The 140,873-nt window shown below is 52.9% G+C and overlaps 4 protein-coding genes and 2 long non-coding RNA genes across 8 annotated transcripts; 2 read left to right on the top strand and 4 right to left on the bottom strand.

Annotated features, from left to right (window-relative positions):
• Positions 1-32,055: 32,055 nt before the first annotated feature.
• On the top strand, positions 32,056-39,168 carry LOC118354179 (uncharacterized). Its single transcript, XM_035714149.2, has 2 exons — positions 32,056-32,350; positions 32,581-39,168. Exon 2 carries the CDS (start codon positions 32,581-32,583, stop codon positions 33,502-33,504), a length of 924 nt encoding a protein of 307 aa, XP_035570042.2. The 5' UTR covers positions 32,056-32,350; the 3' UTR covers positions 33,505-39,168.
• Positions 39,169-54,235: 15,067 nt separating this feature from the next.
• Positions 54,236-78,746, bottom strand: TRMT44 (tRNA methyltransferase 44 homolog). The gene is given in 12 exon segments (XM_025437478.3): positions 54,236-55,210; positions 60,700-60,816; positions 63,276-63,687; positions 65,804-65,967; positions 65,970-65,986; positions 66,857-66,963; positions 69,626-69,697; positions 70,969-71,076; positions 71,833-71,901; positions 73,601-73,820; positions 76,366-76,480; positions 78,115-78,746. Coding segments are annotated over 12 exon segments (2,232 nt in total). The 5' UTR covers positions 78,713-78,746; the 3' UTR covers positions 54,236-54,977.
• A 5,580-nt stretch (positions 78,747-84,326) lies between these two features.
• Positions 84,327-86,457, bottom strand: LOC112653071 (uncharacterized). The gene is made up of 2 exons (XR_003131908.3): positions 86,275-86,457; positions 84,327-85,588 (listed from the first exon to the last, which is right to left on the bottom strand). It is a non-coding gene; the product is annotated as an uncharacterized LOC112653071 (long non-coding RNA).
• Positions 84,719-138,980, top strand: ACOX3 (acyl-CoA oxidase 3, pristanoyl). Of its 3 annotated transcripts, none has more exons than XM_025436872.3 (18): positions 84,719-84,955; positions 98,267-98,424; positions 98,736-98,969; positions 99,851-99,925; positions 100,284-100,373; positions 103,229-103,372; positions 107,200-107,288; positions 110,754-110,850; positions 112,577-112,759; positions 114,613-114,735; positions 116,289-116,409; positions 118,690-118,812; positions 118,947-119,060; positions 124,545-124,660; positions 128,901-129,075; positions 130,835-130,902; positions 132,862-132,948; positions 135,857-138,980. In XM_025436872.3, the coding sequence occupies exons 2-18, from the start codon at positions 98,281-98,283 to the stop codon at positions 135,974-135,976; spliced, it is 2,103 nt and encodes a 700-aa protein (XP_025292657.3). In that variant the 5' UTR covers positions 84,719-84,955; positions 98,267-98,280; the 3' UTR covers positions 135,977-138,980. The 3 variants fall into 3 exon arrangements, with proteins under 3 accessions (XP_025292657.3, XP_025292656.3, XP_025292659.3); XM_025436871.3 differs by lacking the exon at positions 84,719-84,955 and adding an exon at positions 86,886-87,063; XM_025436874.3 differs by lacking the exon at positions 84,719-84,955 and adding an exon at positions 97,893-98,033.
• On the bottom strand, positions 94,309-96,576 carry LOC112653070 (probable ATP-dependent RNA helicase DDX6). Its single transcript, XM_035714148.2, is given in 2 exon segments — positions 94,309-96,159; positions 96,161-96,576. Coding segments are annotated over 2 exon segments (1,449 nt in total). The 5' UTR covers positions 96,260-96,576; the 3' UTR covers positions 94,309-94,809.
• LOC112653072 (uncharacterized) lies at positions 111,479-112,693 on the bottom strand. The gene is made up of 2 exons (XR_003131909.3): positions 112,557-112,693; positions 111,479-111,635 (listed from the first exon to the last, which is right to left on the bottom strand). It is a non-coding gene; the product is annotated as an uncharacterized LOC112653072 (long non-coding RNA).
• Positions 138,981-140,873: the final 1,893 nt, after the last annotated feature.

The raw sequence follows: 140,873 nt of genomic DNA, 5'->3' as shown, positions 1-140,873 counted from the left end.
TGGGGTCTCTGCTCCAGGCTGGGAGGGTGAACCCAGACCCCACTCTCCCCAAGTGCCAGCCGGGGGTACACATTCTCGGGGAGGATTTCACCCTCCTCCCCGTGTGCCAGGGGAGCCTGTGAGTTCACTTGCTGTCCCTTCCTGCAGGCAAGTGAAGTTCTCACGGACACTGAGCCTGCGGCTCATACGTGGCCAGATTTGTGCGGTCGTCTCCTATTACAGCCCTCACTGTGGGTTTGTTTCCCTGAGTGGTATATAAAATAATAATACTGTTTCAAACCAGTGGCATCTGAGATTTGGTAAAGAGAAAGGGTCCTGCTAGCTATTGTTATTTTTAAGGACCCAGTGGGTGGAATTTGGAATCCCCTCTGTGACCTACCTCTTTCCTCCCCAATGAAGTTGGAAGGAACTGTCTCTCACCCAAGTCTCCTGTCAGAGAGGAGGAGGGCACTCGGCCAAGTGGTTTGGCTGGGGTGAGTCGCAGGCAGGTTAACCCTTTCCAAGGGCCAGGAGCTGTCCCTCCCTCCCCAACCCCCAATCCCTGCTCTGCCCAGTGGCTCCCTCCCCAACCCCCAATCCCTGCTCTGCCCAGTGGCTCCCTCCCCAACCCCCAATCCCTGCTCTGCCCAGTGGCTCCCTCCCCAACCCCCAATCCCTGCTCTGCCCAGTGGCCCACGGGACAACTGGCCAGGAGGGGAGGGACAGCACGTGGCCAGACCCGCACCATTGGAATGGGGTGAGGTGAGCCATCAGATGCAGGCAGCGCCTGAGCCTGCAAGGACTCTGGCGAGGACTCGGATGCTTGGGCGGGCAGCAGCACCCACAGGGCTGCTTGCAGGATGAACCGCTGGGAGAGAAGCCTCACGGTGTCCTGGACAGAACACAGACTCTGGCAACCCGTATGGGTCACTTCACCGAGTGGCTCACTTCAGTGAGCCCGGGGCCATCTGCTGAGAAGTTGACATTGCCCATCTTGGGGCTCGCAGGATGGGGGGTGTGTAGATGGCCTGGAGTCCACCCCGCCGTAGGGAGATGGTTCCCTTGGCACCCCTCCTTTGGTGCCCATCTGAGTGGTCAAGGACCCTGGGAGCAGCACCTAGACCCCAGGGCTCCCCAAGCTCCCTCTGGGACAGCACTCCCCTCACTGAATTTAGTGGGTCTAACTCATCCAGAAAGTGCTCCAGAACCGGCTCGGTGCTGCCCCTGCTGAGCGCTGGGGAGACATTCTCATCTCACAGCGCAGCCCATCTGGAGTTGCCAACTCTGTATGGTGGGGAGTGATTCCTGCCCTGTGGGGGCTCAGGCTCTCTGGGAATCAGATGGGAGCTATGGACCCCCCCCCCCCAAGAAGAGCATGTGCTGTGCTGGGTGTCACTGGCTGGTGCACTGGGAAGGCACAAGGCTTGTGGTAGGACTGAGCACCCATGGTGCAAGTCTAGTCCCGCTCTTCGTGGAAGCCCAGCCAGGACCTGCTTTCCTGGTAATTAGACAGGTGGTTTCAAGCTGCTGCAAAGGCAGGACTTTCCCCTTTGCAGAGAAATGAGAGACCTTTTGAATAAAATGGAGAGATTATTGATTCACACAGTGCTTGGGACATGCCACCATTTTGCAGTACATTTAACTGCACGTGGAAAGTATCTTTCAAACAAACAAACAAAAAAGACCACAAACCCAAGGCAAAAGATAACACAATGAGAGAATGTTCTAGAATGCCCAGCACAGACACAACCTGGGAGACAGCTGTCCCTGAGTGGTCTTCTAGAAATTCCCCAGTGGCTTCAGGGAAGACAAGACAGGTGAGGAGCAGTCATCATCTACAATGACTGTTGTCTCTTCATAGCCATGGCTTTTCCAGGGGACAGGATATATACATTTTCCTCAAACGGATTTAGGGCTTCCAGGGAGTACTTTAACCTGGCCAGGCTGTGGCAGTGCAGGGGCCAGTCCAGCGGGGGAAGTTCCCAGGAAGGAGAGAGGACTCAACCTGCAAGTTCATAGCCTGGCTCTGAGTTACATGCAAAACAGTGGAGACGAAGCTCTCCTTTGCAAGCACTGGGGTGCCCAGGGGACCCCAGGCTCTAGGTCCACTTGCCTCCGTGAGCCAGGTAATGAAGCCCATCAACCCTCACCCCCCCAACACCTGCAATGGCTAACCCAAGGCTGGGATGTGGTTTTCATTGAACTACCTGGGTGTTTTTTTTTTTTTAAACTACTTTCTGATCACATACCTAGTTACTATTATTCCTAAAAATAATTTGTTTTCCCTGAGTTGCATTTTATAATTTATAAGCATTTAAATATATCCAGCTTACAAGGACACCTTGGAGAATCAGCCAAAAGCAGACAAATGACACCCAGGGGGGTTGAGAAAGAACTTGCTGAGTTGGCTCCACCAGGCTGTAAGCTCCTCCTAATGCCCAGATAGGCCAACAGGAGCTCTGTGTGTGTGTGCAAGGCAGGACTCAGGACCCGCCCCTCCCTGGACGTTGGGTGGGGGGCCAGCGCTACAGGCTCTGCAGCATCCCGTGAGCAAGGCCCTAGCCGAATGTCCATCCTACCACATGGTGGGCCCCCCATCATGCAGCTCAGCCCCAGTTCTGCAGAGGATAGCTGGGGCCTGAGAAGGTGAGCAAACAGCAATAAACAGTAGTAGAGAGGGAAGTGTGCCCATTCACCCCTCATCCAACACACCTCTTGGAAGGGCCTACAACACGCTGTGTGCCACTTTGAACTGTGAACAATAAGATGCGCATGCAGTTCCCAGGCAATGTCCCCTGGGGCCATCTAGTGACAGCCTGGGCATGCCTACCTGCCCAACTACCAGCCTGAGGGAAAGCCCCAGGCCCTCTCAGCTCCCCTCAGTGCTGAGCAGAGTGGCAGCAGTGGGGAGCCAGGCCCTCACTCTCAGCAGCCTGTTGGCTATGCCACCCAGGACCTGGTGGATCTGCTGGGGTAGCAGGGAGTCCAGGGGGCTGGCCCGCTGCCTTGCTGTGGCTCGGGTACGTGCTCAGGATACCCCAGTGAGGGTGAACTTGACAAAGGGCGTGAGCACCACAAGCCTGCTGGGGAGCTGAGTGGGTGGTTCAGCAGTAGTGACCACGCCCACATACACCCCATGCTCTGGAGGTGTGAAAGGTTCTAGAACCACAGACGAGGACAAATGACAGCCCTGACGTTACTAGCGGAGTGGCTCTGTGCATGCTCTCTGAGCCTTAGGCACGTGTCTCCAGTGAAGGGCATCGGGGGATTGAGCTTGGGAGCAGCACAGCCGGGTCGGTGTGCGGAAAGAGTTGCCTGGCTGGCACCTCCCACAGCAGAAGCACTAACCACACCAGAACCTCATAGCCATGTGTGCGGATGAAATTCTCATGTGGCTGGTGGTTTAACCTCGGAGCGTTCATATACTGAGGGGTGTCCTGTTCCTCCCAAAAGAGTCTCTCTCCCCCTGAAACGAGCTGCATTTGTTCTGCTTATTTTGTAATTGCTAAAAATATTTTAGAGCTCTCCTCTGGAGAATTGTTTTCAGGACTGTGGTGCATTCTTAGATTCTTCTGTGGATGCCCTGAAGTGGATTTAACCTGGTTAGAAACATCACAAAGTCACCTCCAGCCCGGGGTTGGTGGTGTGGATGAAGAAGGCAAAGGAGCTGGGGACGTGGTGATTTTCCCTTTTTGTTTCTCGGTTATCACCCTCAGGTTTTATTTATTCAAATACCAGAGTGGATTAAGGTCTCAGGTGTGCTGCACACTCACCTCCAGGAGTCCACACTCTGGGGTGGGGGTGGGAGTGCAGATGGGTACAGAGCCAGGGTGCTGCTCCCAAATTCAACTCCCCAATGCCCCCCCCCCATTCCTGGAGACACCTGCTTGACCCTGTTGACCTGCATCTCCTGTCATCAGAACAAGAGCCCAGAGAGGCAGGACTCACCTGGAACCCAGCACAAAGCGCAGCACACAGGAGAAACGATGAGTGAGTGGATGAGATGTACCACATCGTGAGCACTCAGTGACAATCATAAGAGACTCTATGTTACCTTATCCACAGTTCCCACGGAGGACTTGGGGACCCATGTCATAGAGAAGAGAGTGTGAGCTGCCTACTGTCCCCAAGTGAGCACAGTGGAAACCAGGCTGTCGATGTATGCACTAAGGCTCTGCTCTCTGGCCCCTCCTCCTGCACACGTGCGTGCATGCAAACACATATGTGCATGCATAGGTACAGGCATGCTCACATATACACACATGGGCTCTTGCACACATACAAGACGTAAAAGTAAAAGCCAGCAATCAACATGCTATGGCCGAGTAATCCAGGCTCCTCGTGATTCATTCATAATTTCAAAAGCAAATGCTGAAGATGGATCATGTACAGGAGCTCTTGAAACTCCAGCACCCACCCCTGCACACGCATGCATGCACACACACGTACACATAATCACATGTGCTCACACAGACACGATACCAGATCAAATTGTTGGTTCACAGAGCTCCACGGTTGGCTCTGTCCACAACTGCACGCATGCAGTTTTTAAGAACATGAGACAACTGGCCAGGTTTCATGTGAAGAAGCATGATGTCTGTGATCCATGAGAAATCTACCTTATTCCGGGGCCAGATGGGTGCTAGCCAAGAGCCATGTGACTCATCCTGAGCACCGATTCCAGAGAGCTCTCAGTGGGAGCTTGAAGGAAGATGGAACCCACTTTACTTGGCACAGAAGCTCCCCCAACTTGCGGGAACCATGGGTGCCCTCCCAATAACACCTAACAAACCAAATGACCCGAGCAGTCAGACAGCCTGAACAGACAAGCCGACCTCCCAAGGTGTCTTAGAGCCTACAGGAGATGCTTGTTGGAATAAACCCAGGAGCCTGGCACCATGCCCAGTGCGTCCCCTGCCCCTTGGGTGAACAGCCTGGGCTAGCGGCCAAGGACCATCAGCTCCTCTCAGGAGCCATGTCCATCAGGGTGTCCTTCTGCCTCAGCCCAAGATGGGGTGTGGGGACCACCCAGAGAGGCTGACCACAGCAGGAACCTACCCACAGAGTGGGAATCCCAGGAACCCCAGAGGCGGGAAGCAGACCCAGGTGCCCTCATCACAGGATGGCGACCGTGGTGTCCACTGGGCCCCTTACATGAGGTCTCCCCCAGCCCCCTACAAGCTCCAGAGCAGGGTCTCCAGAGGAAGGGACAGAAGGAAGAGCAAAGAGAGCAGTCACCCAGGGTGACAGTGGCCTTGGCCTGGACCTCCCCCCAGGATCCCGGAATCCATGCCCAGGAGATGCTGAGTCTGAGGCCTGGGTTGATCCCAGATCACCCAACTGGCTTGAAAAGCTTCCTAAGATTGGAAAGAGTCAGGTGCTAGCTCGACAGACCCCACACCTCCCTGTGGCCCGGCGTTGGTCTCCCTGGACAGCAGCAGCCACAGCAGGGATGTGGGGCTAGCGCTGTCTCTGTCCCAGGGCCTTTGACAAGAGCTGAGGTAAGGTACTGACTTCCTTGGGTGTAGAGGAAGGACCTGCGGACATCAGCATCCCTTCAGGTCCCCAGTAGGGAGACCTCAGAAGCTGCCTGGCTGAGGCTGAGCCCACTTCCCAGCAGCATCCAAGACAGGGGTCTGAGGGCCAGGACCCACCTGGTCCCAACGTAAGGGGCAAAGCAGATGTTAAAGGACCCAATGAAGCTGCTGATCTGCCTGACAGCTTCCAGCGGTGATGCTTCTGCTCGCTGAGGCAACATTGGAAGTCCAGAACAGAGGACAGAGGGCAGGGCATTTTGGGGAGTGCAGAGCTGAGTGCAGAGCAAAGATCCCAAGTGGGCAGGTCCTAGGAGGATGCCTAGGCCAGAGAGCCCAAGGAAAAATGACAGAGGGATGCCTGAGTGGCTCAGCAGTTGAGCGTTGCCTTCAGCTCAGGGTGTGATCCTGGGGTCCCTGTTCCTCTCTAGGATGCCCGAGATGGCAGAGGTCTCCTGGGTGAAGCCCACCTTCCAAGCTGCCCACTATCCTGGACTCACTGTTTCTCACCATGTCTGGCCATGGCTTTCTTTCCTAGAGCTCAGAGAAGCATCTTAAAAGATGAATCAGGGGATACCTGGGTGGCACAGTGGTTGAGCATCTGCCTTTGGCTCAGGGTGTGATCCCAGGATCCTGGGATCAAGTCCCACATTGGGCTCCCCACAGAGAACCTGCTTCTCCCTCTGCCTATGTCCCTGCCTCTCTCTCTGTGTGTCTCTCATGAATAAATAAATAAAATCTTTTTTTTTTTTTAAAAAAAAGGAAAGACGATAGAAAGAGGCAGGTTTGGTTTGTAGGTGACATAACCGAGAGCTGGAAGGAGGGGAGGATTCCCCCTTCCTCTGTGAAGCTGCAGCACTGCCCTCCCCACTAGCTCTTCCTTCCCCCTGGGACAGAGGGATCTAAGTCGTCCCACAGAAGACAGAGGAGCACAATGGGATCCTCAGGGAGGGTGCTGGCCTGTGTCCTGAGGCAGGAGAGGGGAGGGGAGGGGGAAGGCCTGGGAAGGGGGGGCCAATGTCTAGTGGTAAGGGGAGCAGGTGGGAGGAGGGGCAACCCCCAGCAGTAACACCAGCTGGAGATTCAGTGGGCAACTGCATGGCAAGCCGTGAGCATACAGAACCAGACAGATCCTCCCCAAGACTTGAGACCCCAGACCAGGCAAGGGCACTGGGTCAGCAGGGCAGAAACAAGAAGGAGTACTCAGGTCCACACCCACCTGCCCCAGAAGAGGAGTGACTGACTCTTGCCACAGGGGGAAGGCAGGGCAGACAACCCTTCTTACGTGGCTCAGACCTCACAGCTTGTGCAAAAGCTCACTGTGGGCACATATTCCACAGAGCAAGTGCAGAGGCTGAGAAGCATCCAGCCCTTCCATTGTGTGGACTCAGAGAGTACAAGCAAGCCCGTATGGAAACCCTGGGAGCAGCGTGCAGGGGAGGCCACACAGCGTAGGAACCCCTGGGGCAGGTGCTAGTGCCTGCAGGCTCCTGTGAGCCGGGGGCCAGTGGGGAGCGCAGGAGCTGGGTGCAGCCCTCTGGGCTGGGCAGGGACTCACCAGCAGACTACCTGGGGTGCAGGTCCATGAGCAGCACAAGCACCTTCATAGTGATGACGTCGAAGCACCGGCAGTGGCTGTTTGCCACCAGAAGCATCTGGCGAGCAAGGTGAGGCTGAGCACCGGGAACAGCTGCGCGAAGCTGGCAGCATGGAGTGGTCCGTGGGCAGGGGAAGCAAGCAGGACTGGAAGGCGACTCGGTAGCGGAGCCATGAGCAGGAGAGCACTGTGAACGTGAAGGCCAATGACTGTCCCCACTTCTAGGCCAACAGGACTAACGTAGCGGAGCGGGAAACCCACCGCCAGCCACGGGTCTGCCCTCAGCGCCACCGCGCTTAGTACGGAGTTGGACGCCAGGAAGGTGCCCAGGAAGCCTACGGCCTGGTGCGCCCTGGGCCCGGATGGCAGTGGCCAGCGCAGGGTGCCCAGCAGCATGGAGGGCTTGTCTGGCGGCGCCAGCAGCAGGTGGCCCAGGGACGGGTTCACCAGGAAGGCGCCCGAGGCCGCGGACAGCTGGGCTCTATAGGCGCAGCAGCTGCACCAGCGCGGCGGCCAGGCGCCCCGCGAACAGCGGCAGGACCTGCGCTCCGGGTGGGAACGCGTGGCGGCGGGAGCGGCGCGCCCTCGGGGACCCAGAGATCCAGAGCCGCCGGCGCGGTTCGCAGCGGCCAAGGCGGGCCCGGTGCCTGGCGGTGCGCGCGGCGCTGCGGAGCTGGGGCCTCCCGCGGCGCTGTCCAGGGTGCTGAAGGCGCGCCGGCCCAGCCCGTGCCAGCTGCCCGGGGCGCAGCCCCGCCGCCCAACCTGGGCCGAGGCTGGCGTCGCGGAGCGCTCCGCAGCCGCCTTGTCTTTTCTTCCGTCCACATGCACTGGCTGCAGGGAGCTCCACACCGCTCTGCCCCAGACCAGGACGGCCTTCGCAGTGGTCACACCTACCTCCTCCTCCGGGGCCTCCTGGTGGTAACTCCTGCGCAGCTGGGAAGCAAGAAAGCTGCCCGCTTCTCCCTGGTTGCTTCTGCCCTTTCCATGCGCCTTACGCTCCCTTTCGCAGGCACCGAACTGGAGTGACCCAGCCGTCTGGGGGCTTAGGGAAGCAGGTGAGCGGGAGACTGAGGGGCAGGGAGTTGTGGTGGATGGGCAGGAGCTGGAGGGAGAAAGTACACAGTCCCCTTTTCCAAGTCTCAGCTCAGGTCCAGGTGTGGATGAACAAAGAAGGGCAGTTAAGAAGTGGAAAAGGTGTGACGGGAGAAGGAGATGAAGGAAAGATGGAGAGGAAAGGGATAAGGGAGGGAAGGAGGGGTAAGGGAGAGAACAGCAAAGAGAAGGAAAGAGGGAGAGCCCGGGAGGCGTGGCTCCCTGCCCCCACGCAGAAGGGAACTCCCTTTGGAGCTGAGCTCTGTCTCTCCCTGTGGCTCTCTGAGCCCCTCTGGGGGAGGAGTCTATATCTCTCTCCCCTTGCTGGCCCCTCTGGGCTCCTGAACCTGCAGGAATCTTCCAAACCCGTCAGTGGCCAGTTCGCAGGACAAGAATAGAGGGAAGACACTTGGAAGCTGCCAGGTTCCAGGGAGCTTTTTGGCAGCCCCGACATGAAAGGAGCCAGGAGACAGACCCTCACCTCATTTTCCCCTGGCCCCACTCATCCACTCTCACCTAGGGGCTCTGCAAGCCTTGCCCTGTCCCAGAAATGGAGTGTGGCCAGTGGAGAGGGGGCTCACTCTCATGATGGGGTGTGTTTCCTTGGTGCCAGTGCTATAAGGACTGGAGAGAAGGCAAGGGGCTGGCAAAAGAGATGGACAACCTCTGCTATTCCCATGACCCCAGCCCCATGGCCTTGGGCAAGTCACCTCGTGGGTCTCCCTTCCTAATATGTATAGCACAGATATAGTAACTACCAGTTGCACCTGCTTATGTGGTTGCAATTAGGATTAGACTAATAAATAAACACAGAGGGCTTCAAATAGTGCCTGGCACACAGCAAGTAGTCAGAGTAACATCAGCCTTTGTTATGACTCCATTTTATAGTTGGGGAAAGGGCAACTCAGATAAGTCAAGTGTCTCTTCCAAGGTCACATAACTAGAAACCAGGGGCTCTGGGGATCAAACTTGGTCCTTCTGGCTCCTGTCACCCCTCCACACAGCCTCATACAGAGACCATCACACCAGCTCCATGCCCAGCCTCCGGCCTTCAAATGCAGCTTCCTAGCTCCCTGTCCCTCCCACTAAATGCTTTCAAATTCAAGAGGAATTCTCATCGGATCAGACCTTCTCTGAAACCAGACCCTAAAGTCAAAGCTCGCCCTACTGACTTTCTCAGGAAGGGCAGGCTGCCTTACAGCCCCAGGTATCGCTAAGGAAGATAGGGCTAACCTAGTGGAGTGGGAGCTGGGACAATGAAGGCGGCTGTGACAACATGGCAGTAGGGGCCCCCACAGTCCCTCCAGGGCTTCTGAGTGGCCATCTGTAGATCAGCAAATCAGTGGAGGCATCGGATGCCTCATGAGGAGACACAGGCAGCAGCTTCTGTGCCCTCTGAATATCTCCCAGGAGAGATTCCAGGCAGGTCACCTGGGGGGACAAGCACATCATTCCTTGACAGGAACACAGGACAGCTTTGCCCGTCAGTGTTATGTGACAGCAAGGCATCTGCTCACTGCAAGGATTTGTGGGTGCCCAGCCTCACAAGGGACTGGAACAGACACGACACAGACTGGAGACAAATGAGCTTTCATCCTCGCACTTTGATGAGCAGAGAGAGAGATTGGACAAATAAGGTCTGAACACAAGCACGCTGACCTCCTATAAGAAATGATGATCTTATTTTTTAAGACAAATGAATCGTACCAATTAGAATGAAATACTGCCACTTGTGAACCAATTCATTTCTACAAACGTGCATTGAACATTTGTTTTGTGCAATCAGGGAGGGGAAACATGTGTAAGGAGTGGAAAGAACATGACCTGAGCCAAAGGCAGACTCTTACCCCACTGAGCCACCCAGGTGCCCCCCTGCCGAGCTTTGTCATGGAAATGCGGATCTCAGCAGGACTGAGCAAGATGGCATAGTGAGGGCACACCCTTCTTTTTTAAGAGTACATTTCTTAAATAATTATTTTTTGCTTTATTCTGTTCACACGTGACAGCCCCAAACCCAACACTTGGTTTTGCTCTTTTGACTTTACTATTTTGCCACTACCTAGGTCAACAGAGTCTTCCTCCCAATAGTATATATGGTTTGATCCTCATCACGTAGATACAACATAGGTCCTCAGAGATCATGGCTCTCCAGCACCAGGACCTCCATCATCCCCTTTGACTGTCCTGCCTGTGCTGGGGCTCTGCCCAGGTCCTGTCACCCCTGAGGTGTCCTTAGGCCAGAAACACCAAGCAGGCTACATGTTACGTGCCAACTCTGAATAAACATGGGGACTGCTTAGAGCCTGGAGTTGAGGGTAGTGAGGCAGGCTGTGTCTGGGTCCGTTACAAAGGGATGCTGTGCTTGATTAACAAAGTCTGCCATGGCGACACCCTCTAGACATATCTGGAATGGGGACCCTAGGGGGAGACCCCGCATGCAGGTCATAGGCTCAGACAGGGACAAGGTGTGTACTGCACCCTTGCCTTAGGCGGTTGTTCTGCTTCCCAGGCTGCATTGTCTCACACACCAGGTGGCTGAGGAGCATTCTGAAGGCCATGAAGGTTTAAGTGACTTCCCTAAGCTCTGGAAGGAAGGGAATAAGCCCCAAGCTAAAGGGTGCCTGGGAGGACAGCTCGCGCAGGCCACGTAGGCCCCGTAGGCCCCATGGGGTCTGTAAGCTCAGGCCGTGCTGGACTTAACTCTGGAGTCCATGCTGGCATTAACTCCTTATCCTCTGGAGTCCGTTTCATCCAAGTAAAGACAGTTAGCTGGATGACTGTCGGAATGAGATGCAACTTGGGGGTAAAGACACTTTTCTGTATGTGACACAGAAATAACCTTAATCTCTAAATAAACCTGAACAAAATTTCCAGTCCAAACTAAAGAGGTTTACCTTCTATGCTACCAACAAACCAAAATGGAGTAAAAGAACAGTCTTACTTTAATTAAGTTCCAGCAAGAGGGCACACTGCTTTGGAAAGCATTTGTCTCAGCAGAAAACACAAGGGTATGTGCAAAAGAATGTTTCTAGAAAATACCAGAGGCACCAAACAGAACCTTAACTTTGCCTTCCATTTCCCCTCGATGCCACTGCATACCCCAGGTGGGGAGGCTACTTTGTCCAGCTGACTTCGTACATGTAGGACAGAGCTGAGAGCAAACATGAGCCCTGGGGGATGAGGCTGCGGCAGAGGGAGGACAAGGGCTCCAGGGGCCCCCAGGCAGCCTCTGACCTAGCCTGGGTCTCCCCAGAGTCAGGATGACAAGAGTCAGGCCCAGAAGGGGCAAAGACAAGATAACTGGATAATGTGGACAGTTTGGCAGGAAGAAGCTCACAGCTGCAGACTGTGACAGGCACAGGCGTGAGAAACACAGTGTCAGACCAAGTGAGCGAGCTGGTCCCGAAGGCTGTGGGGTGTCAGCCAAGTGCAGAGGCCGTTTGGATCTTTCAGCCTTGTGGCCCAAGGACTTTGGGGTCATGGTCTGTGCAGCCTGGGTTCCTGCTGCCAAGAGCTCTCGGTGGGTGAGAGCTCCACATGGAGTGAAGAACACCCGATACGGAGGAAGGGGGAGCCAGGAGTCTCCGAGAGGTGCTGGAGGCAGCCTGGAGCCCCACTTACCTGGGCCGCTTCCATTCATCCAGCTACCCCACAGCCATCAGAGCCCTTCACATGGTTTTCCTCTGCCAATACTCAGGGCCACCTGCTCTGGGGCCCTCCCCGCTCTCCCACCCCACAGTTCAGCCTGCAAGAGGTGAAAAGAGACCCCAGAGCCTCCTCCTTCCTAAAACACCAGATGGAAAGATTTCCCATGGGACTGACAGCCCGACTCAGTTTCAACCAGGGCAAGTTCGTCTTCAGACAGAAGACAAACCCTAGAGAAGGCAGAGGGTAAAGAGGTTTCTGATTTGGAGCCGCTGGTGCCTAGGCTCAGATCCTGGCTCTCAGTCCCTTCTGAGCAGTGAGGACATAGACTTTTTTTTTTTAATTAATTAATTAATTAATTAATTTATTTATTTATTTATTTATTTATGATAGTCACACAGAGAGAGAAGCAGGCTCCATGCACCGGGAGCCCGACGTGGGATTCGATCCCGGGTCTCCAGGATCGCGCCCTGAGCCAAAGGCAGGCGCCAAACCGCTGCGCCACCCAGGGATCCCGACATAGACTTTCTAAGCCTCAGTCTCCCCATCTATGAAATGGAACGTGACGGCCACAGGGGGCCTTTGGGAGGTGCTCAGGTCATGAGGGTGGATCCTCTACAGTATTGTATGTCTCTATCACATGAGCACTAATCTCACTCATCAGGCTCCAGCCTCCCAAAGGCCTCGCCTCCTGAGGCCATCACACCAGATGGTAGGATTTCCACATGTGACTTTCAGGGACTCAAACATTCAGAACTGTGCTCCCCTCCCAGTTAATAGATGAGGGGACCGATGCTCAGGAAGGCTCAGGCCACGCTGCTCAGAAGGGACCAGGCTGGGATCTGAGTGCAGGTGATGCGCAGCCCCAGACACAGGTAATGCCCAGCTGCAGCGCATACCTTGGCCGGCATCACAGATAACCCATAACCCGCCTCCCCAGGTCCCTTCTGACGGTAAGGTGGCAGCGAGTGCTCACAGGCAGTTCTTTCTATGCTCTTCCTGGTGATCCAGTGAGGGAAGATTCTGTGCCCACGCTCCCTCTGGCCACACCGGCTCCCCCAGTGCTTGCACATGGTGACCAGGTGAAGGTGCAACAGAAATCACTTTAAAATCATTAACACAAGTGTAGACAACAGAAGAGTTTTATTTTCCTTATGTTGGCACTGGAGAAACCTAGTCCCAGAGAGTCCAGGGCACTGGCCCCGGGCCACACAGCTGAGAGGGGCCCAAGCGCTGGCCCCTGGCCTCTGCCCCCAGCCAGAGTGCCAGTGGTCAGGAGGAGGGCGTGATGGGCCCCACGCACGGCTCCGTGCCTGGTGGCCAGGCTCCGGGAATTCCATCTGCTGAACTGTCCGAAGCTTTGCCAACTGAAGAGAACTCAAATTCCCTGTCACTTTGCACATCATGGATCCACCTGTCCCTTCTGTTGTGGGTCCTGCTGAGCATCACCTGAAATCCTGAAACCCCCCAGATACAAGGACACTGCCCCGGGGAACAGCCCCCGTCTGTAACCAAGATGGGCACAGGTCACTAAACCCTGGAGTGTGACCAACAGAGGTGTCAGCAATCAGGCTGCAGACTCAGGGCCGAGTGGGTGAGCCTAGTTCAGATGCAAGGTCCCCATGCAGCCTTGGATGGAGGGAAGAGTGGGGTGAAACTAACTGAAAGCTCAGGACAGGTTGCTTATTAACTGTGGGTGTCCTGTTTCCTCCCCAGGCCCTGAGGTGAAAGCAGAGAGAGGTCACCAGCACATCCCAGGGTAGCTGGCACTGCTGGTGAGGGGGGTGAGAGGCCAGGTTCCCCATGCAGAGGGAGTCCTCAGTGGCCTATGGACCACTGGAAGCAGAAGGACCAGCTCCCGCCCCCTGCCCCTGTCACTGCCCTGCCCAAGGGGTCCAGCTGCTGGCGTCTAGGAGGGGCAGCTAACAGACCCCTGTGCGCAGTGAGGCCAGGGTTGGAGAGGGACAAGTAGGGATCCCCCAGGCTCATAGAAGGAGTGACATCTAAGCCAAGAACTGTGGTTAGCCAGGTGAAGACTGGAGTGTTCTCACCAGAAGGGACGATGATCTCGCAGGAAACGGAGGCACAGTACCTGGTAAGGGAATGGGCTTGATTCCCGCCGTGGGGGTGGGGGAGTGGGGATCCTGTGGTGGGCTCCTGTGCTGCTGTGTGCTGCTGTGCTGGAGCGGTGCAGAGGAGCTCCCAAGCACCCCGTTTGGTCCAGTGAGAAGGCAGCAGGGCCTTTCTTCCCTAAGAAAGGTCATGAGTCCCATTCACAGATGAAAAGACTGAGGCCAGCAGTGGCCTTCTCCTTCCTGACATGGCTTCCTTTGGATTATACTGCCTTTGGGGAGAGTCATTTCTCCGTTTTCACACCAAGACGAACCCTCTTTTAGACTAAAACTCCTTCCAGGAACCCCATTTTCTACTTCCCCATGGACCCTGGGCCTAGCCTCCCCCATGGGGAGAAGGGACCCCGAGGGGCTCAAGGTCTCCTGGGAGGGCTCCTCATCACTGCTCCCCCAACCCCCTACACCACAGGCTCACCTCACTGCTGGCCCTCCTGACCAGCCCAGCATGGAGACACTCTCGCAAGTGCTCTAAAGGAAAGCGCCCGACAGAAAGCCCTGCGGGCAGGGGCTGGAATTCATGACGGGGGAAGAGGCAGCTGCAAACAGACAAGGCACCATGTTGTCCCAACCTCCCCATGATCAGAATTACACAGGGGTAAGAGACGCTGCGTTCTGCACTCTTAGCTGGGAACGCTGCTCCCCGGAGAGAGGGAATGTGGGCCCAGCAGGCCCCGCAGACATCCGGCCGTGGGAACCACACAAAGGCCCATCTTTTCACATAGAAATGTAGAAGCCCATCCCACAAATATATATTCAAAGCCTACACCCTGACCACTGTCCATCTGGCATCCAGCACCAAGGAGACCACGTGCAAGCCAAGGTGTGGGCACGCAGAGGTCCAGTGTCACTCGTCACAAAACCTGGAGATGGTGGTCCTTGCAACATACAGGGAAATGCTGGGAGGCTGGGGGCCCACGGTTCAGGTCTGGATTTGTGCATAGGAACGTGTCCAGGCTTATTACTGAGCTAACAAGAAAGAGAAGACACATGAGACGATGTAGCCTGTGTTACAGAGGGCCTTACTGGGAACCTGTGTGTGTGCATGCTCACATGTGCTTGTAGGTGAGTGTGTGTGTGGAAGTGAGCACATGTGCAGGCAAGTATGTGTGTGGAGGTGAGCATGTGTGGAGGTGAGTGTGTGTGCAGCTGAGCCTGTGTGCAAGTGGGTGTGCAGGTGAGTAGGTATGTATGTGGACACCCTGCACAAAAGCAAGGGGCTTCGGGGGCTCGCAGAGGACCTAGAAGCCTGGACAGTGGCTCTTGACACTTACGTGTTCATTTTACTTACGTGTTCCTTCCTGTCTATGCTGCGTAACAGATTATCCCGTAACAGCATCATGTACCATCTGCATTTCTGCGGGTTGAATATCCAGGCTGAGGTGGTAGGGCTGCCACCCACCAGGAGCCTGGGCCCCCTCAGCATCCAAGGTCACTGTCAGGGTCACTTCCATGCAACCCTCAGCCTCCAGAGCGAGGAATATGGCATGTCCCTCGCATAGAAGCCCTCTGGGGGTGTCCTGACCAGGTCAGGCCCACCAGGATGCCCCCCTTCCTAAAGTCACATTCCCGGTCTTGCCCCATCCCAGGGGAGCTGATGACGCTGCTCCTATCCCAGGGTGACCCCCACCCCTTACCCAGTGCTGTCCTCAGCACTTAGCACCGATTAGCAGGACTGGACCAGTGGTCTCAGGGTTCCCCTCTGGCCAGGCCCAGCCCTACAGCACCAACCGCTGTCCTGCCTCCCACACCAGGCTGGCCTGGCCTATCAGAGCCTGAGGGTGGAGAGCCCGGAGGTCAAAAGGGGGCATGATTGCAAAGCAGCTGGCCTCCAGACCCCGGCTGAGGAGGCCACGGCCCAGTACCCTCCCTGTCGGCCACCTGCAGCCAAGGAGCCCAGGGCTGCCTGGAGAGCTCCCTGGACCTCTGTCCCCACCCTTCCAGAGCTGGAGGCCCTCCCAGGAGGGGCAGCTAATGTGGGAAACAGCTGGTGGAGAGACTCAGCTGCACGGGGCACAGCCGCTGAGGTGGCAGCCTGGCCTGGCTCCGGGCGCTGGGGCTCAGCCCTGGCCCTGCAGCCGGGGACCTGGGCCGGGACCTGGGCCGGGCCCCAGCTCTGCAATCCTGGGATGCCACAGCGTGCCCTGGGCCACAATGGAGCCTGCCCCTCCTTCTGCGGAGGAGAGCCTGGGGCCCTGAGGGTTCTAACCTTCCTGTGCATTTCTCACATGGTCCTCACGTTCACCCTGGCAGAGAAGGGGTGTCATCCACTTTCAAGCATGAAGAAGCTGAGCTTCCACTAGAGGAGCAAGCCACCGAGGTCACAGGCAAGTTAGGACGATATACTCATTCAGCAAGTGTGTGCTGGGCACTGGCTCTGGGCTGGCTGTAGCTGGGCCTGGGAGCGGGGATGCATATGCACCACAGTCCCTGACCTTGGCTGCCCACGCAGCGATGCAGGCACAACAGAGAGAGGCTGGGGGGCTGGGGGAGCCTCTCAACCAGCTGCGGCTATGCCTAGAGGTCGGAGTTTGCTGGCCACTGGGGAATCTTTCCACACACCAGGCAGGAGGTGAGGAGGCCCCTCAGCCACACAGATCTTACCCCCGCAGGCCACACAGAGACCAGGCCTTGGGAACCTCCTGGGACCCCCAGGGATCCCCCTCTTCTCACACCCCAGCTGGCATGGACCTGCCAGGTGTCTCTTTGGTTCGGGGCTTGAGTCTGACCAGTTGCACTGCCCAGTCGCTGGATGGGCTTCTGTTTTCCAGATTGACAGTGGCAGGGGATGAAATCGGGTTGTAGTAGAAAGAAATCGGGGGAGCAGGCAATGAATGGACAGCTAAAGTCTCTGCCAGCCCAGCTCAAGACCAAACCCGTGCTGGGGAGACAATGACCCCAGTGCCATCCCCCTGAAGCCCCCATCCAATTCACTCTCTTACTAGAACGGAAGGCTGCACCTGTGCACTAAGTTTGCTCAATTTATGGCTGAACCTAAAACCTGCAATTTCCCTACCATCCCCATCTCATGTATTCTGGGCCCTCACAGAATGTCAGGTTGCTGCCCCTCACCATGAAAAGTGAGACTAGAAAAAGAAAGGCTTTTCCCATGCTAATCAGCAGAGACAGTGGTTCGGGCTTGGGAACATTGTCCCTGGAGTGAGCTGACCAAGAATAGAGGGGTTAATATCTTCGTCATGTCACCCTCCACCTTCAAAAAATTCCAGCTCTCGGTAATCATGCTCTGGCTTACAAATAGATTTTGAATGTGTCATAAGAAAACTCTACTTTCCTAGAAGATCTCCGATTGCCTGCAGACCCTTGGAAACTCAGTGGCCATCCCAGCTCGATGGGGAACTGCATTATTGCTTGGATGCTCCCAGGAGTAACCCCTGCCCTCCCATCTGTCAGGCTGCACCAAAGCTCTCTGTCTCATTGCCCATCGAGGGACGGGCCTCAGGCCTTGGTAAGCATACTTCTAGGTTCTCCTGCCACCTCCAGGGGCCAAAAACCAGCCACTCGGTCACTGAATCCACAACATGTTGGACTCAGATGGCACCCTGCTGGACCCGAGGGGGACTCGGGACACAGTTGACTGGGGCCCCCGTCCCAATAGGACAAACATTCCCTTGGGTAAGTGTGACCTAGCAGACAAGCAAGGATCAGGGTGCAGAATGAGCAGGCCACCAGTCACACCTGCAGCCCTCGTGACCTGGAACCTCTGTCTGCACTTCGTCATCCGTGAAGCGGGTGTGATGGCAGCGGCACCTGCTAGCACAGCCAGCATGCTGCTCCCAGGAGAGCACGGCTTGGCGGCCGCTGCGACCTCCCAAGCTTAACCACAGTGGACTTGCTAATGCTGAAGGTGTCTCCGAGAGAGCTCAGGCCCGAGGCTGAAACCGCCGACCAGGGTCTGCAGTGGAGGCGGCTGGCAGAGAGACTGTGCAGGAGTGTAGGCGGGGTGTCGGCCAGATTCAGCCCCAGGAGAGGGCACACAGAGCCCAGCCAAGACCGAGTCCTCCCCTCCTGGCTCTCACTCCCTGCAGGGCACCTCATGGTGGTCTCCTGTTGGGACAGGTCCTGCCCAGGCGGGGTCCCAGGCTCTCTGGCTACGTGGGCCCTTCGAGGAATCTGGGACATTTTGTGGTTTGGAAAAGCCTTCTGGAGAGGGTAGGAGCCTGGCTGCTGAGGACACAATAGGGCTGTGTGTCACGGAGCTGGGATAGTCTGAACAAATGCTGGGGTGGGCCTGCGGGTCCAGGGCCTTCATCTCCTGAAGAGCAGACTGCTAAGGACTCAGGAACATGCAGAGCAGCTGTTAAATGGTCCATGGCTCGGAATCCGCCACGATACGCATATTTGCACCTTGGAAACTGGCAAGTGCTGCAAAGTAGGGCTCTTGATTCTTGCCCTTCCTGGGAGCAGGTTTGCCAGCACACCACACAGGGAGGGGAATCCGGTGTCTCCCCATGCCCCAGGACCTGTCTTCCAGCCAGGCCTCATACCACACCCTGCCCCTGGCTTCCACCTCAGACCACCTGCAGGGCCACCTACTCAGCTCAGACTTGGCTCCATCCTGCAGGCATGATGAGCACAGCTGACATGCAAGCCCAGGCGGTCAGCACACCTCTCAGGAATGTGCCTTCAGAACTGGGAGCGCTCTGTCCTCAAGTGCCAGGAAGAGCAGCTGGGGACCTTTTCTGGAAGGTACCCATCAGCTCTTTACCCTGCCACTCAACACCCTTTGCTGGTCCTGGCGGGGAGGCAGGGTACAGAAAGGGCACGGACTTGGTGGTCCCCTGTCCAGTGATGGAACTCAGGCGCTTTGTCTTAAGTTATTTATCCAGAGCAGGTCCTATTATTTCTAAATGAGGAACCCTCCTTCCTCAGGAATAGAGGGCTTTGTCATTCTGTCCTTAAATGAACTCCTCGATGGCCCCGTGGGACATGTAGTTGCAAATGGCAAGATTTCATTCTTTTTGTTGGCTGAGTAATATTCCATTGTATATATATACCACATCTTCTTTATCCATTCATTTGTCGAGGGACACTTGGGCTGCTTTCATACCTTGGCTATTGTAGATAATGCTGCTATAAACATAGGGGTGCACGTGTCTTTTCAAATTAGTATTTTTATGTTCTTTGCCTAAATACCCAGTAGTAGAATTGCTGGATCAGAGGATAGTTGTATTTTTAACTTCTTGAGGAACCTTCACACTGTTTCCCAGAGTAGCTGCACCAGCTTGCATTCCCACCAACAGTGCACGAGGGTTCCCCTTTCTCCACATCCTCTCCAACATCTGTTGTTTCCTGTGTTGTTGATTTTAGCCATTCTGACTGGTGTGAGGTAGTATCTCATTGTGTTTTTCATTTGCATTTCCAGTGATGAGTGATATTGAGCATCTTTATGTGTCTGTTGGCCATCTGGATCACTCCTTTGGAGAAATGTTTGTTCATGTCTTTGGCCCCCTTTTTTTTTACTTTGTTAAAAAATGATTATTTGTTTTGGGGATGTTTTGAGTTGTATCAGTTCTTTATATATTTCAGATATTATTTTCTTCTGGATATGTCTTTTGCAAATATCTTCTCCCATTCAGTAGGTTGCCTTTTGGTTTTGTTAACTGTTTCCTTCCCTGTGAAGTGGCTTTTATTTTGATGTAATCTCAATAGTGTAATGAATAGAGACAAAGGTCATGTACCTTGTCAGTGGACTCACACCACAAGCAGTACCACAGTGGGGTTGGAACCATCCATATGGCGAGAGCACATAGCCACTCTGTGGAGCCAGTCCTCCTGTCTGGCCCTCCTTCTCTTTCTCCTCCCCTCCTCCTCCTCCTCCTCCTCCTCCTCCTCCTCCTCCTCCTTTTCATATCCACCTGAAACAGTCCCCAAACATCTGGTTTGCATCAAGCATTGTCCTTGATTCCTCCAATAGCCCATTGGGACAGGAATGTTCTGAGCCATCTCTTGAGCTGGTTCTTGGTGCTACCTGCCCACAAGCTCCCTGTGTCCCTGAGTGAGTCACTCACCTCTGGATGGGGATGCAAGCTGGGCTGGATGCCCCTGTCCTGCTTGCCCAGCATCTGGCCCACAGTTTGGGCCATATTTCACCCTGGGGACTCATCCTCACCATTGGCCACTACCTGAGTGAGATATGGGTCAGGGACCTCCCCTTCCCTGCCTGGCAGAAGGGGCACACAAGACCCAAGTCAGGTTACCCACTGTTCTCTCCCAGGATGGTACTCCTGGGTCTACTGAGCACAATGCACTCATGGGGAAACTGCCCTAGAAGTCTCACTGTGTCACTCTCACCCCCTTGGGCCCTACTCCAACCCCACCCACCCTCTTCAAAGTCTGGATCCTTAGCCTTTCCCTGGATTCTGTTAATGGCTTGGTTTGCTTCTAGCACATGCTTCTTTGGCTTAAGTTATTTATCCAGAGCAGGTCTTAGTATTTCTAAATGAGGAACCCTGATGGATCCACGGGGACAAGAGTCCTCTTTAGATCTCAATTCCAGATAATGTTCCTGCTCAAGAATGTCCAAGGGCTCCCCCTTGCCTACAGATAAGACCCCATCCCTCAACTCCTCAGCCTGGAATTCCAGGCCCCCACCTGACTGTTCAAGCCTCATCTCCCATGATGCATCTCCACACACCTGACTGCACAGACTCGCCTCCTTCCTGTTCTCAGCTCAACAACTTCTTCTTCAGGACCTTCCAAATTCAGTCCACCTCCAGAGATGGTGCTGCCTCAACCAGCACCCAGGGAGGGTAAGACCAGGGGTAAGTGGCTGGTGAGACTGAACAAAACAGAAGAGCTAGGACTTGGTCCCAGGCAGTCGGGTTCTAAAACATGTGCCTTAACCACTAACTTTAACTGACTTTCGTGGATAAAAATGCTATGGGAACCAGGAAGCAGCAGAGCCAGTCCAGGAGGGGAACAAAGGGAGCTGCAGAAACTTGCAGTGCAGTGGACCTGAGGGGCAACCTAGCCAGGCTGGAGCTGTAAGTGGAAGACCCTAGCAAAGAGGCTTAAGAAAGGACCCACCTGATGTACTTGGCCACAATGAAGGGAGTTTGGGGATAAGTTAATGATAAGTACATGAAAATCCAAGTAAATGAAAACACAAGGCAAGTACCAACTCAGGCAAGCAATAAGGCTGGTGAAAATGATATAATCATGGTCCATTGTGTGTCTGTCAGTCAGGGGCACTTACTGGGTCATCACAACAACAACACTGAATATTGACTAAACAAAAACTGTGCTGCAACTTCTCGGAGAGGATGTAGAGGATCCCCCTCTTCCATAGGAGGGAGTCAGGAGTAGCATCTACAATTAGGAAACTGAGAAATAGCAGCACTTTTCAAGTCAAGGAAGGAAGATGACAGAGCAGACACACAGAGCCAATTTTGCCAATACCCAGCAAGGCTGAGCATTTTGTGAGATTTTTATCTAGCAAAGTATTGATATTTTCCATAAACATGGTGTTTGGTCTTCCCTGTTTGGATTCCATGGAGCCCCAGGAGAGAAGATGTGTCCTGAGGTTTTCCAGACTAAAGACAATAAAGAACCGGACAGTCTGAGCCATGAGAATGCCTTTTCTGGGGCCTCTGGAACATCCTTCCTAGCATCCAGAGAGCCATGGCCAAGGGTATAGACACCTGGGAACCATGACAGCGCATGGCCCTGGGAAGTTGGGTCTGGACCTGCTCCGTGATGACCCCAGTTTCAGGAGCAGACCTGAGAACTGGCCCCTCCCACAACCAAGACCCTGCCTCATCCCACCTGTCCAGGTTGCCCCTAGCGGTAGAAGACAGGTGGCAAGCTTATAAGAGGTTCCCAGCTCCTGGACCCCACTCTGGGCAGAGGACATGGGTGATGCAGTGGAAGAGAGTTTTGCAGGTGAGCAGATCTGGGTCCATCCCTGGCCTTGCTGGGTTCTACAGTTGGACCTCAGGCAGCATCACTTCCTTTTGAGCATCTGTTTTCCTTTCTGTATAAGGGGTAACCCCCCAGGAAGCCACAGAGAACTGAAGGGGCTCACATGAGTAAAGCCCAGGCCCATCAAATGGTGAGCACACAGCCTTCACATCTCTGCATCTTGGGTCCATCATGTCTCTGAGGTTGGCACCAAAGGAATTTGGCATATGTCTGATAAGTGAATGAATTAATGAATAGACATGTGAGTGAATGAATGCAGGGCTGGAACCAGGCAACCAGGTTTCTGGTCCAGAGGTCTCAGTGGTGTCCTGGCTATTGACCTCCCAGAGACCCTCTAAGTGGCTTTCATTTCTTTGACTGTGAGTCAGCCTATAATTGGAACGTGCACCACCCTTCAGAAATCATTGGAAGGAAGATGGTGCTCCCTGGCCCTCAGCATTTCCCCTTGTCCTGTACAGCCAATTGTGCCTCACACAGCTGACCCCAGTCTGAGCAAGTGTGGGAAGACAGTGAATTGTCAATGTTCTGGATGTTCCGTCCTGCCTCTCAGAGTGGGGAAGAGTGGAGGCAGATACATCTGCAAACCAGGGCTCCAGGCCCACACCCATGTCCCACTGGCCCATCAGACTTCCCTCCAAGGCACAGATTCAAAGGTAATGTTGCTAATAATTTCAGGACCCCAACTGCGGAGCATTAAACCCCAAGAGTGGCGTCCTTCTGAGCACCACGTCATGTCCTGCTGTGGTGGTCCCCACCCTCCTCTCTGCTCAAGGCCAGGAGCTGGCTGAGGACGTAACCCTGTGCTGTGGGTTTCCCAACCAGCTGTGAGGACAGAGCAAGCTTCTGCTGCCAGCTTCTGCTTCCCCGGACCCTGTACCACCCGCCTCTGTGGAGGGGTCTCCACTTGGTGCTGGTGCCTACAGTCTCACTCTGCTTGACCAACAAACTCCCTGCTTCTCTTCTGTGTCTGTATTTTCTATAACTAGATCTTTCGCTAAACTCTTCAGCAAATATAGAGTTTTGGGGGCTGGCTGGGTGCTTGTTCTTTCTCCTTCAGGCCCACGACCATGCTGTCCACATGGAACTCACTGTGGATTTTCAACACTTGCTGTGTTCTTGCTCTTGCTCTTTTTACCTTCTTACAACCTACCAGTTTTACCACTTATCCAATTTCTTTTCAAACTCATGTTGTCACATTGCAGTAGTTTAATGACTGCACAGAGAATCTTTCATCCTGGTACATTGGTGTCAGTCCATTGTTGAGAAATTCCTTGAAAGGTTAACTAAGCTTATTTTACCTTTCTTCCCTTCTTTCCTTTTCACAATTTATTTTTTCTTTAGAAAATGCTTTTACAGTGCTTGGCCTCTGGAAGGCCAATGACTTGGCTTATGACTGGAAGTGCCCTCCAGTGACTTTCTAAGAGTAGCATTAACAATCAAACCCCTGAACTTTGTCTCATCAGAGCACACATTGGGTCTCACTTTCCTAGGAACCTGGCTGAGGGACTGGGCAGGGGGAGGGGTCTGCCCCACACAGTCACTTGGGGCCTTGGGCTTGGGAACATGCCTGTCAACATCCAGCTGGAGGAGGGAGAGAGAGAGAGGGATAAAGCACACCTCTTCTCGGCTGCCCAAGCTCTCTGGTGCAAAAAGCAAGGAAGGCAAAGTCTGGCGAGTGTGGCTTGTAGATCCAGCTCTGCCATTGTGAATCACTCCCTTAGCTCCTCTGAGCCTTGGGTCTCTGAGTGTTCTTCAGTGAAGACTGCAGACCCTAAGGAGTGATGGGTGCAGAGTGTGAAGTGTAGTTAGATGTGGGCACGGAGGGAAGAGGGAGGTGGGAGAAGTGGAGAGGAGAGGCTGGAGGGGAGGAGGGGAAGAAAGAGTCTTGAAGGGTGGGGACAGCAGGGACTTTCTATCTCCCTCTGGAAACAGCCAGAAGCTTGGCCTGTCTCAGAAGCCACCGCAGGCTGTCTGGGGAAGGAGAGGGAGCTGACAGGCAGGGAGTTTTCAGTAAGGAAGCAACTCCTGGGGTTGGGTGGTGAAGAGAGAAGGGGCGCTGCACAGGGATGAGCGCTGGGCCTCCATCTGTGCTGGCCGGTGGACTGTTTCCCTCTGTCTCCCAGGTGTCAGCAGCTACAGCACTAACAGCTGGGCAGCGAGAGCCCACAGGTGCCCAAACCTCCCTCCCCAATGAAGGAGCCTAAGTCCCCCAGAGCAAGGGACAAAGCCAATTGCTTTGTGTCCTATCCTCCCACAGCCTGGCCTTGGACTCAGCATAGCACCAGGAGATGTGCAGCAAGTCAGGCTAACCAAGACTGAAGAAGGGACCCCTGAGAACCAGAAAGCCCCCAGAGACGTCCTAATGAGGAAGCAGCTTGGAATCTGACACCAGCCTGACATCATAGGCTGTTCCTGAACCCCCAGGCTCACTCCCGAGCTGCACATGCATGGATCTGATGTAAATAGCGCGCTAGGACTGATAATTCAACTACGTGGAGACCACCTCTCCAGACCCAGACTGGCCACTGGGTGGTGCACACAGGACAAATCACCACCAAGACTGGAAATGGGGCCGATGTTAAACCTTAACCCAAGGAGGCTGGCAGAAACTGTGGGCTGGACCCAGCTGGATCCAACCCCTGTTACCACAAAAATATGGACATTCTCCATGGTATTTAAACAAGACCCAGAGCCGTATAACATAATATTCTAAATGTCCAGGATACAATCCAGAAGTACTTGGCATACAAAGAACCAGGAAAACTTCAACTTGCGTGGGAAAAGACCACCAACAGAGAGGAATGCCAAGATGATTCAGACATCAGACCTGTCTGATGAAGACCTGAAAGCAAGGATCATAAAAGTAACCCAGCAAGAAAGTGTGCAGACTACTGAAATTAAAGAAAATATTAAAAAAAAAAACCTTTCAGCAAAGAAACACAATATGTAAAGAAGAACCAAATGAAAAACATAAGGCTGAAAAAACATAGGAATCAAAATTTAAAACTCATTGTAAGGGTTCCTTGGCCAGATAGACACGACAGAAGAAGGGGCCAGTGAATTTGAAGATAGAGCAACAGAAACTATCTAGCATGAACAAAAGAGAACAAATGAGGTTAGAACATGATCACAAACTCCAACACCCAACCAACTGGGAACAGGAGGGAAATTCTTCCACCTGATAAAGGATGTGCACAGAACACCTATGGCTTCCAACATGCTCAATGGTACAAGGCTGGGTGTTTCCCCGAAGATCAGGGGCAAGGCCACTTCTGTTCAACATTGTACAGGGGCTCTAGCCAGAGCAGTCAGGAGAGGAAAGGAAATTACAGGCTCCAGATTGCAAAGGAAGAAATAAAAGTCTCACTTTACATATGACATGAATTTATATAGAGAAAACCCCAAGAAATAAATTAAAGCAGAGCTAAATAAATGGGAAGACATTGTGTGTGCATGGGCTGGAAAGCTTACTATTTTGTTGGGATGGCAATACTTCCCAGACAGAGCTACAGCTTCTGTGCAATTCCTATCAAAATTCCAATGGCCTGTCTTGCAGAAATGGATACTCTGGTTCTAAAATTCATCTGGAATTTAAAGGGAGCCCAGATAGCCAAACAAAACCTTGGGAAAAAGAGAACAAAGCTGGAGGATGCACACCCCTGATTTCAAAACCTACTATGGAGCTGGGGTCCTCAGGACAATGTAGTGCTAGCATTAGGATAAACACAGATGTGGCCCTGGCATTGAGAGTCTGGAAATATGCCCATACAGCTATGGCTGATTGATCTTCTACAGGGCTGGCGAGACCACTCAATGGGGAGAGAACAATCTTTTTAATTAATGGTGGCAGTACAATTGGATATCTACATGAAAAAAATCAGAAACTTGGACCCCTACCTCACGCCATATATAAAAACTAACTCTTGGACCCCTACCTCACTCCATATATAAAAACTAACTCAAAGTTATTTCAAAGACTGTAATGTAAAAGCTAAAACCATAAAACCCTTGGGAGGAAACACAGGTGTAAGAGTTTGTGACCTCAGATTTGACAAGTTTTTTAGATATGGAACTAAAAGCACAAGCAATAAAAGAAAGAATAGATTAATTGGGCTTCATCAAAATTAAAGACTTCTGCTGCCAAAGGACATTCCCAAGAAAGTGGAAAAAACCACACAGAATGGGACAAACTATTTGCAAATCATATATCCAGTAAGAGTTCTGGTGCCTAGATTATGACAATAAAAAGGCCAATAATCCAATTTTAACACAAGCAAAGGATCTGAATGGATGCTTCTCCAAAGAAGACATACGATGGCCAGTAGGCACATGAGAGGGTGTCCCACACCCCTTGTCAGTGGGGACACGTGGATCCAAACCGCAGTGATCCACCACCTGACAACCACCAGCACGGCTCCCACTGGAAGCAGAAAGCAGCAACTGCTGGTGAGGACATGGGGAAATTGGAAGCCCCGTCTGTTGTAGGTGGGCATGTAAAATGGTGCAACTGCTGCAGGAAACAGTTCGCTGTCCCTCAAAAAGTCACAAATAGTCCCCAGGTGACCAACAAATGACACGGCTACATATATGATTTATGTTCAAACAGACTTGAAAACAAGGGTTCGCACAGGCATTTGCACACAGATGCTTATCACAGCATCGGTCACAGTAGCCGGGCAGGGGAAGCAGCATGAGTGTTCACCAATCCACAAACGGAGTTTTGAAGAATGATGAGTCCGTATGATGGAATGCTCCTCAGCCACTGGGAGGACACAGACCACAGCCTTAAGGACGTGGTGCTCCTCAGAAGAAGCCAGCCACTATCGGCCACATGTCCCCTGGTTTTGTCCATATGCTATGTCCACACCAGGCGGGTCTGCAGAGACAGAAGGCAGACAAGGGGGCTAGAGGTGACAGCTCATGGGTATGGGGTGGTAGGAATGTTCTGGAAGCAGACTGGTGAAGGCTGCCCAACATTGGGAATATACCAAAAACCACTACACAGCACAGTTTAAAATGGTTTAAATGGTAACTTACGTTATAAATTAAAAGTACACTTAAAAAAAGAAAGAAGCAGGGACGCCTGGGTAGCTCAGTGGATTAAGCATCTGACTCTTGATTTTGGCTCAGGTCATGATCTCAGAGTCATGAGATCAACCTCCATACCCAGCTCCACACTAGGTGGAGAATCTGCTTAAGATTCTCTCTCTCCCTTTTCGCCCGCCACTCTCTCACTCTCCTGTGCTTGCACTCTCTCTTTCTCTCTAAAATAAATAAACGAATCTTTAAGAAAATAGACAAAGAAAGAAGTGAACAAAGCTTTGGAGACCTGGGGAGTAGCAGGAGGTCTAAGGTTTGTGTCACTAGTGTCCTGAGAGAGGGGATGGCGGCTGTGTGGAGGAACAGTGGCTGACGACTGGCCACATTTGGCAAAGGACGCCCACGTGAAACAAAGCACGTGTCCTCCACTGGGTGAACGGCAAACAAACGAGGCCACGTCCCATGACCACACCACCCAGTGATGAATGGGAACAGTCCCCAAGGCCTCACGCTGCAGAAGGAAGCCACCCTCTTTCTTCTTGGGCGACCTTTACTCAAACTGCTCTGAAGTCTTTGTCACATCTTATTGTGCTCAAGGGGCGCCCTAGAGAGGACAGAACCATGGTCCAGGAGAGCACCCCCGGTGGCGGGCATTAGGGCCCGGGACAGGGGCCCTGTGTGGCCCAAGGGGTTCCTGGGGGGCTGGCTGGCGCGCTCATACAGATCCGCACACGTGTTAAAACCCACAACACCATACGCCCCAAAAGGCAAGTGGCCTGTGTGAGAATTTAAAAAATAAAATGTATGAACTTAAAAACAAAACTTTTGTAACAACCTGAACTCAGAGGAAAGGCTTTCTGGGGACCCTGGATCAAGAAAAGGTGGAGGATTATCCCTGTTAATATGTTGTTCTAGTTAAAATCACTTACACATGCACAGGACTGCACGGATCAGTAAGCCCGGCCTCTGCACCCCCTGGGTCAGGTGGGTGCACATCGGCTCCCAGAGCTCGGAGTCCCTGACCCGTGACCACACACGCACACACTCACACGTAGCCATCACCGCAGGCCTGGTTTCCTGCCTTCCAAGCTCACGTTTGCCTGCACGGTCTCATTTACAGGGACGAGTGGTACATTGGTTGCTGAGGGCTTTGCCCGGGCACAGGGGGTGAGGGGGTGCTGCACAGGAGCACTCAGGCCCCCCATCCCAAGAGAGTGAGGGAAGTGGCATCCGGTCCCTCTCGTGTGAAGCCAGCCCTGACCCCCATGGCCACAGGCTCCCCAGATGCCCGTTTCCTCAGCTCCCAAACTGGGAACAGAAAGAGGAGGTGTCCAGACTGCAGCACCCAGAGGATGAGCACCAGGCCTGTGCCTGTCGCCCCCCTCCCAGCCCACCCCATCACGCTCCCAGAGGCAGCTGGACACGCTTGCAGCAGAGCCGGGTCACTGCCCCTTAGCGTGCGTGTCTGCAGAAAGCTGTGCTTCCGGCGGACGTGAGAGTTGCATCTGGTCCCCCCGCAGTGGATTCTCTCCTAGCAGTGAGCACATGAGGAAGCATCTTGCAGAAGACCGTGGCCAAGAGTCAGTGGGCTGTGGGGCCTCCTGGATGACTCCCACTGCGCCCCCTGGGGGTCCCCGAGAAATGAAGTCACTCCTTAGGGCAGCAATGCAGGCAGAGCAGGAGCAGGGATGAGTGGCAGGCAGGTGGAGGCCGCCCTGAACGTTTTCCACACTGAGGGCTGAGGATGGTGCAGCCCTGGCCCCCGGCATGCACTCCCCCCAGCACGCCTTCCCCAGCACTGACGCACTGACCCCCTCCCCAGAGCCCTTGGCCTCACCCGGGAAAGGAAAGCTAAGACAGGCCGCCATCCCGGGAACACAAACCTTCCTTCCTCTTCAACTTGGAATATTTGAGATTCCACAAGACGCCCCATTGAACTTTTCCAGAAATATTTCCTGAGCAGCAAATTCTTGACCCTCTTTTGAAATGCATCTTCCTTCTGCCCTGCTTTTCTGCTGCCCTTTGCCAATTCCACGGCCCAGAAACCTCTCTGGTTCACAGGGAGGCCTGTGTGCTTTGTAGCTGGGTTCCCTGGAGGGCCTTCGATGAAAAGCTGTGAGTTTTCAACCTCTGTCTGTCCCAAGGCCTCTATGGAGATGGATTCTGAAGGTGTCACTCGAGGAAACACCTCCCCCCAGAAGCCCTCATGACTACCACCCAACCACCCAAACCTGGGGCAGGGATCTGGCTAGAGACCTGAATTGCCCTCTCTCACCTCCTCCTCTTGGCCAACTCCTATTCATCCCTCAATACGCAGCTGTGTTCTCACTGCTCCCAGGCTGACTTCTCTGCTGCCAGGCCTGTCTTTGGTGTCTGCTCTGGCCTCCCACAGCCCCTCTGCTCCCCTCTGTCGCAGCAGGAAACACTATCCAACAAACTGCAGTCAACACTGTTCAAGACCCAGCGCTCCGGGGGGCAGGAACCAAGTCTGATCTCGGGGGGTGGGTGCTGCATTTGCTGAACAGACTGCAGCCCCGCAGCCCCGGGAAGCTGGATGCTGGGACACAGCTTCGGCCTCAGGACGGGGAGGATCACTGGAAGGAAGAGAAGCCTGAGCTTGGCTGGGAGACGGGGCTCCAGTCCACGTGGCCACTCTATTCCTTCTAGAGCATTTCTTTTCACAGTGGAAAATCAGCCCTGGCAACCTCTCGCTGCCGCAGGCGGAGGCAGAAATACTGGCGGGCTCTGGAGAGGACTCCTCCAGATGGCCCGGGAGCTTCTCAGCTGCGTTCCGGCCGGTGTGCTCTGCAGCCTGCTGTGGCCGCCCTGACCCCTGGCCCCCGAGGGTGACACACATCAGGGACACAGCAGTGCAGGCTCCAGGTAGGGAACCAGGCCGTACACTTTCTCTCCTGAAAGTCAAAACGAGAAGGTTGAAATGTTGAAAACTCACCAATTGTTTTAACAAGACTTCCTGGACCCTCTGTGTATCCGGCCCTCGATAAGAGGGGAGGTAGGAGAGGCCGGAGAGGCTGTCGACCTGGCTCCTGCCCTCCAGCTGGGACACCACCCATGTCTTGCCTGCCATCCCATCTCTAAGAGAGGGGCTGATGGATGCTGGGGACCGTGTCCAGCCAGTCACAGTGACGGGGGCACAGGGCAGCCCTGAGAGGGTCCTTCCTCCTCACGCCACATGCCAGGGGCTGGCCCACCCACCTCCTGCTGCCAACCTGGCCCTCATGTCAAGGGCTGGGTAGTCTGTGGCAAGGAGCCCACATCTTGGCAGCACATCGTCCTTCCGTCCACTCATCTCTCTGGGCCTCAATTTCCTCGTCTGTGAAATGAGGACAGTAACAGTCCCCACCTGGCAGGGATGGGATGTGGATTATCTCTGGGAGCGAAGAAGTCTTAATCACATGCTTTTGCCCTGTCCGAGATTTGTTGGAGCCAACTGGGAAATAAAGCCATCAGGCAGGCAGGAGTAGAAATACAATATTAGCTGTAAGAACAGAGCTCAAATGTGCGGCAACAATTGCTTCCTAACGGCAGGCTCTGGGGTGGGGCTGCCGCCTGGCCACCAGCAGCGGGGACCCCGCAAGCCTCTCTAAGGGGCTGCCCCCAAACGCTGCGGCTGGAAGGAGCCACCCCACTGTGCTCCTGGAATGGCCAGAGGATGCAGAAGCTGTGCGTGGATGCCTGGCATGCTGCAGCAGGAAGGATGCTCCTCCAGCTAGGGGCCAAGCGAGGCTGGAGACCAGAGCCCAGGAGGGTTCCGGTAAAGTCCCTTCTTAGGACACTAGGTGTGAGAAGGTGTGTTCTACTATCCCTGTCCCATCCAAATGGGGTTGATACAAGTATTCATACACACATGCAGTGTGTAGACAGAGCCGGGCATGGATCGAGTGCTCAGGGACTACGGCTACCACCACTCTCACCACTGGTAACTTCTCAAGCCTGGTGCACGCACGACATGCCAGGCGTGGTGCTGGGAGCTGAAGACGCCGCGGTCCGCGGAGTGGGCGCCGTCCTGCATCTGAGCCTCTGGGCCCGGGCTCCCAGTATCGGGTGAGCCAGCAGCTTCCTATACCCCAGTTTCCCCATGGGGTCGGTGAAAGGATGCCAGGAGATACTGTGCGCCGTGCCGCCTCCCTACGTCAGGCGGTGCGCTAATACCGCAGTTTTGTTCTATTTCCCATACCTCATCCATCCCTGCTCCCGGGACGCACAGTCTGCTCGCCACGTAGGACACAAATGCTGGGTGTCTGCAGGTGTCTTCGATCCCGAGGAAGTTCCCTTCCACTCCTAGTCTGCTGAGAGTTTTTACCAAAAATAGGTGTTGGATTTTGTAAAAGGCTTTTTAGCTTCTATTGAGATGATTCTGTGATTTTTTCACGTTTTGCTTGTTGATGGGGTAAATTACTCTGCTGCTCTTTAAATATTGAGCCAGCCTTGCATTCCTGGTACACATCTGCCTCGGCTGTGATATATTATCCTGTTTACATATTATTGGATTCACAGAATTTTTGTTTAAAAACTTTACACTTACATTCATAACAGAGATTACCTTATAGCCATTTTTCCTTATGACATATTTGGTCTGGGTGTCAGGGTGATGCTGGCCCCTTGGAAGGAGTTGAAAATACGACTTCCTCTTCTAGTCTCCAGGAGAATTTGGGTGGAATTTAGGTTATTTCTCCCTTAGATTTTTGGTAGAATTTTCCAGTGAAACCACTGGGGCTGAGTTTTCTTTTCGGGGGAAGATTTTAACTACTAATTCAATTTTTCTTATGGAAATGTGGGGCTATTCATGTTACCTTTTTCTTCTTGAACAAGCTTTGGCATTTTGTGTCTTTCAAGGAACTTGCCTGCAGCTACCTCGTTGAGTTTATTGGTGTGAAGTTGTTCATTCGTTCTGTATCTCCATCCCCGATCCCCAATATTGGCAGCGTTGCCAGGCTTTGCCCAGACAGGATCCCCTACAGTGTAGTCACAAGCTCTCGCCCAGTCACGCTGACTCGGCTCTTCCAGTAGCTACTTCACACTCTTCCTGGCATCCCCTGACATTTCCCACCTCCTTCCCCATCCCAGCAGCATCAGGCCTGCTGCTAGTCAGGTGCTTGGGATGGCAGAGCAAGGTGAGGTCAGGCGTGACTGCATACGACAGGAAACAGAATAAAGGGGTTTACACAGATCGGCCGTTTACTCTGTCAGGTGAAAAATGTCAGGAGGTGGGCATCCAGGAAGTGTGAGGTTGGCAAAGACCCCAGATCCTCCTGTTTCTACTTCAACAGACTCCATGTGTGGTGTCTTCAGAGTCACAATGTGGCTGCTGCAGCTCCAACTAGCAGATCTGCATTCCAGCCAGAGGAAGGGAAGAGTGAGAGTTAAAAGAGGTGAGCACCTCCTGTCTGTCCCCCTTTAAGGGACATTCCTGGAGAATCACTCGGGCATTTCCCCTCACCCCTCACTGGCCTGTGCCTACAGCTCCAACTGCACCTGCTCTGCCCTTCAGCCTGACTGCCAGGGTCTCACCAAGCCCACCCCTTCCCCAGCTCAGCTCCACACCTGACCTCTGCACCTTGGCTCTTTCCCTAACTGGGGCTCATTCCCCATCCCTCTACAGATGGGGACACCAAGGCCCACAAAGACCGGGGCCCAGCCAGGGGCACTCACAAAGTCAGTAGACCAGCAGGGCGACCAGACGGGCCGGAACCCTTCCTTGCAGGCACACTCTGTCTGGCTCTCTGAAGATGACAGTGGAGGGGATGATGGATGGATCCAGAGCCACCCAGTGAGCTGCCTCACGGCCGGTGTGCCAGGCGCCCCGAGCCCTCCGGAAATGTGGCTGGTGTCCTACTTATTGCGAACACTCTCTCCTTCCCTCCCCACTCATTCCTCTGCCCCGACACAGACCAGATGTGGTGCTGAGCTGGGGCTTCAGGGAAGGTTCCTTTTGTCTTCCTGGAAAGCACTGCCCCCCCCCCCATCTCCCAGGGAGAGGGCACTGCTGGGCCCTGGGAGGGCAGCTGGGCCACCCATCTCCTCCTCAGCTGGGGGACACCAGGACAGAAAACGGGGCCTCAGGGCAAATGACACAAGCACATGGGCAGGACCCAACCATGCCCCTTGTCAGGGTTGCAAAGAACTGAAGAAAGTCTTCGATGAATCTAGAGCCGCCCTGTCTCCTGCCACCTCCTGCCCATCTGACAGGTGGGCGGCCTGGGGTTCCCAGCACTGCCTGTCCAGGCTGCCGTGGCCACAGGGGTCAGGGCCTGGCTATGACGCCGGCTGTGAGCAGAGCAACCCTGCCCTGCAAGGGCCCTTTCCTGGGCCTGGCTGTGTGCCCTGGGGCCCCCGCTCCCCGTCCTTGTTTCTTCTCCTGGGTCAGCCCTCACCACCCTACAGGCCCTCTGGACCCTGCTGCCCTTACGGGCAACTGAAGCTTTTTGCAAGCTTCAGCCAGCACAAAGAAAGGGTCCTTTCAAGGCATTCAAGGTTTCTGAATGCGACTCAGTTCTTGGAAGTCACTTTTTCCTTCTCTGTCTGAGGAGAGGAAAGCAGCTCCCCGGGCACCTGGCCTCCCCCGCATCCTGCCAGAAGCCTGTGCCTCGTGGAAACCCAGAGAACACGGGCTGCGTCCCAGGCCAGGCCTGCTGCTGACGTGGCCTTGAGCCTGGGCCACCACGGAGAACGTGGGGTTCTTCCGAGGAGCCCAGCCCTTCCCGGCCTCCAAAGGGCTTCCTGGGCTCTCTCTCTCTTATTGAGCCTTCAGCCCTCAGACCCTGCAGGGTCTCCACCCCAGGGGTCCCCAACAGCACTGCCACCCCCTCCTTCCTTCCCTGCAAAGCCCGGAGGTGTTGCCTCGGACACCGCCTTATGCAGGTCAGGGTGGAAGAGTCTGACCCGGTTACCCAGGAGCACATGGCTCACCCCACAGCCTGTGCTCCCATGAGGGCCGCTCCCTCCTGGCCATGGCCTCCTGCAGCTGAAGACAGGTTCAGCCAAGGGGCACGGCCACAGCAGACCGTCCGTGTCGGGGCCTCGGGGCACCTGAGCCAGAAGGACCCGAGAGCCACCCAGCCCGTGCACTGCTCTCAGAGGAGGAAGACTCGGAGGCCCAAGCTCTGCACAGCAGGTGGGTGACAAGGCTGGCACATGCCTCCCACTGCCTCCTAAACCCAGGAGACCTTGCACTTCCCTTCCACATGGGCTGGTGCTGGAGGAGGGAGAGAGCCTCACCAGGGTCTGGTTCCAACACTTAATGATCACCACCGGATAGAAATGAGTTTTGAAAGAAATTTCTGGATGAATCACTGCACCAGAAAACCTCTGAAACTGCCTGTGTCTGCTGGAAGCTTCTGTCCTGTCTCACCTGTCAGAGGGCTTCCTGCTATCTCCATTCTGAAAGCTTGTAAATAACTCAGTGGCTGAAGATTTGGCACCAAGGCTGTGTCCTGCTGCGACAGTGGCCCCCAGGCCCTTTGGCACCTCACTGAAGGCTGCCTGGCGGTCATGACCCATGGCCAAGGATGCAGCACTTTGTGCAGTTGCTTCTCCTTTCAACTTTGTTCTCTTCCCAGACAGTGGTGACGTGGAGGTAGCACCACCATCACGAAGGGGCTCCATCGCACACCAACCCCAGCTCCGTGTTTAAAACCAGCCAGGGGAGAAGCAGGCATTTCAAGAAATGGTGCTGGTGGTGCAGGCTACATTGTTACAAGGTCACATCGGGACTCCCAGGCAGGATCACACGGTACCTGGTACCTCGCACAGGGGACGTCCATGGTTCAACAAACCTCTTGTAGGAAGAAAGGATGGATAGATGGGCAGGTGGAGGGATGGGTAGTTGGATGGAAGGAGGGAGAAATGAGGGAAGAAGGAAGGATGAGTGAGTCGATGATGGATGGGTGGATGGGATCTTTCCAGAGCTCACAGCCTGGGGCTGGGAGGGAAACCAAGCCCAGGCTCCACTGCATGGCAGGAATGCAGAAGGCACTTGGCCCACTTGCATGAGCTGGTGCAATCCAACCCTGCTGAACATGTGAGCATGTGCACCATGGACTCCGTTGTGATAAAAGCAGGTGGTACATTAGAGGGAGCCTGTGCCCTGGAGTCTGAGGGACCAGATTCAAGTAACGTTTTGTGATCACGTGCTGTGTAACTGGCAGGTCAGCTGCCTCCCGTGGTCTCAGTATCTTCATTTGTCCAATGGAAAGAATTGTCCTGTTTGCAGTGCTATCCTGAGCGTTGAGTGAGAGAATGAGTGGGAGCGGCTATGAATATGCCTCAGGTGTCAGCTTTATTCTCCCTCTTGAGTATTTTGAAGACGGAGGAAGTTTGCATTGACTCTGTCCTCCCCTTGAACCTCTGCTCTCCTCTGGAAGTGTCTGTCTCCGGGCCCCCCACGCCCCTGTGCATCTCTCCAGGCAACCCGTAGACATTTCATTCCAGGCACCCCCAGTGGCCACCCAACCCGCCTCTCATCCTGCTGGTGGTGCCAGGCTGTCCTGGGCCTGCAAAGAGGCAAGGAGCAAACCCCACTCCCCTTCCTCTCCACCTCCATTTCTCTCTCTGACCCTCTTACCAAAGTAGAAAGAATCATAAAAGCTCCCCTGGAAGGTTAAGAAACAAAAGACGCTACAGTGTAAATAGGAAGGAATTTAAAACTGGGTCTGATTTTCCCCACGGGCCTTCTTAACTCAGGGTCCTTAACTCAGAAACCACCCCCCAACTCCCACCACATTCCTTGTCTTCAGAGGCAGCATGTCCACTTGCAAGCGTCTGCCCATGACCCCCATCATCTCTCAGGGGGCACACTGGCGTCCCTGATGACCACCCAGCACACACCATCTGAGTGGCTGGAGCTGGACCCTTGGTCCACGGGACCCTCAGGCTCTCTGAGCTCCAGGAAATCACCTTCCTCAGCCAAGGACAAACCACCTTCCTGAGGCTGACCCCACCAGGCCAGCGTGACCCCAAGGGTGCCATGACCCAGAGCCATTTGCAAACCATTGTTACTGTTCAAGGAAAAACGGATGCAGAGCACACGGAAACCTGTAGGGCATTTTGATGAAGTGATTTTACGTCTGTTGCTAAACCCGATGACAATAATAATTTTTAAGTGAGCCTTGTCTTTTGAATACCTACCTTTTTATTTGGTTTTCTAGCAGCTTATTTTTATCATATTTCACAAAAGCATGGGCCTGAGGCAGAGTGGAACCTCTAAAAAAGAGTCCTTCCCCCTGGATCATTGGAGCCGGGCTGCTCTGGATGAAGAGGGAAGAGGGCCGTTAGTTCTGAGGGTCTCATTATCACAGGTCTCCCCCACATGGGGGCTCGGGGTCTCTCATTCTCAAACAAAACAAGGTTCTTTTCACTCAGCCCTCCCCTCCTTTCCCCTCCCCTCCCCTCCCAGCTCAGGGACCTACTGGGAAGAAAACCAAGCTCATTCAAGAGTCCCTCTTAGCACTGCTCCCCCAGCCTGGGCCCCCCCAGCAAACCTCCCTGCAGGCAACCCCCCCCCCCCACCCAGTCAGAGCAGAGGCCAGGAGGAGGGGTCTGTCCGTCCACAGGGAGCAGAGTGCACTGAGCACCACCAAGAAAGTTTCTCTCTGGTCTCCTGCCAGCAGAGGAAGAGCAGACTGTTTACAGATAGGGGACAATGTTGGTACAGCTGGTGGCCTCCTGTGGAGCAAGGGGGCGGGTTCCTGGTCACACCCGGGTCACACGCCTTGCACAACCCCACGCCCTTTGCTGCACCTCCTGAGCACCTCTTCCATGCCGCTTTCTGATTACAGCAGGGCTATCTCGCCTGATACGTGAGGGGGGCTGGGGATCAGAGACAGACGTGTTGTGAGCAAGGTCACAGGGTGTCTGTGCCGAGACGGGGACCGAGGAAGGCCAGGCTAAATCTCGGGTGAGTGAAGCTGAAAAGCTGATCTCTCGTGGTGTGGGGGTCCCGGGCGCCGTGCCAGCTAGCTGCTCGAAGGTCGCAGGACAACTATTTCTTGAGCTGCCAGGGTGAACCAGGCTCTGGGCTGGACTCCAGGCGTCCTGTCAGACAGAACACAAGCCTCTGCTCCCAGAAGCAAGAGTGAGCACGGCCCACGTCATCCCACACTGGGGAGAGGTATTTGAGGCTGAGGGAGCAGGGAGCATGATTTGGGGAAATAATATTTCAGGAAGAGTGATACCCTGCTCCCCGAGCTGCGGGCCTCCTACCTGGCCTTCAGACTCTTCCCAAAGGCCACCTCCCCCTGGAAGCCTCCCTGATTCACTCCTCTCTGGGGCTGAGTCTGGCACTCCCCTGGGGCTCCCATACCCCGGCTCTGTGACCCCAGCAGTCCAGGCTGTGTCTGCAGCACCCCCACCTGGAGCAGGCACCGGAAATTCTGTGTGTGCCCATCACACCCACCATTTTAGAGGCCTGAGGCCAAGTGAGAAGCCAGGACGTGAGTTATCGGCCGCCCTTCACGGGTGGCGAGCTCCCAGCACCCACTTGTCTCCACATGCATTGTTCTCCATCACACCCTCCGGGCCAAGGGCAGGACCTGCCCACACGAGGTGTTCAGTGAGTACCTGTGACACGAAGGAGCTGAGAGTCACCAGTGCCTGTGGATGGGGCATCAAGCTGAGTTTCTATCTCATCTCACACCCCCGTCCCACAAACCTGCCCCCTGGGGCTGCTTCGTCTTCTTTGTTTCCTTACTGTGCAGGCCCGAGCGTGGGGACGTTTTCTGGGACATCTGTTCAGTATAACATACAGAGGGAAAACACCAAACCCGAACAGCTGGATTTTCATGATTTTCATGAAGTGGACATGTCCATGCGGCCCCCACCTACACCTTGCCCTCCTGAAAGTTCAAGCCTCCATCCTTTGACCCAATGGATGATCTTGCCCACTTGGAGCTCTACGTAAAGCAGGCACGCAGGACTGAGATGCTGGCCTCTCCCGCCCTCAGCTCTGCTGTTTCAAGATGCTCTACTTTCTGTGTTGTGTTTCCACCTGCGTCAGAGACCAGACTGCCAGTTTTCCCCAAGAAAGAACCACGGGGTGGGGGTGGGGGTGGGGTGGGGGTCCCCAGTAGCCATCTTCCCTTTTCTCCTGGTCTCCGTCGCACCTGTCACTTGAGGACGCTGCCTACACCTGCTTTCACGGGGTCACCCGCAGGTTGTGCTGCTCAGACGCCGTGGAGCCAACTCACACTCAGCAGGAAGATGGGGGCCCCCATGTACAAGCTCTTGCTTCCCCGCCAGGCTGGCCCCCACCCCCCAGGAGAGAGCTCAAGGCCTGGGCATCACCCCCAGGTGCACAGACGGCCAGCACCTCCCCTGTAGGGAAGCCAGGCTGCACGACAGCCGGTCACACCCTTAACCCAGCACCACTGCACACGGCTGACCCCAGTAACCTGTCCCTGTAGAAGCAGACACGTAGATACATGTGTGCGACAATGTAGATAATCCTGCACTCAAGTGTGTGTGTGTGTGTACATACGTTCATCTATAAAGGAATGTAGAAATATATACATATTTGCAATACTAGACATAAGCCTGTGTATAAATGTATAAACGTATATATGTGTATATATATATTTATGTAAATGTATTAATTTAATAAAATTATCTTTAATTTTATAATAATATAAATTGTACTTAAAATACAAATATATTCATTACTGTGTATAAAGGAATATAACACAAGCTTTTATATAAATCTATAAATTTACAGATGGACATATATGTATGTCTATACACACACGCAGGAGACACAGCAATCCTGCCTCTGATTGAACCCTGACAATGGGCCACTGTATCAATAAGTGTTTTTCAATTTTTTATCTATAAAGTAAAAAAATGAAAGTCAATGGACTCCAGAGCCCCCTAGAATTCCAGCGATGCATAGCACAAAATGGAGTTAAAAATGGCTTCATTCATCTCATTGTTTCCAATAAAACATAAGTTTATGTGTAATAATTGTCATCAGAATTAATTTCCCATGTACTTCCATTATTTTGATCAATTGTGCTTTATTTTTTTTCAATTGTGTTTTAATAACGAATGTAGGAATAACTAAATCTAGAAGAAAACCTTAAGTCTTGGAATATAAATGAGGATCACACAAATTTTCTTTTTTAATCTGTTTCAATTTAAATAATCGTGTTCATGACAGAGTGGCTTTGAAGACTGAGGCGGTACAGGGTCGGACACCACAGGATCCCATGCAAACCAGCCTAGGATGCAGAGGCTCCTGCTTTTGTTTAAGTGCCAACATTACAAAATAAACCTATATTATCATTTGTCACTGTTTAGCCTTGGGGTAGCATTTAGGGGCACAGTTGTTCAACACTCCCTTAGGGGACAGGCAAGAGGAAATGGGGGAGCCTTGCCCCGGCCGCCCCTGCAGGGACTCCCACCTCGCCGCGGGGGTCCAGTGCAGGGCAGCCTTATTCAGGGAGGGCTTGTGGAGCTGGAAAGGGGAGTCAGGCCCCATCTGGTCTGGGGGGACCCACCCTCTGCCCTAGGGGACATGCGGACACCTACCCGCTCGCTCCAGGCATATGGGGAGGCATTCTGCACTCTTGAGGATTTGGGGCATCTCAAGCTCTAAGGCTCTACTTCCGGAGTTGAAAGAGCCCAAATCCCCATCTACTTTCACCTCTGCCTGGAGATGACCTTCTCTCCGAGTGTTGGGAGGTCCCCGGCCACAGGACACACAGGGGTCAGTTAACCGTGGGCTCTTGGGTGGCCCACCCACATGTCAGCAAGCCCCCAGCCTGAGGCACAGTCACTGTTAACTACTCTCCTCACCACCCTGAGCCCCAGGCTGTTTTCCTGGAGCTTCTGTCCCACTAAGAGGGTCCCTTCTTCTGTCCAATCATTGATGGTTTGGTCTTCTCCCTTACAGGGGCCACCCCAGGCCTGCAGGAGTAGAGGCAGGTACCCGTACATGTGTTTGCACATGTGCTCACGTGTGCGTGTACCTACCTACCTGGGCCCAGCTCCAAGCATTCCAGGCATTCTGAGAGGGGCCTCAGCTTCAGAGCCTCCTGACGGGCCCGTGAGGCAGTCACTCATACTCATCCCCAGATGCAAAAATGCTTCTAGGGACAGTTTCCTCCGTGTTCGCCGATGTTGACTCCTGACCACAAAGCATTCAGTCCACTCAAGTTAATTGTGATCCCTCCAGAGGCAGACAGACAGTCTGCTGAGCAGACTCCTCCGAGTACCAGGGCTGCACCTGCACCCATCCCCACCCTAAGGAGACAGCCTGAGACTGGCCGCCCACCTGGATGCACACTCACTGGCCCACACTTTCCGTAAGTACACATCCCAGGAAGGACTCACACACGCGCACGCGCACACGCACATGCACACGCATACAGCAGAGGCAGCAGGGCGGGGTCCATTCTCACTGCCTTGGCAAGGTCCTCCTTACCCTTGTCCAAGACTAGATCTCCATGCCATGAGCCTAAGCTGTGGCCCACACCCCAGTGCTTTTGTATAGTCAACTGCTAGTTGCTCTTCTACATGATGGTCAACCCTGACCTGCCCAGGCCTCTTCAAAAGGAAGTGCTGCTCCCTGTCCCCTGCCCACCCCAGGAATACCTTGGCATTCCACTAATGCATCTTTCCAACAGAGTTAGCCACATCCATGGAAAATGTCGGATGGACTTAGCAGGTGCCAGGTACATCACCTCAGCAAACATGAATTCCATCATCGTTATTGGTCCCTCCCCCCTCGAACATGTGAGATTCTTAAGAACAAAGAACCATATTTTGCCATATTCCTTTGTATGTCTTCTTCATCCGATATGACATGAGGGTCAGAGTGGATGTTCAGCAAATGCTGGGCGGATGGATAAATGGAGGGATGGATGAATACATGGATGGGTGAGTGGGCAGATGTAGGGTACATGGGTAGATGGGTGGGAGGGTGAATGCAGTATATATGGGTAGATGGGTGGGTGGGTGGATGCAGGGAACATGGGTAGATGGGTGGGTGGGTGGATGCAAGGTACATGGGTAGATGGGTGGGTGCAGGAATGGAGGGAAGAATGGATGGAGGGTTGGACAGGTAGCAGCTGAACCAGCCAGCTGTAGGGTTGAGCGCACCGTGGGTAAGATAAAGGAGAAGCAAGAGCAGGAGGATGAATGCAGGAGTGCACGTATCCTCTTCACAAGAAATAAATCAGTTTCATTTACTAATTGATGGGAAATAACAGTAGATTTAGTGTGGACTCCTTGGGTGCAGGCCACCAGACAGAAAAAGCCCCTGGGGGGCCTGTGTCTGGTGTGGGTCCCTCCAGACCCCAGGATCCACAGGGGCCTGAATGTGGGTCGTTATGGAGACCGCGGGAGTCCACGCAGCATCATATACCATGGCCATTGGTCCTGGGGGATCGGGTTCTGCGCTCCCCCACTCCAAGGGGACACCCTCCATCCTTCCAGGCCCAGCCTGTCCTGCTCCCCTATTCTGATTACCATCCACGAGGGTCTTTGAACACCCCACGTGATGCTCTCTGAAGCTCTCACCTGCATGGCCGGTGAGGGCCCCCCGCGTCCCGCCTTGACCCGGCCTGGGGAGCCTCCATTCCCTCCCAGGCTCCCCTGGGTCTCTGTGGGACTCCAGATGGAAACCTTGCAGGGGCCTGGGAGTCTCCCCGTCCACACAACCACCGCAGACCCGGCACAGGACCATGGACATCCCTGGAGGTCTGGGTGGCTGTACCGCTGAGCTCCTGTGCTCCGCGCAGGGCTCTGTCCCTTCTGCAGGATGGGGGTGTTGGTGCTACGTCAGGGGTCGCTGTGGCAGCCAGATGTGGTGGCACATCAGGGCTTCGACATAGGCAGGACAAAGGAGGAGTGCCCACCAGAGCCACAGCAATCCTTCTACAAGATCAGAGTCCATCCCAGCTTGTGTGCCTCCCTCCCCCAGGGGCCTGACTTCCAGAACAGGAGGCCTGCCCCGGCCCCCTGTTCTGTCCGGCTACCAGGGCAGCCCTTCCCGAGGCCTCAAGGCCTTACCTGCCAAGACCCACCCAGTGCCCGGAGCTGCGGCTGACCCATCTGAGAGAGGCAGGGGCCCCTGGGCAGAGCCAGTGCCCTCGAGTGGGGCTCAGCCCATACCCAGCCCGTGGAGGGACTCGGTGCCCCTCCCTGACAGCTCATGTCAGCTGATACAGAGACCGCATTATCTGGGTTATCTGGGTCCGGGGACTGACTTCCAGCGGCATCTCAGGGTAACTGGGGCCAACTGGGGCCGTTCTTCCAATTTGAGCAACTCCCTGAATTAAAGTCAGGTTAAAGCCTTCGTGAGTCCAGATCATGTGGAGGGAGGGCTGTCGCGTCCCGGCCTCCCCATGGAGAGTGTTGCCTCCCCATCAGGGAGTTGTGCCATCGCACATCCCAAATGCACCCAGAATGCCCACATTTAGCAAGCAGGCACTGGGATCCCACCCTCCTCGCATCTAGTCTTCTGAAATCCCATGGGGGACGGGCCACGGCACTCTGCAGGTGCAGAACCTCTCCTCAGGCCCTCAAGCACACCACGCAAACTCACGCTCAGCCAGTGGCCAGGCTGAGATCCCAGGGGACCCTGCAGTGAGACCCCACACCCCACCCAGGTCCCACAGCAGTCTTCCGGCCAGGAGTTGCAGCCAAGGGGCAGTGCAGACACCCAGACCCAGCTGGAGACTCTGAGCCTCTGCGGCCCGGCCTGTTGTGGGAGGAACCTGACAGCACCCCCGGAGGGTCTGGCCCTGGGAAGGCACCCAGCACAGGCAGCCCCACATCTCAACTCGGGGACGGTGGAGCCCTCGAGGCCCAGATGGAGGCTCCACGTGAGGCAGGAGCAGCAGGTGGGGGTGTGCACAGAGCCTCAGTGGTCCTTCCTGTCAGGAAAGGCCTAGGGCAGGGGCCGTCTCATGCGCAGTGGGGAAAACCCAGCTCCAACGGCAACAGTGGGACTCATGATCCCACTGTGATTACTCGAGAGTGGCGATTACAAAATCTCAGATTTATCTGCGTTGTTTTCCAGTTTCCATGGAAACGCTCAGGGTCTCTGTCATCAGCTCTGGGGAGGAGCGGCTGGCTGGCTGTCCCCAGGCCCCACCCCTGCCAGCCCTGAGGGCACATGCACCAGGGACAGGCTGGCCAGGGCAAGGGGCCCAGAGCAGAGGTCAGCGTAAGGACACAGAAGTCACTCAGAGGGGCTCCCCTCGTTTTACAGGTGAACACACTGAGGCTTGGGGAAGGGGAGTGGAGACTTGCTCCCGAGCCCACCAGACAGGTATCAAGACCCTGTGGGCATGTCAGCCGCTGTCTATGTCGCTGCAATCACGTGGCCAGTCAGGGCAGGCTGGGCCCTCATGCCCGTGGGCGCTTAAGGGACAGGCTTCCACTCCATCCACTTGCACCAGGGCTCCCAGAGCGGCGGCCTGCACATGGAGGTGACTCAGAGAGGCCCCCACGTTGGTCAGAGGCCTCCCCTCCAGCTGGGGAGTTGGGTGGGAGGCGTCCAGGGGCTCCTGTCCATTCCCTGACCCCAACAAGGACCTACAGCCACAGGCAGGGCCAGCGGCCCCCAGCCGGCTAGCAACGGCATAGCTATTGGGACTGTCCCCTTCCTGCCTCTCACAGCCCCAGATACTGGCTCCTCGCAGACAGAGCAGGTGCCCCCACTTCCGAGAGCCCTGGGGCCAGGCATTTCCAGGGCCGGGGCTTCGCCTCCTGCTAGATCTCTAACTGGGGGACAGCGGTGCAGGGTGGAGGGGCCGTGCAAACTGTGGACACTTGGGCTTGTTCTCAGGCCCTCAGAGCCTGGATGCTTCTGTGCACTGAGATACAGCCCCGCTCCAGGCCCCAGGTCTCCAGGCCGTGGGCACCTTGCACACCCCAAGTGAACTCTTTCTGGATGCAAGTAACAGAAACCAACTATACCTTCTGCCAAAAAATAGAAGAGGAGGGAGGGAGGTGTCCTTGACCCCACAGCCATGGATGGCTTGGGAGCTCAGGAACTTTCTAGAACCAGGCACTCTAGGAGGCTATGGGACTCTGTTTATCACTTATGTTCCTCTCAGGGTTTGGCCTGGTTCTTTCTAGAGAGAATCTCAGGGCAGAATAAATTGCTGCCACATGACCCCGGGTTTCTTACTGGCCAGTCTGCCCTCAGCAGGAATGCACATGGCCTGATTGGGGCTCATAGTGCATGAAGATGGTCACTCTCCTGTGGACATGTGGGCAAGGCATGGGGTGCAGAGAGCAGGCGGTGGGGGTTCCCAAGCACAGCTCTGTGGGAGGGGGGAGATCAGTGCTGTGCGAGGCCACACCTGCAGGCCCAGGCCAGGCTGGGGGAGCTGGGGAGGGCACAGGTGCCAGTTGCCAGGTGGGTTCTGGTGGTGAAGCTCCCTTGGCCAGTCCCATGGGAAGGCCAGCCACGCTGTCTTGGGGGCTCCATGGATGATGGCCCCTGGCCATCAGTGAGCCTAGATGGAAGGCAGGCTGCCTGGCTGACCAAGCAGCATTCTTCATCTGGAGCAAGAGGGAGTTTGAGTTGTGGTTTTTATTCCTGCCAAGAAATGGCTCCCAGCCCTCCACGCTGGGCCTCTGCTGAGCCTCTGTGGGGCGGGCGCCAAGGAGGCGAGAATCCACAGAGGAAGTGCACACACAGCACTTGGCTGGAACCCGAGTAGAATCCTGGCTTCCCGGCCCACGGGGACCCCCAGGCCGAGGGAGGGACCCGCCGGCTCACGCAGGGACCCCAGTACGGAGTGGAGCCAGATCCCAAGGTTAAATCGGGTGAGTCGGCATGGAGTATGGAGCCGTGCCCTGGCCTAGCCCCGGCTGGCTGCGAAGAACTGTCCTCACTCCCTTCCAGCCTGGGCAGCGGGGCTGCAGGCTCTGCCGCGAGCGTCAAGGTCTGGTGATTAAACAGGCTGTTGAAGGAGTGAGGCACTCCAGGCAGCGTTCTCTGGGCCCCTGAGGGTTTAGAAGTTCCTTTCTCTTCACTCCTCTGTCGGAAGTACCTCTTCACTCTGAGCTCTCGTGGCTGGATCCACCACCAGGGGCGGCCCATCTGGAGCTGAGGGGCTCCGGGTCTCGGGGCAGCCTTCGGACATCACTGGGGCCCCATCTCTTTGACCAGGACCCACAAGAGCCGCGGGAGCCTTGTCTCCTTCCTTGTCCCATGTGCGCTTGAGCCAGGCAGCCTGGGTTCCAGCTCTGGTGCTGCCATCCACTGTGTGGCCTTGGGCAAGCATCTCAACCTGCGTCTCTAATTCCTCATCAGTATAAAGAGTGCCAATGAGGACAATGAGGACCTTCCTCTGGGAGTTAAGGATAAAAGGCAACACAGATAGAGCAAGGAGAGGGGAGGAGTTCCCTGCATCTCTGACCCTGTGACCTCAGCCCACCTCCCTCTGTCCTGCCCTCCACTCCCTCCCCTGGGCCACAAAGAAAACCTTGGTGGTGGGGGGGTGTCCATTCACCCCTAGTTTTAGAGGTGAGAAAGCTGAGGCTGCAGAAGCACCACGCAATCCTCCACCTGGGAGACCAGCCCACGATCTACAGGGCAGACAACTGCAGGCAGCAGAGGTCACTTCCGGGCTACAGTCTCTGCTCCTTGCTGGTGGCCCTGCACGTCCCTTCTGCTCAGGGACCATCCACCTGACCACAAGCTCTGCACCTCTTGGCTCAGATCCCCACCTGATTGAGTCTGGTGCTTTGGGCTGGCTCCCGGGTCAGATCCTCAGGCCTGGTCCCATCTGCCGTGGTCAGGGCAGGAGGGCCACCTGTCCAGAGGCTGTGGGCAGGCAGGTCTGATACTGTGATTTATAATATGAAATATAATTTGGTCTTCGTCCATCCTGGCACAGAGCTCCCAAAACTCCTGGGATTTCTTAAGTGATGACAGTGACAAAAGTGTCTTGTGTGAATGACGTGACCTTTGGAAAGCCCCCATGGCTGGGGGCTGGTTGCCAGGGGAATCAACCATGTGATTGGAGGGGGGTGTACAACGTTCAGCCCCACCTCGGCCTCTGAGGGACCAGCGGCTGGAGACTGAGACCCCTGAGCAAGGCCAGCCATCCGATTGGTCCGGCCAGTATAGTGAAGCCTCCAGAAAACTCCAAGAGGGGGCATCAGAGAGCTTCCAGGTCAGTGACCCTAGGCAGAGGTGCAGATGGGATGCGGGAAGGTGACGGGCCAGAGAGCCTCTCCCCCATCTGGCTGTTCCGAGTGACATCGTTTGATTCAGTGCACAGCATGTTTGCCCGGGCTCCATGAGTCACTCTAGCAAACGGTCAAACCCGAGGTGGGCTGTGGGACCCTTGGATCCAAGGACCTGCGGCCAGAAGCACAGGGGACTGTGGAGTCTGGGTGGAGGGGCAGCCTTGTGGGACTGAGCCCTTCCCTGAGGGGTCTGATGCCATCTCCAGGAGGAGAGTGAGGGCTGAGTTAGATTTGGGGGACACTCAGCCCAGGGTCCATGGAGAATTGAATTAATTGGTTAGTAGTATGGGAAACAAAACCTCCATTGGTCACCCTGGGAGGTGGGTAGAGTGAATGCTCATGCCAACTTACCAAAGGGGTCTGTGGGGGACAGCCTGCAGCCTGGGGCAGGGGGATACAACTGTAGCATCCCAGGTCAAGCTCCATTGCTGTGGATGGATGATGGTTGAGGAAGCAGAGACCCAGCAGGGGGTGGCCTGCCAAGGGTCACAGTTAAAGCAAAGCCAGCGCTCCTGGCCCTCGTATGCAGGAGGTGAAGGGCGTCAGGGCCACTCTGCCTCATCCTGACCAATAGAGGCTTGGGTGCGTGCATCAGCCAGGATGAGCACAAGACAGCTTGGGCCAGTCCAGACAGGGGTGCACAGACCAGCGGCCCCAAGGCCCACATCCTTCCCTGAGTGTGGGCAGGACCTACTCCTGACTTCTCTCCAGCAGGACCCAGCAGGGGCAATGGACGGCTGCTTCCACGGTAACACGGCATGGGATCGTGCACGGTCAAGCTGGCTCTCCCCCTGGCTGGCTCTCAAGAAGCAAGTGGCCTTATCTGGAACTGGCCTGGGCAGGGGCCACAGGGCAGCAAGCCAAGGGCAGCCTCTGGCCGAGAGCCAGTGAGGAACTGGATGTTGCCAACAGCCTCATGCTCAGACCAGTAGGCTCTTCCCCAGCTGAGCCTGAGCAGAGACCCCAGCCCCGGCCAACTCCTTGCTGCAGCCTGGTGTGGCCCCTCGTGGAGGACTCTGCCCTGCTGCTGACCCAGGGCTACCAGGAGGTGACATGGAAGTGCTGCTCTAGGCCATCTGGTTCATCACTAGGTGTGACGCAACCACTGATAACAGATCCACCAAGGGTCCCTCACCACGCCCTCTCCGCTCTGTGGGAAACATGCGGGTGTGGTCAACCAGTGCCACACAGAGAAGTTGGACGGTGTCCCTATGTCAGGGTCTGTACATCACAAGGCCTGCTCCATGCACACGCTCAGGACTCATGGACTGTTCTAAAAACACACCCATTAGCCTTCCTTGCCAGCGAACCATTTGGAGAACGTCACATCAAGACTCATCAGAGCAAAGTGATCCTCTCTCTGAAGAAAATGTCAATAGCCCTTCTGTTGGCACATTCAGCTGTCGTGCAAAGACCCAGGGGTATTTCCCTCCAGGAAGAGGGAGCTGCCTTGCCCAGGATGCTGGATGGAAGAGGCAGGACTCCTGGCCATCCAGCATGGGGGCTGTCCCACTTGGCGCCCAGCACCAGTGCCTGCAGGAGCCACCCGTGAGGGCTTCTGGAGCCCAAGACGGGTGAGGGGTCTGCCTGAGATCACACAGCACATTGGAAGTATGACAGAGAGGAGATTCCAGGTCTCCACAGCCAGGCTCCACAAGGCCTGTGGTTCCAAGACACTTCCATTCTCAGACACAGACTACCTAAAGTAGGAGGCACCCTGGAAACGATGGGAGTCCATGCCCCAAAAACGAATCAGCAAGGAAAACCACCACCCAGCATCCCTGCCAGATAACCCTTCAGCTTCCACTTACACACCCCTGGTGATGGGGTGCTCACTACTGAAAGGTGGCATGTTCTAAGTCTTGTCAGCTGTGCTGGCCTGAAGGTGTTTTGTGAACTGAGCAGAACTCTGCCCCTAGTCTGTTTCCTGCATTTCCTATCATCTCACCATGGAGGGTGGCACAGAACCAGCTGTTTTGTCCTCCACCTGAAGCCTCTAGGACTGCCTCTTCTCCCCTAGTGGAGCTCCTCCACTCAGCCCCAGCCACCCCTCCCAGCAAGGCTGTCTCCCCAGCCCCTCCCCAGCCTTCAGAGGGCCTCCCAGAGCTACCATGAACTGTCAGCAAGGAAGCCCCAGGGGAGGAGCTTCCCAGAGGGCTGGCTTCATCTGAGATTTGAAGAGCAGAGAAGAGGGAGGAGCTTTTCCAGGCAGAAGGAACAAACCGCATGTGAAAAGGCACAGAAGTGCAGCGTTTCCCCGCACACTCACCATCCAGAGAACAAGTAAATCGCAGCCATTGAGCTCGCTGGGTACGCCGCAGGGGTCCTGTTGGCAGGTCTGCAGCAGCCCCATAATTCTGCATTTCCAAGAAACTCCAAGGCCAGGCCCATCCTGTGTGTCAGATCACATTTGGAGCAGCGAAGACAGGTCTGTGCTCTCTGTCCAGTGTATTAGCCACTACTCACATGCAGCTATTTACATTTGAATCACAATTGCATAAAGCTAGAAGTTCTGTTCCTCAGTCCTAATGGCCACATTTCAAGTAGCCAGTGACCAGCAGCCAGCACCCTGGACAGTACAGATTGGGGGTATCCCTGCTGCTGCAGAAGGTCCCGCTGGGCAGCACAGTCCAGAGAGCTCCAGGGAGAGTAAGGAGTGGTCATGGCTGGAGTCCTGGGGGTCGAGACCTAGTAGGGAGGAGGTGAGCTTGAGAGTTGGCCTGGTGTGGAGGGCACTCCACAGGCCAGACAGAGGAAGGAGCATGGACTTCATTTGTGGGTCCACGGATGACTTTTAGGTTTCCACCTGTGGAAGCTGGCCATCAGGTTGGGAGGACAGATGTGCACAGGGTTCTGACCTCCACTGACGGTGCAGTAGTCACGCAGGGCCAGCTCTTTTGTTAACAACTACGAACCCAGATGCAAACAAGTATCTGAAGGCACAAATGATCAGAATCAGGTGTAATCTGGGGGAAGGGTCTATCCCTAGTAGAAGGGGTCCACAAGGCATGATGTACATCAAGGGCACTGCCTGGACTACACAGTGCATGGGGGCAGAGGTCAGACAGAAAGCTGTGGTCTCACCACCCCAAGGAGTCCATGCATGGGGTTTAGGGCTGATAAAACAACTAGAAATTGAAGGGCAATCTTGGAGAGGAGGGACCACAGAGGAAGGCACCCCACTGTATATGAGCTCTCCCGAAACCCTGGCCACCTCTTAAATTGCACAGAAGCAGGCTGAGAGGCCAAATGGTCTGGACAGGAGCTGGAAGTGCAGCTGAGCAGGGCACGTGGCCACTGCATGCCAGAGGAGAGACTGTGTGGGATTCAAGTCCTGCCAGTTCTACCATGAAACCCCAGAAAGACCCATCTTAGCAGTAAGACCCGTCCCAGGATTGCAGGGACGTGGAAGACTGGCAAACCAGAAATAAACCTGCCTTAACCTGATGCCAAGCCTCCACTGAGTCAAAGTGGTTCACTGATAAACAGGTGCTAAAACAAAACTCTGTACTCTTCATAGGAAGACAACAGGATTTAGAATCTCTGCAACATATCATCCGCAGTATCCATTATACAACAACAGTAAAAAAAATCTAGTCATAGGAGAAACAGGAAAATGTGACTCATGGTCAAGAGAAAAAAGTCAATAAAAACAGACCCACAGATGGCCCAAATGTTGGGACTGGCAAAAAAAGGACTTTAAACCTGACAGATAAAGGCTGAAGACATGGGAAATGTCACAAGTTACTTGTAAAACAAACAAACAAACAAACAAAAAAACCTATAATATCTGAAGTTTTGAAAAAAATATCTATCCTTGAATGGGATTAACTGTATATTGGATGCAACAGAAGAAACGACCAATGACTTAGAGACTAGTTAAGACAGAAATCATCCAAACTAAGGCACATGTTAGAAAAAGGTTAAAAAATAAACAGACTCCGTGATGGGTAGGAGGGATCAAGTGACTAAAAATACACACACACACTGGAGATTTAGTATGAGACAGAGAAAGGAGCAAGAAAAATTGAATGGAATATTGGCTGATTATTTCCCCAAATTTGATCAAAAACAGCAATCCAGGGATTTGCAAAGTTTAGCAAACCCTAGCAAGATAAATAAAAGAAAATTACACCATATGTAAGGTGCACCTTATGCACATTATACTGAACTGTTAAAAACCACAGATGGAAAAAAACTCTTAAAATCAGCCACAGATACAGCACCTATGGCATAGAGGGTACAAGAATGAAAACCATGGTTAACCTCTTATCAGGAACACAGGCCAGAAAAAAATGGAATGACATCTTTAAAGAGCTAAAAGAAAACTACTGTCAAGCTGGAATATTATGTATAACTAAAATATCTTTCAAAAAACAAGGACAAAATAAACACATTTTCAGCAAACAAAAGATGATCATATAACCCACAGACTTGTACTCCAAGAAATGCTGAAGGAGGATCTTCAGGCTGCAAGGAAGTGATACCAGACTGAAATCATACGGACAAGAAGGAATGGAAAGTACAGGGAACAAAAGTATGCAGGTAAACATGATTTTTTTTCTTTTAACGTTTAAAAGTCAATGGACCATTCCAGGCAACAGCGACACTGTGTGCTCTTGGGTTCATACCATTAGAAATATACCGCATGACAACCAACGGGAGGTGTGTCAACGGAATGACATCACTGCGAGGCTCCGGCCTTCTCTAGAAGTGGTTTTAGTATGGACCTAAGGTAGATACTGACATATGAAGGACATACACTGTGACTCCTGAGCAAGCACTAGAAAAGCAATACGAGGAAGAACAGTACAGAGCATGCCATTCTTCCCTTCCTCCCCACAGCCCAGCCACCCAGGAATCCAGCCAGCACCACCAGGATGTGGGGTCCCACTCCAGCACTACTGCACCCCTGCATCCACATTGCCAGTGCCAGCCCACTAGAGGTGCTTTGTAAGCATTTGCTGAATGCATGGACCAGGCCATGTTCTCAGCTCCAGGCAGGGGTGCAGTTCTGTCTCCCTACCAGCAGTCAGCCCCAGCCCCACTCCCCGCCATCCTGGCCTGCAAACCTCCCATTCCCTGCACTGTACAGATGGCTTTGGGGTCAGATGGCAGAAAAGTGCAAGCGGGCAAATGCTTCACCGCCCCTCACCTGGATAAATCATCAGACACAACGGAGCTGGAGCCCAGCCACAAAGGCCGCTGCGGCCTCTTTGGATTAAAAGTCCCTAGACTGCTAATTACCCAAGGAGCCCTGGAGGCCACAGCCCCTGGGAGCAACAAAGGCCAGATAGATTACTGTGCGGTTTCAACTAACCTCCCAGCTCTGTGGTCCTGAGTGATTCACCTCCGCTCCTCATTAGAGGAGCCGCCAGGATGAACTGCCCCTAGGTCTGGGGTTTGAAGCGCTGCCATGATTGACACCATGGGAGCTGCACAGCCAAGCTCCTGCCCAGGGCCCAGCTGGCTGAGCCCTGAACACCTGCTCCTGTTTCTTCTGCTGCATCCTTGAGGTCTTGCAGACAAGGATGCCGAGACAACCACCACCATGGCTCAGGGCAGGATGAGAACAAGGAGGTCAGTGTTTTCTGTGTGCGAAACAGTGATGCTGCCTGGCTACAATTCTGGAGAGAGTTACCGGGCAGAGATCTCCTAACTGGGACCACTTAAGGATCACCTCTGTGCCATTGGCCCCATCCAGGCATCAAACCATCACCTACTTAATATTCTGTATTACACGGACTTGCTCTTGACAGAAATGGATTTTGAAAGGATGCTTCAGCATCGACACGGAGAGTCTGGTACCATGTGCCCTAAATGGCAGGTGAGAAGCCAATGCCTAGCCAGTTAGGCCCAGGTGTCCCCTCCAGTCAAGGACCTTGCCAGGGAAGAGCCTCCTGGAAGAGGCAGAGCCAGGTTTGAACCCCAACTCTGGCAGCTGCAAACTGTGACTTTGGGCAAGTCACCAGCCTGTCTGAGGGAGAGCTTGCTCCCTGTGGCACCAGTCACTGACTCGCCACAGGGTGGTGGGGCTTCAGTACAACGGATATGCCGTCGTCAAGCACAAGAGGACTTGAGAGACCAAGGGGGCAGCCTCTGTAGCCAGCCCAGCCTCTCCCGACCTGTGCCTTGCCAAAGTTGTTTCCCCCACTGGACCCAGGGCTGTGGGAAGGGTGCGCCAGGTCTTCCAAAGTGCCATGGAACCTGCTTCTTGAGTTAGAGCCCCACCGACAAGAAGTCAGCCAGGAGCTAGGTCAGCCCACCATTCACACGGTTCTAATGTGCTTCCCTATGAGCTGCCTCTTCCTGACAACAGCACCTACTGGAAATTCTCCCCAGGGAGGTGCCGGCCAGACCTGAGCTGGAGGCAAGACATGATCTCAGCCTCCCCATGCTGGGCTGGCCCCCCAACATAGGGTTCTCCTGCAGGGGCCCTGGGTTTGCTGTGGCAGCTGTGCCCCTGTGAGGCGACTCTCAGTGGGCAGTCACCCAGGAGCAGAGCTGAGAGGGAAGGGACAGGAGTGTCACCTTCTAATCCCCTGGGGGGGGGGGTGACAGCTCTTTATGAGGAGAAGTGGATGGGGGTCACCTCAGAGGTAGGAGTGGACCCCTGCTGGCCAGGGACACAGAGCAGGTGGAGGAAGAGAGGCTGGAGGGCTCGTGGAAGATGTGCCACCTGAGTGGCCACTCCCCTGCCCACCCTCCAAGCCCCCTACTCTAGGAGTCTTACCCCCCCAGCCCCACATACTCTGGCCTCAGCCAGGCTGCCACGGTTAGCAGTCCTCTGGCCACACCCTCCCGTGGACACATGCACACTGTGATGCCGCAGCAAGGGTAAGGCTGCACGTGACCGTGGACTCTACGCAGTGGTACTGGTGGCCGTTAAGAAGTACTGGAAGAAAAAAAAAGTACCACCTGGAAGCAAGAGGTTGGATCCGGGTGACATGGCCCACTCAGGCCATTTCTGCTATCTTGAGTGGTGTGTGGGGAGTCAACAGTGTGTCAAGTCTCCTCTCAGTATAGCGCCCAGCCTGGTAGGACCCACATTCACTCACCTGAGGAAAGGTGGCACCAAGGCACCCGAGGAGAGCCGATGTCACCCAACACCCCTCCTGACCCCAAACAAGACCCGTGACTGAGGATGGGTCCTTGGGGCTTTTCAGGGCAAACCGTCCGTCTCAAGACTTAGCAGCACAGCTCATTTCCCTGAGGGCCAGTCCACCAGAGCCCAGGACAGGGTCCAGGTGCACAGACAGCAGATCCAGGCTAACACGGCTGCCACAGTCTCTCTCTCTCTCGCTCTCTCTTTGAAAGCTAAAGCAGATGCTAGGCTGTCCACCTGGAGCTGCGTGCCCTGGAAGGGCAGTCCCGGGGCTCACACCTCACCCCTTAGGAGGAACTTCTCCTTCAAGACAAGGGGAAGGGAGTCTGATCCCAAGGCAGAGAGGCCAGGGGGCTTGTCTTGATGGGTATCATCCCAGCCATGCCACGGAAACCTCAGCTCACTGGTGTCGTACTGATGAAGACACCTGATCTCTGTAGCTGAGGTCAGAGGCGAGGAGACTACAGGCCCAGCACGGGCTAACCCAGCTCAGGGCCACCACCGGACCCAGGCCTCTCTCTTTCTGCTCGGCCAGCCACAGATTCCTACACCAGGCATCCCCCGCAAAAGTGGCAGCAGGGGCTCCGCAGCAGGCCCCTCACACCTTGCTGGCCAGAGCTACTCCATGTGCACAGGCCAATCGTGGCCCAAGTGACACACTGCAGCCACTTGCCCCAGCTGGGACTTCATCCCCAGAGCCTCCTGTGAGGGAGAGGTTCGAGGGTGGGAAAAACCATGTCCAGCACATGGGGCTAGGCAGGCAGGCACACTCCCCAGACCCCACTTCACCAGCTCAGCCGGCCCTGGAGGATGTGCAGAAACCAGGTGCTATGCCAAGCTGCAATGCCTCTCAGGGAAAGGAATGAGTTCATTCTTGGTGCCCCAAGAGAAGACTGCACCACAGAAAGGTCACCAGGGTATGCGGCAAATGAAGGGCATGACAATGTACATTGACGGGACCTTTTAGTAAAACTGTAAAAATAATTTTAAACAGAAACACATAGGATATTTTTTCCAGAATCAAAAGAACTGCTAACAGTACTTCTGGGGAGATGATCTAGTAGGGAGGGGCGGGGGGCGGGGAGTGCTTTCTGTATCATTTAGATTTTCTGGCTTTGTTGTGTATCACTTGGGATTCTTTTCCACGTCACCTAAAGTGACCTAGGTAAAGAGATTATGGGTGTTTTGTTCTCTGAACTAAAAATAACCTGCACACATAAGTGTGACAGCTTTTACAAAATACCAGTCTAGTGATTAGCACCCAGAGCAGCTGGGTTTCCAGTACAGCCAGGATTTGGCAGCACCGGCTGCGCTCCTGCAGGCAGGGTAAGTCAGCTATCACACACTGAGGCAAGCAGGACAGAGGCAGGCCCCCTACAGGGGCCAGGTGGTCCAGGGACTTTTGCCACCTTCATCACAATGAGATGCTACCAAGAACTCCTGTGCTCTTTCTGGAATAAAGATCCCAAACGCAAGTGTGACTTCATTTACAACACAGACCCTACACCCTGACGGGGCTGGGGGTGGGAGGAATTTCAGCTTCTGTCCCATCTGGTGTTCATATAATGAACGAGTCACATCATGGGGGCAATCTGGAGGAAGTTACCCCAACCAGCGGAGTCTGCAGTTGTCAGAGGAGCTGAGCGCTGGGCCCCCACACCAGGCTCTGCTTACAGGGTGGGAGCAGCTCACAGAATCTGCTTCTTCTTCTTGGGGGTCCGGGGAGGCCGAAGCTCCGCAGGCCCATGGGCAAACGGGCAGCTGTCTGAAGGCAGAACACAACCGTCAGGGTGGTGACTGAAAAACCAGCAGATGCGGGTTTTGAAAGCTTCTGAGAACAGTCTCCGCTTTGCTTCCGGGTGCTGCTGCCTCTGTAGCTGCTCTTCTCTCCAGTCACGAATGTGAACTCGCCCATTCAGAACTGTGGTTCGGAACAAAGAGAAGACATGGCTCAGGCGTTATTCTCCAAGTCCACCCACTCATAGAGCTGGGGACGCCCCGACTCTGGGGCAGCAGCACCCAGCAGGACGGAGACAAGGGCAGAGACCTCAATCATGGCTGCACTGCTCTGACAACCCCTGACACCTCAGTCCCTTCATGCCAGAAGGGTGGGCTCTGGGGGAGGCAGAGTCGGAGCCTCAGCCTGGTGGGAGGGAGGCCGGCGGGGCAGGCAGGGAGCAGGGTGGAGGTGTGCCAGGGCCAGGAGCCCTGAAGGGCCAGCGTCAGGGGCCGTAAGGAGGCACACGTTGGACCCCAGGACGGAGGTGAAGAACCAAAGGTCTTGCTGACAAGACCGTGGACAAGTGGCTGCAGCCGCACCATGATGGGCCTGTGGGAAACAACGCTGAAAGCCTGGGAAACCCCGGCATAAGACCTGCATGGACTTGGGTACAGCTGTAGAAGCTGCAGCGGCGCCTGTCCTGGGGAACCTCACCTTTGCATCGAAGAGAAACAAGCACAGGTCCTTTCTGGGCAGGCCAAGAGGAGGGTTTACTGTCCCTCCACCCCCAGCCAGAGCCCCCAAACACAAGCAGTGGGCAGGGAGTACAGCAGCCCCGTCAGCCCTGGGGATGCTGCAGGACATGGGGACTAGGGAGTAGGGCCTCAGCAGCAGACTGGGCCCTCCACCAAGCTGCCTCCTGAGACGGTAGCCCCCACGGGGGCTGAGACGCCTCCCAGGCTTTCACCTGGCCATTTGATCCCCAGAAGCCAGCAACTCCTCGGATATGTGGCCAAAGCAGCCAAATCCATCCTGGTTTTCCCTGGAAGCTGTAAAACCACCCGGAGACAGACCGGCTCGGGGAGAAATAAAGGAAGCTTATTGAAGAAATCTGGCTCTCTAACTTCTGACGAGAACTTGAAAGCAATGAATTAAAGCTTGGATTTGCTTTCAAATGGCCTCGTGTCATGGCAATAACGAGATTGTTTGTCTCTGGAGACTGCCGCCTAGTCAACATTTCCCTTTCAATCAGAGGAGCTGCAGAGAGGCGCCTGATGCACGGAGGGCCACAATGGAGGGATTCATCATCACGGGAGGTCAGGAGGCACCTACTAACGGCCTGGCACAACTGTCACCCTCCTCGGAGCCGGCCTCCTGCACTGCTCCCCACAAGGCTGACGCCAAGCTTCCTCAGTCTGATAGCTCAGGTCAGGGAAATGTCACTGGGCTCCACTGGACGTTCCTGCGGCAGGATGACACAGCCTTGAAGTGTGTCTCGGAAGAGTCCCGAGGAGAGACTCCCATCAGGTGACCAGGGTGTGCTCTCCAAAAAGGCAGGGAACCCTTGCCCCGCCCAAAGGCCTGGACACGTTCAAGAGAAACCCAGGGGAGAGGGAGCCTCCCACAAAAGCCTCCAAGGAGGGCCCCCTCCTAGAGGACAGGCTGGCTGGCAGCAGGCCCTCCACAGTGGTCTCAAGAGTTAAGAGGGCACCTCACCACATGTCTGGAGCGGTTAACTACAGGGTCAAGGGAAAGGGGGCCTGGGCACCAATGACACAGGATTGGCTGTGGCAGGGGGCGGTGACATGCTCCCACACACCTCCAGGTTCCAGGGCAGCTCCCATCCTGGGTAGGCCCGTGCTGGGACCTGAGGGCACAACACTCCAGCTCTACACACTCCAGCCCGAGTGGGTCAGGCCACCCAGTGGACTCTCCCCAGTGGGAATATGCTCCTGATTCTAAAATGGAATCACAGGAACCAAATATATTCTACCAAAGTTCACTTATCTGGTGGTATTTCTGCTTCCTCCCAAAGTATGCACTCCCGCAGACTTGCTCAACATAGCACACAAAACCTGCTGGTCCGTTCCCCTCCCAATTCTGACAGCATATGAAACCTTGACCAAAGCACTCTGAGGAACAGCCTGTAAACTGTTCCAGGAAATCATGAGGGATAATTCACCAGAACAGTGCCCCGTGCTCAAGTTCTGGTCAGATGTGACCTGGGCTGCCAGTCCAGCCTCTCTATCTAGAGACTCTGGGCAAGTCCCCATCCCTCAGCTGTGGCCACATGTTCCCCATGGCTGGCACAGGCGATGAAGGCACTGCGGGTACAGACCCTGGGCCAGGCACCCCCACCGGAACCTCCCAGCCCCTGACCACAGCTTGCACAGGACCTTGCACTGGCCCGGGGAAGGGACTCAGTGCTGGCGGAACTGAGGGTATCCAAAATCGATTTTCCCTCCTCCACCCTATAAACATGAGCAGAGACTAGCTGCTCTAGTGTAAAACACACTCAGAGGTAGGAGCAGCCTCAGAGCATAGTTTTTGCATGACTACAGCAGAATGTTTACTCAGAGCTCAGGCCCCAAGCCGCCTACTCAGAAGTTTCCAAAAATAAATGTGCCCCCCCCCCCATGTGAACTGCACAGAAAAGCAATCACATACATGCATATTTATAATGGAAAAAAAAAAAAGATACAATTTTGTGAAGTCAACCAAAAAAACATGCTGGGGGAAAAAAGAGCAGCCCTTCTGGACTGCAATGAGTATTTGAACTGACCGAGGCCTTGTGAACCGGAGAGCAGATCCCAGGCAGCCCTGCTGGAGCTCAAGGGGAGCAGGAACTGCCAATTCAGGAAGGCTGCCTACCTCCCAGCTTCTCCACACCCCAGTGGAGGGCCTGCCTGCCTAGGCCCCAGCTCCTGCAACCGCCCCAAACCTGGAGATGCCAGTTCTGGTCACAGGGCTCAGGGCCATTCCAGGCACTTACCCAGCAAAACCGGGTTTAAATGAAAACAAAGTCTAACTCCACAAGGGCCACTGGGCCGCCCAAAGGCACTGCCAGTGTGCATATTCAAGCTCTCCCATGTACATGCAGGGCTGTGCACACCCAAGCTCTCCTGTCTCACATGCACACAGGGTCAGGGAAGAAGTGACAGCACCCAACTCTCTTTGCTTTATAGGCTGGGAGTGGACAGATACACTTCCAGCCACTGTGGCCACCTGCCCTGAGGCACTGTCCAACCACTCTCCTCAGGAACTGCACAACGGTAGGGGTGGGGGGATGGGCCCAAGTCCTGGGGCTCAGATAACTGCCAGCATCCCTAGACAAGGCCTGTGGGCTCCCCGTCCTCCTGTGTTGGGTTTTGCTCACAGGTGGCATCTCAGGGGTTGGGGACTCTGGGATGCAATGGTCTCCCTGTGAGGAGAGGTCTGGGAAGTGCGCCCTCCCCACTGGGCTGCTCCTCTGTCTTATCCTGTGACACAGGCTAAGCGACAAAGCAGTGGGCTCTGGGCTGCCAAGCAAGGCCTGGCCCCACCCGCAGGGAGCTCAGGGTCTCGTGGAGGCAGTGATGTGACCAAATGCAGGCGGCCGAGAGACAGCAGCACATGCAGACCCTGGGGACCCAGAGAGGCAGATGGAATGCTGTTTATGAAAGGTGTGCAGGCTGTGGTCTAGCACTATGGCTACACTACCAGCAGGGCTGGGGCACTGGGATGGGGGCAGGAGCCAGCAGGTAGCCTTGCAGGACAGGAAAGAGCATCAGGAGTGGAACATAAGCCAAAGGGCCATGTGGGGGAGCTGGGGGGCTGGGCGGGGGGTGCAAGGCAGACAGACAGCAGGCAATGGGCTCCAAGTGTGGCTCCTGAGGCAAGCCAGCGAGCAGCACGACCTCACAGGAGCCCGACTCAGCAGGTGAAGGGTGGGTCCAGGGGCAGGTCCGCAGCCCCTGCCAGCCTGGTCTCCTCTAGACCCCACATTCTTAGCACATCTTTACGCACCACCAGCCAGAACCACCATGGTGCACACTGAAATACCATCTGCACCCTTACACTTGCCCTGCCCCTACCTCCCAGAAAGAAGAGGTGCTCGGCACTGGTCCACAGCTGGCCTTCATCGGACACCTCCCAGTGGAAATAGAATAAAATGTGTTCCCACATATTAAGTCCTAAGGAGTCAGATGCTGCGCTGTGGGGGGATTTGACAGGGCCCTGCACTTGACCCTGGAGGCCCCGATACAGCAGAGAACAGGCATACAGTGACCCTGCAGCTGGACTGGAAGTCAGTCACATGGGTGCCACCACTCCCCTGCCATCACACAGACCCAAACCTCCTCACAGCCACAGGGGGACTGCAAGCCAGCCACCTGCCTCCCCCTCCCCTCACTCCTCATGCCCCAATCCCACTCCTCCCCAACTCAGACCCATCACGAATGCTGTTCCTCTTCCTCTTTACCAAGTCCCAGCTCAGATGTCATTTCCCAAGTCTGGCCGTCCCAACCCCTTCCTGGGATGAGGGCAGATCTCCCTGCACATCATGACTTGGGTGGGAACATGCCTATGGCACTACGGTGATGCCAGATGCCACCATCTTTAAAGCCATTTGCTGAAGTCTTAGGGGTGAAAAAGCTGGTGGGCTGGGATGTGCTCTAAAACACTTCCACAAAGAAAAGGAGGAAAAAGCTTCATCTTGAAGCAAATATGACAAATTACCAACCATCTGGACGACAGGTGTGTGCTTAAAAACTCTAAATAAAGGAACTTCTTTTAACTCCAGGTACCCCTGTAAACACTGGTTCTGTGTCTCCCTCCCCATAAGCCCCAGGAGGGCAGGGACAGACGAAGGGAATGAGCACAGGTTCCTGGGCCGCTCTACCTCCTGGCAGTCCTGGAAGCCCGAGCGTCAGCGCAGGAAGGGCATGAGAGCTGCGTTCCCAAGGGCCCAGTGCACGCATGCAGGGGAGGGGAGTGGACAGGCATCGGGGCTCCCTCCTCTAACTGCCCAGGGCCCAGATGTGAGCTCACGATGCTTCCAGTCTGCAGACAGCCAAGAGCCCAAGCAAATAACAAACCCCCACCGAGAAAGTCCTCCAGCAACACCCAGCAAGCAGGCTTTCAGACTTGCTCTTCCTTCCACGTGAGGCATAAGCATATCCAGGACAGGGGTAAGGCCAGGCCCAGGGGTACCAGGCCTGATGGGGCTAGAAAGGACCGGAGAAGAGGTGTGGGCAATGTTCCCTCCTGGTAGAAGATGCTCACAAGGCTGAAGCGGGATCGGGGGCACTCTATCCTCTCCCCCCCACTTTTTTAAAAGTGTAAATCTCCTTGAAAGCAAACTTCAGTTAGGGACACCTGGGTGGTCAGTTGGTTAAGTGACTTGTGGTTTCAGCTCAGGTTAGGATCTCAGGATCCTGGGATCGAGCCCAGAGTCAGGCTCTGTGCTCGGCAGGAAGCCTGCTGGAGAGTCTCCCTCTTCCCTCTGCCCTCACCCCTGCTCTCTTGCTCATGTTCTCGCTCTAAAATAAATAAATTTTAAAAAAATTTAAAAATAAAGCAAACTTCACTTGACAGAAAAAGCAGGGAGCAGTGATTCCAGAATCTGTGGGGAAGAACATTCTGACATGAGAAGGTGGAACGTGTCACCCAGCTCTGAAAGAGGAGCACATTTCAAGGCCCGATCCCCTTACCTTCAAACACCTGATGGTTGTTTCTGAGCAGTGTCTGTAGGCCTCCACACTCCCGCTTCAACCTCTGCAGTGTCTCTGGGTCCAGCTCACTGGCCACTTCTGTCAAGGAGAGGCTTCCTGAAACCCGGGTTTCCCCAACAACAACAATGTAAAGGCTGTTAGAGACTGTCCAACAAGCCCGCCCACTGCTTGGCCCAGGGACCAGTTCTCGTCCAGCCAACCCCAGTCTCTCACGCACGTCAGCAGGGCAGGCCGTGAGATTTACCTGCACTCTGAGCGAGCCCATACCACATAGCACCTAGCTGGAACTGCAGGGGCCAAGCCAGCACCATCTGGGATGCCAGGGACTTTGCATCTGCCAGGCCCCATGCCTGGGGGCTCACCTATGCCCACCCAGCGACTCTGTAGGCCAGCTGAGACGCCCCTGCCTCCCAGACACAGACTCTAGAGGCCCAGCCCCAGACTCCCAGGGAGCAGCCACCCTGTGGCTGGGATTCCATCTACCAAGCCTAGCTGACCTTCAGGATGCACCTCTCAGCTGCCTCCACCACGTTCCAAGAGCAAGCAGCACATCTAAGGAAAAGGCTAAAACCGGCCCAGACAGCCGTCCTTGCCCCTCCTAGTCTGGCCCCACACAAGTCCCTGGACGCTGGTGCTCACACACACAGCTCTGCACTGCGACCTCTCAGGTGCTCATCCTCTGTCGTGTGTGTGTTGACTCAGTCATGAGGGCAGGGACCACCTCCTCCTGCCCTGTGCTCCCTCACCCATGCCTTGCAGAGGGAAGACCCCTGGACTGAGATCACTGAGGTCCTGGGGACAGACCCACCCATACATTATATAAGGGCAGGTTTCAGACGGGTCACTAAATTCCAGCAACCAAAAGGTGGGAAGACCACCTGAGGGCAGGAGCCTGTGGGCACATGTCCACAGCACGAGAGCACCTCCGGCCAGCTCCGGGGCAACAAGACCCATGTGGGGAGGATGGCACCCCCCGCTCTGCAGATGTTTCTCATGGGTGAGCAGGCCTGACACCTGAGACCTAATGATCAGAGCCACTCACATCTACGTCTGAGCCTAGAAGACCTGGTCTACCCCACTGAAAGAAAGTTCTGTCCCAGGCACAGGCAAGCCCCTCCTGAGCTCAATCACTCCTGTGGTCTGAAGGTCAAACTCCACATTCTCAGATGCCTTCAAACGACTCTGAGGCGCCTGCTCACCTGCTGCGGGCTCCTTGGCACTCGAGGCCCCATTGGAAATCCCCCTCAGCTTGCCTTCCTCTCCACTTGGGCCCCACCTCAGCAGGAAGTGGGGTGTCAACCCATAGGGCAGCCCATGGTGCCTCAGGGTTGGTGCCCAATTACACGGATGGTCAGGCACCTGGAGTTGGGGGCTCTGGCCAGGGTTGCCCCTATATCCCTGGAGAGCCCCCACCTCCATCAGACACCACCAGCATCGGGTAATTCGCAGAGAAGGGGAGATGCTCCACAGCACTCCCGCGTGGCAAGTGCACGAGGGCTATGGAGGCTCAGGGCAGGACAGTATCATGGGTGGGGGAGGGCAGGCTTGCCGCCTCCTCCTTGGCCCCCCACTCACAGGGCCAGCCAGGCAGCAGCCTTTGACAGGCTGAGAGAGGGCTCCCCTAGACCCCCCAATGACCCCAAAACCTCAGGGGAGTCTCTGACACTGCCCAGCACAGCCAGCTCCACAGCGCCCTCTGGTGTCGCCAGTCAACACCTCAGCCGGGAGTGGAGGCAGGGAAGAAACCAGCTGGGGCCCAGCAAGCCGCCTGAGACTGGACACTTTACCGAAGCAGGAACAGTCTACACTTTGGCCCCCATCTCTCTTGAACACCACTGATTTGAACACTGATTTCAGCACATTACTCATTCTATGAGAACAATCAGATATAATGTTCTTCTGTTTATCATGGCTGAGTTTTGCGCTTTGGCGATTCCACAGGATCAGACCACATCTCTTACATTCAAGGGGACAGAGCACCTTTCTGACTTTCAGGACCCTGTTTCCAGTTTGAATAATTCAATCCTACTATGAATTGAAAACAAGTGTCGGGGATCCCTGGGTGGCACAGTGGTTTAACACCTGCCTTTGGCCCAGGGCGCGATCCTGGAGACCCGGGATCGAATCCCACGTCGGGCTCCCGGTGCATGGAGCCTGCTTCTCCCTCTGCCTGTGTCTCTGCCTCTCTCTCTCTCTCTCTCTCTATGTGACTATCATAAATAAATTAAAAAAATTTCAAAAAAAAAAAAAAGAAAAGAAGTGTCTCCACACCCTGCAGCCTGAACGTTTCTGTAAAGGCTAATTAAATGTGTGAACACTACCCCTCTGCCCTCAGTGCCTTCCTCTAAGAGAAATGGAGTCCTGCATACTAATGGGAACCACAAGGAAAATTTTAAACAATTAGCATATAAGTGGCTTATTCATCACTGACGTCGCTTTAAAATATACATAATTAGAACCACCACACAATTTTAAGTCAGTCCTAAGGGAGCACCGAGCCACTGCCTGAAAGCCAGCAGGCATGCAGGCGGCCGCAGCTGGGGTCGGGGGCCTACCTCCTCGGTTCCAGGCCTTCGAGCTGCTGCTGGAAGCATCTCCTATGCTTATCTGCTCCTCTCTGTCCAACAGCAAATGTGCCACTTGCAAGACCACTTGGTCAATAAAATCTCGAGGGAGGGTGGCACAGTTCCTCAGGCGCTCAACTTTTTCTCTAGGTTGAAATCCAGACAGCCAGAGTTCATCAGCCGGGGCCTCTGCCCCTCCCTCGGCAGCCCCAACGTCCAGGACCTGGTGCCCGTTGGGGTGACCCTCATGTCCCACAGCAGCCCGGGGTGGAAGAGAGGCAGGCGTCTCGCCGGGTGGGCTGGCAAGGTGGCCCCGCCTGCTGTTAATATACCGGGTTCTCTGCTTATCCATGGAAACTTCTCTAGCAGGTGAGTATGTTCTGGATTTCCCAATGAGACAAACCTGCTTGTGAAAAAAAAGCAGAGTATTTTACCAGGTTCCTATAGCATTTCAATATTTGCCATTTAATTCTCTTCTTCTGCAGCACACATTAAAGTTTTAGGCATTTATGGGACGCCTGGGTGGCTCAGTGGTTGTGCATCTGCCTCCGGCCCAGGGTGTGATCCTGGAGACCCGGGATCGAGTCCCGTTGGGCTCCCTGCATGGAGCCTGCTTCTCCCTCTGCCTGTGTCTCTGCCTCTCTCTCTCTCTCTCTCTCTCATGAATAAATAAAATCTTTTAAAATAAATAAATAAATAAAGTTTTAGGCATTTATCACAAAAGAAAAGCCTATTTTAAAAACCAATAAAAACATCCAAAATAAACCAAGAGCAAAAGCCCACAAAGAAACTCCTGGCTCAGACTTTCAGAGCCCTAACACACATGTACAAATCACAAGTCCATAGTTACTGAGCTTATGGCCATGCCTGTTCTGAACGTTCTACATGTGAGAGCCTCCATTTGGCCCTCACGTGCAGACATGGACAGTAACACTGTCAGCTCTCAAAATGAGATGTCCTCCTATCAACCTTGCCAGAGCGAGGGAGGGAGGAGTATCTAGCAAAGCACTCAGTACAGCACGGATGCTCATTCCATGCTCTTTTCTTCTTTGTACATCCAGCTGAAGGCTGCCGCACAGGAGTCCCCAGGGCAAGTGAGGCCAGTCCAGCGACACTGCCCTAGGCACAGCATCTCTGGACTTCCTACAAGAGGAGGAGCTACAAAGCCAGGTTAGAGACAAGGAAAGAAAGCAACTCCAATTATATCAGAGCCACTCTTACTAGTCTCCAGCCCTGCCACCTGATGCATGCATGATCCTGGGCAGGTAACTCAACCTCTCTGTGTGCGAACAAGCATGCCAGGTGTCATCACCCTCACTGGATAGCTGCTATGTGTGCACATCTGCTCTTACATTTGTACTCCAAACCACCGAGTTACAAGAAAGCTGAGGCTCAGAGTGATTAAGGACTGATACATGCTCTCTAACAAGACAACAGAAAGACAAGTGCAAAAAACCCAAACTGCGAGATCCTTGAACCTACTGACATGACCCAAAGCCTAGCAGTTCCCAGATTCAATTCCAACTTTAGTAGAGTGACTTGCCAACGTGAGCGCACTTAGGAGAATGACATCATGGCTCTGAAGCAGAGTCCTAAAGGAAGCTTTCAAAGTGACTTGAGCAGTGACCACACGGGCAGCAATGACATACTGGAGGCCACGTGGACCCCACTCACCACCACTAAGCACCTACAATGAAGGTGCCATTTTTTTTTATCTTTTCCTCGCTGGACAGACAAGGACACAGGTATGGCTCACAATGTGCCCAAGAATTCACTGCCAGCAGGTGGCAGAGCCGAGAGTTCACCTCACACCTTAGACCCTTTTTGCCTGTCAAGCAATGAAGTTAATAATTTGGATACGATGGTTTTTTTTTGTTTTGCTGTTCAAAGCAGTGGCTCACTGACAGCCACTGAGTCTGAGAAGAGGAAGCTATCAGAAACTATCATAAATCGATGGCAGTACTTCTCATGGCTCAGAGGGTAAGTGGGAATGCCACTGAGCCTGCCCTGACCAGCTGGCAGGGTCACACAAGGTACTCCTGCTGTTTTCACAGACTGTGTAAGGGCCAAAATCTGCCTGGGCCAGGTACATTTTAGGTCAATCTGAATTAATGAAGCATGTGACGAGAAAACAGGAATCATTCTAAACCAAACTTCAATTCCAGCCAATCACTGAGGAACCCAAGAAGTCAGAACTGAGGGCAGGCAGAGCCACAGACAACCCTCAGGCCACCGCTACACAAGTTAGGCTGACACCTACTTTGGGCAGGTCCTCGAGGGCCATGTGTACTTTCTGGGAAGGAAATGAAGACTCCCTGAGGGTCCTGCAAAGTTGCTATGGGTGTGGAGAAGGCAGTGCCAGGGGCTGTGGAGGCTGAACGAGCCCTCTGCACCCCACCAGGGGCCGGAATGCCGAGATCCACACAGGCTCCTTCTGGATCCCACACACTTTCCAACAGCACAGCATCACCTGTGGTTCTGAGACACTGGCCCTGAGCCAGCAACTCATGAGGACGCACCCTTTTGGTGGAGGGAATGCGAAGGCAGTCCTCCTCAACGTGAAACCCGCAGGCCAGCCCCACTTCTGTGATGAAATCAAGGTACTCCCGGTACTGAGTCTTCCTGCTCTGCCTCCGGGAGTATTTTCCAATGAAGTCAAAGAAGCAGCAGGGGAGGACAAAAAGCGGCAGCCGTAGGAAGACCTTCAAAAGCAATCCACAAAAACCAAAAGGAAATTTAGCAGAAAGCTGTACGGCTAACATGTATCTGGGTAAAATACATGTGTGTTGCTGGCTGACAATGTCTTCTAGGTGACAAAATAGTCAGAGCTCTCCCTAATTCAATTTCTAGAAACAGTGCAGCATGGCATACCTTCCCCATGAAATACGAAGTGAATTACTTCTATAAAACACTCGGTCCACTGCAGTTGCTCTTGTCAACTGAAACCCACACTTCCTGAAATGCCTGAGATTTCGGCTGTGAGTGAGGCACCTGGGAGGCGGGCCCAGCCAGGATGAACACCTGCTCCCTGACCCACATCATTCTCCAAGAGCTAAGACAGCTCAAAAGACCATGGATGAAGAGCCATAGCCACGAAATATTTGGGGCAGCAACGTAACCTGCATCTCTGTGACATCTCCTCCTGACCTAGAAGCGCTGCCACATGTCTAGCCCCTGGGATGAGAAATAAATACTGCTGCAAGTATCTCCATGTTGAGAGATTTTTCCTTTGAAGACCAACCCTCCTGTTGCCAGAAAAAAGCTTTCAAAATATGACAGGTCTCTCAATACTGGATATAAATATATTGCAGAAGTGATCAGTTTTCATCAGCACATTCAATAGAAGAAAAACGTGAATCACATTTGTGATTTTTTCAGCCACGTTTTATATAAAACAGGCAGAATTTAACCCTGACCCAATATACTCTGCAGATTATCATTTCAGCAATCTGAACTAGCTATGTCTCCAGTGTTCAACAGCCACAGCAGCTAGTTTTGGACAGTGAGATTTAGGCACCAAAACATTCTGCTCCCCCCTACCAGCCGCCCTGCCGGCTGGGCTATCTGCTCACCTGGCTGCAATGACAGGTATCCATGGTGTCAATTCATCGGAATGGTTACCAATTAACCAATCAACGTCAGGGAACAAGGTCTTATCATTTGGTGTGATTGCATCTTCCTAAAAGAAAAGCACACAACGAGACCACATGTTGGTTCAGTAAAGCAGCACACAGCTATGAGGCTAGGCCCTGCAGAATCCCGGCTTGCTGGGGTGGTCGTCTCAGCCCCTCGGGTCGTCGTGGGTTCTGGGCAGGCCCCTGAATGTATGGCCTGCGTCTGCCCCAGAGGGTGTGAAATACAGCAGCTTTTAGTGTCATCACTAAAGACACTAACAATGCTCTGAGTGCTAATCTCTTGTTGATCCTTACAAACATGCTTCTCTACACAAACACACAAAGAAGCTACAGGAGGACAGAGCAACAGTTTCCACACTGGCAGGACATCGGAGCCAGACAGGGCCTCAGGAGCAAGTGAGTGGAACACAAGTGGGTCTGAGGTTAAGTGTGTCATGTAATGCATCACATAACCTCACGTCTGTCAACCTATGTGATGAAGCACACCTGTGAAGGGACGAGGTAGGCTGAGGCAGGAGCAGTTTACATATAGAAGAAATCTTTGCTATTGCACAATCTTTTGTAAACAGACACCAAGTAAAAACCCACTCCACAGGCAGGTTAGCCATTCTGATAATTTCTGTAATTAAGCCGCAGATAACTGGTAATTTAGAACTTACAAAAATTTGGTAATTTAGAACTTTACATCGACCCTACTCCTACATGACACCCTACTCTTCCTGCTAAGCAGCAGACCATCACACGATTGCAGTCGGACCCCAACACTGTCAGTGAGAACTGGGAAGACAGAGAAAAGATACTATACAGCCGCTCAAGACCCTCCAAACTTTAAAGCTGAAGAGCCAACACCCAAGGGAAGCGAGCACAGCTGCTTTCCTAGCTCAAAACACACCAGGAAGACAGTCTGACAACACTCACTTTCAAGGCCCTTCCTTAGAACAAAACTGAGTCTTTCACAGACATGATATATACAAAGTGGAATTTGAACTCTACCATCTTTCCGTTTTTTTTTTTTTTTAATCTTTCCGGTTCTTAAATAAGCATCTGGGCTTCTACTTATGCACATTAAAACAGTGAAAACAGTACTGTTCAACTGGTATGGATAGAATTTAACAGCAGGAAAAAACAGACCTTATTGTTCTCTATCTCCACCCAGTCTAGATTTAAAGTTGCCTATTTTCCTTTACATGGCCTGCATGAATAGAAATGTAATTTACAGCTGCTGTGATTTAGCAGTCTTATAATCAAATGACGATTTGAAAGAAGCTGTAAACTTGTCCTCGGCTTTTGACCATGTGGATAAAGAAAACGAGCCCAAAGAGTTTGCCACTCCCTTCCACTAATCTTTTTTTTTACAATGTCATTCTCTACCTTCAAAAAAAATGAGGCAGAAAATATGCAAATGGTCTCAAAGTTCTATTTAAAGATGAAATGGCACAGCTGAGCATTATTTCACAGGAGCGGCAGGCCAAGCGCGGGGCAAAAGAGCAAGTGTGGACAGCTGCAAGCTTCTGGGCACATCACGCTCTTCTGATTTCTGTGCACCCTCCACAGTGACGAGTGAATGCGTGAGAAGTCTCATCAGCTCTCTGGCCACTGGGGATGAGAATCTGTGTCCCAGTCACATCCTGCATTTAACTCCAGGACCAAGGTCTTGAGGTAACCAGGGCGGTGGAGCACAGCTGGGCAGTGGGAGGGACCTAGTGTGGAGACCCTCCTATGGAGCCCTCTGCTGGCCAGCTCAGAGGCCCCGACCAGACACCGACACAGCAACAATGGACACCAGACCTGATGGGGAATGCTGCTCAGGTGGCCGGTCACCTTCTCCCTTAGGGAGACACTCCTCTCTGACTGGACCAGGACAAGTGAGCTCCTTCTGAGCAAGACTGTAGGGACCTGGGTTCACTGTGGCTCCACAGTCATAGGCTCCAGAGACAAATGTGCAGTCTAGCTCCACAGGGCATCGGCACACCTGAGACCCAGCCCCACCCCAGGTGCATTTTACCTTCCTTCCCTGGACTCTGTAGCACCTGCCTTCTTGCTAGGAGGCCCTCCTGGCTACTCAACATACATAGCAAGACCTGGTGCCCCAGCAGCCCCCTCACCCTCCCCTGCCCTGCTCAGGTGTTCATCCCTCTCAGCAAGTACCACACCTGACACCCCGCATCCACTCTTTCTGGGGGTGTCCCCCACCCCCATGAAGGCAGGAGCCTTTCATTACTGTTGAACTGCCAGCACCTGAAAACACCTGGCAAGTTGAAGGCACTCAAAAATTTGGTAAATATGTAAATCTCTACTTTTTCTCCTGTATTTTGGATGCATCTCTTAAAGCATTCAAAACTCTTCCTGAAAGTGTATTTGAAGTAAAACCTTTCTGAAAACCATTATGACAATATCATCAAAAACTTCTAAAGTTTGGCCTATGACAGATTTTTTTTAAGTGGACTAAGACTGACACACAAAGATTTATGTAATGAACTTGTTATCTGAACACAGTCAGGAACATGAGGCGAGCCAAGAGGATAACCTCACTGTCATCGTGTGCTGTATGTGTGTGCCCTGCCCTCTTAGGGGCCATGGGCGTGACAGGATACCAACCTGGCACTGTGTCAGGACCAGTGAATACACGAGGCACCTGGCACACTCGTTAGAACTGCCACTATGAGACAACCATGCTGAGATCAAACAAAAAAACAAGGCCAGTACCTCTAAGCAAGTCTGTGGTCCATACATGTCCCAGATTTTTCTTCTTCGTACATCAATCCCTCTGCCTGGATGCTAAAATAATTTCAGAAACTGAAGGTTAACGCTGGTACAGTATAATAAATTAGCAAGAACAAATTAAACTCTGCAGAGATTGCCACCAGTGTGAAGTGCAAGAGACCTTTTACACTCACGGATGGCACTCATGGTATCTCAGGGCTGGAAACAGACATTCATGCCCCTGCAAGGCATGGGTAAGAACCTGCAGTCCGCAAAGGTCACCCACCAGGAGCCTTCACGATGGGAAAATGGAGTCAAGGTATGAGAACATGTCCGAGGACAGTGGCCCAGGAGATGCACATGGAAACAGAGCCTGTCTCACGGCCCGGAGTCCAGTCCAGACCCCAGCACATCTGCTCCTCCAACTTGAAACAGACAAGGCCCATCCGCTGTGGCTGCGTCTCAGCCAGTACACTGTGCCCGTATCCGCGGGCTCTCACAGGGCAGCCAGGCTCATTTCCAAGTTGGGAGGAGAGGAGGGGTGGACAAGGTACCCGGTCCTCCTTACCTACCAGCCTACAGGCCACCACCTGATGTGCTGATGCCCCAGAGACAACTTGTTTACAGGTATTACTGTCATAAACTCATTTTTTAATAAAGCAATTAAAAAGTACATTCTGATGATCCCATTTCAAGTTCCTATAGCTGTGGACGGGACATCTCTCCCACAGGGCAGAATGCTACAGGAAGAAATCAGCCGGGGTCACCATGATGGAGCACGAAGCTACTAAGCTCCAGCTAGCTCAGCCAGGTGACAATGATGGCATCCTCCGCGGGAAGGCTGGACACGGGCCCAAAGCATCGGCCCAGGGAGCTCAGAGCTCCTGCTTACACTAAACTGCCCTGAGCAGCAGTGGCTATTTTCAGCACATCCTGCCTTGACTTCACGGATCTGAAAATGGTGCACAAACCAGTGTCATAAGCTTATATCATAGTGTAAGTATCCTCTGAGCTGGGCATCCAGCTTCTGGAGGGCAGAACCTACTGCCTCTTATTCCCCTTCCCGTGCCCTGACATGCCGCATTCCCCAGAGAAGCACCTTACAGCAACCACGGCTATACTGGGTAAAGTCTGTCATCCACAGATGCAGCCCCTGCAAGCCCAAGAGCCCTGTTCTATCTCCTCTCTCCCAGCCACATGGGCTGCCTGTGCTCCTTGGTCACCAGTCCAACACCCAGGCAGACTCTGGATCCAGCTCATATCAGAAAACCACCTCAAGGGCCCTTGTGCTGGACTGGAAGACACTCTGGAAAAGGAATTAGAAATGGCCACAGATGTACATTTACCCCCTCAGTGCTCAGGATGTGGACCAGGAGACCGTTACCACATCCTAAGTCAACAAAGGACTGCTTGGCTGTCAAGCCCCGCTCCTCTCGCTCCTCTTCCCACAAAACCTAGGTTAAAAAAAAATAAAATAAAATAAAATCAGTCCTGATTCACTCCTTCCAAGAATAATTCAGATACAAATTCTACACGGGTTACAAATAACATTTCCAGAAAAGGTAGGACAGGCTTCATCTGTGGCCCTGGGTCTGCAGAGCCGACCTATAGGTGAGCAGAGGGAGCTGCCCTTGCCTGCTGCTGCAGGGGCATCGAAGCTTCCTCCTCCCATTGACAGTCTACATGAAAGTGATCCTCTCTGGGCAAGAGCTCTACAGATAACTGCTGGTTTCCTCATGGCTTCTCTCTGTTCTTCAAGGACATATACTTTAATAACCAAAGCAAAGTATGCTATTTCTAAAAAGGCTATGAGAATCACAGATGAAAAGAAATTAGAAATTATCTGGTCTAAACATTTTTTTAGATAAGAAAGTCAAGACTATTAAGTCAAGGCACACCCAAATTTCGAGGCTGGCAAACTAGCTAAGGAAGGACCCAGGACTGGAGGGGTCCCGTCAGCAGCGTGAGCCACCCAGCGCCTCCGTGGTTATGATGAGGCAGGGAAGCCCCAGCTAAGCTGGAGCTTCATGACACAGGTTTATTCCTCACTCACACCAAGCCCAACTACTATACGTGTTACCAAACTAAGCAACAGAACCAGAAACATGCTAAGTGATGGATTTGATAAATGTTGTTCCCCACTGGTAGCAGCTGAGGGTAGCAACCTTCCCCCACTGCAGAGGAGCTTAGATGACCGGACATACTCTTACCAGCAGGTAGGCAGCAAGAGCCACATCTTCGTACACAAACTTTTCCGGATCAGTTACTTCAGGCCATACCTAGAAAGTGTTCCAGAGTGCATGTAATTATAACTCCATCACTCTGCCTAATGTCACTACACTTAGAGTATCCCCAGTAGCCATACAGCACATGAGACTTCTCAGGCGGGAAAATTTTAAAAATAAGCTCATTCCAAAGGCAGACATTTATGATCACTTTCATACAATAGATAAGTGGCATAAAGACACACAAAACTTTTACCATCTATGCCTATAGATGGCATAGGACACATCAAAAACAATGCTGTCCAAAGCAAGATTTTGCAACAAAAATGACATGTAAGATATTTAGATGAAACAACTGTACCATCATAGGAAAATGCTCAGCTCTCCTGTCCCCATCACTTATCCAGATGAGGGAAATGAACAAGAAAACCTGGACGAGGAGACCAAAAGGGTCACAAGGCCAGTGCACCAGCCCTCTGGTCTGTTGGTGCCTGGCTGTCACCTGTCAGGAGCAGCACTCAGCAGGTGGTCCCCATCTCCCTATGTGTAAAGGGAGAAAGCCTTAGCTGCCACACAGGACAACAGCAGGTACCCTGAAAGCTGCACAACATGGGCTGCCAAGTGTGACAGCTCACTATCTACATCACTGACATGCACGACGGAATCTGGCAACAGAGGACAAACCCATGACAAGGTGACACGTTCAGATTCCCATTTCTAGTCACAAGGGATTAGACAGGTCAGATGGTCTCACTAGGCCAATTTCAAAGGCTGAAATAATAGATGAAGTCCCTTCCTGAAGGAACTGAATAGTTAATAAGATAATGAAGGCCTCTCAGGCCAGGATCTGGAAGGGAAGGGGCCCCCAGCTTAGGTCAGCCAGGGCTAGGAGCCACACACTTCAGCAAGAGTGAAAGGCCACTGTCTCCAGACTATGAACTTTGAGGTGCTCTGTTACAGAATGATAGGTAAGTGACTTAAAAAACAAACAAACAAAAAAACACATATGGGTACCTTGGGATCTCAGTCAATTGAGCATCTGACTCTTGATTTCAGCTCGGGTCATGATCTCAGGATCCTAGGATCAAGCCCTGCATTGGGCTCCATGCGGAGCACAGAGCCTGCTTAAGATTCTCTCCCTCCCTCCAAAAACAAACAAAACACACACACACACACACACACATACACGAAGAAATGACAAATCATAGTTCCCTCTAGAAAGAGGGCTATACACTTGGAAGAGTACAAATGAAGTTCAGTCACATTAGGAAAGCTTTATTTCTTACTCTGGTTGTGAGCATAGAGGTTTGCTGTTACTGTCTCTACATCCTAAACATAGTTAAGGACATATGAAATTTATCTTCTTTCTGGAAGTACACGCTTTTGTATTTAATTTTTCATATATTTTCTTTAAGCGTCCTTAAGTTTATATAAGGAAATGTGACAATTTTGTAACTAATATCCAACTACTTTCAATTAAATATTTCCCTTTATTTGCTTGGAAAAAAATTAGCAATGTGCAAAAAAAAAAAAAAATTCCTTTTCTGTAACACATCTGTTGACATTTTTGCTGTCTGTATCCCTATGTTGAAATACAACCTACAACACAGGCCCTCAGTAGCTATACGTCAACTTGGTGTCTGCGTCTGCAGAAACCAGGATGTTTACTGGAAAAATGACTTCACCTGGTATAGTTTGGCCAATGTCACCTCATCTAAATGAGGGGAATTACAAATGTCTTCCCCAGGGTTACCTTGACCATGTCTTTATACTTCTCCTTGAGCATCTGGTAAGTCTTGCTGTATTTGATGATGGAAATGAGGGACAGGGTGCTTTTAAATTCGCTCTTCTTGCTGTCCACAGACCACCTGGCCAGCCTGGCCAGCAGCTCTTCTCCCAGCCAGCTGGGTCTGGGATAAACAATGCCATCTGAATGCCATCTTTCTGGACAGAAAATTAAAATAGATATAAACCTTTAAAAATAAGAGAAATATGAATAAGCAGAGCTAGTTTCAATTCTTATTTTAACATTTACCAAGAGAAGAGAGCACGTGTTAAGACAGCTATAATTACAAAATATTTGACCTGAAGCCCAACAACTAGCTGTAGAACTTTCATCAAATAAAGAAAAACACATTTTTTAAAAGCAGAAAGAATTCTCTTACAAACACTGTTAAAAACACACTTACCCATCCTATGAAGCCCATTAGGAGGATGGACAAATAACAAAGCTGCTCTTACTGTCTGCTTCACACACTGACTAGCCAGCTTCTGAACATCTAAGGATTTCTCTAAATTCTGTTTTCATATATTTTCACACGTGCAACTCAAATGTGACTATACCGGCTCACCAAATACTCCCCAGGCAGAAAGTGGAGCACTTGGCCTCAAAGCTAAGGACACACAAAATCCCTGTGCAGCTCACAGGTTCAGTTCTGTGTGTATCTCCTGCCCCCACAGCTCCTGTCCGCTGTCACCTGCTCAGCACCAGATGCACAGCAGGCCCTCACAGTCTGTGTGATGAACACGCAAATAAAAGCTCACCCCACAGGTCCAGATCACAACACACTATCTGAGGACACAATTCAGGTGGCCCAATAAGCGGAGAGGATCCAGACTGTCAGGTGGAGAAAAGAGGCTACAAAAAGGTGGCATTCATCATCGGCCCTAAGAGCAAGTGGAAGCACAGCAGCTGGGTGAGGGGGCAGGGTAAGGGGTCATGCACTCTGGCAAGAGCTAGGACAGTCAGGCTTTTTGTTGCCCTGTACATCAGAGGCACATAGCTCCCCCTGAGTAACAGGCACTGACTCTCCACTGAGAGGCGCACCCAGGCGGGTCATGATGTGGGAAGAGTCCAGGAAGGACTCGGACTGCTTCCCTTCCCAGTCCCTTCACCTGGGAAGCTCTCCAGCCAGGGCTGGCACCCCTGTCAGGCCCTTCCTGTGCTCTCCCCGGGCCTTGTGCCCTTCTCCCAGGTGTTCCCAGAGTCCCCACAGCCTCCTTCCTCATCCACTCTGGGCTCATCCAGGATGCCCCCTCCTCAGAGGCATTTCCCAGCACTCTGCATGTACCTGACACAACACTGCCTTAGCTAACAAGGAGACGTGGGAACAGAGACACGTCTTACCTGTTGTACTTTGTACCACCTGGTGGTAGAGTGTATACTTATGTATCATGCCACTCTGCCCAGTGCCAAGAACATGGTAGGGTGGGCGCACACCACCACTGCCGCGGACGACAGGAGCCGACCAGGAGCACTATGCGCTACAGCAGTGGCCTGGCCAACCCCATTAAACTTGTGCTTAGCATCTGGCCCGAGTGCCCAAAGGGACGACTGCCTGGTAGGCAAAGACAGGAAACACCAACCTGGAAAGATGAGGAGCAGGCACCTGAGTTCAAGCCCTCAGGAAATCAGCAAAGAATGTGACCACCACGCGTGGAATGTACTGCACACTGCTATGGCCGTGCCACACTGGGAGCTCTCACAGCGAACCCAACAGATGCCTTCAGTGCCCACTTACCAGTTCTATGATCAGCGCCCCCAGGTGACCACCACAGGAGACACACCTTCCCCAAGGTGCCTGCTCCCAGTCCCCAGTTTCCAACAACACACCAAGGAAAGAGCCTGGGGCCGGATCTCTTGGGCAGTCTCTTGACAATTCTAAGAGGATTCACCCAGGCCCTAAGTATTCCCATCAAGCTTCTATGCCTGCAACAGGTCCCTACAAAGCCTAGGCTCCTCCTCAGAGGTTCAAGAATTATTAAACCCATTGCAGGGATGGGGAGACTGAGGGTCACAAAGATGACATACCCAAGGTCACAGTGTTAGTGGGCAAATCAGGCTCTTTCCACTGTACTCCTCTGCTTTATACAAACCCATGTGCCAACAAGCCCAGCCTGCTTACACAGACACAATCCCCAAGCCTGTTCTGGAAAGTACAGACCAGATATGGCTCTCAGAAAAACATCAGCAGCAAAGTGATAAGTGATTTTACCCTTCCTCTGACTTTTCCATTTAAAAAATACCAAATGGAAGTAAACCAAATTTCACACTTGCTGTACAGGCCCAAAAGCCACATGAACTAAGGGGCCTACTGATCTGCCACTTTCATGATAAGCACCACTGAATACCCACAATATCCGAAACCACATGAGCCTCAACAGGAAATAAAAAAGGAAGCTATTCCTGCTCCCCATTCCCAAGCTGTAAGAAAGAATATAATAAAAAGATTTGCAATTACTTAAATTCAGCTACATCTAGGTGCTATTCATCATAGCTGCGTGGAATGTAAAGAATACAGACTCCGGCCAGCCTGGGATCACCCACACACAGGCCGGGTGCCCACAGGAACAAAGACACGTCATGGAGACATCAACTAGAAACAGGAAACACATTCTCACACACCTCAGCTGCCGAAGGGCGCCTTTGTTCTTCAACGACCCTGATTCTTGCAGCTACCTAGATGAGCGACTGATACCACACAGCACTGGAGGAGGAGTCCAGTCTTTAGCTCTTACCATTCTTCTCTGCTCTGACTGAGCCGGATTTGATACACGTTGCTTGTCTCAACCTTTAAATTCCCTCTGTCGTCTTCTTCCAAAGGTAAAAATGTTACTGTTCCATTGAGGACATCTGGGGAACAAAGACAGGGATAATCAATGAAAACTGCTTACTTAGTTCAGCATTTTATCAGACCCAATGTTAAAGATAGTAAAGACTCAGCCTGACTTTGCTCTCCCAAGGCTTTCCCCGTTCTCTTTACCACGGCATCCAGGAAGATAGATATGCTTTTACATCCTATCCACTGCTGCGAACCGAGCTCACGGGGTGCCAGGCACGCGGCAGACACGTTCAGCAGGAGCCAGCAGGAGCCGAGGGGAGAAAACAGTCCTAAAACCAGCACTCCTTATAGAGGGAGGAGCACTGTCTCTCCTCGCCAGAGAAGCCAATCTGGGAATGCAGATGTCTACATCTGAAGGCCTCGGGGAACCTGACTCACCAACCTCTGTCTGGCAGAGGGAAGATGTAAAAGGTGACCAAACCCAGACAAAAGCTGGAGGAGCTCCTAAAGTAGTCTGGACGACGACGGGATCAGGGAGGGCCTCCCGGCAGAGGGGACACCTGGGAAGAGTCTTGCAGGGGACACAGAGGCAGACAGTACTGGGAAGTGGGGATGGGAGGGAACACACCTACCAGTGACTTGACATTGCCACATGTGCTGCAGCAGCCTCCCCAAGGTGTTCATGCCCTAATACCCACAACCCAAGAGTATGCTGTGTGACAAGGCAAAAATGGACTTTGCAGATGTGAGGGGGCCACAGGCCTCAGGAAAGGGGGTGCTCTGGATTAGGCAGGTGGGCTCAGGCCAGTCACAGGGGCCCTGAACAGCTGACAACTTGCTCCAGCTGGAGGCAGCAGAGGAAGCTGCAAGTGTGAGAAGGACTGGACATCACAGCTGGCTCTGGGACTCAAGAGCCCGAGGGAGCCTTCCACCAGGTCCTCCAGGAGCGGGCCTTCCACTAGTCTCTTCACCTGCTAAACTCTTATCCATCATTCGACATCTGGTGCTTCTTCACCTCCTCCCTCAGGCATTCCAGACACTCCCCCCCAACGATGACCCCATTCTCTGTACTAGAAATGCACATTTCTACATGGCCCCTCAAAAACCAGCAAAAAAAAAAAACAACTAAAAAACAACTAAACCTCCCTAGGACTTTACAAAGGTATTGACATAGTGAGTATGGTTAGTGCCTTTTCACTGCTCTGAGGTTCAAAGGACAGTTTTTAATCAAACTGCATCTTGTGCACAAGATTCTCTCCCTAACCAAACTCCGGCCAGGCTCTCTGGGCCCTGTCTCAAACTTGGCTGGTGTTTGAGCAAAGACTCAAACACTGACAGTCTCTAAGAGCTCAGGCTGCATCCCTAGAATGACCGGGCCCCTCAAGGCTGCGGGGGCAGTCCCAGCCCTGCCCTAACCCTAGGGTGGGCCCCTGTGGGGGGTGGGGGGCAGCCCGACTTCCAGGAGCGCGAGCAGGAAGCCGCAGGGGGTCACCAGGGCCGCACACCCCCGTTTGGTTGATTCTGGCCTCCCCCGCTCTACCGAGCCCGCCCCACTTCTCTCCCCCTCCCTCTGCCTTTCGGCCGCGCCGTCTCCTCTGCACAAATCCAAGCGGAGACTCTTCTCCCTATCGCAATAACGTATTCGTACTTAAAACTCTGTCCTCGCGGCCGTCCCCGACGCCCGGGGCCGTGAGATCGCTCCTACCTCGCACGACCATTTCCCTCCTCGGAACGGCAAGCGGGCAGCGCGGGCCCGTCTTCGGGATGACGCTTCTGAGAACGAGGTCCAGCTGGCGGGGCGCCCCTGGCTGCGGTCCCACCGGGGGCCCGGCGAGGAAGGCCAGCACCTCCGGGCCGCCGCCGGCTTGGCTTCGAGAGCAAGCGTCCCAGGCGGACTCCAGATCCGAGGCCGGGAAACCGGCGTCCCCGACCGCCGGCTCGCGGGGCTGCCCGGGGCCCCCGTCCCCGCGCTCCTCCCCTCGCCGGCGCCGGGCCCCCTCGGGGCCGCGCCCCGCCGTGCCCAGGTCGGGGCCCGAGCTCGGCCGGGGACCCAGGGCCCCATCCGGGGGGCGCAGACCCGGGGCGGCCGCGGCCCGCTCCTCCTGCTCCCGGCCGGCGTTGGGCCGCTGGCCGCAGTCCTCCGCCCGGGGCTCAGCAACACTCCGCCGGGCCTCCAGGCGGACGCCACACAGCCGCTTGTTGGCCACCTGCGGCCTCTCCAGCCACACGGCCACCGCCGCCCAGAAGCCCCCGGGGAGCAGCGCACCCGGGTCCCGCACCGCCGCCCGGCCCACCTCCGCCATGGCCGGCCGGACTCCCGGCGCTCCGCGGCTACGCGCGCTGTGATGACGCACGGGGCGGCGCGGCTCGTGACGTAAGGGGGCGGGGCGAAGGGGCGGGGCGGGGCGGGCGGGGCGGGCAGACGGGGAGCTCGCTTGCTCTCCGGCCGGTCCCGCGGCGGTGGTGCCCGCCGGGGCGAGTTCCCGCTGCGCTCGGAGGACTGCGCTGGCGGTGGCCTGTGCACGCTGCGTTGGGCTCCCCCGGCCCCGGGGTCCTGTGGCGGGCGCGGGTGCGGGTGCGGGTGCGGGTGCGGGTGGCCGGCGGAGGTCTGGCTCCTCCCCGCTGCCCGTGCGCCTGCCGTCTGAGCCCTCCGGGCCGCCTGCGCGTCCCCTCCAGGTGGGGGCCCCGCCTCCAGCACAGTCCGCAGAGTCTGTGCTATGCTCAAAACCCCGGGGACTCCTCCTCTAGGTGCCCGGGTCGCTCCGTGGGGGGCTTTAATCGCTCGCCGGAGGGTCTCTGCGGAGTCCGGAGGAGGCAAGCCCTAGCGCGAAGCGAGCGATCTGCTGGAGAGAAGGGCACGCGCCGGTCTCCGGGGAGACCCCACCGAGTGATGTTCACGCCCTCCCTCGGCCTTGGACCTCGTGGGTTTATGGGTCTGCGCTGTCAAACACAAACAGTAAATAGCCAGTGATTTTACTAGCAAATTGAGTTTATTCGGGGATGACCGAGAAATAGCAGTTCGGAGGTGCAAGCTACAGTGTAAGGCAAGTTGGAGAGATGAAGGAAAGGTCAGCTTATATCAGGTTTTTAGGAGGAAATTGGAGAGGGGTGTTTTAACTTAAACAGAAGTTCGGGGGAGAAGAATAGAAGTTTGAGGTTAGCCAGTCTCTCATTGGCTGCAAGCCCCCTTAGGGCACTGTTGCTGGGGCGGGGAGAGAGGGATCATCCTTCTGTTTCTTAAAAGCCGCTGCCTCCCTTTGGCCCAGGGCGCGATCCTGGAGTCCCGGGATCGAGTCCCGCGTTGGGCTCCCGGCATGGAGCCTGCTTCTCCCTCTGCCTGTGTCTCTGCCCCTCTCTCTCTCTCTGTGTGTGACTATCGTAAATTAAAAAAAAAAAATGATAAAAAAGAGTAAGAGATGGAATTACTATGTGAAAAAACGTCCTCTCTTGTCCCAAATAATTCTTTCTGCTGGTGATTTAAGTACTCTCTCCCTTCAGGGCTTCCCAAGGGAAGCCTGTGCTTTTTTTTTTTTTTTAATTTATTTATCCATGACAGACACACAGAGATGCAGAGACACAGGCAGAGACACAGGCAGAGGGAGAAGCAGGCTCCATCCAGGGAGCCCGACCTGGGACTCAGTCCCCGGTCTCCAGGATCACGCCCTGGGCTGAAGGCGGCGCTAAACCGCTGAGCCACCCGGGCTGCCCCCAACTCTTATTTATGTATTTGACAGACAGAGATGGAGGGGCAGAGGGAGACAATCCCAGGGAACTGGTTCCGGGGATCAATCTCACAACCTGAGCTGAAATCAAGTCGTATGCTTCATGGACTGAGCCGCCCAGGCGCTCTGCTCCTCCCCTGACTCCATTTTAACTGAGGCTTGCTTTCTTCCTTTCTTTCCTGGGGGCTGCTATAACAAATCACCACAAACTGGGAGGCTTAAAACAACAGAAATTCATTCTCTCACACTTCTGGAGGCTCTGAAAGAGAACACTTCTTGCCTCTCCCGCAATTTCTGCTGGTTGCCAGCAATTGCTAGCATTCCTGGACTGCAGCCATGTAACTCTGCCTCCGTGGTCACACAGCCTGCTCCTCCACTTTCTCCATGTCTCTTCTCCAAAGACCCTATTTCCAAATAAGGCCACAGGTACAGTGGGTTAGGGTTTTGACCTGCTTTCTGAGGAGGGGGGGAACAGAATTCAACCCCCAGCTCTGTCCTCAGGGGCATAGTCTAGTTGGAACAGCCAAAAGATGAGTCATTACAAATCTCACCAATTGCTAACATGGGGGGTGGGGCTGGGCCAAGCATGTACAATGAAGAGCTGAATACGATCCTGCACTTGAGCAAGCTTCAGGCCATAATGATGGTTATGAAACATGAAAGTACAGCATTTAACACAGGCACAGGGTTCAAAGGCTATGGAGAGAGGGGAGTTTTGGGGCTACCTGGCTGGCTCGGTCAGAAGAGCATATGACTCTTGGTCTCAGGGTTTTAAGTTCAAGCCCCATGTTGGGCATGGAATCTACTTTAAAAAAAAAAAAAGAAAGAAAGAAAAAGAAAAGAAAGAAGAAAGTTTTCTGTGCTCCAAGGCTCCTCCTGTCTTGGGGGGAGGATTCTGTGAAAGGAAGGCTCCACTGGAAAAAAAAAATAAAAGAAAGAAAGAAAAAAGAAAAATTCTACAAGGGAGCTCTCACTTCAAAAGACTTGGCTGTCCAAATAAAGGGCACAGAGCAAAACAGAGCAGTTCCCAAGGGTATAATCCTTTGTTCACTGTAGGAAAAACAAAAACAAAAAAATTTTTCTTCCAAGAAGCTCATCTCACATGTGTACAGTGGTAGATATTAGCACAGCCAAGGGCAATTTTCTTACCGGGGAGCTTGGGGGTCCTAGGAAAGGCTTTGCTAACTCAGGGACTGGTAATAGAGGGGTGTGCTTGTTGATTCAAGTTGATCTCAGGATTCAAAGTGCTGTTGGCTCTTTGTTCAGCTTGGTATGTGAAGTCCTTCAGGCAGAAGCGAGGCAAGGTGTCCACTTAGGTTTTGTAAGTACATCTAGCGTGTTATTTCATTTAAATGCAGCCCAATTCCTCAACCTCTCTTGCCTTTCAGGCTCTGTGTTCCTATGTGTCCAGACCCTTCTTGGTCTCTGAGGCTTTACCATGTCCTGGCACTGACTGACCTGTCCCTGCTGCCCTGCTGGGTGTCACAGGAGTGCAGCAGAGAAAGGTCATAAATCCAGAAGCCCATATTTAGTGGGCAGGAATCCCTGTATAAGACCATGCCAGCTCTTTGCTGGAACGAAGAACAAGGTTTACCAGCCTCTTGGCTCCTACCTGCAGAGTTCCACATAAGCCCACTTGCTGCTTCTTCCAGGCTGTAACCCCCCACACACACACTCCACTCCTCCCACTAAGCTCCTGCCAAGGGGTCTGCTCATTCTCCTCATTCCCAGGCTAGCCTTTTCTCTGGGTGTTCCCTCTGCCAAGAGAGCCTTTGCCTCTTCTCCCAATTAAGAAATGAGGTTAGGGGCACCTGGGTGGCTATGTCGGTGAAGCGTCTGCCATCAGCTCGGGACATGACCTTGGGGTCCTGGAATCACGCCCCACGTTGGGCTCCCTGCTCAGTGAGGAGCCTGCTTCTCCCATCTTCCTCTGTCCCATCCCTGCTCATGCTCTTTCTCTCTCATATAAATAAATAAATTAAGTCTTTAAAAAAAGGAAAGAAAAGAATGAGATTATATGTCCTCTCCTTAGACAGAACTTCCCTGACCTCCCAACCAAATGGCCCCCACAAATTTGTGTCTCATTGCCAACTGTTGTTGTGTGTTGTCTCCTCCCTTGAGGACACAAGTGTCCTTAGGTCAGGAAATCTCTCTGACTTATTTATCACCAGAGTCCTGGCTTAGTTTTTGGCACACAGGAGCTACCCAGTTATTCATTACTGAGGGTAAAGGTCTGTGAGAGAAGGGAATGGGGTGGAGGTACTTTGTAGCTGGCCCTGCTCTTCTGTAGGTCCTGAAGAAGTGAGGCAGATGGTGGCAGGTGAGAAAGGAGGATGTAGATAGAGACAAAGGGCCAGAGTCTGGGAGGAAACTTTAGTATTCATGACATGTTCAAATGATTGCACTTACCAATGATGCCCAGTAAAGCAAATGGCTGAAGATGAGAAAGGAATGGGTGGGCCAAATGGGGTGGAGTGGGAAGATGTCAAAATGATCAAGAGTGGGCGGGTGGGGACCCGGCAGAGGACGCCCAGCTCATCATCAGCTGCGTCACTGCAAGAGGTCTTTGCTCCCCTACTGTTTGTACCAGCTCCATGGCCACTCCTGGCAGTTTTACGGCAAGTAGCTAACAAAACCTATTCGAAACCAGGATTCCTTTCTTTTCCTGAAGGCTCTTCCCCCTAGACTGGCCTCAAAGGTGTCTCCATCCACCCAGGTCCTGTCCTGGCAGGACAACCAGACTTGAGTGCGATCCCTTCCTCTCTCCCTACCTCACCACCATCCAAGATGTTTCAGGGTCCACCTGGTCCAGGGATGTTCAAAGCACACTCCCTGTCAGACACAGGTCAAGCAGTGTCCTAAGGCTGGGGTGCAGATCCAGTATGGGGTACTGGAGGGCTGGCAAGCAGAGACCAGAAGATGGGGTATAAAGAAAAGCCAGGGTCAGAGTTGGGAATGGTACTCCTAAACCCAGCAACCCCTGCAGGAATCTAAGTGGAGAGATGAAGTAATGAGACCAAAGCTGGCTATGAGTCAGCCCTGAGCAGCTGGTGGCGGCCGGGGGCTGGGGCGGGGTACAGGTGTAGTGATTTGAGAAAGCATAGGAAGAGAGAGGGAGGGAGGGAAAGGAGGGAGAGAAGCCTGGGAGTCTCTGCTTTGTGTGCTCTCGCCACCCCATGAGATAGAGAATCAATAGTTCAAAGTCATCCCCCCACCCTTTCGCCAGCTGCCCTGCCCTTCCCGCCTCTCCCCTGTACCAGTCCGCCTGTTCCTCCAGCTTCACTGCAAGCCTGCCTGCCAGTTCTTGCTCCCTCTCTGTCACTTGGCACTAGGCTCAAATGATTCCCAAGTGGAAAGATGTTTATCTGATATCAATGAAACATGTGAACCTAACTTACTTTGTAGTAGTTAATTTTGGAAGGAACTGATCTAAAGGTGTAAGTTATTGTTCTAGATTTTTTTTCTTACTCTCAAAAGTATATCCATTAGAAAAACGGTGGCATCTGTTTTGATTAGACCATTAGTTTAGTTTTTTTTTCTTGAAGATTGTATTTATTCATTTATTTATTCATGAAAGGCACACACAGAGAGAGAGAGAGAGAGAGAGGCAGAGACATAGGCAGAGGGAGAAGCAGGCTCCATGCAGGGAGCCCGATGTGGGACCGGATCCCCGGACTCTGGGATCACGCTCTGGGCCAAAGGCAGATGCTTACTCGCTGAGCCACCCAGGCGTCCCAGACCATTAGTTTTTATAAAGATGCATTTATTGAGAGAGGAAGATAGAGCATCAGCATGAGGATAGAGAGAGAGAAAAATCTCAAGCAGACTCTGCACTGAGCTTAAAGCCAGATGTGGGGCTCAATCTCATGACCCTGAGATGACAACCTGAGCCAAATCCAAGAGTCAGTTGCTCAACCAACTGCACCACCCAGGCGCCCCTTTATTAGACCATGATTAGATTTGCAGGCACTCTTGGGGCCCCTTGTAATGATGTCACAGACCCATGGCTGGAAACATTGCCTGGATGGAGAATTAATTTGCATGGCTCAGCATTCAGATTCTTCCTTCTGCTTTTGCAACGGGAAGGTTCTCCTGATGTGGGCAGACTGAGTCCGAGAACACAGGGGAAGTTCCTACAGAACCAGCCAAGAGGGTCCTTGGCTTCACGCAGGACAGAAATAAAATACAAGCCAGAGAAAGTGAAAACAGTTTATTGAATAATGTGGGTGACAATGAATAGCAGACAGAGTGTCTGGGAGACTCAGAGGGGAAATGAAAATGAGTCTCTTCCTCGCTTTGAGTTAGGGGCTTATTTGGCATAGGGTCTAGGGTACTTGTTCCTCCAGAATCCAGGGAAGAGTCCAGTCAAAGGTGTCAGGTGAACAACAGATGTTATTCTGTAAATTATCAAAGGTTGGAGTATTGATGCCAGCATCAGAAGACATTTGCTTGAAGCTAACATCCTGCAACATGTTTGGGATCCAGCTCTTAAATGTTATCAGGTATTTGGGGACCTAGGACAAAACTCAGAGAATGATTAACCGCATATTTCTACTTTGGTGGAAAAAAACCACGGCGTCTGCTCCTCTGTCCGAGCTCAGGACGTTTAGAATGAGGATCCTCTGTCTTACCTCTTCTGCACTGCCCCCCTCCATACTCCTCCTGTTGCTCCACCACCTTGGGTGTGGCCTGCATAACTGATTCCTATACCAAGTGAGTACCTCCAGCACCACTGGCTCCTCCTGGTTCCCTCAGGACAAGGAGTGAAGAGTAACACCTTGGATTTAACACTGTCTGCTTCAGATTTCTTCATTGGTGCCTCAGGTAAAAACTGACAATGGGGGAAAAATTGATTGGCCTTTAAGTGGTCCCAGGTGGAACATGATTCAGTATTTAAACTGATTTAAGTTTGCTGGTTTAATTAGGATAGGCATATCTTCAGAGTTATCAGCTTTAAATAGGAAACTTTTATCCTACCAAAATTTACTAAAGGTCAAATAAACTCATGTGATCTCCGTTGCAATTTGTTAGCAAAAAGAGGACTAAAAATGATGGTTAATTTTGTCTGTCGCAAAAGTTTCATGGGTAATTGCCAAGATAGCTTTCAAAGTCTTTGTTAACTGGAGACTTTAAAGTTTTGCTTGGATGATAAATGAGATTGAATTTGTTGGACATCTAGGTCTTTTCCAAATAGGACGGAGCATTAATTACTGGATGTAGGTTTGTGCCTTTGGCTTCTTATTGCAGAGAAGCTGAGGGTACTTGAGTCTGTTAGTAAATATGCTTTGTGCTCTAAAGATTGTATTACGGGATCCCTGGGTGGCGCAGCGGTTTAGGGCCTGCCTTTGGCCCAGGGCGCGATCCTGGAGACCCGGGATCGAATCCCACGTCGGGCTCCCGGTGCATGGAGCCTGCTTCTGTCTCTGCCTCTCTCTTTCTCTCTCTTTCTGTGTGTGACTATCATAAGTAATTAAAAAAAAACATTTTAAAGATTGTATTATGAAAAGACATGTTTTTAAATTACAAAATATATTTATATTCATACATTCTGATCTAAAAATTATGGTGTAACAGTTCACAATTGCTTACTACTTAGTTTTCACGGGGGAATAAGGCGTCTGAGAGTCAAAATTCTGATAAATGTATAAGACTGAGTTTTAAAAAAAAGACCGTAGCTCAAAATCTGAATAAATAAAAGAGTTGCAGAAGGCTTATGAAGGGAAATTTTGGCAATGGAATTTTATGTGTGGTCAACTAAGGTCAAAATGAATGGATTTTAGAAGTACACTGGTGTTCAGACTGAAACTCTACTTTTCTCTGTTAAAAAGACAAAGTTTTCTTGGATTGTTGGTCGGCTCCGATTAGAACATGTAAACGAAGTTGTTTTTTTTATTCTCTTCTGTCTGCCCAGAAAGCCAAGGTTTGTGTTTTGTCTTTATCAGGTCTTTGGTTACTTAACTAAAACTCCTCAACATCAGAGAAGCGAAGTCTGCTACCAACCGTGTAATACAATATATTAGCCTGTGAAGTCTCTCATTGCCCTGTTGGTTAAATAAATACTCAAATTCTAAGTCTTACAATAATCTGTAATCCTTATGTAGCCGTGTGCTTTGTGAGTTTTCTGGGGCTCTAAACAAACTTACCCCTTTGCTGCTCTAACAGATGGTCCTTTCTGCTCAAGGAGACGCCCGTTTGTTACGGACCCTGGAATTCGCAACTGACCAAGCTTAACTCACGGGAAGGGAGTGCGGCCCGAGGAGGCGGGCGGCCCTGGACACGGCTGGGCGGGGTGGGTGGCTGCCGGGGTCTGGGGGTCTGGACGGGGGTCTGGGGCCGGGGGTCTGGAGGGGGGTCTGGGGGGTCGGGGGTCTGGACGGGGGGTGGGTGGCTGCCGGGGTCTGGGGGTCTGGACGGGGGTCTGGGGCCGGGGGTCTGGAGGGGGGTCTGGGGGGTCGGGGGTCTGGACGGGGGGTGGGTGGCTGCCGGGGTCTGGGGGTCTGGAGGGGGGTCTGGGGGGGCGGGGTCTGGAGGGGGGGTGGGTGGCTGCCGGGGTCTGGGGGTCTGGCCGGGGCGTGCCTCCCGGGGCGCGGTGGGGGGCGCGCCCGGGCGCAGCTCCTCTGGGGCGCAGGGCGGAGCGGCGGGGGCCGCGTGTTCTCCACCTCCCGGATGCCGACACGCACGCGCGCGCGCCCCACCCCCCGGAGCGCCCCCGGCCGTCTCCCCGGCGACTGGCGGCGGCGCGGGGTGATGACGTCAGGGCGGACGGAGGCCGGGAGGTGGTGCGCGGCTGCCAGCCCGGCTCTAGGCTTTCCGGAGGCGCGGCGCTCGCCTTGGGACGTCTGCCGAGCCCCGAAGGACAATTGCTGGGCGCCACCTGTATGCGCCGGGCGGTGTGGGGACCCGGCGACCGGGAAGGCCTGGCGGGATCCAAGGTCGGGGCCGTGGGGCTGGGAGCGCGGGCGGCGCGGGGACGAAGTGCCTGGCCGGGGTGGAGGGAGCGGTTGTGCAAAGGCCCGGGGGCACACCTGCCCTCGGTGATTGCTCAATGGTTGCGCGTATTGTGGTTGATTTAATAGTTGCCCGGGGCAAGAGTGCGGGTGCCAAGGACAGGTAGGTCAACAGGAGAGACCGTTGGAGGATTTCAGACATTGTCCCAAGAGGTCGCCCACTCAGCTGTCACCTAAAGGGAGAACGATCAGTCTGCATTTAGAGTCAGGGCTGTTGCTACTGTAACGATGTCCTGCGGGGGCAGCTCCAAGGCCCGCCGTGAGTTGCAGCAGCCTAGACACCAGGCACTAGGCTAGCATTACCATGTGGTCACCCTGACACCCGAAGAGGTGAAGAGACAGGCCAAGTTCACCCAGCTCGTCAGTGCTCACGTCAGGCCCCTTGGTGGCAGCAGCTGCACCATCTGCAGTAATGTGGGTGCCGCCAGGCAGCATGGGGCCCTGGGGATCCTCCTGGCTGCTTAGGATCATGGGGTTTGAGGTTGGTGAGCTGACGGCTGTAGATCTCCGGCAACTTACTTCACTCTAACAAGCTTCCAGTTTGCTCACCTGGAACATAAGAGTGCTGATAACACCTGGGGTTGCAAGCACCATTGACATGGTGTAGCTGCTTAGCGGCCACCTACCCTCAGCGGTTGCTCGATGGTTGCACAGTATTGTGATTGATTTAATAGTTGCAGAGTTAAGAAAGGATTCCATAGGTGTTAACGAGGTGCAGTGCGGGGGGGGGGCGGTGGTTGGTGACCATCCAGGTTTGGAGTCAGAGAAGGGAATTCCAGCTTGGCACTCGGGAACCATGGGGACTGGCAGTATGGACCTGGGTCTGCAGGAGGAAAGGCTGGGCCAAGGAGCCCGGGGTTTGAACATTCAGAGCTTGAGGACCTCTAGATCATGAGAACGGAGAAGTGTCAAGAAAACTGCCGGATGAGCATGCGGCTCTTCAGAGTCAGGTCTGGGAGCCCTCCATCCATCAGGACAGTTTCAGCAGGTGATGAAGAGTGAGAGTGGCCGGGGCTGAGAGTCTGCAAGCAGCTGGAGGGGAGCAGGAAGGGACTCACAGGGTGGTGCCCTGGCCTGCAGGGAGGCGGTGTGAGGAGTGACAGGACTGCAGTCAGGGCATGGAAATCCAGAAAGCCAAGAGCTGCCCTATAGCTTGCACTTTGAAGCACTTGGACTCTGCCAAGAGCTGTGGCTTACCTTAAAAAAAAAAAAAATTCTTGTTTTATTGAGATGTAACTCACCATACGATTCATCCATCTGAAGTGCACCACTCAGGGCATCTGGATGGCTCAGGCCACGATCCGGGGGTCCTGGATGGAGGCCTCGAATTGGGCTCCCTACACAGTGGGGAGTCTGGTTCTCTCTCCCTCTGCCCCTCCCCCCTGCTCGTGCGCTTGCCCTCTCTCTCTCTCTCTCCCGTCAAATATATAAATAAAATCTTTTTAAAAAAATGAAGTGCATGGTCCAGAGTGGGGCAATCGGCAGCGCTGTTTATTCCCAGAATGTTTTCATCACTCCAGAAGGAATCTTGGCCCTGTTAGGAATCATTCTCCAGCTGCTGGCAGCCACTAGTCCACTTTAACCTCTACATATTTGCCCATGCTGAACATTTCATGTAGGTAGGATCATACAATATGTAATCTTTTGTGTCTGACTTCTCTCACTTAATGCAACACTTCGAGGTTCATCCAATACTATTTCATTGTATGGATAGCCTACATCTTGTTTACCCATTCATCAGTTGATGGATATGTGGATTGTTTCCATTTTGGGGTGTTAAAAATAATGCCACTGTGAATATCCATGCACAAATTTTTGCATACATATTTATTTCCATTTCTCTTGGGTGTGTACCTGGGAGTGGAATTGTCAGGTCCCGTGGTGACTATTTACTTAAACTTCTGAAGATCCGTCAGACTTTCCCCGAATGACTGCTATTGTGCATTCCCACCAACAAGGCATGAGGACTCCACTCTGTGCACATTCTCATCAATACGTGTTATTGCCGGCCGATTTGATGTGCACCATGGGGTGGTATCTCATGTGGTTTGGATTCGCACTCCCTGATGGCTGTTGATGTGGCACATCTCTTCGCATGCTCGTTGGCCACCTGCATATCTTTGCAGAAGTACCTATTTGAGGCCTTTAGATCAGGTTATTTGGCTTTATTATTGAGATTCTTCATATAGTCCAGGTCCAAGTCCTTTATCAATATGTGATTTGCAAATATCTTCCATTCTCTGGTTTGCCTTTTCACTCACCCATTGGCATTCTTTGGAGCAAAAGTTTTTTATTTCGATGATGTTTGATTTACTTTTATTGCTTGTGTTTGTGATGCCGTGTCCAGGAAGGATTGGCCTCACCTAAGGTTGTGAAGGTCACTTCTACCTTTTCTTTGTGCAGCTTTAGTGTTAACACTTATATCTGGTAAGTGTCATGCGTGTGTGGGAAGAGTGGACCCTCATTACTTTGCACATGGACATCCGGGTGCCCAGCCCCACTTGGGAAGACAGTTTCTTCCCCATGACCTTGTCTGGACAGCCTGTCCAAAGGCAGTTGACCTTCCATATTAGGGTTTACTGCTGGACTCTCGGCCCTCTGCTGTCAATCTACACACCTGTCTTCATGTGGCACCATATGTCTTCATTACCGTCCCTTTGTGGCAAGTTTTGAAATCAAGCAGAATGGATTCTCCAGCTTTGTTCTTTTTCAAGCTGGTTTTGTTTCTTCTGGGTTCCTTAAATTTGCATATGAATTTTAGGATCAGCTTTTTAATTCCTGTACAAAAAAAAAAAGGGGGGGGGGCGGCTGAGCTTTTGATGAAACCACATTGGCTCTGTAGATGAGTTGGCGAATATTGATATTTTCACAATACTGGGTCCTTCTGACTCAGGAACGAGGGATATTTCTCCATTTATTGAGGTCTCAGGTTTCTTTCAAAAACACTTTGTAGTTTTCAGAGTATAAGTTCTACACTTCTTCTGAATTTATTTCTCAGTATTTTGTTATTTTTGATGCTGTTGTAAATTTATTTTTTTTCTTCATTTCATTTTTGAGTTGTTTATTGCTAGTGTATAGATATTCAGTATAGGGGACCTGGGTGGCTCAGTGGTTGAGTGTCTGCCTTCGGCTCAGGGTGTGATCCCAGGGTCCTGGGATCGAGTCCTACATTGGACTCCCTGCAGGGAGCCTGCTTCTCCCTCTGCCTATGTCTCTGCCTCTCTCTCTCTGTCTCTCATGAATAAATAAATAAATCCTTTTTTTATTTTTTTATTTTTTATTTTTTGGAGTTCCAGTGGGCTTTTATTGAGATAAATTAACAAAAACCAAGATTTTATCAACCATTTTTTCCTGAACCTTATAAACTCAGCAGACTCTGGTCCATATATATGTGTACATACAACATAACACATCCCAACAAAAACAGAGTCCCACTGGAACATTTGCCAATTAACAGAAAGCCAATTTTCCCTTTCCCCAAATGTTTTCAAAATTTTGAGTCCCCACTGTTCATTTCTCAGTGGAACTGGTCCCTTGTGGCTAGGGACGTTGGAATTCTACCCCATTTTTACTAAACAAAAATAATTTTTTTCAAGTTTTAGTTTTGTTTCAAAAAAGGGAAGTGACTTTGTTTTCTCCAGGCACCCCTCCCCCACAACCATTGGTTAAAATACAGAAGCCTGTATCTTAATAACCCAGCCCTACCCCCTCCCTTGCCCTGCCCAGTACTGTCTACTGGAGAATTTAAACACACTTATGCTGGAATCTGTCAGCTGTGGAGGGGCAGAGTCCAGGTGCCGGGCTAGCTCCCTCTAACCTCATGAACTGTTGTAACCTTTGGACACTTAACTCTTTACCCCAAAGATGAGTTTTTAGACCAGAGATTTTTGGGAGGAGTTTTAAAAAACATATCTTTAAGGATATAAAGTAGAACTATAAGCTCACCAAAGTCCACTTAATTTCACCAAAACATTGACGGACTTCAGCTCCCATGAAGCCAAAAATTTTGCTTGACAAAAGTATTTTGTCAGAAAATGATTCCACAGTAACAATTTTTAAGATACACAGAACACTGAAAAAAGTAGCAAATTAAAATAAATGGCTTAATTCCCAAAAATCATTTCATCTTTTTGTACTCATCTAGAAGGTCAGGAGTGTGGCTAAAGGCCATTTCTGATGAGGTTATGAGTTTCCAAAGTGTTTCTAAATCCTTAGTGCAGACACCCTCCCTTTTGGGGCATAGTAACCTCCCTCCCACCCCTATTAAAAAAGAAAAGAAAAAAAAACCAAATGAAACCAAGTGATCCGAATGAGATGTTTTGATTCCAACAAATTTACACTCAAGGCTTTGTGTTGAGTTGTCTGGTTCTAACTCAAGCATGATGGTATCAAACACAAAGCACACAGCAAAGGAAAGATGCTTCCATCTCATTCTGAAAACAAATACTGATAACCAATTCCTCCCCCCGCCCCCTAGCCATTGGGGCCCACCCATATTATGATGGTGGGGCCAACGTGAAAATAATTGAGAAATATATTTAGATTTGCTTCTCCCTTAGATTATTCTGTTCCCAAGGGAAAGACAAGAAGTTTCTCCGTTGGAATGTATGGGAAGAGAAAAACAAAACACAGGCCCAGAGGCAGCAAGGTGTGTAACAGTCCATAACCCATTACACAACTACAACCACAGGCAAAACCTGTGAGTTGGACATAATTTAAATATTAAAAATAGGGAACAGTTTCATCCAAATGAATCACCGGAAAAAATATTACCATTACTGAAAACAGACACCCAATAGTGGAAAGAAGACAAAAACAATTTCTAATAACAATGCTTCTTATAGTGAGGGGGGACTTAAAAAAAAGAAAAAAAAAAAAAAAGACTAGGCCTTGACCTAGTCCTTAGAGCATCTTTCCATTTAATAATTCCTATTCAAGAGTCCAGCACCAAAACTGGACAGCTGCCTCTACAGAACTGTGTCCAATAGTGGTGTCCCAGATAGTTTAAGTGCCACTCCTCACCAGAGGCTATACTTCAGTAATACTTTCAATTAAGTCTGTGCTTTAAGAGGGACCCACAGGCATGTGGCACCGGGCACAGTCTGAGGATAGCAAACGAGACTGCGCTGTTTTTGTCACCTACACTCTCTAGCGAGATATCAAATTGCATTTACAAGCCTTTCTTGCTTTTCTTCTATAATGAATGATCCCTCTTATCTCGCCAGAGGTGGGGAAGAAAGAGCTGCATCAGTACAAGGGCAAGATATTTTTGGTCAAAAGTTGATGCCTTCTAAATTCCCTCCCCCCCACCCCTCCCTGGAAAAGAGTTATTTTCTTAATTAGGGCTTGTATTTAGTAACCAACATTGGCTGGATAGAACATAGCTTGGATACTAAATAAATGAGCTTATTCTTTTTGGGTTTGTACTGTGCAGCTCTTGCTACAGATTTTTTAAGGAGTTAGGGCTATGTCTGATCAGGAGGCATCTGTAGGATTTTGATCCTAAGGAGTTTTGGGTGAGTCACAAAATAGTTTTGCTTAGAACTATGCAAGAGTCAAAAAAAAAAGCAACTTTGAATAATTGATTTTTTTAGCCACGAATTAAGCACGAAAGCATATGCAGGACTTGTAATATTTTAGGGTTTCGAAAAAATGGAATATAGGAAACAAATTTTTTTCATTTTATTTTTTGCTTTTTTTTTTTTAAACCCTAGATGCCTCCTGATTGACCTAGTACACTGGGTTAAAAGGGAATTAAAAACATTAAAAAAAAAAAAAGTTCACTGGTTTTGATTCATCTCACTCCTTTTGCCTGGAGATCAGGCCAAACATCAAGCATGTTGGGAGGGGCACAATTTAAAGCAACACTATTGACTGTAAAGCATTTGCCAGCAATTTACAATGCAAAATGACAGATAATTCTTGTCACAAAGCAAGAGGATGGCAAGCAGCTTTCTTTAGCATGAAAGTTAACAGCTCTCAGGAGTTGCCCATTCCTGCAAGTTTATGTATCAAGGTGGGCAGAGGGCAACACACTTACACAGTACAGGAAGTGATCCACAGAAAGTAAGCTCCAGAACTGCTAACATTACCAAAGCTGGTACTGGCTAATGTTCTGAAATGCAAAATCCATGCTTCGTACATATACTGCTCAGACACTGCCACACAACTGAATTTCCACACTGCAAGGGAGATTAATCTTTGTCCCCTTTTGCTGAGCTTGAAAAGTTCCTCAAACTTTCTTTAAAAGGGGAGGGAGAAGCAAAATCAGAGAGAGCTTCTCAAAAATAACATCTTGAGTTATAGGTTTCTGAAGTTTCTTTGCTCTCTCTGGCAGGTGTTCTCCAAAGGTATTAGATGATACAGTGTGGCAGCAAACAATAAATCCCAGACTTCCAGGTCCCTCTTCCAACACAGGGTCACCACAGAGGTCTGCTCTCTCTACTAAAGAGGCCAAAGTACTTTTTAGAATTTAGTGTTGCGGAAAACTGAGCCCCTCTCATCTTTAGCTGCTCCCATAATCATTCTAATCCCCTTAATCCCAGCAACCTTCATCCAAAAAAAAGATATATATATATATATATATATATATATATATATATATAACCCAGAAAAAAACTTATTTACAAAGTTTATACAAGTATACACACCCAATTTTCTATGGGACACGCTTTGCCACAGAGGAAAGAGGGTCAAGGCTCTGACATGTCTACACATCAAGTGCCATAACTGCTAATGGAAGCGTATGTAAACCAGTCTTTAGTGTTCTGCTATAGAGCACAAAGGCTTGTCATATGGCTCCTGCAATGATAGACTGCTCTTTCCTTTGGGAGCGATGATGTTGTAATCTACTCAGCCCGGAAGATATTTTTACTTGGGATTGTGTTTTGTTTTGTTTTGTTTTGTTTTGTTTTGTTTTTTTAAATACATGTATTTACAGTGCGGATGAACTGCAGTTGCATATCAACTCCTCCACATAAAGAAAAAGAGAATGGTGTTTAACATTACTAATACGTGTCATCTTCCAGCCCTGGGCTTGAGTATCGGGTATAAAGGGAAGAGAGAGACTCCAACTTGAAATCAAAATGAAAAGACAAAAATTTTAAAAAAGATAGGAAGGAAAAAAAATTAAAAAAGGAAAGAACTATTGTTGATTTCTTGGGCTGCGTCTAAAAGATGATATTCTGAATGGTCTCATAGCATAAGGCACTTCGCACAAATAAGTAATAAGCTCTTCAGGCTTAAAAAACGGATGAGTAATTAGGGAGAAGTTGAAATGCACTCAAGAGTCAGCTGTTGGAGAATTCTGAAATTGTAGACAAGCTTGTGTGTTCATCAAGATTCTTCTCTTTTTAGGGTTTCTCCCCTTCTCTTCTTTCTCCTCCTTCCTTGTCCCCCTTCCCCAGAAAACATTTTTTTAAAACCAGCAGTTAGTGCAACTAATGTTCAGTCAGCACACAGTGCAAACAAGTGGAACAAAAAAGGTAAATTCCTTCTTTTCAGCTTTTTCTCTTCACCAGTTAAAAAAAAGAAAAAAATGTCTGAGCTCTTTTAAGTCTTCATAGTTCCAAAATAAAAGAAGATGAAAAAGCCACAAAGAGAAGAGCATCCCCCCCAAACGATGTGTCACAGATCCAAACGAGCCCTCTGTAGTTTGTGAAAGCATGCTTGTTAGGGCTTCTCGTCCTCCACGGGCTCGCTGTGGTATTCTGCCTCATACAGGCTCTTGTCAATGTTGCTTGGGATCGGTTTAATTTCTGTTCCCAGCTGCTCCTCAATATTTTTCAGGTTGAAGCGATCATCATATGTGATCAAGTTGATGGCTAAGCCAAGATGACCAAAGCGACCTGATCTTCCAATACGATGGAGATAGGTCTCTAACAGCTTTGGGAAGTCAAAGTTTATTACCACATTCACAGCTTGTATATCAATACCTCGGGGAAACAAATCAGTGCAAACAAGATTGCGGCATAAGCCATTTCGGAAATCATGAAATACACGATTTCGATGTTCCTGCCTCATTTTAGCATGGATATAGAAGCAAGAATAACCCAGTAGAGAAATCTTGGCTAGCAATTCAACTCGCTGAGAGGAGTTACAGAAAATGATCGACTGGTTTATCTGAAGCCTGGAAAAAAGTGTGTTGAGGCAGAGTACTTTTTGGCGCTCAGTTACATAGGCGTAGTACTGGGTTACTCCCTTCAAAGTTAGTTCCTCCATCAGGTTAATCTCACAGGGTTTCCGCAAATGGGAATTCATGAACTTCTGTACACTAAGAGGGAAAGTAGCAGAATATAATAAAATCTGTCTGTTTTTAGGTAGCGTGAGAATAATATCCTCCATTATCTGCACAAAATCCTGTGAAAGCAACTTATCTGCCTCATCCAATACTATCATCTGGACATGATCAACTTTTGCTGCTCCTTTCTTGATAACATCCAGGATTCTTCCAGGGGTAGCTATCACCACGTGCACTGTGTCATCAAGCCTCATTATGTCATCCCGTAAATTGGTTCCTCCTGTGGTTGCCATCACTTTGGCCCCTCCCATGTGCTTGCTGACCTGGATGCAAATTTGACTGACCTGTAGAGCAAGTTCTCTAGTGGGAACAATCACCATTGCTTGTATATTGTCCTTCTTCAGGTCTAGCCGTTCAAGTAAGGGAATGAGGTAGGCACCGCTCTTGCCTGTTCCATTTTTTGCTCTAGCTAAGATATCCCTACCAGATAAAGCAATGGGAATGCTCTCCTCCTGAATAGGAGATGGCTTTTCCCAGCCCATTTCAAAAATTCCCATCAGTAACTCCCATTTCAAACAGTAATCTTCAAACTCATTTCCTTTTGTGGAGGTCACATCCGAAGTTTTGATTCTTAGATCCTTTGGAGGGAGTTTTAAAGTCTTTTTCCAGTCATCACCAGGTTTAATAGTGGTGGTCATACTCTGTGCTTGCTGCTGAGTGCCATTATTGATTGTGTTGGTATTTTTCAGCTGGTTCATCTGTTGCTGTGTCTGTGTGCCCCCGTCCTCCGGGGCTACCACTGGGCTTCACAGGGCCCCTCAGCTGACCATTTTGACTGGAAAGACCCATTATAACAGGGTTCTCTGTTCTGGCCGTGCTCATGCTGTATTAATTGTAAAGATGTCTCTTTCAAACTTCAAAACTTTTGAAAGTCAGTAGAGAAACTGTAATAACAGTTTATTAGGCTCTCCAAAACGAAGAGATAAATATAAGTCTTGCTCAATATATGAGTCCTTTATTGCAATGCAGGCAAGCACCTGTAAGTCTCTGAACGGTATGCAGCAGTAACTTGCTCTCATGCACCGAATCAACTTTTTATTTTTTAAATAGCCCTCTAACAAGGTTGAATTATATATCTGAATTCACTCACTTCAATCGCCGAGGCCACTCCCGCTCGGCACCCTCGGTCCTTTATTGTTGACTCCTAAAATCCTTTTTTTAAAAAAACGAAATTCAGTAGAGTTTTGCATATTGATTTTGTACCCAAAGAACTGGCCAAACTAACTTATTCTTTTAGTAAATTTAGTGAACTTATATTTTTAGTGAATTCCTTAGGATTTTCTATATACTTAATCACATCACCAGCAGATAAGGGATAGGTTTCTAATCAGGATGCATTGATTTCATATTCTCACATAACTGCATTGGCTGGAGCATCCAGGAGCATGTTGATGAGAAGAGGCCGAGTAGACACACTTGTCTTATTCCTGATGTTCAGGGGAAGGCATTGAGTCTTCCATATTAATGGACGAAGATAGCTGTGGACATCTCATAGGGGAACACCCTTTATCAGGTGCAGGGTGTTCCCTCCTGCTCCCAGTTTGTTCAGAATTTCTTTCATGAAAGGGCATGGGATTTTGTTTTGGGTGCTTTTTCTGCATCCATTGACACGATCATGTATTTTTGTCTTTCATTCTGTTGGCATGGCATATTACATTGATCTTTCTTTCTTTCTTTCTTTCTTTCTTTCTTTCTTTCTTTCTATTTTTCTGGGATGGGGAGAGAGAGAGGGGGAGAGAGAGAGAGAAAGGTAGGGAGGAGTAGAGGGAGAGAATCCCAAGCAGAATCTGTGCCCAGCCTGGAGCCCAACGTGGGGCTTAGTCCCACGACCCTGAGATCATGACCTGAGCTGAAATCAAGAGTCGCTCAACTGACGGCACCATGTAGGTGCCCCTAACTGACTTTTACATGTTGAGCTGCCCATAGTTTCCTGGGGCCCACGTCCCTTGTCATGGGGGGTGACTGGATTTGGTCTGCAGGACTCATTGAGGACTTGTGCACCTGTGTTCATATGGGATGTTGGTCTGTAGCCTCACTTTCTCAGGATGCCTTTGGTTCTAGAAGAGATGGGGTCAGAGGGCACAGTCCCTGCCATAACCATGTGGGTGCTCACACAGGTGCCTCTGCACCTCCCCCCCCCCCAGAAGCATAGAAGTTTTTTTGTCAAGAGATCAAGTCCCTATTACTTATTAGCAGTATTGAGCAACCGTACTCCGGTGCCCAGAGGCCTTGAAGACTCAGCTGGAGGTCCACGCCTGGGACCCTACTCTCCTTCTTGCCACTCCCCTAAGTCTAGGTTCACAGGCCCCTCCTATCCTGTGCCTTGAGAGCCAGGGCAGTGTGGACAGGAACCATTCCTTTCAGAAATTTCCAGAATCATTCTTTGGTCAAGAAGGCTGGGCCTCAGGAGGCCTGGCTTATTGGTGGGAAGCCAGATGTCTGTTTGTCAAGAGAGTTCAGGACAAAAGTCCGTGTTCAGAGGCTCCTGTCTGATGCCCAGGCAGGCTGGAAGGGGACTTTTGGTCCTGTCCTGTGTTGTCAGAGTGGACCAGCCAGCATTGACTGGACTCCAGAGGGAGGCTTCCTGGGCCATAAGGTTTGGCTGGGCCTTGGGGAGTGGTCTGGTGGTCCAGAGAGGGTGAGGTGTTGTTGGGCCGGATGGAAGCATGGAGCCTCTGCTCTCAGATGTCTCCTTACCTTGTCTTTAGGGAAGGTAGACGTGAGGTCTTGTATGACAATTCTCTTTGGCCGGCACTTTGGGAGTCTGCTTTTCTCCTACTTGTCACACGGTGCACTCGCTCACTGGCTCAGGTCATCTGTGTCCTGCAGGCTGACACCCAGTGATGGCGTCCCCATTGGAAGGCGGTGCAGATGCCTTGCTGCTGGATCTCCCCAGGGGGCCCCTACAGGCCTACCGCGCCCGAGCCTCCTTCTGCTGGAAGGAGCTGGTGCTGTTCTTGGAAGGCGAAGACGTGCTCCGCCTGAAGGTGAGACGTGTGGGCAGTGGGCCAGGCTGACCCCCGAGGGTGTGCTGGGCATCCAGCTCACGGGCACAGGTGGGCCATCTGGCCTCTGAAGACCCCAGCTAGTCCCCGGCATGGCCTGTGTCCCATGAGCCCGCCAAGCGAGCCTCATTGCAGCTCCAAGAAGGAGCATAGGAGGACTTTCATCTGCCCCTGGGTTCTGAGTCAGACCGTGTCCCACACAGCCAGCAGCCTTGAGAAAACCATAGTAAGAGCCTAGTGAGCATCTGTCACTGGCCTCTGAGTGGCCCACTCCCTGTCTCCTGCATTTCCAGAAAACCATCTTCTCGACTTTGGAGAATGACCCACTCTTCGCTCGTTCCCACGAGGAAGATATCTCTTTGGATAGGTACCGGGAGCTGAGCTTCCTCCGCTGCAAGCGAATCATAGAGTACAACCTCCTCCCCTTGGAGGACATGGTAGCGAACCCTCTGTGGTTTCAGGTGTTCACCAACTGCCTGGGCATGTATGACTGGTCCCTGGCTATCAGGCTCTTGCTGAATATGGTGGTAAGTGGGTGGCGAGGAGGGGTGGGGGGTGGGGAGCATGCCTTTTCTGCCTCATGCAAAGCCGCCCCAGGCCCAAGCAGGAGGAAGAGCACTGAGAGAGCAGGTCCTCATGAGATGTAGACGGTGCCCACGGGGTGTGGTGGTTGCTGGCGCGCCAGTGTTTGCTGGCTTGTGGAGGTTCGTGGGGACGCGAGCATTTGGGGAAATGTTTCTTTTAAGAGATTTCTAGCGCTCACTTTGGCAGCACATATCTTAAGAGATTTCTAAAAAATTGTGTGGGAAGCCAGAATGGAGATTAGAATGTGTGGGCAGATCCCATGATGCTTTAGGGAGAGGTCCTGCCTTTCTCAGCTGTACATGCAAGTTTGTGCACATGAGGCCTTGATGAGAATACAGTGCAAGTTAAAGCCCTATAAGAAGAGGAGCTTAGGACTTCTTTATACCAACCCCCATCCCCCCAATGCCCCAAAAAAACCTGACAAAAAAAGCAAAAACCAGCAGGGAAGGGAAAGCAGGTCAGAGGAGATGCCAGGGCTCCCATTGCTGGTACACGGGCAGAGGTGAGGACGTGTCTGTGGCCTTGGCACACCTGTGGCCCACCATGGGGCTCTGATGGAAAGCAGAGCTTGCCCCCTGTCCTGCACCCTCGTTCCCTCTGCTCCCCCTCTGCTCCTGTCTCTGCCCATCTGGCTGGTCGGGACTTCCCTGGGGCATCTTTAGCGGGAGGTGCTTGCCCTTGACTTACACGAGCTGCTTGAGCCCAGGGACCCGGGTCTCAGCCCCCTGTGGACGTTACAGTACTTGCCACTCCCACTCCCAGAGTGCAGAAGAGCAGGACTCTTTTAACTTCACCTGTTTGCATGCTGATTTTGTATTTTCAGACTTTTGGATTAGCAATATACAACTTGGGTTCTGAAAGACATTTAAAGTACCTTCCAAAGATCTTCAACATGGAGGTGAGACGAGAGCTACAGTGACCTGTGTGCCTGCACTCTCTCCCCGTGCACCTCGGGGAGCAGAAGGGGGCTCCTGGGGGCTGTGTATTCCCCAGCATGCTGTCCCGAATCCCCAGCACTTGGTGGGTTTAGCTTGTGGCTCTCAAAGCGAAGCCTTCAGTTTTCACTGTTCCCAGAGGCCAGGGCCGTGGTGTCCAGCATGGCCCCATGACCCCGTAAGACCCCAGCTGGTTGTGTGTGGGGGGAGTTGATGCTTTGGCCTATAGTTTAGTCCTTCCAGAAGGATGGTGGTGGGGCCCCTCCAGGGGTGCGCAGAAAGAGCTTTCTTGCCTTACCCCATTTTGTGCTTCCATATTAGATTTTTGGATGTTTTGCCGTGACCGAACTCAGCCATGGGAGTAATGCCAAGGCCATCCGAACAACGGCCCACTATGACCCCATTACCCAGGTACTTGTTATGTTCCCATTGGCCTCTGGGCTTCAAGGATGTGTAAGGTGCTGTCCCAATGCTCAGAAACCCGTCCTTGTGCACGTGTGCTTTTCACATGCACACTGAGATCATCACCCTGCAAAGTGGCAGCTTGGGACATAAAGGGTTTATTTCTTGGTTCACCAGGCAGCCTGTTGGTGTTGGGTTTGTAAACGGTTCAAGCTGCTCAGTGCGGGGCACCTGGGTGGCTCAGTGAGTTAAGCATCTGCTTTTGGCTCGGGTCATGATCTCAGGGTCCTGGGATTGAGCCCCGTGTTGGGGAGTCTGCTTCCCCCTCTCCCTAGGCCCCTCCCCCTGCCTGTGCACACACACATGCACTCTCGCTCTGTCGAAGATTGACCCTTGACCCTGGTCCCTTCTAGCTGCCTGGTCCCCATCTGAGACCAGGCTCTGCCAGCCAGGGGCCTGCTCTGTCTTCTCCTGCCCTGACATCTGGTCCCTCAGAGTGCACCGCCTTGCTGCACCCGATGGCACACACTGGTGTGCACTGATGGCTGCTGCCTTGTGCCTTGTGCATTGCGCCAGCACATCTGTGGAGTGCTGCCCCATGAGGGTGATGGTCTTAGCCATGGGCGCTCAGGTCTGTGTCCTTGCTCTTGGGGAGCAGACATTCTAGGCTCCAGTAGGGGTACACAGATGTCAGCTAGTGGAGTCATGATTTATTGGGTGGTCAATGCTGCAGGGGAAGGCAGGGCTGGGAGAGGATGAGGTGCACAGGTCAGGGCAGCCTCCTCTCTCCATGCCCTCTGTGCCTGTGCCGGACCACTCCACTTCTCTGAAGACCACACCCTCCACTGCTCTTTCTACACCTGGTCTGGTGTCTTAGGAACCCTCTGCCTTCCTCTTGTTGGTAGCGTGTTTGGAAGAGTCTGTAACAGAAAGTATAAGCCCTGTGCTGTGTATTCACTCATAACTCATTCATTCTTCAGCAATGTGGGCTGAGTGTGCACCGCGTACGTCGGTGCTGCCTGCAGGTGCACAGAGCCATAGACCTAAGGGGAGCCCCCAGCAGGGCAGGGCAGGGCCAAGGGAGCAGTGGTCATGGCACAGTGCCAATAGCTCTCCACACCAGAATAGAGTGGAGAGATCGCCCATGGCCCTCTTGGGGTTTTATTTGGCTTTCCAGCAACCAGATGCCTTTATCTGAACCCTGGTTTTTCTGGCCTGGCCTGGCCTTGTCTTTGTGCTCTGCACGCTGGCACTGTGGGCTCCCAGTGCTAAGTGGGGAGGCAGGGTGAAGTGTGGCATCCATGGAGCAGCCTGGTTCTGATCCGCTGCTTGTTGGCATCTGCACCTCAGTGAAGATCAGAGCGTAACGTCAGAGCTGGAGGGATTGGCAGCCCAGAGCCCTTTGTGGGCCACAGGTTAGGCATCCGTGTAGACGACAGCTATTGTTGAGCACCTCGTATGTGCCTGGCCCTGCTGTTGGAGACCGGGCACCTAGCAGTGAGTGCAACAGAGAGATCTCTGCTCTAGGGACTCACATGTGCTTGGGGAAGACATGAACGGACACTAGCAAGGAGAAGTCAGGTGCACCGGGGACTGTGGAGACGTCAAGGGAGTGGGCTCAGTGTGCCACACGCAGGGAGGACATCTGCAGGTGTGACAGGCTGAGACCGCGTGAAGGCTGTGGGCAGACATGGGCACAGAGAGTGGCAGTGCCATGGCTGTGAGGCAGCCTGCTGCTCAGCGACTCCTGCCGAGAACAGGTGTCTGGTGGAGGAGTCGCTGCCCTGTGCGGCAGCTGGTTGAGGGCTGCGGTAGGCATCGGTGCCACAGGGTGGTGAGCAGGAGGCAGGACCGGTAGGCCTACCCCTGCCCCTACTTTTCTTTTGTGGGGTTTCAGCATCTGTTAGGTAGTCACCCGGGCACCTGGAGCTGGTAACCCTGTACACACCCCCAGGCTGTGTGAGGACATTACCTCCTTCAGGGAGAAGGAAACCTGCACAGCATTTGCCCGCACTGGCCTGCAATGTACGCAGCAGGTGACTCATGGTCAGACGGTGGCTCTGTCTGGTTACCAAGCGCCCCACCACCACCCCACCTTATCCCTAGGCCCTCCAAGGCCCCTGGCCCACCCCCTCATTGCTCTTCTGCTCATCTCCTGCCTCACTGAACCAGCCTCCCGGCCCATCCCTTAACCCATGTTCATTCACCTCAACGTGTCAAGTGTCTGCATTGTGCTCCTGGTCATGTGGCCCTTATGGAGGTTGTAGTTGCGGGGAGGCCATGGAAAGAGAAACAGTAGGAGCACAGAGGAGGGGCTCCACTCAAGGGCTGTGGCCAGGGATGGCACCCCGAGGAGGTGAGGCATCACAGTAAGCAGTACCTGGGCACTGGCCAGCTGCTAGAATAGTTGGTGATTTTTTTTTTTTTTTTAGATTTTATTTATTTCAGAGAGAGAGAGCAAGCACATGTAAGCATGAGCAGGGGCAGAGGGAGAGGGAGAGAAGCAGGCTCCCCACTGAGCAGGGCTTGATCCCAGGACCCCGAGATCACGACCTGAGCTGAAGGCAGATGCTGCGTCGACTGAGCCACCCAGGCACCCCAGGGTGCATATTTTATTGTCTGACATGAGTCCTAGTTTTCCATGGATGTGTCTTTGTTAAGTCATGGGACACAAGGGTATGCTGTGTTTAAAACCAGGGCTCCCTGCAACAGACAGGAGCCAGCCGTTCATCCACTTAGAGTCTTCCACGGGAATTTTCAACAGAAAATGTTGGATAGATCCAAAAGGGAAAGGAATTATGCGTGTGTTTCAGTTGTTAATTATAACTTTGATTATAACTTTAATTTTTTTCTCTCTTGTGCAGGAATTCATCATACACTCCCCTGATTTTGAAGCTGCCAAATTCTGGGTGGGCAATATGGGCAAGACTGCTACCCACGCTGTGGTGTTCGCTCAGCTGTACACACCGGAGGGCCAGTGCCACGGCCTGCACCCCTTTGTGGTACAGGTGAGGTGGCTCTCGGCTGGGCAGCATCCTCTGAGCACAGGACACCCCACCCGCCTGCCCTCAAGAGGGCATCATCCAGCCCCAGGAGTAAGGGCTGCTGGGGTCAATCAACCCTGGTCTAGACCCACCATCACTCGAGGGATAGTCTTTCCATCCCTCTGGTGACCATGGCGCCAAGTTTTCAGACACTTGTCACAATCCTGGGCTTCCCAGCCACACCCTCCTATGGTTCTGAGCTGGCAGGTCTAAGACATGAAGTCCATCTTGGGGGCCTTGAGGTAGCCTGTTCCCCGGTCATGAGCAGGAAGCTACCACCAAGAGGACACCTGGTACCAATGGCTGGGCCAGGGCTTCCTGCCTTCCTACTGGGGCCCGTGTCCCGCCTGCCCAGGGCGGCTGCGGTGTCCCTGAAGCCGAGCTTCCGGAAGTTTGTCTAAGGCCTTTCTGTCTTGGCGACTGGATACTGAGTGGGAGCCCCGCTTCCCCATACCCAGACCCTATTCTGGCATTTTTGTTAAGACCTTTCTGGTGAGAGGCTCTCAGGAGAGAAGGAAGTCAGCCACGTCTTTTTTTTTGTTTTGTTTTTTTTCCCTGATTGAGGTGATATCCATATAACATACAATTAACCACTTTGAAGTGAACAATTCAGTGGCATCTGGTGTGTCCCCAGGGCTGTCCTGAGTTCCAGAACATTTTCCTGTTGAGGAGAACACCCCATGCCCCCATTGGCTCCCTGTTCCCCCTCCCCAGCCCCTGGCTACAGGTTTGCCTGTTGACATTTCATGTGGAAGGGATCCAACAGCATGACCTCTCCCATCTGGCTTCTTTCTGTAGTGTGGGTTTGAGGTCCACTCGTACTAGAGCAGCTGCCAGAACTTCCTTGCTTTCCGAGGCTGAATAATCAATCCATTGCATGGATGGACCCCGATGTGCATATCCACTTGCCTGTCGGTGGACGTTCGGGTTGTTTTCATCTCTGGGCTGTGGTGAACAGTGCTCTGAACGCTCACGAGCAGGTGTCTGCTAAAACACTCTTTCGGTCTTTGGGGCATCGGCCCGGGCCTGGACTTGTGGAGTCCTCTGGTCATGCTGTGTTTAACTTTTTGAGGAACCACCGTACCACTTCCCACAGTTCCCGCCACTCTGTATTCTCTGGGTTCTTCTGGACCCTCACCAATATATATTTTCCTTTTTTTTTTTCTTTAAACAAGCACCCATATGGGCAGTGTTAGTATTTGTTCTGTCTTGATTTGCATTTTCGTAGAACCCAAATGGTGTTGAGCTCTTCGTGTGCCAGTTGGCCATGTATGTATTTTCTTTGGAGAAACACCTGTTCAAGTCCCTTGCCCTGTGGAAATAGTCCCGCTCCCCCCCTTCTAAGGGAAAGGCAAAGTTGTTTGCTCAGAGCTGGCCGCAGTCCCTGGGGAGGCTGGGGCAGTCACCGAGCCTGTTCAGGGGAGCAGGCTGGCTCTGAGAGGTTGGTCCTGGGCTGGCAGCAGGACACATGAGAGGGAAGCCGGCAGTTATAGATCAAGCCCTGGCCTGTGGCCCCGGTTCTTGCTTGGCTTCTTGCATTGCAGGGCACGGTCACAGTCACAGTTCTCCCGTCATGTGGCTGGTCCAGTGCCTCTCTGGACTGGGTGGCTCATCTTCTGGTTGTTGAGTTCTGAGAGCTCTTTGTGCATCCTGGAGACTCACCCCTCATCCGAGAGATGATTTTTCTCTTGTCCCAGAGGTCTTCTTTGCATTTTCTCATTTGTGTCCTTTGAGACACAAAGGGTTTTAATTTCAGTGATGACCAGTGGGTCCCTTTCTCCTCATTGCTCATGTGCTTATTTTCGATTCACATTCGAGTCCCCGCATGCAGACCAGAAATCACTTGTCATTATGTCAGGCTTCCATGTGATGCTGCTCTGAGTACAGACTTGTACCTGGATGGGCCTCTTGTGGGGATTGGGCTAGGATTCAGCTTCATTCAGGCTTCCCGGCCCTCACTTCAGAGAGCCGTGCTGTTGCTGACTCTCCGGCGGGACCATGTCACCCCTCCATCCAGCGGAGCATTTCTGTGTGCCTCGTGTGCACCTAGCGAGGTCTTGTGGGTGCCGTGCTTCCCTGTCACCATCAAGGAAGAGGGCCTGAAACAGGGAATCACTAAGCTACTCAGAGTTATGATGCATGCAACAGGGTGTAGCCATCTGGTGGAGGGGTGTGATTTTTCTCAGGTTTGTTTTCTTATGTCCAGTTGGCAGGCCTCACAAACTGTAAATGTACACGGTCAAATTTGAGATCAGTATGACCTTAACTAATTCCATTCTGGGCATTAGTCTGCTCCCTTTCCTTGATGGGGAGGTTAGTGTGGAATTTGTGGTGACGGTGTGGCCATTGATTCCCATGTGAACTGGGCCTTGCCCCCGCGCTGTTTTTCTGTGCAGCTCCTCAAAAAGCACCAACTTCTTTTCTTTTTCTTTTCTTTTCTTTTATATTTTTTAAAGATTTTATTTTTTTATTCATGAGAGACACACAGAGAGAGGCAGAGACATGGGCAGAAGGAGAAGCAGGCTCCATGCAGGGCGCCTGATGTGGGACTTGATCCCAGACCCTGGGATCACAACCTGAGCCAAAGGTAGACGCTTAACGGCTGAGCCACCCCGGCGTCCCCAACTAGTTTTCTTTTAGTGCGTCTTCTCTCCGTGTGTACTTTCTTTCCAACTTTTTTCAATTTCAAATCATTATGAAAAGTTAACATCTGAATCTTCACCAGGCCTTACTGAAATAGACAAGGAAGGGGAAAGAGCATTTACATGTGGACTTCAGCCTTTGTTTTATCTGAAATACTGTTATCATGGCATTCAATCCAATCAGATGGTTGTTCCACCAAAATCAACAAAAGCAAGCGATTCCACAGTTAGCTAAACTCCGAATAGCATGAACTCAGTATATTTCCTTAAAGCAGAGTTTCTTGCCAGGGCAGTGGACGTTTGGGCTGGGTCAGCCTCTTGTGATGGGGCCAAGCCCCATGTAGTGGGATGCGCTCCACCCACTCATGCCCAGGGTGCCCTCCAGCCAGAACAGCCGGATGCTCTCAGACATGACACCTGTCCCCAGCGGGAGGGGACGGTGCAGGCTCACACCCGGTTGGGAGTCACGACTCTACTGGTGTTCTCGGGTGCAGCCCTGTATCCCTGGCGTGGAGCTCCCATGGTGAGGAACCATTTGCTAGCTACGTCTAGTGCCTGAGTAAGTGCTCCTTCCCCACTTTGGGAGCAGAGATCTGTGGGGCTAATGTCAGGCCATGTCTCCTCCAGCATGCATGTGCACGGGTGTGTGGTCATGGCCCTGGTCCAGTGACAACCTGAAGGTGACCTTCCTGCTGGCCTCGAGGCTGCAGGACTCCTCGGCTCCCATGCTGGTCACCGGGCACTGCCACAGTGAGACGGCACCACAGAGTGGGAGGCTGGATCTCTGACATCAGTGTGGCCAGCTCCCCGCCCCCAGGCTCCAGGGGACAGTCCACTTGTCCAGCCCTGGTGGCTGCCGGGTCCCTGGGCTGGGGCTACATCCTGTCTCTTAGAGGACACTTGTCATTGGATTTAGAGCCCACTGTGGTGATCTGGGAGGACCTTGTCTGCAGATCCTTGGCTTAATTATAGTTGCAAAAACCCTGGCTCTTTAAGGTCACGTTTTTGAGGGACACAGTTTACCCTCTTTCCCCTCACAGATATAGGAAGGGAGCCTGGGGCTCAGTCACGGGGTTTTTTAATTGTGTTCTTTTTCATTTCTGTGAGGTGCTAATGGCTGCCACTTGTTGTCTTCCATGTTTTGTACAGATTCGGAACCCCAAGACCCTTCTTCCTATGCCGGGGGTGATGATTGGCGACATGGGGAAGAAGCTGGGACTGAATGGTATAGACAACGGGTGAGTGTGTGCCCTGACCTCAACGGGTCCCGTGTTCTCTGCGGGGTTGCCACTCGGGGCCACTCACTCAGGTCCTGGGGCCCTGCTGATGCCAGCCCATGAGCCCTCCGAGTCCCTTAGTGCTGTCCCCTCCTAGACGCCTGTGGGGCAGGGAACACGTGACGGGGACACACGCCTCATCTGCCACTTGAGAGCCGCGTCACATGCACACCCCCTGTCACACACACTCCATGTCACTCCCTGTGCACACACACCTGTCACACACCCCATGTCACACACACACCCTGTGTCTCATATGTTCCATGTCACACCCTGTGCACATACACCCTATGTCACACACACCCTGTCTCACATCCCGCATCTCACAAACCCCTTGTCATACACACACCCTGTGTCACACACACACCATTGTCATACATACCCCATGTCACACATACCGATGTCATATACACTCCATGTCATACCCTGTACATACACACCCCGCATCACACATACTCTGCATCACACATACCCTGCATCACACACCCTTATAACACATACCTGTGTCATACACCCCACACCACACACACACCCCGTGCCACACACACCCACCACATACACCCTACCCTGTCTCACACATCTGTGTCATACCCTGCATCACACATACCGTGTGTCACACACCCTCATAACACACACCTGTATCACACCCCTGCACCACACATACCCCACACCACACACACCCCACACACCTCACACCACATACACCCTATCCTGTGTCACACCCTGCATCACATATACCCTGTCACACACCCATGTCACACACTCCACACCCCACACACCCGTGTGTCACACACATACCCTGTGTCACACTGTCACACACCGTGTCACACCCGTGTCACACACACCCCACATCACACATACGTGTGTTATACACACTGTTTCACATACATTGTTTCACACATACATGTCATGCATACACATCTTGTCACACACACCCCATGTTATGCCTCCATGTCTCTCTCTCTCTCTCACACACACACACACACACACACACACACACACACACACTGGCCTCGCTGCCATCTGACTGTTTCTAGGACAGCATTTGTAGTTTGCATGTGCTCAAAAGAGAATATGTGGGGGTTTGCTCTCAGTTAAGCTTGGTGAATCCTTTCATGGGTATAAACCCCTTGAGACCTGTTCTGTCTCCATGCCGTAAGAACGAGGGAAGATTTTCCATTCCTTAAAAAAGGTACTTTGAGTTTGCTGAGTTGTGCTTGGAGAAGCATTCCTCAGCTTCCGAGTAATAGTCTCGAACACTCTGGGGGTACTGGCATCCAGTGTATTCTTGAAAGTGGCTGTGTGGGCTCACGGCCTGGGGGGCCTCCACTGCGGCCAGTCAGAGCGGCCCCATGGAGGTTCAGGTGCTGCAGCCGCTCCTGGGCAGTGCCTCAGCTGCTCCCAGCCAGACCTGTGGAGGAGCTGGTCTGCAGCCGACCCTGGTTTCATACTTGGGAGGGCGACCTGCAGAGGTTGGCCTCTCGCCTGGATGCTGGCGGGGGCCTGGTGGCCGGCTGTGCCTTCTTGCCCAGCAGATCCCCTAGATGTTCCCCAAGGAATGTGGGACGGGGCTGTTGCCAGCGGCCCTGCACCCAGCCCTGGGTCTCTGCTCTTCCCTGGGAGACCTGGACAGTGTGCTGCGTCTTTCCCCCAAGGCTGGCCCTGCATGCAGGGGTGGTGGAGAGACCCGTGGTACCCAGGGCACGATGTCTTGCCTGCTGTCAACCCACTATACGGCTCTTAGCAAGCATCTTTCAAGTGTCAGGCCCAATGGCTCTATAACAAAGGGTCAGTAAGGCCCATAGAAACTGCCAACCAGAAGGAGGTGGCTCAGTGAGATTGTGGACAGTGAGCAGTCACCACAGAATGGATTCACATGGTAGTGGTGCCAGGGGACCACCAGTTACCTGCTGCAGGGCGGAGTGAGAGGAGAATTGTGACAGGCCTCTGGAGGATGTAGTGGCACTCTGAGAGACATGCCTCAGATCATGGGGCAGCCTGGCCCATTGGAGGGTCCTGGCAGGTGCTACCTGGTTGGAGGCTGGGAGGCAGGTGGGGCTGCTGGAGCAGTAGGCCAGGCCCCATCTGAGAGCTTCCACATCATTCTGGGGCTGGAGGGCGGATGGGTCGAAGGGATGTGCTCAGGTTCTCATCATTCTGATCAGCAGTTGGAAAGTCCTGTGCTTCTCTGCAAGGGATGTGGTCTGCACAGAGCCCGGGGACGATTATTGCAGTGAACTGGACCAGAGGGAGTGGCAGCTGAGTGAACACAGGTGGAGCAGGGTGGGGGTCAGGACCCCGTTTGGGCAGAGCTGGTGCCCGGCTTTGATGGGGTGCCTGGCCCCATCTTGGGGGTGCCCACAGTTCTGGCTGGAGTTAGGGTAAGCAAAGAGGGATGGCTCCCCACTCAGGCTTGGTGACGCTGTGCTCCCCACCATGGCCTCTTATGGGTCAAAAGAGCTTTCTGGATGACACTGAAAATGCGCTTGGTAATCAGATAAGTTGCTGTGTGATCTGTTGAGATTTCTAAGGCGGTTTGGGGTTTTTGCTCAGTGTATGTAACATCCATACCTTTGTATAACCTGGTCCCTTAGACTATTATGAAGTAGGTTTTCTCAACCTGACAGCTCTAAAGGATACCTTCTATTGCTAATGCGTAAGTGATCTATAATGACATGTGTGGGCCTCTATTCTTCTTAGCTTTCTAAAAGAAATGAATTCACATGCCTTCTGAGCATGGGTACAATAACACGGTTCTGTTGCTTAACATGAGAGTTTTAAAATCTTAGTTTGCTGGTTTTTCATATCATATTGTGGATCCTGGTATAAGACTTAAGGGTAAGAACCAGAGATTCTAATCTTTAAAAAAGTAATTTCCCTCCTTTTCTGACTAACCAGCTTTGTCCCAGCAGCATGAGGGCACCTGGCCTCGTGATTACCAGTAGATGGTCATTTGCTTCCGCACAGAGCCCCACCGCATACAGATCACGGTTTTTTTGTTTGTTTGTTTTATTTATTTTTTTTACTACTTTTTTTAAAAAAGATTTTATTTATTTATTTGAGATAGCAAGATCGAGAGAGCACAAGTAAGGGAGGGCAGAGGGAGAGGGAGAAGCAAACTCCCCACTGAGCAGGGAGCCCGACACGGGGACTCGATCTCAGAACCCTGAGACCATGTCCTGAGCAGAAGGCAGACACTTAGCCCTCTGAGCCACCCAGTCACCCTCTGAATCTACTTTTTAAATAGAAAAATGTGTTGAAATTTCCTGCCCTTAGTGACTTTTCTTGTTTTCTCTTTTGGGAAGGGAGATTGTCACCCTTTTAGCTTTCTTTTGCTTTTTATCTGTCAGGTTTCTGCAGGGAGAGTAGATAAGCCCCAGGGCCAGAGCCCAGTTTAACCAGAAGTCCTGCTGTGTCTCTGCACAGATTTGCCATGTTCCACAAGGTTAGAATTCCTCGCCAAGACCTTCTGAACCGGAATGGAGAGGTCACCCTCGAGGGTACCTACGTCACCCCCTTTAAGGTACAGGTATCTCCAGATGGAGAAGTTTACAGGTGGAAAGTGCTGCATAGGACACTCCCCAGGCCTCCAAGGAGTCCCACCACCCTTGCTGGGCTGGCTGGCAGCAAATTTCTTCTAGTTCATGTTCCAGTACCCCCAACAAGGAAGGTGTCACTTAGGTCAGCTGCACCCTCTGGTGCCTGGGCATGATGACAGATGCTGGCCAACAGCTGCCCATGGATGTCCACTCCTCTGCCCACCTCACCCCCCCACCCAGCTCTCCCGGGTTAGTTAGGGAGGCTGGCCCTATTGCTGCTGTTTCCCCTAAAGAGCTTGAGGGCATCGGTTGTGTGATGAAATATCCAAATGGGGCGACAATGTTGTCTGGTGTCCGGGGCTCATCACATCCCTAAATTCTTTGGAGGGTTAGACGCACGATGGCCATGGCCCATGTTGGAGCAGCTGGTCACCTCCTAGGTCCTGAGCTCACAGCTGAGGTGGCTGCATCCCCAGGAGCACATGAGCCTCAGAGGACTCTGTCCCACAACATACACCCACCTGATCAGAGTTGGAACAGCTCAGTTGGAAGCAAGCATGATAGAGATGCTAGGGACGAGGAGAAAAGTCGGCAACATGGAGCCAGAGTCTCTTACCAATGGGAATAGTAGTGTCAGCCATTCATCAGAAGCCAGTAGGAAAATGAAGGAGCAGAAGGCATACAGCAGAGGGGATGAGCGTCACGGGGGACGGGCTGGAGGCTAGAGGCTGGAAGGCCCGAGAGAGGGGTCCTCAGCACATAGGAGAGGCTGCAGCAGAGTGAGAGGAGGGGAAGGGAGCAGTAAGGAAGAGGAATGTCCACGTGAAGGAAGGGAAGAAGACCCAATGGACGGCCCGTGAAGCCCTGGGGAGAAGTCGGGTGAGTGCTCGCTGCAAACACACTGTAGAGAAATGAAAACATTTCACAGAAAAACAGATGAGATCCTCCAGAAAGAGGGTGCGGGCTTGACTCCCACAGAGTAGAACTCTCTGAGCCTTCAGATTTCCCCAGCGATGATCCATCCAACTGTCATTTTTGTGTCAGGGTGTTGTAAACGTTCTCCGGCTCACTGGGGTTTGCAGGGTTGCCACACAAATACCACAGGGGATAGGACTTTGGAAGAGAAGTCCAAATAGTAAAAGAAATGAAGGCAGGAGAGGCAGTGGGAGGTGAGGGAGGCCGGGATGGCAAGATCAGTTAAGGCTGGAAGCTGGGTGCTCCCAGGGCACCACTGCTGTAGAAAATCGTGCCCAAGGCCCTGAGGTTGGCGACAGGAGATTAACACAAATGCATGTGAGGCTACCATCTATCATAAAAGAACACAGCCAGTGACCGTCACAGCCCTCAGGAAGGTTGTCTTCTGTGCGGAAGGAGGAATTCCAGAGGAATGGGGGTCATGGGAACAGAATGTTGGCACTAGCACAGCCAGACTGTGTCCTACTTGAGAGGCCAGGAGCCTGTGGTTCCCACACAGGGTGTGGATTCGTGTGGCCCTATCCCTCCTGCCTGCTGCCTCCATAGCAGAGCATCCCCTGAATGTCCCCTGCTATTGCCATCTACAACTCAGACACTGTAGCCCTGGCCTGGAAGTCTGGGTCGGGGGCGCCCTTAGGGGTGGGCCTGGCAGCCGGGCCCTGTGGTCATTGCAGGAGTGTCCCCGAGGTGGCCCAGCTGCCCTGCTCATGCTCACCATGTGCTTTTCTTCCATAGGATGACCGGCAGCGCTTCGGAGCATCCCTGGGCACCTTGTCCATGGGCCGGGTCGCCATTGTGGGCATGTCCACCGTGAACTTAAAGCTGGCTGTCTCTATAGCACTTCGTTTCTCGGCCACTCGGTGTCAGTTTGGGCCATCAGATGAGGAGGAAGTCCCAGTGCTGGAGTATCAGATGCAGGTACTGGTTTGGCCAAGTCCAGCCACCAGTCCCGCCTGTGAGGATGTGCACATGCTCTGCTGGGTGCTGCCTTTTGCTTCCCGGGGGCAGGTCAGACCTCAGGCTGCTCATGGACCAGCTGAAAGCGGAGCTTAGCAGCTGGGCAGCAGACTTCTTGTCAGTGGGTCCTCCTGAAAAGGAGTGTGTACAGGAGCCAAAATAAGGGCCTTGGAGGAAGCACGTTCTGGTGAGGGGCTCACTCCATTTGTATCTGAGGGCACTGCAGGCTCCACATGTCCAGGGCCATGCTCTGATGGTTCACAACGTCCCTCAGACATGACCCCCTATGGGAATAATCAGCCACAGCAGCTGGGCATTCAAGCTGTTCATTGTGACATCACCCAGTAGCAGGAGGGACACTCGTCCTGCTGTTCCTCAGGAGAGAGGCACCCTGGGATGGCAAAAGGGGATCCCAGGTGGCAACACCAATAATAAGCTCCTTAGTTCCTGGCAAAGGGAGATAAATTTTATCCTGGAGAATACTCATGGTGCTTGTATGCTATCAGCCCTTCCTCACACGCCTGGACTTTATGACTTCCTGACACTCCTTCTTCACATGCTTGGCCTTCCCACTTCCTCATTCCCTTCGCCTTCCTGACTTCTTCACACACCTGGCCTCACCTGGGTCTTCCTCACACATGGAAGCTTCGGGACTTCCTCACACACCTGGCCTCACCCCTTCCTCACACACTTGTCTTTCACCTGGTGGGCTAGGGTTGCAGTTCCCAGGTCACAGCGGGGGGCATCACGGGTCAAACAGGGGGCTCCTTCTGAGTTCAATAGCAAGTCTGACCTGGTCTTGGCCCAAGCTCTGTGTAAGCACAGGCGTGTCCGAGTGAGAGCTGGAAGGAACCATAACAGAATCCCAGTTTCTTTTAACATTTTTTATCATGGCTGGGAGCCTGTTTTAATAACAAATAAATGAGAAGAAGCAGAATATCTGGTTCGTGACTGTGGCGCATATTGTCCCCTCCACCATGAATCCCACGTCCTTCGTGAGGTCAGTGCACCTGACTGCCTGGACGCAGCGCTTAGGCTCCTGCCCCAGCTCCACCGTGCTGTCTGTGTGCCCTTGGGCAAGGCACTTAACCTCTCTGCGTTCTGACTAGCTCGTTAATAAATTAGAGCTGATGATAATACCTCTTTGTGGGGCGGTTGTGAGGATTAAATACACCAATCCATGGAAACCAGTTGGCAGGGCATCTGGCACCCGGCACTCAGTAAGCGATGGATGGCGGTGGTGTTGATGGTGGTGGTGATAACTTCCTTTCCTGCTTTTTCCTCAACACCCCCCCTTCCATCCATGTAGCAGTGGATGTACAAGAGACCTCGTCCCTGCCTTGGGGGGACTTCTAGTTCCCTGTGAGCCTCAGTTTCCCCATGTGGCTGAGGGGTGGTTGCTTGATCCTTGGTAGGCACACAGAGCACAAGCTATAAAGTGTCTAGCCCTGCGTGCCAGTGCAGTCGGCTGGCTTCCTCAGTTGTAGGTGGCTGATCATCACTGTTCCAATAACATGGTATACGGGAAGCAGCACCTGTGGGCAAGACTGTGGGGTGATGGGAGGGACTGGCTGGGTTGGAAGCGCATCAGGGCAGAGGGCCTCCTGGCTGTGGCAGCAAGATCCTGCTGTTGCTGACCTGTTGCCCCTGGACTCTGCCCTGGTCATCATTGCCGTCGGGCATCCGGAGGGGCTGGTTCTCTGCGGGGAGGGGGAGCATGTTCTCTGCAAGGCAGGGTGGGCTCCCCGCGGGGGAGGGGGTGGGCTCCCACGAGGATGTGTGGTGTGGTAATGTGAGGGTCTTCTTAATTGTAGCAATGGCGCTTGCTCCCCTATCTGGCGGCCGTCTATGCCTTAGACCACTTTTCTAAATCACTCTTCCTGGACTTGGTGGACCTTCAGCAGGGCCTCATGGGGAAAGACCAGAGTGCCAGGCAGGTGAGATGACGCCCTTATTGCCCTCCGCCCCACCCCCCCCCCGCCCTCCCGCAGTGTTCATCATCATTGACTCTCACTGATGTTGATCGGCACAGACTCAGCCTGTCTTTCAAAATAACGCCCGTCGTCCGTGGTGGCTTTGTGGGGTTGCCGGGCCACTTCCTGAGCTGTGTCTGCCCACCCGGGCCTCGTGGAACCCTCACTGATCTGGACAGCGCGGGCATGTGTCCATGTTCCCAGCTCTCAGGGATGTGCTGACGTGACTCCGACTCCAGGCTGTGAGCTCAGCTGTCCTCCTCCTTTTGAGAACATGATGATTTGGCAGATTGCACATTACCGGCTCCTCAGTAGATTTCACGGTTCTGATCCTTTCGTAAACAACCCTCTAAAGGTCTGAATCCAGCTGACTGGATTTGAATTGACAGTCAAGGATTTATGCCAGAAATGAGTGTGCACTGAGCTCGGCAGCTATGTAGACTCATCCTTGGCTGATCCCTGTGTAAACGGCTTACAACCGCCTTTCCATGGCCCTGCATGTTGCCTCCTGGGCATGAGTAAAATGAATCACAAGGAATGTGTCTGAAAACAAATCAGAAATACTGCAGATCGGTGTTATGTACAACACCCTAAAAGGCCTGTATTGAATTAGCACGTTTTGGAATACTCAGCGCAAACATCCGGGGGTGGGGGTGGGTGGGTGGTGGGTGGTGTGGAGGCCGCCAGCAGGGTGCACTGCTCAGCAGCACACAGGTCCACGGGAACGCAGGGATTAAACATGTTTTTCCCCAGCGTGAGTCACTGAGACTTTTGCCAGCTGACATTGGAATCGTTCTCCTATTAATAATGTAATAAAGTGTAGTAAGCATGCTATATTCCTTCTGAAACTCAGTGCTTAACTGAGGCACAGTGGGACCTAGACATGGTCCTTATTTCACACCAAAAACACCAGTAACAGGGATCATCTTATTCAGCAGGTGTGCATGTCTCTTTTTCTTTATTGTACCTGTTAAATGTTAAGTAGAAGCAAAAGGATATCATGAGACATGTGAGGCCCGGGGCCGCTGGCCAGGGATAGCCTTGCAGCGTCAACTAGAAATCGCATCACCTGCGCAGTCTCTTGGGACATGGTCCCCACCCTCACCTCTCCTCGGAGGGGAGCCCTACCTCCACCTCCTGTCTGGTTTCTTGCTTTTCTTTCTCCCACTGCTTGGTTTCAGTTTCATGAGCTTCGCATAAACCGTATAACGTGTACTCTCTGCTTCTATGCTCTGCGTTTGCGATCGTCCTTACGCCCTGGCGTTTGTTTGCTGCACAGAACTCTCTGGTCCATCCGTTTTTGTGGCTGTGAAACTGCTTATGGCACAATGTCTCCACTCTGAGATGAATCCTTGCTTTTTAAGCTAAAATTGTTTTTTTTTTTTCTCCTGCAGTTGTCAGGTGTCCTGGATAAGACTAGAGGGGACACGAGCCTTTGACGCTAGGGGTGAATTGACCTTTGACCTCTGGTGTCAGAGCCTCTTTTCACCTGTTTTTGTTGGACTTCCTCTCTTAAGGCAGAGCTCGGACGTGAGATCCATGCCTTGGTGTCGGCCAGCAAGCCCCTGGCCTCATGGACTGCCCAGAAGGGAATTCAGGAATGCCGGGAGGCGTGTGGAGGACATGGCTATCTGGCTGGTAGGTTTTGAAGCATTTCTTGGGTTTTCTGTCTATAGCTCTACTTTTGACTCAAGGGGTCAGTAGGCGACTGCCTGTAGGCCAAAGTCAGCCACCACTGGTTTTTGCGAATAAAGTTTTATTAGAATGTGGCTGCACCCGTTCGTTCATGAATCTTCTGTGGCCATGTTTGCATGACAACCAGGGTCGAGTCATCTCCATCAAGCCTAAAATGTTCACTGTCTGGGCTTTTCCCAAAGCAGGTTTGCCAGCCCACTGCCCTAGACAGATGCCCCCGCGTCTGGCTCACGTTCCTTGGCCTCCGTCTGGGGATAAGGAACAGTGGGGAGACTATGTGAAGGAGCCCCCCAGAAACCAGAGCAGACAGTAGATACTCTGTTCATTTGAATTGTAACCGTTTGGTGAACAACTTGGCAGTAAACTGGCACCAGGTCTTATTTGGGTGAAAAAAAAACTTAGAAAAAGAGAGTTAGTTTTTATTGGCATTGGCTCTTATTTGGGCAGCTGGTTTGTGGTGAAGAGAGTGGGCCGCCAACAGCCGGGGACCAACTCCTGCTCTGCCACTCACTAGCTGCACCTGGGCCAGCTAACCTCGCTGTGCCTCGGTTTCCTGACCTGTAAAACGAGGACGATGGCAGTATACCACAACACAGGGTCCTGCCTCGGCCAGCACCGTGTAGGGCATGTGGCACGTGGCCAGTGGCCTCTCATTTGTGGTAATTGTCAGAGTGTTCAGTGTTCAGGACACGTCCCGTGTGCTGGTGTTCAGTAAGTGATTGGTAAAACGTAGTTATCCAGAGAAGGCTCCACACGCATTCCGAACAACAGAATCGGCAACAACCTTGTTTTCAAGCTGATAACCTCTGCAAAAGCATTTTAGGCTCTTGCCTAAATCATTACAGTGATGGTCTGTGGCTCATTACGTGCTTTCAGTGAGGATCTGCTCCAGTTACTTGTCACGCAGGCGGCCAGCAGTGGTTGCTGGGCTCCCACCACGCTCTGCCTCCCCGTTACCCATTGACGAACGGGTGACTGCGGTGGCGCCCACGTCACTTACACATCTTGTCCTCTGGGCAGTGCTCTATAGTTTCTGTTTGTTGTCACAGCTCCTAGAGACACCATAAATAGTTTGCTTTGTTGGGCTTGAAATAGAATAATGAAAGGGAATCTGTAGCCCCTCAGACAACATAAACAACTGAGTCAGGTGTCAGGGTACAAATGCTGGGCTGAAACTAGCAAAACCCAGCTCAGTGGGGTACGTGTAATGGGGCTCTGCCTAGGTTTAATATCAATTGTGAATTGTTTCAAATTGTTTCTTTGTGGTCATGCCCAGCTGTTTCTGTAGAGTGGTCTGTAGGGAGTTGGGGGGGAAACGATCAGGTGTTCCAGGGGACCACAAGCCCCATGTCTGCTGCAGAACATCTTACACCCTCTCAGGCTCTGTTCCCAGCAGCATGTGAGCATGGGAGTCCCACTCCTCTTCCCTCCACTCATCCTGTCCCACCAGCCTCGCATGTGGTGAGGATGGAGACCCAGACAACGGCGTCTAGAAAGCGTACCTTATAAAATATGTGAAGGAATCTGGTCCCTTAACAGACAGGAGAGACAGCAAAAGAAAACAGAGATGTCTTGGAATATCCAAAATTTCTTTTTTCTTTTTCAAGATTGATTTATTTACTTTGAGAGAGAGAGAGAAAGAATGAGAGAGCAAGTGTATGCACAATTGGGAGAGGCAGAGGGAGAAGGAGAGAGGATCCCAAGCAGACTCTGTGCTGAGTGTGGAGCCTGAGGCAGAACTTGATCTCATAACCCTGAGATCTTGACCTAAGCTGAAATCAAGGGTCTGACGCTTAACTGACGGCGCCCTGGGACATTTGAAATTTCTTGTGTAAAATGATGCCTGCCCCCCACGAGGTAGGCAGCTCCCCTGCAGCAGCCTGTGTCTGTCGTGACCCGCACGCTGGGGCCCTGCCAGCTGACCACTTGAGGCTCAGTGTCAGCTGGACAGAGGGAGAAGCCGGCGATGCTGGGCATTTCTCGAGCACTCCTGCCATCTGCACTGCACTGGGGCCTCAAAGTCAGTAGTCACACTAACTGTGGCTACTCATGTCTCCTTAAAGACGAGCATCTGGTTGGGAGGTTGGGAGGACACAGCCCAGGAGGAGGCGTGGTGGGGGCCTGGGCAGCCTGGGAGTGCTGTCTTGGTCGGGCCAGCCAGGACAGTCGGGTTCCTGCCTCTCGTGAGCACTTTAAGTGACGAAGTGCGTGGCTTCATTGCAGTGAACCGCCTGGGTGACCTGAGGAATGACAATGACCCAAACTGCACGTATGAAGGTGACAACAACATCCTCCTGCAGCAGACCAGCAGCTACCTCCTCAGCCTGTTGGCATCCCGCATTGAACGTAAGAGACATCCCACCAAGGCACACCCTGCATCCCTAGGAAGGAAACGTGTTGCTCACCATGATCCTCCAGTTTCCAAGGTGCTCAGCGAGGTGGGGTGGGGTGGTCACTCCAGATCCTGGGTGTGCTTGCAGGTGGTGTGCGCCTAGAGAGCCCTCTGAAGACTGTGGACTTTCTGGAAGCCTATCCTGAGATCCTTGGTCAGAGGTTTTCATGCCCCAGCATCAACAGCTGCTTGGACTCCTCAGGTGAGCACACCATCTCCCTGTTTCCCTCCCTGGGGCATGTCGTGATCCCTGGGGGCATGTGTTCAGTAGGGGTAGGCTGTGGTTCCTGGATTCATCCAGCCCCTCTGTGGGCCTGACTCTGAGTCAGGTGCTCTCTCCCTAAGGGTGAAGAGGGAGAGGCCCTGGGTCTTGTTCCTGCCTTGCTAGGTGGCTGGGCTCCTGCTCACTGGCTGCCCCTGTGACTGAGCCATCTTCACAGGAAGCCGGAGTCTCCCTAGCTCAGGGCCTTTGCACATGCCACCCTTGCTGGCCTCACTTCTGTGGCCCCCATCCTGCAGTACACTCTTTCTTCTCAGCCCCGAATAGGCTCAGCTGCCTTCGGCACTGGGCTCCCTGCTCTTCGCACATGGCTGTGATTGTTGAGTGCCTGACCCTAACCTGGGATACTGTACGCTGCTGTGCGCAGTGGGGAGCGGTGGAGGCCCCGCTTCTCCCCCTACCCCAGGCTCTATCCTCAGAGAGAGGAATGAACGCTGTGCTGTAGGCAGCAGCATAGCAAGCACACTCATATTTCAACACAGAACATATGCAACCTACAGACGGCATGTGCTCTTACGCTGGTCGTTCCTTCAATCTCCAAGCATTTGCGTACTGCTTGGCTGGAAGACAGAGCTGGCTGAGACGCAGGTGCCTTCTGCACGGCTTTGCAGTCCATGGGGGACAGGCCTGGTCACAGGAACAGGCGCTCTGTGTGGCGGTGGCCCGTGCACTGGGGCTTGGCTGGCCAGGGCAGCCTGAGGTCTCAGTGACAGGGACGTGGTGGCCACAGGGGCACCGTGGGAAGGATGTGCTCGGTGGAGTGCACTAGGGCTGTGGGAAACACTCGATTCTGAGCAAGAGAGCTGCTCACTGACTTGGGTCTGGGTGTTCGTTGTGATGATTCACTCTAAAATGTTACTCTGGAGAAAAGTCCGTTCTGGCCACTGTAGGAACAGAGGGACATGAGATAGGAGGGTGTCCTGGACAGGGCAGTGACCATGGCAGCAGTGGGTGTGAACCAGAGTGCCAGGGCTCAGGGGGAGCTTCTCTGCTGGAGGGAGCTTGCTAAGGCTCTGGTCCCATCCTGGGGTCACCTCCTTCTGCTCCTGCTCCGGCCCCCGGGCTCTGGGAGGTCCAGCAGCACATCCACAGTGCAAGCGAGGAGCCCGGGTCCAGCCGAGCCTGCTGTGCTCCGAAGCTCAGCGTCCCCCCAGCAGCTCCTGGAAGCCTCCTAATGAGTGTGGGATGAGACCTGCAGAAGGAACGGTGGTGGAACTCCTGCCCTGAGCCTGCGTCCCCGCTTCCCCCAAATGGGAATGTCACTAAAGGAAGGGAATGCCTCCCACGGGGTCCCACTCCTTTTTCTGTCACATCCCCTGCCAAACACAACACTTGAAGCCACAGCAGAAACGTCATGAACCTCACCTTCATCTGACCTATGAGCACCAAGGGCAAGTGCCTCATGCTGCTACCCGAAACACTGGTTTACACGCCCCTTGGAGACTGCTCCTGTGGGATGGTGATGAACTGTGGGGCTTGTGTCCTGGCCAGGCGGGAGCTGCCCTTCTGCTGAGCCCCCCGGGGACCTGGAAGCGCAGCCCCACTGCCAGAAGAGCAAGGGGGCGACCCCTTCCCGCCTCAGGCCTGCTGGCCGAACCCTGGGAAGAGCTGTAATTGCTCCGTCAGGCTCTTGGGTCGCGGGAGCTGATTGCAGCGCTCAGCGCCGTGCTTGGTACCATGTACATGCTCAGGAACCACCGGTCACTGTTGTAAATACAACCACGCGGACTCTACTCTCCATCACAGAAGTCATCACGAAGACGCCCTTTGTTCCACCGAGCACTGTTAGCAGAGCACCTTTGTCATGGGAGGAGGGCACCTGGCCCTGTATCAGGAGACCTCAGAGTGAGCATCCCCCGGGCCTGGGGGCCACCACCCGCCTGCTTATCAGAGGCCGAGAGCCTGTGGCTTCACAGCATCAGCAGCTGTGGGCACCGAGGACACCCACCTCACTCTCCACTCGGCCCCGCAGGGCTGCACGCACTGCGCCCGTCTTCCCGAGAGGAGACTGGGCCGCCCCAATCCAAGTCAGCGGCCGGAGCAAGAGTGTAATCCAGGCTGGGCTGATGTCCCAGCCACTTCCTCCACCATCATCATCATCACCATCCTCTAGAAAGCTCCTGCTCATAAGTGTTTTCTTTCTTATTGGTTGCCAGATGTTGTCATGGTTTTCCTGATGATAACCAACCTAACAGGTCTTCACCTGCCTTTGTAAAGTAACCGTAGGAAGCAGGACGCACTTAAAGATCTATTTCAGATGGTTACAGAGCTCCTCAGCCAAGTGTTGCTACAGAAAACACTAGAAAATGAGCTTATGCTTCTTATAACATCAACCCAACCAGCGTTATTTCCTCTAAAACCATCACCCGTTGTAAAACCCAATAGTAAACAAGTGGTCTGCCAGCTTCTGGACGTGCCCAGCACTCAGTCCAGTCCCTCCCTCACAGACACCGTGCAACCAGGGGCCCCTCCTGCGTATCTACAGCAGGAAATGTGCCAGGCCGCGTCATCTGTTTTTCCTGTGAGTGCCCTGGTTTTTGCAAGATCCAACAAAGTAAAAACATTTTCTAGAGGAAAAAAACGGAACTAAAATTCATTTGGTGAAAGTGACACTGAGTGCTGACGTCACTGTCCACGCAGAGGAGGGCGCATGTGGCACGTGGCCGGCCCCTCATCTCTGGGACCCATGGTCAGCCCATCCCGCGTGTCGGCCCTGGCATGTGCTGGCGGGATCTGTGGTGAAGATTACGTGAAATCTTTATGAGCCTCGTGCTCTGTAGGACTGGAGACGTCAGACCCCTCTGTACCGAGCGTTGCCTGTCAGGAAGGTCGGAGAGATTTCCCTTCGGGGGATGAGTTGTTTATTTGGAGAGGGAGGGGCGGGCATGGCCTGTTGTCTCTGCTTCCTTCGATTCACATACAGGCATGTGTGCTGAGGACCATCCTGTGCATCTGAGGATTTGCGCTGTCCCCTGACAGTATGAGGCCCGTTTGTTCTGGTCAAATTGGCTAATTTGCAAAAATATTAAGTAATTGTGTTTCAGCATGTGTGCTTCTGACAGCCATGTGTACATACAGGGCAGTGGGCTCACATTGTATCTGTTCACTGGGGTTCCATGGTGCAGTCATGGGACCTCAGGCTCTGACGTCAGCATGACCTAGGGCTGGATACTTAACCTCTCCGAGCCCTTAGTGTCCCCTGTGGTACACTGGGGGGATGTGGTCATCCCCATGCTGAGCCTGGTAGGGCCGGGGCTATGTGGTTCACTCTTGCTGGGGCTGGCTGCCACATGCTGGGGGCCACCATCTGAAAACCCCCTTGGGCAACCAGATGTAGGGAGAGCACTGTTGCCCTGGCAGCCAGCTCTGTGGCGGGTCTTGCACCTTGAGAGGAGGTTGTGTGGGAATGGACAGCCATACAGGAGCTCAGGGTATGGGAACATGGTCAGATGGCAGGCAACACCCAGACCGGGCCTGTGCCAGCCAGTGAGCTGGGGCCAGTCATCTACGCCTTGCCTTGTGGGCACGTGGCGGTCAGAGCCCTGCTTCAGAAGGGGACATGGCTAAGAAGTGGGGACCCAGACAAGGGCAGCATGGGGGAGGGATGGAAGCAGGGTGGGAGGGCAGGGAGGTGGTTGGCAGGTGTCTGGCTGGTCTTGAGGGGCTCACTGGATAGATGGCTGGGTGAGAATGAAGGCCCGGGAGTTGGGGAGAAGAGGTGTGATGCTGCTGTTAGCTCAGGTGTCACTCGAGGAGTTGAGTGCCCAGCAGACATGTGTAGGAGCCCTGGGGCTAGGAGAAGGGACAGCTGGAATGCAGTAGCAGTGACCAGCGTGGGGAGTGCGGGAGGACCCGGAAACAACAGACATTTTTCTCTCTGGCAGCTCTGGACAAAAGGCGTGGGCAGGGCTGCGCTCCCTCCAGAGGCTCAGGGCTGGGGGGGGGTGGGTCCTTCCTGCCTCTTCCAGCTTCCAGGACCCCGGCTGCTCCTGGGCTCATGCCCACATGGCTCCATCGCTCCTCTACCCCGATGGCCTACCCCATGCGTGTATCTCCCCTCTGATCCCAATAGAACACTATTGTTGGGTTTGGGGCCCACCACTCCTGGGGAATCTTCTCTTGAGATCCTTAACTGATTCTGTCTATCTTTTCCCAAGAAAGATGTTTGTAGGTTTGGGATCAGGATGTGGGCATGTCCTTTGGAGGCTTCTGTTGGAGTGACCATACCTGGCAGGACTCTGGCACGGCCTGAAGATAGCTGTGCAGAGGAGGCCTCAGAGGCACCAGCTTGTTTGCAACGGGTCCCCAGTGAGGGTTGCCTGTCTTCTTCCTGGGACCGGGCTGTGTGATGCAGGAGGAATCCCGAGGACCACTTGCCCAGGTTTTGGGCCCAAATCCAGTGTGGCCTGGTCCCCATGGCCCCTCCTGGGGGTCTGAGTCCAGAACAGCTGCGGAGCAAAAGGGCTTGCCTGTGCCAGGGCTGGAGGGTAGGGGCTGGTGACGGTGTGGATCGGGGCCACATGACCAGGTCAGATGACTCATACCCTCCCCCTCTGTACCCTGGGCACCTCCTCCTGCCCTGTGTCCTCATCGGGCAGGTAGCAGCTCTGTTTGGCTGGGTGTTCCGAGGAGATTGGAACCTGCCTGGTACATAGGATGTGCTGTGTCAGCGTCTGCGTCATCTCTGGCTGAGATGTGACGAGGAGGCGAGCCGTCCACAGATGTGGCACAGCACTGGGGGCAGGGAGAGGGCAGGGCAGGGATGCCCTGAGGTTTTTCCCATGGGTCTTTCTTCCACCCCATCCAGTGCGTGCCTGTCTACAGTCTAGGGCACTTCTCCTCCCTTAGTGCTCCTTGGGAGGGACATGCCTGGGCTGGGGCCCCAGGAGGACCAATAGGAACTCCCAGCTCAGTTGCCCACCAGCCCCACAGAGGCTGATGGCCAGGCTGGCCAGTGAACGGGCACCCCTTCCTCCTGCTGCTCACCCGCCATCTGCCACAAAGTTGTCCTTGGTGTCCATGCAAATCCCTAGTGACACGGGGGATGTGTTCTGTCCCGTCAGACTAAGCACGTGAGCACCAGCCAGAATTTGCAGCTGTCCCAAAACAATGCTCACCCCAAAGGTGGCTCTGGGGCTCCCTGGCCTCTGGTTGCTGGACTAGTGTAGAAACCGGGGTGGCCTTAGAGCCAGGGGATGCCCTCCCCTGGGCCTGTCCCAACCTAGAGCTGGGCCCTCCCTGTGCCTCAGTGTCCCTGTCTGGGAGCTAGCCCGGCTCTCGCACTCGTCCTGAAGATCACTCCATCTGCCCGAGCTGCTCTCGGCAGCACCTTTCCCTGGTAAGTGCTCTGCAGACAGTAGATACTTTATTGTCACTTTTTTTTTTTTTCTGTTTCTTGTTTTGAAGTCCCTCTGGCGGCATACGAGTGGTTGGTTTGTTACCTTCTCCTTGAGAGTTACCAAAAATTAAATGAAGAGAAAAGATCAGGAAGGAATGACTTTGAAGCAAGAAACAACAGTCAGGTACATATTTGTTTTAAAATTTGCTTTTTTATTTTGCCCTAAGTTCCTGTGCTGCCGTGGCCTGGGGAAACTGAATGTCCTGGGGGTGGCAAGCCAAGCCCTTCGGCCCCTGGGACCTCGGGCGCATGGGCAGGTCTCTGCACCTTGGTTTGCTACAGAGAACTCCCTGGACTGTGGGTGTTGTATTCAAGGTGCCTGGCAGCATCTGGCAGCACCCAGAACTGTCACTGTCACAGCGGGGACGCTGGGATGTGGGGCCAGACACCAGTCCTGGTCCCTCCTGGCTGGCCAGCAACAGCTTGGTGACTCATGTGAGGTCACACCGGGTTTCTCTCAGGTCATTGCTACCCTTCTCAGGGAGCCTTGGTGGGAATGGTCCAGGGTGGCTTTGGATTTTGTACTTGGACGGGGCTGGCTCCCACATTCCGCAATCTATAGCGTCAAAGCAGCCCTCTCTAAAACGCCTGCTTGCATCTGGATCTGGCCTGTTGTGACCCATACAGCCAGTATATCTGGAGTGATCGGTGTCATTTGGGAGGCCACAGATAAAGGAAACATGAGAAGTTTCTAGAACTGGGGCCATTCCTTCTCCTTGGTCTTGTTTCATGAGGCTCTTTTCATGTCCTTTGGGAACTCCGTGTCCACATCTGGCCATCTCCTCCAAAGGCTCCTGACCCCTTCTGTTACATCGTGATGGGCAGCTTGAGCGCTTGGTCAGATGCAGCCAGGAGCACCTGCACCAGGTGCGGAGGTGAGGAACAGGATGGCATCTTTCTTGCAAAGGCCTGGATTGATAAAAGCAGCTCGAACGTAGGTTATACAGTAAATAAGTTTCGTGGGTGGCCCCAGTCAGTAAACTTGACTTAAGTGCCACAAAAATAGGGGGCATGGAAATGATCCTTCTGGAATGGCTGGGGCCCCAGCAAGCTTAGTCTTTTGGACACTGACAGGAGTGCATTAGCTTGTCCCACATCACCCCTTTCCCCGCCTGTCAGGCTGTCACTATTGGAGTGAAAGTGGAGGTCCTCCCCCTGACTCACAAGCCAAGGCCTCAAAGATATGGCGGGCGCAAGAGGCCCTCATTCCCATGCCACCTGAATCCTGGAACACTACCTAGAGGTGCCTGTCCCTCTGCACCCCTACCAGTCCACCCCATGTCTGGCTCCCTGACAATGGAACCCAAGCAGGGGCTCAGCCATTTTAGAAACAATTCACCTTTAGACCTTCATTAAGGGACTTCGTAGCAGCGTTTCAGTGAGTCGCGCAGAGAAGAGAACAGGAGAGGGCGAGGCCAGCCTGGGCTCTGGGTCCCCAGGGAGGGCTGCTGGGCTGATCGGCACTCATTGGCTGGAGTGCAGGTGCATGGAGCAGCATGAGGCCTGGAGGGAGGTAATGACCCAAGTGCAGTCTTGCATTTTCCACCGCTGGTCTGGATCACAGAGTGTGCTAAGAGCACTGGGTCAGCTCTCACAGCTTGGGCTGGACATTCATGGGTTCCAAGGGGGATGTAGCCCCTTCCCATACAGTGACCTGAGCAGCCACAGGGTGTGAGAGGAAAATTGCGGAGAACGTTTACATGGCCTTGGTATGGGACGCGCCTTCTTAAGACAGGAAACTAGAAACCGTAAAAGAGAGAAAGTATTCAGATCTGACTATATAAATGCTCACCATTTCTGTAAATAAAGTCAGGAGACAGACTGCAGGCCAGGGAAGCTCATGTGGCATGACCGCAGAATGTCCTGGTGGGGAAGGGTTCCTGGCGGGGAACCGGCTGCTGGTACAAGGTAGCAGGCACAGGGGTTCCAGAGCACGAACTGGGGCTGTGCAGGTGAAGGACGGTGTCCCATGGGCATGGCGAGGTGGGCTGCTGTGTTCTCTGGGGCAGCTACTCCCTGCTTCCCTTAAAATCCAGAATGTGCTAGGACACTGGGTGGCTCAGTGGTTGAGTGTCTGCCTTCAGCTCGGGGCCTGATTCCAGGGTCCTGGGATCAAGTCCCACATCGGGCTCCCCACAGGGAGCCTCCTTCTCCCTCTGCCTGTGTCTCTGCTTCTCTGTGCATCTCACGAGTAAATATTTAAAATCTTTAAAGAAAAAAATCCAGAGTGTGCTGACTCAGACTCGGAGTGGGGGAGCGCATTCCTCTCTCGCCTCCCCTCAGAAACAGCTGCCCCTTGCTGTGCACCTACGCAGACTGGCAGTGAAAAAGATGCATTTATTGCCTTTTTTGGCCGAGTAATACCCTCCCATGTTCAAAGTGAGAAAATGTAAAAAAGTGGGTCACGGGTTTCCCCAGTTCCTGGAGCCAGCCCCTGTCCAGAGCTGTCTGCCTCAGAAGGCAGCTGAGCACGCCCCCTCCCTCGCCCACCCATCCCCAGCTGCACATGGGGCTCCTGACACATGTCATTTCCTGCTGTCTTCTCTCATGGATGAAGCAGTCGAGGCCAAGAGAGATGCCCTAGGTCATCCAGCTCAGCTGTGCGAGGGGCCGGCAGGGAACCCAGCGCCAAACCCAGGGCCTGGGTCTTTGCCCTGAACTGATGTCTGAACCTGGACAATTAGGAATTCATTTTTTGCCTGAATCGTTCATTATTTGCTAATGTGCAAATATCCTCAGGAATTGGAGCACAGCAGAAACAGATAGCTTGATCTGGCTGGTTTATGGCTTCATGGGGACAGGGGCTTGTGGGAGGGGCTGCCCTCGTGACAGGGCTGGGGGCAGGGCTGCCCCTCCAGAGTCTTCACGGGTGACCGGCCCTGCCCTTGAGTGCTCCTCTCTGCGAGCACTAGCCCCAGGTTCGGGGCTGCAGAGCGACAGCTGACCCCCCGCCTCCTGGAGTCCAGGAAGAGTCTCATCAGACTCCCAGAGGGGACACTTAAACAGCCCAGCACTGGAGGGTCAATGGATGGTGCAGGAGCCAAGGCAGAACTGTGGCCTTACCACACGTCCCCGCCTAGTGGAGCCTGGGGAGCAGAGGCTCCATCCAGTCCCATCCACGGACAGTTCTTGGGAGGCCTGTCCTGTGCACTGTGCGATGCTCAGCAGCACCTCACCTCCCCCCACAATGATGTCAACAGCACCCCTGAGTTTTGACAACCGAGGATGCATCTGATGGTGGTAGATGTCCCTGGGGACAAACTTACCCGAGCAAAGAGCCCCTGGCGTCAAGTGTCGCAGGCCTTGTGGGGTCTGGAGCTAGAGCCAGCAGAAGCGGACCTGCTCTCTGGCTCATGGCGTCTCAGGGCCACTGGCCTTTGCTGCAGTGCCACGTCTCTCTCAGGCCTCCTGCGTCCCCGGCCCAGCGTGGCTGTCACTCTGGGGCCCACGTAGCCTTCTGGACCCAGCACACGCAGCTCTCAAACCCTGGGCTCCACAGGTGTCATTTCAGATTCTCAGATGACATGCAGGGTGGGCTGACACCTGATTGGCAGAGCCGTCATGCAGCCCTTCGGCCCAACCAGCCAGGGTCCTGTGTAGACACAGCTCCTGTGCCTGCCACATGAAGGCAACATGTGCTCATCATGACCAGTGTTATTGTTCTAAATAGAACAAATCTGGTATGATGACACAGTGAAGAGGGGAAAAGAAAAGCTAATGAAGCTGATGATCAGTGGGCTCTGGGGCTGATAGGTGAAGACAAACACTGGGACCAGAGGATCTGCAGTGGCCTCTGCTCACAGACACAGCGGGCATCAGAGCTCCTTCTGCAAATGCAACCCAGCTGGGAGCGGTCCCGCGTCTCAGCTGCAGTTAGCACTGCTTGCTTCTGGACGGATTCATGAGCGGGACGGGAGACAGTTTCCTCTGTGGGGCCAGAGCAGCTGGGGTGGCCTGCTGAGTGCCTTCTGTGCCAGGGAGGACCCATTGTGTGCCCTCACACCTCCCGGGGGTGCCCCTGTGCTGCAGGGCCAGGCACGGTTGTCCCTGTGCGTTCCAGGTGGGGCCAAGCAGAGAGCGGTCACTGGGCTTCCCCAGGTCGAGGAGCACATGAGCGCCGGCCTCAGCCCAGGCTGCCTCTGGGCGCTGGCCTTCCCGTGCTGTTCGCATGTGGGTGATTCTCATGCTGTGCCCCCTTCCATGCGCAGCGTCACTTGGTGTCAGTGTCCCTCCAGGGCATGCACTGGCACTCTGGTCTGGGTCTGTGTTCCTAAGGCTTCCTTCTTCCGCCCCCAGCACACTGTAACTGGGGCCCCAGCCGCCTGCTCACAGGGGTCGACGGCTCTGTTGTGTTTTATTTTAAGGTGTACTACTGCCGTCCCTTGGCTCTGGCGTTCCTGGAGCTCACGGTGGTGCGGAGGTTCCACGAGTACACACACCAGCCCAGCGTGCCGCCCCCGCTGCGGGCCATACTGGGGCGGCTCAGTGCCCTCTACGCCCTGTGGACCCTGAGCCAGCACATGGCCCTGCTCTACCAAGGTAAGGCCTGGGCAGTGGACACCTGTCCATCCGCCCTATCCCCGCCCTGTCCTACCTGGAATCCAGCCACGTCCTGTCCAGGAACTTTGCCTCCCCTGTGAGATGTTACCTTCCATGTGTGTGTACTAAGCATTCATCACAGGCTGGGGGAGACCGGGGGCAGGTGAGCCTGGATTCCATGTTAAAAAAAGCAACATCAGGACAGGACAACGTTTCCCTTTTATTCAGAGTTTGAAGTCTGTTTCCAGTTCAGTTCAGAGAATATTCCCAGAAGACCCGTACTAGCCAGGCAGGGAGCTGGTCTATAGAGAGCTGAAACCCACACCTCCAGGACCATGAGGCCCAGATAGACACAAGCCCAGGCTGCTGGGAGACACCCTCAGGAATGCCAGCCTGTGGATCCAGGGGGGCTTCCTGGAGGAGGTGGTATGTGGACTGATTCCACATACCAATGTGCGGGCTCATTCCACTGTGACGCATGGGCAGAGGGCACATGGCCGTGGAGTGAAATTGGAGATTGGTGAAAATGGTGTAAGCCTGAATTCCTCCATCTTTCTCCATTATTATCCTTCTAAGGAACATTTTCAGACCATTTTTCCCTAATATCTCCTGGGACATGTTAATGCTACAGTCAGACTATATATCTGTTCATGTCTTGTGCATATATGTGGACTTCCTGAAGAGTAAGACTCTTTGTCCTACTCCCCTCACCAAGAACAAGGTCTTCCTGCTCAGGGCTGGTGTTGCTCTGAGGAGGCGGTGAGAGCATGTGGCTAGGTTTACAATGGAGAGTGGGCTTTGAACCCAGGGAGTGGCAGGGTGTAGGGCAGGAGACCATGCACTAAGACTTGACAACTCTGATGTATGGACAGTTTTCTTCACAAAAATCAAAGAGAAGATTGTGCACTCAAATGCACAGGCTGTGGCCTTGAGCTCAATGGATGCCACCGCAAGCCCACTGTGGTGGTTGTAGAGGTGGAGGTGGTGCAGTTAATGGCACTGGGGATGATGATGATGGTGGTGATGGAGGTGATGGTGGTGGTGGAGGTGAGGGTGATGGAGGTAGGGTAATGATGATGGTGGCTGTAGAGGTGATGGTGGTGCTAGAGGTGGGGGTGATGGTGGTAGAGGTGATGGTAGTGGTGGTGGGGTGGTGGTGGAAGTGGGGGTAATGGCGGTGGGGGTATGGGTGATAGAGGTGGGGGTGATGGTGGTAGAGGTGATGGTACAGGTAGTGGGGGATGGGGTAATGGAGGTAGGGGTGATGGTGGTGGAGGTGGGGGTGATGGTGGTGGAGGTGATGGTAGAGTTAGTGGGGATGATGGTGATGGAGGTGGGGGTGATGGTGGTGGAGGTGATGGTAGAGGTAGTGGGGGATGGGGTGATGGAGGTAGGGGTGATGGTGGTGGAGGTGATGGTAGAGGTAGTAGGGATGATGGTGATGGAGGTGGGGGTGATGGTGGTAGAGGTGGAGGTGATGATGGTGGAGTTGGGGTGATGGTGGTGGAGGTGATGGTAATAGAGGTGATGGTAGTGGTAGAGGTGGAGGTGGGAGTGATAGTGGTAATGGTCGAGGAGGTCTCCTAGCCTGGCTGTGACCTCCTGGCACTTGCACAGTGATGGGAAGGGGACATGGGAACCCTGGCCCCAGCCAGCGTATTCCTGCAGAGGGGAGACCTTCTCACACAAAGGGGGCACCTGGTGGGGTAACGTGGGCTTCGGGTACCAGACCCTGGTGTAACCAGTCCTGTGCTTACAGGTGGCTACTTTTCTGGTGAGGAAGCAGGAAAAATGATCCAGAACGCCATCCTGACCCTGTGTTCACAGGTGAGCTGCAGTCACTCTTGGTCATCACAATTCCCATGTTACGTGTAACCACTGACACACACCCGCCTTTGCTTCCCACACATTCGAGCGTGTAAAACATCAAACAAGAGCAGGAAGATTTAAGAAAATATGGCTCTGTCAGAAATGTTAGGAAAGAGTAGCTTTTAGGGAACGTCTTAGAATCCGTAGTCTGGAACGCACCTCGTACAGCCGCCTTGGCAATTCTCTCAAGCATTCCAAGGGACTCAGCCGCCGACTAACTTCATTTCAGGGTAGTTTTCTTGTGTATTGTATTCTTTGACCTTTGTCACCCAGAAGAGTCACATGGACTGAGCCCCCACTTTATTTTGTAGTGGCGCTCGGTCCAGGGGGCCTTTCTGCAGGGGCGGACATGGCCTGGAGCGGTGCCGTCCCATCGCTCACTGCAGCCCCACGGCTGTTGGCCGTGGACACATGCCTGTGTGACCGAGGCTGTTTATCTTTGATTTTGACTAACTTACAGTGAAAGGGCCGCGCGTGCTGGTGCCGCCAGATTGGGTGACGGTAGCTGGCAGAGTCCTCTCTCCTCTTGATGGGATATAATTTTATTAGAAGTCTCAAAGGACTGGCGACCTGACACTTCATTTCTCCTTGGCACTCAGAGTCAGTGCGGTTCCAGGTGACACCTCTGCCACTGGTTTTCAGCCCCTCCCTGACTCAGTTCACCAGCAGCCAGCCCCCAATCTCTGGGGTTCTGGATCAGTGTGTGACTGTGACTGCACTGTACCGGGGTGTGGCCACGTGTAGGTTCTTTCCAGTAAAGCCAGTGACTAGAAGGGTTTCCTTTGTGTGTTCCGGGGTGGGGGGGGGGGGGTTGCTGTTTACAAAAAATGCAGCAGATGTTCACCTTGCTCCCAAATAGCCATGTCCCCCGGAACCCGCGTCTGGCGGCTGTGGCCCAGGCAGGCAGGCAGGCAGCTGACGCCTTGTCCCTATCTGCTACCAGGGAGGCCTGGGTCATGGGTCAGACAGGTGGAGGGGGTGCCAGCCCCGTCCGGCAGTTCACTTATGCATCATCTGTGGGTGTGTTGCTGCGGCCTCGGCAGAGGTGGCCACTGAGCCGACCATTTTGGGCTGTTACGTGGCATGTGTGCTGACCCCCATGTAGACAAGGGGCCTGGCTCTGCCAACGGTTCCATCTGAAGTGGGTGGGCTCATTCATCTGTGACGCGCGGGCAGAGGGCACATGGCTGTGGAGTGAGGGAGCAGGTGCACTAACGAGCAGCATCTGAACCATGAAGGTGTCCTGCTCCCCTCTGTCGTGTGGACTTTGTTATTCCGGGATGGCCTGTTGCTCTCTGCGTCGCTGAAACTGTCCCACACCAGAGCTCTGGTTGGTGCCACCAGGACACTTCACAATTATTTCAAGAAAAAAATGTTTCTGCATTTCAAGAATGTTCTTGGGAGTCTCATATAAATTCCATGTGTCATGTTGAAGAATCACTTGCAGGAGGGGATGGGGAGTCCTAAAACCACTGCGCACCAGACAGCCTTCACAGGTCGACTTTCCCAGGTGCCTATAAACACCTTCTCCGGCACATTTTTTCCGGACACATTTTCCCCTGCTACAGCAGCAGCTGCCCAGATCAGGGAGGATTCAGACACAAATCTGAGGACGCTTGCCGGTGAGTGGGCTGCAGAGCCACTTTTACGAGCAGCTCCTACCTTATTGAAAAACGGTTAACGCATTGGAAGTCTTGAGTGATTAGCAACATGGTGAAAATATTCAGACACACACCGAGGGAATCTGTGTTGCAGGCCAACGAAAAGATAATGCGTTAGTAATCAAGCCACGCACGCGCCTGCTAGGGTTACCGTTGCTAGCGGGCTGTAGCAACAAACGGCCAGTGCTCTGTTTCTCAGTGGTCACCATGGAGATTTCTGGGGGTTGCCAAGCGAATGGACTTTGTTTTCCAACAGCTGAAAGACGATGCGGTTGCCCTGGTGGACGTGATCGCCCCTCCCGACTTTGTCCTGGACTCACCGATTGGCAGAGCCGACGGCGAGGTGAGTCCCCCGGTGGCCGGGTGGGAAATGCCAGGCATCCGAGCATGTGTGGGGGCTGCTCTGGGGGCTGCTGGTGGTCATTCCGGCGTCTGAGATGGTGGCATGGGCCAGGAGGGCCCTGGCGCCTCCCGGGAAGTTGTCACATTTGGGCAGCACTGGAGGGGTGGCCAGGAGAGGTCGGGGTGGCCTGGGGCAAGTTAGCCATACCCCAGCCTGCCTGCCTGCCTCCGAGATGTGCGGTGGCAGCAACACCCTAACTGGGCCGGGGTACCAGGGTCAGCCCAAGCCCTGCCCAGTGCCAGGCCCTAAGGCTGTTCCCTGTTCTCACACCCCCGGGAGCCCTTTCCAGAGCTGGGTCCTCCTGATGTCTCACAATGCTGGCTTTCCATCAATGACCACTCACCCCTGGTAGTTTTGCTTCCCAGCAGCCCCGGCTCAGCTCCCCGATCTCTCCTGCCCCGCCATGCTCCAGAAGGATCTCTTAGAGTGATCCTGTCAGGCTGCTCCTCTGCTGAGGCCTCCAGCAACAGCCCTCATACCCGTAACCGCATGCACATCACACCCATTCCTGCACCCCAAGCCCAGGCAGCCTGCCCTCTGGCTGTCTGGTTCTCCAAGGTCATTTTATGCTATGCCCCTCCTGCCCTCAGGACTCCACCCTCACCATCCCCATTCATTTCTATGATGCTAGGCTTTCCTGCCTCAGGGCCTTTGCACCTGCTCTCGCTGCTGCCTGGAGCACTTCCATTCATTACGTCTAAGCAGAACACTGCCTCTCAGCTCTTTTCTGGCACTCCAGGCAGGTGCCCCTACTTTGTCCTGCTGTGTGACCCTTATGGTGCTCAGTACTGAGCCAGCTCATATCCCTGTGAGCTATGTGATGTTCAGTGTGATGAACACTGAGGTCTGCTCAGCATCTGCTAGAGTGTTGTCCCTGTGTTACCACTTGCCTGGGGTCTTACAACTATGAGCAGTGCAACAGGATTGACCCACCTGACCCCCCACCCCCACGGCCATGTCCTTCATGCCGAGATACCTGCTGCCACTCTGCTGTGTCTCAGTGGAGATTAAATGTAAGGGAACAGAAGCCCTCCATGTGTGCTCAGGGGAACAGACTTATCCCGGCAGGGAGGCAGGCACCCTGACCTCGGCCCAGGCCACACCTGGGGTTGGGATGGTACTGGGCCCTGGGGTGGGCAGGATAGAAGTCCCCGGGCCGGCATGGAGACAGTAACATCCATGGAGGCCTGCGGTCCCCTGACTGCAGGCCTGAGCATCTGGCTCTCTCCCACACGGCCTATGAAAAAACCACTTTGCCAGGGAGAAACCCAACATGCAGAGAAGCCAGGTGGCCTGCCCATAGCTGCCCAGCCAGGAAGCAGCAGAGCCAGGATGTGGGTAGAGATCTACTGCCTGGAGAGAAGACAGGAGATCAGGCCTCAGCCCTTGGTGTGGCCAGGGCCCGAATGGGCACAGGCAGGAGGATGTGCCAATAAGGCCACAGGAGAGGGGCTAGCCTATGCCTGTGGGGGCGCTTATGAGGCACCAGGCTGGCTGGCACTTGAGGAAGAGACATGTGAGTGGTGCCCGTCACGGAGCACCCGGACATGGCATCATAGGAGGCCCCGAGCACATGGGAGTGTTAGCTGGTGTGGAAGGAGCCAGAGCGGCTGGCGGACTGGAGCCCTTTGCCTGTGTGCCTGCCCTGCAGAGGCGCAGCCTGGCTCACGGGCAGGAGGGCATCCCTGTGGTACAGGCTCTTTGTGGCTCTGGATTCCACGGTGGAATCCCCAAACCTCACCTGACAGGAAGGTTTATATGGCACACGTTTAAAACAGGTACTGCTAGGCGGGAAGATCATTTTAAGTGAACAAATATGGCTGCCAGAGGTTATTTAAAATGATCATTAAATGGAGTATCGTGCTCCAAACTGTGATATGTCACCTGTGCAGAGAAAGCAAGCCTGAGTCCGTGTCTCTGTGAGAGCAAGCAGAGCAGAGAGCTGGAGGGGACCAGCAAGTGCACTCAGCAGGTGCAGGGACAGTGGATTCTTCAAAGTAAGGGGCACCCGGCTGGCTCAGTGGTGGAGCACACGACCCTTGATCTCAGGTTGTGAGTTCAAGCCCTACATTGGGTGTGGAGCCTTATACTTAAAAAAAAAAAAAAAAAAAAAAAAAAAGAAGAAGAAGAAGAAGGAAGAAGAGGAAGAAGAAGAAGAAGAAGAAGAAGAAGAGGAAGAAGAAGAAAAGAAAGAAGAAGGAAGAAGAAGAAAGAAAAAGAAAAGAAGAAGAAGAAGTAAAATTAAGAAGTAAAATTTGTTGAAGCCAGCCAGGTACACAAGAGGCTCCGTCCGTGTCTCCGTGGACTGGAGACCTGTCCTCCTGGGCACTGTGTCTGGGGCAGATGAAGCACAGTCACCTGCTTCTACAAGGCTCACAGCTTTCCTCCGGAATAAAAGCTGTTCTGCTTTTCCCAGGGGGCAGCCCGGCGGGAGGGGTTCAGTGTGAGTGTGCTGGAGGAGGCGGCCCGCTGGCCCAGAAGGGGCAGGTGGAGAGGGTCCGTGTGCGGGTACCCACCCAGCCGGCAGCCACCAGGGGAGAAGGCAAGTGTCAGAGCAGACAGCTGGCACCCACCTGCGGGAGCCGTGCGGGCCACCCCCTACGGGAGTTCCTAGAGAAGAGGACACATGTGAAGCTGTCACCATAAACATGTTTTAAAGTATTACACTTTCCCAGTTGTTTTCTGTTAGAAAAAAAGATTATATAAATGAAACCATTTTAAACTTTTCTAAAAAGCGACATAGAATTCACTGTGTTTTCAACAAAAGCTTATGAGGGCATCTGCGTCTGTCTCCTTGGCTGTCTAAGGAATCTTGTTTATTATTGATGTATGTGCTTGTTTTTTGTAGCTCTATAAGAACCTCTGGACCGCTGTCCTTCAGGAGAGCGAAGTGCTGAAGAGGCCATCGTGGTGGTTGGAGTTTACTGTAAATAAGCCCCGTGTAGGAAGTTTGAAATCAAAGCTGTAAAGATGTGGTCTATATATACAACGGGATGTTACTCAGCCATTAGAAGTAACGAATACCCACCATTTGCTTTGATGAGGATGGAACTGGAGGGTATTATGCTGAAGGAAGTAAGTCGGTCAGAGAAGGACAAACATATGGTCTCATTCATTCGGGGAATATAAGAAATAGTGAAAGGGAATAAAGGGGAAAGGAGGGAAAATGAGTGGGAAATATCAGAGAGGGAGACAAAACATGAGAGACCTCTAACTCTGGGAAATGAACAAGGGGTGGTGGAAGGGGAGGTGGGCAGGGGGTGACTGGGTGACGGGCACTGAGGGGGGCACTTGATGGGATGAGAACTGGGTGTTATGCTATATGTTGGCAAATTGAACTCCAATAAAAAAATAAAAACAAAAAATAAACCAGTGGGACTTGGAAAAACAAAAAAAAAGAAATCAAAGCTTGTAATCACAGCACCATGACAGCTCAGTCTAAGTAAACTGATCAAGCTAATGAAGATGTTGACCTCTGGTTAAGACAATGCTGGATATTGCTGCTGCTTTCTGAACGCACTTCTGCTCGTCCTGCGCCAGCCTTTCCAACCAGATTTGCTGGGATCACTTCTTCCTGATGGACTGGGTTTTTTTTGTTTTGATTTTGCTTTTTGTTTTGGATAATTAGGACTTTGCATGTGCTGTGTGTGCCAAAGAGGAGGCCAGCTGCTCATAATCGGAGGTTTTCTGGTCAGATGATCTTTTGCATTCTGGGATTTTATTATTATTTTTTTACAAAGCTCTGCTTCACTAAGTGCTTAATGATGCCAATCTGGTTCTTTGTCAACTAGTGTGACTTTATCATATAATTAAATCCTATTTTAAGCTTACCTGAATGATGTAGTTTAAGATTTTTAAGGAGAAGAAAACCCATTTTATATGGAAATAGAAGTTTCCATCAAGGAAATGTTTCCAAAGAAAATAAATGCATTAACGTTGGTCTGGTCAGTTCACAGTCTTGACCTGCCGGCTGTGTCCACAGATTCCTTCATTCCAGTTTGCAGCTCGGATCCGGCTGTTCTGCTGTCAGCAGCATGCCCCGTGCTGCTCGGCAGCTCCCCGCCCTGTGCACCAGCGAGCACGCCTGCCTTCCGGTGGAGGCCAGGTCGGAGGGACACACGGTTGCTCGTGTGTCCCCCACTCAGCACAACCACTCAGCAGCACAGTGGGCAGACGTGACCCGGGCACCCACAGAGCACAGGTGTTGCCAGGTGAACGAGGATGGCGTTCTGTTTCCCAATAGCCCCAAGTGCCTCTGAGCATGTGAAGGCCAGGGCAGGACCTGTTTCTCAAGACTGAATTTCCAGCTTTGGGAATTACCATAGTGGTTGACTAGAAAGGGAGAGCCCGACCCCACCCTGGACACCGCAGGACGGCCAGCAGCAATGAGTGGGTGAGAGGAGCTGCTTTTAATGAACACTTACTGCATGCAGGGCTTTGTCATCTCCATCTCCTGGACCATCAGACAGCCATGTGAGGGGAGTTATGAGCACATCCATCTTACAGGTGAGAAAACTGACCCTGAAAGCCTCAGTCACCGCCGTGGGCCAAACGGCCAGGAAGTGGTCCAGCCCAGAGCACCTGTGCGACCATCCTGACATGCTCAGTGCAGCACGGAGTGAGCAGTTGCTAGTATCCATGTCATAGTTTAACTGGGGAGCAGTCCACCTGAATGTAGCCCACCTCTGAGTGGGTGGCTTCTACCAGCAGCTCCAAGAAGCAGTCCAGGGTCTAGCGTCCAAGGATGCAGCTCACTTGACTGAACCCACGTTTTGGTTTACGGGGTCTCCTCCATCCTGCAAGAACAACAGCCGGCAGCTGGCATGCCCTAGAGCCTACAGAAGCCAGCGGTGAAACCAAGCTCAGGCACGATTTCAGGATGTAGAAAGTGTCAAGGAAGATCTGACTCACAACTCCACTCTCAGTAAGAACCACTGCTCATACATCATTTCCTTTGGGGCCAGAGGGCACAGCATTGGGTTCAGTGTTGTCCTGGATTCGTGCGGGTCTGCCTCATGCCACTCTGAGGCCTGAGGCCTGAACATTGACTGTCTTGTCCGCTCTGCCTGGGGCCCAGTGGACAGTCCGTCCGCCTTCTGGTAGCATCGTGGTGCACCCCTTTCCTGAGGCCCTTCTGTGTGCTCATCACTCGTGTGTGTGCTTGTGATCTCCCTAACAGACATGGGGCCATCCTCTGGCTGGACTCTTTTTCCTGCTGAAGGGCATTTCTCAGGCATTTCTCCTGTCAAGCAGCACAAATGTTCAAGATTAACAAGGCTCCTGCGGAATGTAGAGAGTGTCTGCTCGGAGCAGCTCTGTGCCTGGGTCAGCTCCTGGAAGCCGGCTCTCTGGGACCAGCGAGTACTGGTAATATTACTGCCGCCGAGTCAGAGGTTGGAGAGCCAGGGAGGACAAGCACAGGGTGAGAGCCTGGCAGGGCCAGATGGCCTGGGCAGATCCCCGGGGCGCCCCCACTCAAACAGCATGAACGACAGAATCAGCCTCGTCCCTTGCTTGTCAGCATTGAAGTGGGCTAACATGTAAGAAACCACATCTGGCTCTTGAGAGCTCTCCCCATTATCACGCCATTCCCGGGAAGGCACCTGCCTTTCCTGCTCTGTCGCCCCTACCAGCGGTGTCCTCCTGGTTCCAGTCTGGGAGGTAAGGAATACTGGTGCCTCCTGGGCAGATGCTCCCTACGGAGGCTGGGCGTGTCTTCCCAGCTATTTGTAGGTTATCTTTACATGCTCTCTGATGATTGCCCCTTCTTGCTTTTTGTCTAATGGAGCTTTCAGTTTTTACCGTATTTTGTTGACTTTAAAAATATCTTTTACATATTAAGAACAATAAACCTGGGACACATGTATTACCTATTACCTTTCCTCATTTATCATTTGCTTTTTGATTGTATTTTCTTCATTTTTATTTAACATGAAGTTTAAAATAAAATTTGGAATCTTACATATATAAAACTAAGACTCTTTTCTGCTTCAGCCTTTGAGGTCATGTTTGGAACATTTTCTGAGATTGTTTCTACTTTCATCTGTTTTTCTCAGCATGCATCACAGTTCTTGGTTGACCAGGAATTTGCCTTGAGATATGGTGTGAGATAGGGATCCCGGATGGCTGGCCCCTCAGCACTGCCACTTGCGTCAAATGCCAGAATCATGGACGTTTCCAGGCCTATTTCTGCCCTTTTCTATCTTACTGTCTTTTCTTACATCAGCTCCTATGGTTTCCATTATTGTGGCTTTCATACTTTTCAGTATCCTTTGGAGCAGTCAAGGCCTCTCTCATCTTTTGAGAAAAATGTCTTAGGCGTGCAAACTTTGGTATTATTTTGTCAAATTTAGTGCTCTCCCTTCCCCAAATTAATGAAAGATTCTTTGGAATTTGGGGGTTTTGTTCAATCGACAGATTACTCTTAGGAGGATTTATATCTTTATGGTGAGTAGTCTTCCCATCTAAGACCATTTATTCATATTGTTTTTAATAAAAAGCTATCTCACTTTAGTATATTTGCTTTGTAACTTAGTCACTTTTTGAAAATCTTAGTTATGAGACTAACCCTGGGGGGCTCAGTCCATTAAGTGTTTGACTCTTGAAGGTGGTCTTGTCCCTGGAACCACTCCTCCCACAAGGTCAGCATTTGCCCAGCACCCAGCCACACCTGGCACCATGCAAGGGTGTGCATCCTATTTACAAGATTCCCCTCTATGGGACATGGCTCATGTGGCTGTTTGGGCATACCCCAGACTCTACATGGAGCATGTCCTACACACCAGATGGCGGGCCTGTCAGAAGATGATGGGTGGCCACACAGCTTCAGACAATGGCCTCCGGGTGCATGAGCCACTGGCTGCCTAACTGCTCATGACAGACGAGTGGGGCCGATGGACGCTCCACAGGGAGCCCCAGTGCCAGGCCGGCCCCCCAGGCACCTGCAGAACAGCTCAGCTGGGTGGCTCGGCCACACATGCATGTGGGAGGTCCACTCTCCACGGGGAACAGAAAGATACCCTCCGCCTCCAGACTGGGGACACGGCGATGCCACTCAGTCCCAGGTTTGCTTTCATCCTTTCCTCACAGCCACTTGGTGTCACTGAAAATTCTATCCAGAGACTTTCATGGGCTGGGGGCATTGGTCCTGAGTCCAGGTCACTAAGGCTCTGGAGGACCCAGGGCTCCTGGCAGCTGCCAGGAGAGCTCCCCCGCCCCGTTTCCTTTCCAGCACAAGGACTGACCTCAGCTGGTTCCTGTCCCGCCAGACTGTCCAGTGACCCAGGGAGGTGGCTCAGCTTTGTGATGCCCAGAGGAAGGAAGTGCTGGTCGCGTGCAATGGCATGTGAGCATGGTTACTCCCTTTACACGCTTGCTCAGAGGTAGGCCTGCCAGTCTCTTGAGCAAGGAGGCCCGCAAGAGAAAACTCGACTTTGGTCTTACAAAGGCCAGAGGCTTGGGGTGCAAAGACCAGATATGAAAAAAGCTCCTGGGTGTCTGTTCCAGGTGCACAAATGTGGTTTGCAAACATTTCTGACATCTCTTGAAATTCTTCGTCGTCACTCAGATCAAGGCTTGTAAAAACAAAATACGTTTTTAGGAATGTTTTCTTAGGTCATCATACTTAAAAACCCTGACCAGATGTTCCTTCTGGTGGCCTGGAGGGGTTGGTGGCAGCATCTGAAAAGGACCAGCTTTGGAGTTAGGTCCAGGTTCAAGTTGTATGGGGTTGGTTACTGTCTGAAGCCTTGAGCACATTTCTTAGCTTCCCCAAAGGTGTCTGCTCCTTCATAAGCCGAGATACCTGTTTGCAGAGCTGCAGGGGCTGACTGAGGTAATATATCCTGGAGTTCCAAGTGTGTGGA

This window comes from Canis lupus, chromosome 3 (genome assembly GCF_003254725.2).
Source record: "Canis lupus dingo isolate Sandy chromosome 3, ASM325472v2, whole genome shotgun sequence".
Lineage (NCBI taxonomy): Eukaryota > Metazoa > Chordata > Mammalia > Carnivora > Canidae > Canis > Canis lupus.
This window is presented reverse-complemented; position numbering and strand designations above follow the sequence as displayed.

Excerpts from the sequence above, each read along its gene's own strand:
- LOC118354179 (XM_035714149.2), top strand. The coding sequence starts at position 32,581 with ATGGGGACACCAAGGCCCACAAAGACCGGGGCCCAGCCAGGGGCACTC.
- ACOX3 (XM_025436872.3), top strand. The coding sequence starts at position 98,281 with ATGGCGTCCCCATTGGAAGGCGGTGCAGATGCCTTGCTGCTGGATCTC. Across the intron at positions 112,760-114,612 it reads TGCTGGAGTATCAGATGCAG|CAATGGCGCTTGCTCCCCTA; the intron begins GTACTGGTTTGG and ends TCTTAATTGTAG. Across the intron at positions 124,661-128,900 it reads AAGCAAGAAACAACAGTCAG|GTGTACTACTGCCGTCCCTT; the intron begins GTACATATTTGT and ends TTTTATTTTAAG.